Below are 144,179 nucleotides of genomic sequence, written 5' to 3' on the forward strand. Positions count from 1 at the left end.
ATAAAAGTGTAGCAGCACAACAAAAATGATATATTGTTCCTTACTGTGGTAGTGCCCGCTTTGTCAGAAGCCAGTCTTCAGCTTCCCCAACTCCAGATGCAATCATAAAAGAAACTGCAGCACTCTCCAGCCTTGGTCTTTCAAACTTTATTCACCAATTCAATGCGACGTTTCGATCAGTGTGATCTTTCTCTTGCTTGAGAAAGATCACACTGATCGAAACGTCGCATAGAATTGGTGAATAAAGTTTGAAAGACCAAGGCTGGAGAGTGCTGCAGTTTCTTTTATGATTGCATCGGGGCAAATATTTTCCTATCACCACTACAGCCAGTTTATCCCTAGCCTGAAGGGAGTGATTGAATTCAACTACATTAAAACTAAAGGTAAGATGGACTGAAACATAGCACAATGATCAGGAAGAAACTCTACCTCCAGGAGTGTGGAAGGTGCAGCTGCCAAGTGATCTCCTCCTGGAGTGCCAGAGACTTCCAGGATGCTCCTCACCTAGCAGGGGCTGGGAGGAGGAGTGCCTGCTGCAGCTGCCTGTGCAATGACTGGCTCCTTCCTCTAAGTCCCTGACTCCCAAGGACTTTAATTAGCAGCTCTCAGAGCAGGGGAACAGATCAGCTCTGACTGGAGGAGAGAGACTTCTCTCCCATCTTCACGGTCTATATATCAGTGTATGGACAGAGCTAATGCATGCTATTGCTGGAGAAGGAGAATGTGGACTCTGACCTGCCAGCTTCTTCTGGCATCTGGAGCAGAATAAAGGACATCTTTCTACAACAGAGAAGAAAGCAGTAAGTTGCACTCAGTACTTTATATTACCGTTGCTGTTTACAGGGAGCACTTGGTGCTAGGCTAGCAGATGTCAATCCTGACCATAACCAAAGGCAGGATAAGAGGTCACTGATGAATGCAGGGTTAGTGAGGGCTGCACCCTCTGTACAAGCTGCTTTTATTCTAAACTGTGTCAATAGTGTCTCTCCATCACATAGAGCTGTGGTGTAATCATAGGAATGGTAACTATAGTGGTCACTAACAAATAGTAGTGTAGGAAGCATACAGTGTATAAATCAATATACAGAATCAATTTAATGGCACATGTAAATAGTTGAATGCAAGTCATAGGAAATAAATGAGGGCACTCTCTATCTATCTATCTATCTATCTATCTATCTATATCTATAGTATATATATGTCTATCTATATCTATATCTCTATAGTATATATCTATCTATATCTATATATCTATAATATCTATCTATCTATCTATCTATATCTATAGTATATATATGTCTATCTATATCTATAGTATCTATCTGTCTGTCTCTATCTATATATCTATAGTATCTATCTATCTATCTATCTATAATATCTATCTATTTATCTATCTTTATCTATATCTATAGTATGTATCTATCTCTCTCTATGTATATATATATATATATAGTATATATCTATCTATCTTTATCTATATCTATAGTATATATCTATCTATCTATCTATCTATCTCTATATATATGTATATATATCTATATTATATATCTATCTATATATCTTTATCTATCTTTATGTATCTATCTATCTATCTATCTATTATTTATCTATCTATTCTATCTATCTATCTATCTATCTATCTATCTATCTATCTATTATGTATCTATCTATCTATCTATCTATCTATCTATCTATCTATCTATCACCAGTCTGTCTATCTATCTATCTATCTATCTATCTATCTATCACCAGTCTGTCTATCTAGCAATGCTATTCAAAATGTAGTGCTCAATACATTTGCCTTTCATTATTAATAAGACCATTAGAACTGTACAGTTTTAGCTGTGATATCAGAGAGTAAATACCATAAATCACTGTGGTAAGGGCATTCTGTACATCAATTATTTCACTTTTTATTTTGGTATATGATAATAGATAGATAGATAGATAGATAGATATCATAGATGATAGCAAGATAGATAAATAGATGGTAGACAGACATATATTATCATGATAGATAGACAGACAGATGATAGATGTTAGTTAGATTGATAGTAGACAGATACATATTATCATTCTAGATAGATAAAACATAGATGGATACATAGATAGATAGATAGATAGATAGATAGATGACATGCGTTAGAATATGGATAGATAGATAGATAGATAGATAGATAGATAGATAGTAGACAGATAGATAGATGACATGCGTTAGAATATGGATAGATAGATAGATAGATAGATAGATAGATAGATGGATAGATAGATAGATAGATGGATAGATAGATGATAGATGGATAGATAGATAGATAGATAGATAGATAGATGGATAGATAGATAGATAGATAGATAGATAGATAGATGACATGTGTTAGAATATGGATAGATAGATAGATAGCTAGATAGATAGATAGATAGATAGATAGTAGACAGATAATAGACAGATAGATAGATTCTGAGATGGAAAAGGTCTATGATACATAAATATGAAATACATATGATACAGTTATTTTCCACAGATGCTATTTCAGTATTTCGCTAAATTGTGCTATTCTGTCTATATTTGGCAAGTTCCCCCTTCTGATCCGAGTGCACAGTATGCCAGTGTTACCATCTGAAAGTTTTACCATTAGTTTTATCTTGAGGATTTACGGACATTAAAAGTTCTTTACAGAGAGCGAAAGCTGTAATATGTAAGACTGGAGTAACTACCACGCATGCACACAGAAGTCTGTACACTAGGTTTCTATTTGTTAACTCTTTCAGGCTGATACATATTTATATTATATTATTGGTAACAATAGGTGTGTTTGACATTCTATGCAACATCAAAGATAACATATTGTGAAGATTTTCATCTGGCGTCTCATGATCAGAGTTACTAAAGGCTCTAAAGGAAGCTCTTCTACATATGACAAGCCTGAATTGATACCCATATATCTACTACACATTCCAGAACCATATAACTCAATGAAAGCTGTATCCATTATATCCTAGTTATAGGTTATTCCAGATGTAACTAACAATGTATCAAGGGATACAAAAAAGAAGGGTGTGATTTTTAAAGTCCTAAGATGTAACCATTGCCAATGCATACCTGCATGTCAGACAAGAGGTTACTGCACTTCCCTATCCTTGTGTTCATCATCGGTACATTGCTGTATCCTGTTAAACACGCGAATAATGGCCACACATTAGCTAACCATGCCTTTAGTGGAAGGATGTGTTTGTTCAGGGTTCATTTACTGTAGAAAATCAATGTATTCCTGTAATAGTATAAGAATGGAAAGACCAGAGCTCCAAGGAGTAAATATATCAATACTATTATATATTATATGGGCGTTAGATATACCATATGATACAGTGTATGTGCATTTAATTATGCCTTACCTTCAGTTACTAAAACTTACATACTTAGGTTGTTTCTTTTGCAATTAAGCATATATAATCTAATGGACCTAATGTGTGTACAAAGAGATCCATTTTCACTTATTTGTCTGCTTAATTATTCTTATACCAGATGAGGTGATCATGGGGCATCTGTAGCATCTTCAGAAAACTTGTGCCCTAGTAAAGTTGGTTGGAACTAACTCAAGTAGCTTGGAGAAAAAACACATAAATATTGCCTGAAAGGGTAATGCCGTTTGGACAAAGTGAAGTCAAACTGTAGTGGTGAACTCACCTTGTGAGGTTGTACAGTGTTTCTTAAAGGGATTCTGTCACCAGGTTTCACCCCCTCCAGATAAAAATATGGTTATGTTCAGGGAGCTTTCACGATTCCTAATGTGGTCTTATAAATGTAATCTGTAGGCTCATTTTGCTAAAAAAAACGCTATTACTAACCTGTCATTCAACAAAATAAGGTGCCCAAGGGGATGTAAATGGATCCAAGCTGCCGCCCGCACCCGCCGCCGTTCGTGCCCAGCTCCGCCTTTCCTGACCTCAGCGCCGCCTCATAATCCTGTGTGACGCCTCCGGCTCTCCCTCCCTCCCTCCCTCCCCCCTCCTTCTGCTCTAACATCTCGCGCGTGCGCACAGGGCTCTGCCTGATGCGCCCGTGTGGACTTCTCCGTTCGGCTTCATAGAGCGAAGTGCGCATGCACTTCGCTCAACCTCTCGATGACCTGCACACTGGCAGAGCCCTGTGCACACGCGCGAGATGTTAGAGCAGAAGGAGGGGGGAGGGAGGGAGAGCCGGAGGCGTCACACAGGATTATGAGGCGGCGCTGAGGTCGGGAAAGGCGGAGCTGGGCACGAACGGCAGCAGGTGCGGGCGGCAGCTTGGATCCATTTACATCCCCTTGGGCACCTTATTTTGTTGAATGACAGGTTAGTAATAGCGTTTTTTTTAGCAAAATGAGCCTACAGATTACATTTATAAGACCACATTAGGAATCGTGAAAGCTCCCTGAACATAACCATATTTTTATCTGGAGGGGGTGAAACCTGGTGACAGAATCCCTTTAACACTTCTAGAAGCTTATAGCATAGGAGGTAAAACATGGAGCATCTAGCCAGAGATCCCCTAGGTATGCCAATTCAGGTTTCTGGTATAGCAAATACCATGTAAGAGAAGTTCCCCTTAGTTTTAGATCGATGAAAAGCTGGCGTTACTCGCAGACAACATAAAATACCAATAGCTGGCACAAAATAACTATTAAGGTTAAAACAGGCAATTCGTATTGTGCACTGGAAGAATATGCTGACCTAACGAAGTCCAGATTTGAAACACATCTTTTTCTGCTTCAATAAATAGTTGGTTTACCAGATCATTCTTTTTTTTATTTTGTTGTCAAGTAGCACCGGCTCTGTATTGATCCAAAATACAAAAGGAACTTCTCTTTCACACTATTTGGAGCATCATGTAAATATGTATATTGTTCCGCATGATCCTTTTAAAGTCTAAGAATCTAATTAGGTCCAAAAATCATATAAAAAAACATTTAAAGTGGTTGTCCCAGTGGTTGTAAATATTACATGTTCTGTTACATCATTTAACATAATATTTCAATTGGAAATATTTCATAAAGTGTTCCAATGAGTAGATGATTGATGTTATATACCTGTTATGAAACCTCCTGGTGTTCCCGTGATAAACTGGTGCTGGTGAGAAGTCACTTCTAGGATGCTGATTCTTTTCTTACCTTCATCACTCCACTACCCATGTACAGTATTAGAGAATTCAGACAGTAAGCTACTGAGCATGTGTGACCATCAGCACTGTGCACATTAGGTGGATGCTCTGAGAAGGAATCAAAAGAACATCAAGGGGCACCATAACAAGTATATAAATCAGCACTGGGCACATTAGGTGGACGCTCTGACAGGGAATGAAAAGAACAGAAAGGGGCACCATAACAAGTATATAAATCAGCAATTGGCACATTAGGTGTACTCTCTGAGAGGGAATCAAAAGAACAGAAAGGGGCACTTTACCAAGTATGTAAGACCAATATCTCACACAGTAGAATTTTTTTTTCATTAATCCAATTAAATTGTTATATTTTGCGTTCTCTAACAGAAAAATGTATTATTTATTTGTGGGACAATATCATCCACGTCGACGCAGATGATTTAATTGCCAGCATCGACGTGGAAGCACTTTATTCCAGCATTCCTCATGATCTGGGCCTTAAGGCTGTACAATTTTTCCTCCAAACGAGAGGTTGTCAGTACCGTGCCCACAGTCAGGTAATCCTCCAGCTACTGGAATTCACGTTGACCAGAAATGTATTTTCATTTAATGGGCGGATCTACCACCAGCTCAGGGGCACCGCGATGGGGAGCCCCTGTGCCCCATCGTATGCAAATCTGTTCCTGGGCTGGTGGGAGGCAACCCTGGTCTTCACTGATGACAGTGTGTTCCTCACCGAGCCCATAGGACTGTGGGCACGGTACATCGACGATATCTTTGTCATTTGGCATGGCACCAAGCAATCCTTTGAGTTCTTTGTGACGGAGCACAATAAAAATGAAATAGGGCTCCGTTTCACATATGAATCAGACATTCAGGCCCTCCCCTTTTTGGATGTCCTAATCACCAAGGACCAGATGGGTGAGTTGGACACTTCTATATACAGAAAGCCTAGCTCAACCAACTCGCTCCTTCGCTGGGAAAGTGAACACCCGCTTGCTTTAAAGCGCGGGATCCCTAAGGGACAATACCTACGTCTACGACGGAATTGTACAAACAAGAGAGATTTTCTGTACCAAGCGGCTGATCTTCGCCAAAGATTCTTGTCTAGAGGCTACCCTGATCGGGTACTCAAAGCAGCATTTAGATCAGCCCTGAGTGCAGACCGCTCTACTCTACTCACTCCCAAACAGAAACCAGTACAATCCAATAAACTAACCCGCCTAATAACCTCGTATGATGGCGAAGCCCAATCCATCAGGGAGATAATCAACCAACACTGGCACATCCTCTTGATGGACCCGGATCTGAGGGAGGTGCTCGGTGAAACTCTGAGCATATCCTATAGACGCGGAAGGAGCCTCAAGGATCGGCTGGTTCATAGCCAATACACCCCACAACCATCGTCGGGTTGTGCTTGGCTTAAGAACCCCAACAATGGCTGTTATCGATGCAGTGGTTGCATCGCCTGCCCGCACATCACAACTGGCAAATCTTTCAGGAGTAATGTTACTGGCAAGGAATTTACCATTCGCGACTTCATGAACTGCAAGACCCGGGGGGTTATTTACCGGATTGTCTGCCAATGTGGGAAAGAATACATTGGCAAAACAATCCGTGAATTCCGTAGGCGAGTAGGTGAACACCTTAGCGATGTGGCCAAACTCAAGGATACCCCAGTGGCTAAACACGTCCACAATTCTCACAACGGCCATGGTCGTCTTTCATTCATGGCCATTGATAAAGTGAATCCACCAACAAGAGGGGGAGACTGGGACAGAATGATCTTGCAGAGGGAAGCAAGATGGATATATGACCTTAAGACTATGGCTCCCTTAGGACTTAACGAGCAGCTAAACTTTGGTTGTTTTTTGTAATGGACCATCCCTCCACTTTTAGTCCCAGCCGTCCCAGTATTTGCATACATTATGCACCCCGATGTATTAGGGGGCATATTAAGGGGTATCATCTCACCCCAAGTATATATTGAAAGCTACCTGCTTAGTCCTTTCCCATGCCCCCTTCCCGTCCCCCTGTCCTTCCCTTCTCCCCTCCTCCCCCTGATTAATGTTAATAAATGCTCATATTTATAAAACTTATGCCTTTCTGGCTTGTAATCATAGGAGCATTCATGCCTCTCTAACTGTTAATCTGCACAAAATGCTATATTTATATCTCTAGGAGCGCAAGCTATTATGCTTGCTCTCTAGCAGCTAACCCGGACGTCTGAGCACTCCTGGCATCTGTCAGTTGCCCAGCAACAGGCGCTGCATTCAGCCCTTCTCCCGGCCGCCCCACGTGACCGGACGCTGCGCTGCGCTCCACGGCTTGGTGCGGTGCGGTGCACAGGACGGCCGCACCTACCGATGGGGCGTAGCGTTCCGATCACGTGACCATCCCACCCCCAGAGGCGGTCGCTAGACAAAGGGCGCGCGTTCTGCTGCTTAAATACAGCATCCTCATGGCAAATCGGTGTGCAGCTGATAACATCAGATCAGCTGCCCCAGAGGCGCCCCTCTTTAAAGAATCTGTGGGGTCCTCCTTCCCTTAGGACCATCAATGTCCTTTTCTTCCAATCCTATTGATCCACTGATCTAAGGTATGTCTCTGTTCCATTCCTTTTTTTCCCCCAATATATGTGAACTCTTTCTTTTTTCTAGATCCTCATGTTAAATATATTTTTCCTTGCAGATTACTTTTGCACATTTTTGGATCGCTTCCCCTGATGATTTATCACTTGAAACGTGACACGTTGGGAACCATCCTTTAGGGCATTTATAGGGATACCCGCCTTATCTAGGGTAAGGTATCCGGACAGGGCCGCCCCTTGCGGGGTAGGAACTCTGTGTAGATAGGCAGGGGAACAGTAGCATTGCCCCCTTCCCCATCAGGGCTCACTAGGGACAACGGTTCCCTGCACCAGTCTACATTTTGGAATTACCTACGACCACATCTAACCCTCGGCCCAGACGCGGTATTATTTCCACCACGCTAGGCTGATCCCTATCAGGGGGCGTCTGAATGGTAAGACTGTTCCATACATTCTAGCCATATTTCAAGCATCTGTTTGTGGCGCTATATATTTTATATAAATTAACAGTAAAAGTTATATTTTAAGCTCTCCCAAATTCTCTATTGTTCTTTAAATTGTTAGTGGGAGCGCCAATATCCTTAAATCCTAACTACCCTATATATAATTTTTCGTACAATATCTTTAATGTAGAAAAAAAAAAAAACAACATTCCTTAATCTCCTTGTTCTGTCTTCATACACGTTCACTCAGTGTGCAATCTGACATTCAGCATAAACCATTCCTGTCTTCCAAATAAGAGGACTGTTCTTTGTAGTCTAACTTGTTTATTGGTAAAACAGGAGTATTTGATTGATTGATCGATCAATTGAGTGATTGATTGGTAAAACTATAAGAATACAAATAACATGAATAAGTATATAGCATAGCAGGTACTGTAACATTTGCATAACACTGAAACACATGGTAAAATGGCTGCCTAACACAGCACTATATGTCTTACATCTAACAGTTATAACAACTTATCTGAGTAACAATGATAACTAGATGAACAGCTCTGCATAACATAATGTCCCTGAAACAAAGATAGATCTCTCACCAGATATGTTTTTATAAGGATGGTGGAGTTTAAGAAGGAGATATGCAGATGGATAGATCTGCTGATGTGCCCTGGTGACTGCAGGCTTCTCTTTCCCAGAATGTTTTTCACTCCTACAATGCTTTGCACCACACACAATGCAGCAGTCTTTGTAACAAGAAAAACAAAATGTAATACAATTTAACACCGCTAGATGGTGCTATAAACATACTAATCACTACAGAAATAGCAAAACTCTTATAGATGTGACCTGTAATGATTCTCAAACTCTGCTTGGCAGAACACTCCCGGTCTGGCGTCAACAGACATCACTACTGAATCCTTTTTCCTTAGCAACCCATTTTGGTCAATGGTGGGATCAAGCTTTTTCAAAGCGCTATCCTTGGAAACTGTTTGGTCTTGGCTGAGGTAGTCTATTTCTTTAGCATGACATTAACGTTGTTTAGTGGGAATTATTATGTTTTTGGACTTTTCCAGATTAGCAGCGGTAAAGAAGTGTTTGCAGTGATGCCAACCTTTGCAGGGCTTCTGGCTCACAGGTAATGTCGATTTGTAAGACAGAGCTATATGAATTAGACAGGCTATAGCACGAACAAGTGACATTCAGTTGGAGAACCTGTCGAAACGAGGAGATTTGAGTTAGTAGTCTGAAGTCACCGTGCGTAGAACAGATACTTCAGGTCGGATTTCTTCATCGGCATCTGGGTCTATCACTCCAAACGTGTCGGATCCGATACTGCAAGACGTTAAACGGTACAGGAATTCAGGAGCCATGTTGTGTATTTAAGGTGGCTTGGTGCGACAGATCTAGTTGCGTGGTCCGCAGGATTATGATGTGTAGGCATGTAGTGCCACTGTTTAGGACAAGTGGATCTCTTGATCCTTAGAACCCAATTGCAGACGTAGATGTAAAAGCATCTGGTTTCGTTGCAAATATATCCCACTACCTTGCTGTCCATGTAAAACTCAACTTCCTCGATTTCCAGGTTCATTCCTAATGTTATAAGTTCAGCCAACTTCACTGCAAGCACAGCAGTGCAGAGCTCGAGTCTGGGAATCGTGTGTTCACGGAGTGGCATCAGTTTTGTCCGGTTCATGACAAATCCTATATGGCATTGTTCTTTGACATCAGTAGTCTTTAGGTATGCTACGGCAGCAATTGCTTTGACTGAAGCATCGCAGAAGATGTATAGTCTTTGCATCATGACTTCAATTGATGGCATGGAAGCATATGGTTGTGCCACATGAAGGCTGGTCAAAGCTTTGAGAGACTTCTCCCAACCTGTCCACAGGTCCTTTTTCTCCACAGGAAGTGGGTCATCCCAATCAGACGTCTCTTTGGTGAAGTCTCTTAACATAATTTTGCCTTGGATAGTAACAGGCGCTACTAATCCCAGAGGATCATATAAGCTGTTTATGGTATACAGAACTCCTCTATGTGTGAAGGGCTTTTCTTCCTTGATAATTTGGAAGGTGAATGTGTCTGCCTTTAAATCCCAGAACAAACCGAGGCTCTGCTGCATGGGAAAGGAGTCGGTGCTAAGATCCAAGTCCTTTAGATCACTTGAATGGTCTTGGGGTGAGAAGGCTTCCATTAATTCACGGCTGTTGGAAGCAATTTTGTGCAACATCAAATTAGATAGAGCGAGTATTTCTTGAGCCTTTTTTAGAAGACTGATTGCGGTCTCGATCGTTGGAGTGGATTTCAAGCAGTTGTCCACGTAGAAATCTTTTTCCACAAAGGATCTGACATCTGACCCATACTATGCTTCACCCTCTCGCGCTGAATGTCTGAGACCTTAGATAGCGACTGCAGGGGAAGGACTGTTTCCGAAGATGTGCACTCTCATTCGGTACTCTACAGTCGTGGGCAAAAATTTTGAGAAGGACACAAATATTAGTTTTCACAAAGTTTGCTGCTAAACTGCTTTTAGATCTTTGTTTCAGTTGTTTCTGTGATGTAGTGAAATATAATTACACGCATTTCATACGTTTCAAAGGCTTTTATCGACAATTACATGACATTTATGCAAAGAGTCAGTATTTGCAGTGTTGGCCCTTCTTTTTCAGGACCTCTGCAATTCGACTGGGCATGCTCTCAATCAACTTCTGGGCCAATTCCTGACTGATAGCAACCCATTCTTTCATAATCACTTCTTGGAGTTTATCAGAATTAGTGGGTTTTTGTTTGTCCACCCGCCTCTTGAGGATTGACCACAAGTTCTTGATGGGATTAAAATCTGGGGAGTTTCCAGGCCACTTTTGCCTTATAGCACGGTGCTCCATCGTGCTGGAAAATGCATTGTTCTTCACCAAACTTTTGTTGGATTGTTAGAAGAAGTTGCTGTTGGAGGGTTTTTTGGTACCATTCTTTATTCATGGCTGTGTTTTTGGGCAAAATTGTGAGTGAGCCCACTCCCTTGGATGAGAAGCAACCCCACACATGAATGGTCTCAGGATGCTTTATTGTTGGCATGACACAGGACTGATGGTAGCGCTCACCTTTTCTTCTCCGGACAAGCCTTTTTCCAGATGCCCCAAACAATCGGAAAGAGGCTTCATCGGAGAATATGACTTTGCCCCAGTCCTCAGCAGTCCATTCACCAAACTTTCTGCAGAAGATCAATCTGTCCCTGATGTTTTTTTTGGAGAGAAGTGGCTTCTTTGCTGCCCTTCTTGACACCAGGCGTTCCAAAAGTCTTCGCCTCACTGTGCGTGCAGATGCGCTCACACCTGCCTGCTGCCATTCCTGAGCAAGCTTTGCACTGGTGGCACTCCGATCCCGCAGCTGAATCCTCTTTAGGAGGCGATCCTGGCGCTTGCTGGACTTTCTTGGACGCCCTGAAGCCTTCTTAACAAGAATTTAACCTCTTTCCTTGAAGTTCTTGATCCTATAAATTGTTGATTGAGGTGCAATCTTAGTAGCCACAATATCCTTGCCTGTGAAGCCATTTTTATGCAACGCAATGATGGCTGCACGCGTTTCTTTGCAGGTCACCATGGTTAACAATGGAAGAACAATGATTTCAAGCATCACCCTCCTTTTAACATGTCAAGTCTGCCATTTTAACCCAATGAGCCTGACATAATGATCTCCAGCCTTGTGCTCGTCAACATTCTCACCTGAGTTAACAAGACGATTACTGAAATGATCTCAGCAGGTCCTTTAATGACAGCAATGAAATGCAGTGGAAAGGTTTTTTTGGGATTAAGTTAATTTTCATGGCAAATAATGACTATGCAATTCATCTGATCACTCTTCATAACATTCTGGAGTATATGCAAATTGCTATTATAAAAATGTAAGCAGCAACTTTTTCCAATTTCCAATATTTATGTAATTCTCAAAACTTTTGGCCACGACTGTACAATGTCTTCATTGGGGTCGTTGTTGCGGTACCAGAAGAACCTCAACTAATTTCTATGTTCTTCCTTGACGAGGAAGCAGTGGAACATCTGTTGCATGTCGGCAGTAAATGCTACGAAATCTCTGCCGAAGCATAGAAGTACCTCCAGAAGTCTGTTGTTGAGGTCTGGACCAGACAGTAAGACATCATTTAGCGAGACGCCTTTACACCTGGCGCTCTAGTCGAATACTACTTGTATCTGCCTTGTTTTTTTAGGATGATACACGTCGAATATGGGTAAGTACCAACACTCCTCAGAGTCTTGGAGCACGGGTGCCATTTCTGCATGGTTGTTCTGGAATATTCTTTCCATGAAGGTAAAGAAATGTTCTCTCGTCTCTGGTGTCCTCTGAAGGTTGTGCTTCAGGGAAATACATCAACTGTAGACAAGTTCTTTGTTAGGTAAGCGTTGTCTCCAGGGTTAAAACGGTAAAGGTGGGACCCAGCTTTTTGACTTGTCTTTTACTATTCCTTGATCCATGATCTCCAAGAACAGCCTGTCTTCTATGGACATTGCGACCCTGTTGTCTTCTCTTGTCCTGTGGAAAACTGTGCACCCTAAGTGATCTTGCTCCCCATCGCAGGCGTGGTCTTCACAGACAAGGCACAGGAGTGCTGTGTGGCAATTTTTTTTATCAGGAAACTGCTGTGACATGGCTGGAAAAGGGAAGAATGTCCATTCTCAAGTGTGTTGGTGAGTATACTGTTGACTGAAGTCGGCTTGTGTGCTCCTCCTAGACAGATGTCTCCTATGATTACACATCCTAGGTCAATTTTTAGACAAAAATTTGTTTTTGCAAACAGTCGGTTGCTGCTGTGTATAGGGTTCCCACCCCGGGTAGTATATTAGCAAAAATCACAGCAGATAAGTAAGATATTCTTTCTGTTTCTTTTTTTATTTTTTGTTTCAAAAATAAAGTATAATAACATACGGCAGTACGTGTGTAAACGTTTTCGGCTATGCAAAGCCTTCCTCAGACACTGAAAGATTACAAAAAATGACAATCAAGCCCTATGTAGATACTATATTAGGCTAACAGCATATAGTTCTAGCATATAATATAAATATAAATAAATAATATACGAAAAATAGAATATGAAAAAAATACAAATGATAATAACAATATAATCTAAGATACAAGATACAGTGGCTGACTATACGATATAGTAAAACAAGCTTGTCCGGATCTCGAGGTCATCTCCGGTCAGAAGTCACTTTTTTTATGAAATAGACACTGCGTCGGCGTATATCATGTTGCTGGAACGTCATATCAGCTTGAATAAATGCATTTAAGGAAGAAATGTCCAGTTCCAAATCCCAAAATCCCAAAATTAAGCTCTAATATCTATTTCCTCTTAATGGAATATCGCTGTATCGACTGAGGTTATGTAACATAATAGTGATCCCTATAATCTGACTTCATTTCAACATAATATATATAACACCTATCTCTATACTAGGAATTTCAAGACACCTAACTGTATTATAAAGGAAGCATAAAAAGAGAGCATAAAAAAACAACAAAAGACAACAATAAATAAAATCCATAGAAAAACATAGAACACCAGAGCCTTCCATCCTTACCTGTGCCGCAGTGTGATGTGGATATGATGGTGAAGAGAGGGTAAAGTTTGTGCCAATGGAAACGGAGCTATGCTCCAAGTACACCAAAATTGGGTGCCATAATGCTCTAAAACTTTGCTTTTTATATTGAGGTCCAGAATCGCGCCAAAATCTGTGGGCGGAATCTATTCTAGCCATGTGGAGCGGCTTGCGTTCCACCAGCCGGAAGTGTATCGGCCGGTGGAACGCATCAGGACCGGAAGTTGCGTTCCAAAGGCCGGAAGTGCCCGGCCGTGGAATGCAGTGAAAATAGGCGATACAGGGCTCTACTGAGGACAGATCAAAACAGATAACTGTATAGATGATATGTTGTATAATCACATATGTTCAGTAATATGCTAAATATGGTAATGATTTGGAGAAAAATAGAGTGGAAAGTAGATAAGAAGGGTATGAATGGAAACAGATTGAAAGGAACGAATATAAGTGGGAAAAATAGAGGAAAGAAAATATAGTAGAAATAAGTATAAGGAGAAAGTACATGCACATATATATATAAACATATACATATACATATATGTACATATATACATACACATACACACATACACACATAGAGGTGGGGATGTTGAGACAAAAAGAATAAGAATAATGTAGAATAACCAAGAGAGATATATACGTACATATATACACCCATACACCTAGAGGGGGATATAAAGACAGACAGGGTGTGATAAAACAGTGAACTATGGGAAATATTTTAAAGGATACTCTATGCGGCACTTGGATTCAGGAGGAGGTTTATAGGGCCTACGGAGGAAAAGTAAAATTATGTTAATATATATAGGAAATGTTGCATGAAAATACAGATTTTAACATGGTGATAGAAGCCATGGGATACCACTTCAGATTATGTCTCCTATGAAAAACCTTATAAAAAACTTTGAATTTCGTACTCTTTATTCATACCCTTTGGACTGAGGGTCTGTAGTAAGTGGATCCAGTACGCTTCTCTGAGTTTCAGGATTTTGCTTCTATTTCCTCCCCTGCGCGGTGGTGGAACATGTTCAATCACTTGATATCTGAGTTGTGAAATTAAATGACCGTGGCTATGAAAATGTGCGGGGACCGGTAGTAATAGGCTTTCTCGACGTATGGTGGACTTATGTTGACAGATTCTGTCACGTATTTTTTGCGATGTTTCCCCTACATATGCCAGTCCGCATGGGCATTTAATAATGTAGACGACGTAGTCGGAGTCGCATGTAAAGAAACCCCTGATTTCAATTGCTTTACCGGATTGTGGATGTGAGATGGTGGGACCTTTTTGAATGTGCGTGCATTGAGCACAATTTAAGCATGGGAACGTTCCCTTCTTGGGAGTGGATAGAAAGATTTGTTTCTGTAATTTTGTGTCCGAGCCAATGTCAGCCCTCACTAAGTTATCCCGTATGTTTCTCGGTCTACGGTTGCAGGGAAGAATAGAATTGTGGAATTCTTCCACCTGTGGAAAAGCCTTCCGTAAGAGTGGCCAATGTCCCCGAATGACATTGAGGACTTTCTTTGTGGCAGGGTGATACGTGTGTACAAATGGAATTTTTTTGTTGTTAGCAGAACCTGGTCGTCTGATCTTCCTATTTTTTGTTTCATGTAAAACGTGTTGTGGGTATCCTCTATTCTTAAATCTTTCCTCCATCTCTTTTTCTCTTATTGTTTTTAATTTGGGATCCTGGACAATTGTTTCAATTCTTTTGAATTGGGAGATTGGAAGTGATTTTAGTGTTGCTGGTGGATGAAAACTGGAAAAATGAAGTAAATTGTTTCTATCAGTAGTTTTACGGAAAAGATCTGAAGAGAGTGTCCCTGTTGTGTTAATAGAAATACTGGTGTCCAAGAAATCTATTGAGGTATTACTGTGGTGAATAGTGAACTGTAATTCCGGCCAGATTGAATTCATGTATTGATGGAATAAAAGTAAAGATTCTTCTGGGCCCGTCCAGATACAAAAAATGTCGTCGATGTATCTTTTCCAAGTTAACGTATGTGTCATGTATAACTGATTGGTATAAATGTATGTTTCCTCAAAGTGTGCCATGAAGCTGTTAGCGTAGGTCAAGTCTCTGGGCGTATGGAGAGTTTTGGGGAACGTTAATCTGTCCTTTAGCCTTGTGAACTCGTAGTATGTCTCTTCCAAGGAGTAAGACTATTGGGGCTTCTGGGTTCAGTTCTGGTATCAGGTGAGCTATACTCTTCAGGTGGGGGTTAGTATGCTGCTACCTCTGGTGTAGGTATCTCAGAACGGTTGTCAGATATGTGATTGCACTCCAGTATGGTTGGCAGGGACAAGCAGGTTTGACAATCTATGGACTCTACCTTGTACCCAGTTGTTTTCCTCCCCGTTGTCTCAATGGTACCTGCACATGTCTTTAAGGACTAGGGAGAACCAGGCCCTACGACGTTGAAGGTCTCGAAGAAGGTGGATTTGGTCATCTAAGATTGCATATTCCTTGATCGCCTTATCTCGGTGGCCAACCGGATAAACTCTTGACAAGGCAGATTTTTGAACAGGACTTCCCTCCTGCGAGTCCTTTACAGATCTCTGTACAGTGAGAAGTGACTAAAGAGGTGACTATGTCAGTGTCTATCTGCTTCCCGTCATGGTCCTCTGCTTGGGATAATACCTGAGAGGGTGGTCCAGGGTGTAAATCCATGTTGTGTCCTGTGCTACCGCATTATGTGCATGTCACATTGACCTTACAGTTCATGGTAAAGTGCAATGTTGTAGCGCAGCACCTGAAGCAGATGTTTTCTTTGAGGAATTATTTGCGGTCCTATAAAGACTTCTCCCTGAAGGCTCTGCATTTTAGTAAAGGGTGTGGTTTCTTGTGCAGGGGGCATTCTTTGGGAAGATCTTTGTGTTTGTTTTCTTCTTGAGAAGATTTAAATGGCCTGTAAGGAGAACCTGTGGAGGCAATGTTAGTTTTGTGGACTGCCACTGGTGTTTTATGAGGTTTGACACCAGGGGTAGTGGGACATGACAATGTAAAGTCAAAACTGGGATAATTTCTAATCCTCGCCTGTTGAGTAACTATCACGGTCGGCGTGGCTATCACATACGTGACACAGAGGGAGGGAACGAGGAAGGCCCTGCCCAAGTGAGAGGGAAGATGGTGACCCCTGACTCACCTGGCGGCTGGCACCTGGCTGCCCTGACGTCCCTAGACGGGTTCCTCACCCGTACGCCGATCACGTGCCTAAAGCCCTGGCTTTCCCTGAGCTGAGCCCTAGGTAGTGAACAGGGCGATGGGAACACTAGTCCGCACCACTAACTCTAAGGGAAAACACCAAGGGGAGGACAGACAACACAGACTCAACATATATTCCCAGGTGGGCGACAACAGGAGACAACAATAAGCCAAACAGGGATCCGGAGGGTAGCACACAGGAACAACAACCAGGATTAACCACTCCAGTGGGTCAGTATAGATGTCCAGGCAGGAAGCTCTATAACTGGCAACTAGAGAAGTGTGAGGGGAGAATATAAGGAGGTAGGGAGTGGCAGACACGAAACAGCTGAGGAGGAGAAGCTACGGATCCCTGAGAGAGACAAAAAGGATAGCAAGGCAAACACAGAAAACAATAACTAAGAAACACCATGATCTTTAGATATAGAGCGCGCAGCCACCCGCTGCGACTTCCTGACCCCGGGTATAACGGAGTCAGACGTGGCTCTTGATACCCTCGAGACAGTAACAAAGGCTACCACAAAGGGGGGAAATGGTACATTAAGAACCTGTTTATAATGGGAACCATGCGTGATCCACTTCTCTTGTAGATTATAAGAGAGTTTTTGGACAATCGGATTGACACCTCTGGCGTTGTCCAGGAATGCTAGCCCTGGCAGATCTCCTTGCCTGAGCAACCTGTACCTGTCACGATCATGGTTATGGTCGTGACTCCTTATCCGCATGCAGTTGCCTGCAGTTTTGGCTTTGTTGTCCACCACATGGTGAGGGCTGCTTGTATGTTGCCTCACGTGTGGTTGCCGCTGGCAACATGTTTGTATTTGGCAGCATAGCAGCCTGAGCTGTTGCTAGGCAGCTTGCTGTCAAGTGGATGCGGTTTCACCTGGCAACCTCTTTTCGTATGTGTGCACTTTCCCTGTTTGTTGTGCACGAGGTTATGTTTGTATGCACTGTGACACCTCCCTTCACTTGCAGTTGTCCCCGGCAACGTGTGGTGTTGTGTCCATGTGGTGGCAGTGTCTTGGCATGCTGGCTGTTCCCCAGGACATGGTTGTCATGCATGCCGTTGCCGGCGGTAACAGGTGAGTGTGTTTATGTGCTTTTCCCTTTAAGTGGCTTCACTACCCTGCCTGGTGTAGGAAGGGTTAACTCCCTTCTTTGTGTGTGTGAATACTGGGTGTGTCTGTGTGTGGGTGTGGCCACTTGGGGCTATTTAGCTCCTGCTGGATGCCAGACTCTGAGGGGTACTTCAGCCATGGTTAGCTGAAGTCATCCTCCTGGTTATATACCATCTTCCAGTGAGGGCCACCCTTGTGGTCATAAAACCATTGTATGATGTCTAGTTGATGTGTTATCCTTTCCGTGTTTATTACAGCTATGGATGTCCTGGTTTCCTGTGTGTTTTGTGGTGTGCTGTCTCCTTGATGTTTGTGTGGACAGCAATACTGGTGCATGGGTTCCAGTCAGCAAGGCTGTGGCAGGTAGGTTTGGAACTAATGTTGTTCACCTGCCATATCCACATGTCTGTACGTGTTTCCCCTTCCTTGCAGCTTGGCCAGTGAGACTCCTGTTTCTCCGTGTCCGGGAGGAACAGGTCGTCTTACCCTGCTCCTAGTTCAGGGCCACCCTAAGGGCTAGGTAGGGACCCCAAGGTTTCCGGTGTATGAGCCCTCCCACCATCAGGGTTGGCTCATACGGCTAGGAGTCAGGGTCAGTATTAGGGATGCGATAGGAGGTCACCTGCTCCCTGATCCTGTGGTCCTGGCCGAGCAGCGACCTAACATCTTCTGGAATCACACGGCTGAGGGTTTCCCCCATCCTCAGCCGTGACAGTAGCTCTATCAACAAGTCACTGAGTTCCCTGAGCTTCTGGTAACCCCTACCCACTATTCTGGGAAAATTATCAATTCTCTTATATAAAGCATTTTCTATAGCTTCTATTGACCCATAACACCAGGATAGTTTATGTTAATGTCTCAGATTTTTTTTGGGGTGTTCAGCAGACTCGCTTCCAAGCCACTTTACCAAGAGATATAACTCCTCACCACAGGAAACATCTAAGTTTCTTATGGAGTTCTGGAAGGAGGCTCGCCATGCCCTGTAGTTCTTGGGGCGATCGGTGAACTTTATAAGTCCTTTGGTAACCAGCTCCCATTTAGCAAAGAACTTAGCGAAGTCCATGACGGCCTGATTAGCACCAATACTACCCGTGTGTTTTTGTTATGCTGAATGTGTGGTGTATTACTATACCTTTTAGGGGTTTCTGGCTTAGGGAAGTTTGTATAATACTGTTCTGACGTGAAGGTTGTCCCTTTAAGTCGAAGTGAAGGTTGTAGCTTCTGTTCTGTAGGGCGGTAGTTGTGTTCAGCATTGCCTTGTCGTATACCGTCCTGCTTGAGGTACTGTGGTTCAAGGTAGGATCTTTGACACTCTTTTTTTTTTTTTAAACATCTCTTTATTGAAGTGGAAATTTGCATACAGTAAGACAAAAATGTAAGTACAAGACATGAAATAGCGATAGTTTAGCAGGTATTGTTGCACATACAAGTATCCAAGGACATGTCTCGACTATACAAATCCACAAAAAATTTTTTAGACAATTTTCACCCCTCCCAACCTCCCACCCTATTTCCTCCTCTCCCGCCTCCCAAAACCACCCAATCTATGAACCCTGATTTGAGAGTATAGTGATTACAGTATGCCTTATATAACACGTCAATTATGTTTTACGTTTAGAATTCCTTTGCGATAGCTTACACTTCCAATTTCCCTAGTCTACTAGCAAGTTGTGCTTCCAGGTACCATTTAGTCAATTTAAACGGGTCCATGAGCTCCTCAATCTCATCTCGTGATAATAACTTTTCTACGAAAACCTTCCATTTTTTGATGAATTTCCCAACTAGGCGTTCCTTATCCTGTTCTACCTCTAACCTTTCTAAATATAGGACAGACTTCATCATTCCAATCACCTCCTCCCACGACGGGCCTTCCCCTTCCAACCAATGCCTTAACAGGGCTTTCTTTACCGACATTAACATAAGATGTACCCCTCCTTTAGTGACCACTGTTCCTATTTCCTCGTCCTGGTTTTTGGTTATATAATGAAAAATACACTGTTGGGGCGTTAATCCCACAGTCTCTCCCCAAATTTCCTTTATTGTGTCCACCGACTGCTGCCATAGAGGTCTCACTTTTGGGCATTCCCATATAGAATGTAATAACCCAGCTCTTGGGAGATCACATTTGGGACATTTTCGCAGATAATGAGCTGGGGCATCCCTATAAGACAAGTTAAAGGCGTATGTCGCTCTATGCATAAGTCTCAGTTGGGATTCCCTCCACTGTTCATTGTATGTTGCCCGCCTCACCAAGTCAAGTCCCTCTCTCATTTTTTTTAGCAATGTTCTGGTCTGACAGCTCCCTTTCCCAAGGTTTATATGCTCCTTTTACCAAGCCTATCGTCTGTATGTTATGGAGCTTCCGATGCAAATCTGATAGAGACATATGGGAACTATTTCTGCCTAATAAAACCGCAAACCATCCCAACCTCTCCATGTCGCCCAGAGAACTCGCCTGCGCTTTACAATAGCTTCTAATTTGCTGATAGGGAAGATAATGTGCGTCTTGTAAGTCGTATTTTCCTTTAAACTGTTCCCAGGACAGCCACTGAGTACTGTTATCCTGCAATAGGTCATTAAGTCTTGTGATGTTTTTGTCTTTCCATACCTGGAATAGCGTATTTTCTCTGCCCTGAGGAAACGCTGGAAGCGACCATAATGGCAGTCTAGGGGAGATGTAATAAGGGAGCCCATAAATCTTTCTAATAGCTTTCCACGCCATTATGGTATCCTTTAAAAGGACAGCTTGTCTTATTGATACTGGGATATCTCTTAATTTGGAATGTAATAGGGCCTCTAGGTCCTCTCTACCAGCTAATTCCTTCTTTAACGAAATCGCAGAGTAGTACTCCGTACCCCATACCCAATCTCTAACATGCCTGAATAGCGCCGCCAGATTGTAGTGACGGATATTTGGAAGTTGCAACCCTCCTTCATACTTCAGCATCGTCAGTTAGGCATAGGCAATACGAGGTCGTTTAGTTTTCCACAGAAAGCGATTAAACGCCCTCTGCATTCTCACAACATCCACATGTTTTAGTAACATCGGGATCATTTGAAGTGGGTAAAGTAGTTTCGGAAAACTCATCATTTTGATTAAGTGGGCTCTACCGCATAAAGACAGAGGCAGATCCCGCCATTTTTCCAGCTCTGTTTCTATTTTCAAGAAGAGAGGGGGATAGTTTAGTGAATATAGCGAGTTCGGGGTGCGTCCAATTTTAATGCCTAAATAAGTTATATAATCTTTCCGCACTTCAACCCCATTAATCACGTGGTTCCCCAAGTGTGTTCTTTGACCTAAAAACAGTAGTTGGCTCTTGTCCACGTTAATCCTATAACCAGTCACCTTCCCATAAGCGTTTAGCTCTTCTAGCACCTTTCCTAATTGAAGTTCGGGAGTCCCTAAATACAACAGGATGTCATCCGCAAAACAACTAATTTTTAGTTCCTTACTACCTATTTTAATGCCTTCAAAAACGTCAGATTTTATCAGCCACCTTGCCATGGGTTCCATCGCCAAGTTAAAGAGTAACGGGGATAAGGGGCACCCTTGTCGTGTTCCTTTGCCAAGTATAATAGGTTTGGACAGGAATCCTGGTATATTAACTCTTGCCTGTGGATTTTCATATAGCGCCGTCAGGTAATTTCTAAAGTGTCCCTTAACCCCTTAAGGACCGGGCTCATTTTCACCTTAAGGACCAGGCCATTTTTTGGAAATCTGACCAGTGTCACTTTAAGTGCTCATAACTTTAAAACGCTTTGACTTATCCAGGCCATTCTGAGATTGTTTTTTCGTCACATATTGTACTTCATGACACTGGTAAAATGAAGTCAAAAAAATTTCAAAGTTTCAGTTTCTCTACTTCTGTAATACATAGTAATACCCCAAAAAATTGTGATGACTTTACATTCCCCATATGTCTACTTCATGTGTGAATTGTTTTGGGAATGATATTTTATTTTTTGGGGATGTTATGAGGCTTAGAAGTTTAGAAGCAAATCTTGAAATTTTTCAGAAATTTACAAAAACTAAATTTATAGGGACCAGTTCAGGTCTGAAGTCGATTTGCGAGGCTTACATAATAGAAACCACCCAAAAATGACCCCATCTAAGAAACTACACCCCTCAAGGTATTCAAAACTGATTTTGCATACATTATTAACCCTTTAGGTGTTGCACAAGAGTTATTGGCAAATGGGGAGGAAATTTGAGAATTTAATTTTTTTGTCTAATTTTTCATTTTAACCCATTTTTTCCACTAACAAAGCAAGGGTTAACAGCCAAACAAGATTGTATCTTTATTGCCCTGACTCTGCCGTTTACAGAAACACCCAATATGTGGCCGTAAACTACTGTACGGCCACACAGCGGGGCGTAGAGGGAAAGGTGCGCCGTATGGTTTTTGGAAGGCTGATTTTTATGGACTGGTTTTTTGACACCATGTCCCATTTGAAGCCCCCTGATGCACCCCTAGAGGAGAAACTCCCTAAAAGTGACCCCATCTAAGAAACTACACCCCTCAAGGTATTCAAAACTGATTTTACATACGTCGTTAACCCTTTAGGTGTTGCACAAGAGTTATTGGCAAATGGGGATGAAATTTGAGAATTTCATTTTTTTGCCTAATTTTCAATTTTAACCCATTTTTTCCACTAACAAAGCAAGGGTTAACAGCCAAACAAGACTGTATCTTTATTGCCCTGACTCTGCTGTTTACAGAAACACCCCATATGTGGCCGTAAACTACTGTACGGGCACACAGTAGGGCGTAGAGTGAAAGGTGCGCCGTTTGGTTTTTGGAAGGCTGATTTTGCTGGACTGTTTTTTTGACACCATGTCCCATTTGAAGCCCCCCTGATGCACCCCTAGAGTAGAAACTCCATAAAAGTGACCCCATCTAAGAAACTACACCCCTCAAGGTATTCAAAACTGATTTTACAAACGTTGTTAACCCTTTAGGTGTTGCACAAGATTTAATGGAAAATAGAGACACAATTTCAAAATTTCAAATTTTTGGCAGATTTTCCATTTTAATATTTTTTTTCCAGTTACAAAGCAAGGGTTAACAGCCAAACAAAACTCATTATTTATGGCCCTGATTCTGTAGTTTACAGAAACACCCCATATGTGGTCGTAAACAGCTGTACAGGCAAACGGCAGGGCGCAGAAGGAAAGGAATGAATTAAGGTTTTTGGAAGGCAGATTTTGCTGGACTGGTTTTTTTGACACCATGTCCCATTTGAAGCCCCCCTGATGCACCCCTAGAGTGGAAACTCCAAAAAAGTGACTCCATTTTAGAAACTACGGGATAGGGTGGCAGTTTTGTTGGTACTAGTTTAGGGTACATATGATTTTTGGTTGCTCTATATTACACTTTTTGTGCAGCAAGGTAACAAGAAATAGCTTTTTTGGCACGTTTTTTTGTTATTTACAACATTCATCTGACAGGTTAGATCATGGGGTAATTTTATAGAGCAGGTTGTCACGGACGCGGCGATACCTAATATGTATACATTTTTTTTATTTATGTAAGTTTTATACAATAACTTCATTTTTAAAACCAAAAAAATGTTTTAGTGTCTCCATAGTCTAAGAGCCATAGTTTTTTCAGTTTTTGGGCGATTATCTTGAGTAAGGTCTCATTTTTTGCGAGATGAGATGACGGTTTGATTGGCACTATTTTGGGGTGCATATGACTTTTTGATCGCTTGCTATTACACTTTTTGTGACGTAAGATGGCAAAAAATGGCTTTTTTTACACTATTTTTATTTTTATTTTTTTTACGGTGGTCATCTGAGGGGTTAGGTCATGTGATATTTTTATAGAGCCGGTCGATACGGACGCGGCGATACCTAATATGTATACTTTTTTTTTATTTATGTAAGTTTTACACAATGATTTCATTTTTGAAACAAAAAAAAATCATGTTTTAGTGTTTCCATAGTCTAAGAGCCATAGTTTTTTCAGCTTTTGGGCGATTATCTTGAGTAGGGTCTCATTTTTTGCGGGATGAGATGACGGGAAGTAAGGTGGGCAAAATTTCAATTTTCTCATAGTTTTTATTTTTTTATTTTTATGGCGTTCACCGTGCGGGGAAAGTAACATGACCATTTTATAGATCAGGTCGTTACGGACGCGGCGATACCTAATATGTGTAGTTTATTTTATTTTTTTTAATTTTTATTCAGTGATAAATGTTTTTTTTTTATCTTAACTTTTTTCACTTTTTTTTTACATTTTTTTGACCCAGACCCGCTTGGTTCTTGAAGATCCAGTGGGTCTGATGTCTGTATAATACAGTACAGTACAATATATATTGTTCTGTACTGTATTTTACTTACACTGAACAGATCTATGCTTTCAGCATAGATCTGTTCAGCACCATGGACAGCAGGACGCCTGAGCAGGCATCCTGTTGCCATGGGAACCCTCCCCGTCTGCTCAGAACTTTGCAGACGGGGAAGGGTAAGCACGGGGCTAAGGGGGGCTCTCTGGGGGCTCTCTCCCTCTCCATCGGGGGGCTGCAAAGGCACAGCAGCCCCCCGATGGAGAGGGAGGGAGCTCCCTGACCGATGACAGATAACTTTTTTCATACAGCGGTCCGTACGGACCGCGGTATGGAAAGGGTTAAACGGCTGACATCTGCACAGATGTCAGCCGTTTATACCAGGGTGCCAGCAATGTGCTGGCACCCTGGTATAACCACTAGAAGCCAACGATCATTCATGGGGAGGCGGGCGGGGGATCGCGATCCCGCCTGCCGCACCGCCCGCCTCCCGCAACGCCCCCACCGCCTGCGACACCCCCCCCCCCCGCACCAAAAATATAGATTATAGGCACTCAAAAGTTTCTGATCCCCGCGGTCAGGGACCGCGGGCATCAGAAACTGCAAAAAGCGCAGCAAACCGCAGGTCTGAATTGACCTGCGGTTTGCTGCGATCGCCGACACGGGGGGGTCACATCACCCCCCCTGGCGTTGTCACAGGATGCCGGCTGAAGGATTTCAGCCGAAATCCCGTTCCGTTTAACCCCTCGGGCGCCGGAATCCCGATTTAAAAGTTAGGACGTACCGGTACGTCCTTGGTCCTTAAGGACTCGGGAAATAGGGCGTACCGGTACGTCCTATGTCCTTAAGGGGTTAATGTTAAACCCATCCAGAACCATGTCCAGCCATCGCCAGCTGACATTATCAAAAGCCTTTTCGGCGTCAATTGCAAGCAATGCTGGACATGGCTCCGTTTTTATTCCCCTGTGTGTATTTAAGCTAGCTAGGACTTTGCGAATATTTGTAACTGCCGATCTGCCCTTCATAAACCCCACTTGATGTGAACCAATGAGTTCAGGCACGCAACTTGCCAACCTATTGGCCAAGAGTTTTGACAGGATCTTAACATCCTGATTTATTAAGGAAATTGGCCTATACGCACTAGGCTGGGTCAAGTCCCTCCCCGGTTTCGGAAGAGTTTTGATATAAGCCATTCTTCCCGTGCAAGGCAGGCTTCCCCCTAGCATGATGCTATTGAACAGTCCGGTCAAAGTCGGAACCACTTCTTGGCTCATTGATTTGTAAAATTCTGCAGGGAACCCATCAGGACCTGGCGCCCTGCAGTTTGAAAGGGTTTTTATGGTTGCCCGAACTTCCTCCTCCCTTATTTCACCGTTCAGGGCCTCCAATTTTTCCGCCGGCAATCGTGGTAGTTCCACCTTATCTAAGATTACCCTTGCTTCCATAGGATCAAATGGGTCACTAGAATACAGGGTCTGATAAAATTCTCCCAAAATATCCACCACTTCCTTTGGTTGGGTGCATAACCTACCTAGCTTATCCTTTAGGGGGTGCAGCATAGACTGTTTGACAAAGGGGCGCGTTAGATTCGCCAGTAATCGGCCAGCTTTATTTCCCAGACGGAAGATTCTTGCCCTTTGGTAATCTCCAAACCATTTTTCCCGTTTTTCTTGGCAATAATCGAAATTATGCTTGGCAGTAACCCAGGCTAATTTATTGGGATCCGTGGGATTAAGTAAAAATTTGGTGTACGCCTGCCGTACCTGTAACGTGGCTTCATCATACTTATCCCTCGCCTCTCGCTTTTTCCCTATTGTGTAAGGCATTATCCGTCCTCTCAGCACCGCCTTCGCCGCATCCCAGAACAGGCCCTGCTCTGTTACATGTTCTGCATTGTCCTGCGTATACTCCCACCACCAACCTTTTAGCTTATCTATGAACTCCTTGTCACTCGACAAATGCTGTGGCATTTTCCAAATGAAGTCTTGTCCCCTAGGAACAGTGTCCATGAGCTCCATAACCACTGGGGCATGGTCCGAGACTAACAGATCAGAGATCTCCACCGTTTTTACTTTGGATAGCAATCCCGGAGATGTTAGGAGATAGTCAATCCGGGACCATGACCCCTGGGCATGAGAGAAATGGGTGTATTCGCGATCTTCCGGATGGTGGTATCGCCATGCATCATGTAATCCTGTATTTTGCAATAGCGGGACCAGCGTCCGGGTCCTATTTCTATTAGCAGCAGTCGCAAGCACTCCCCGTTTCCTGTCTTCCTGCTCGTTATGTACCCGGTTAAAGTCACCTGCTACCAACACTAGCTGTGCATCCTCTATAAGAATGTCTTTCTCTAGGGCATCATAAAAAGTATTCTGGGAAGTATTAGGGGCATAAACATTGTGCATTACCAACCGACCCACTGGAGAATTTACACACAGACGCATCCATCTCCCCAGCTTGTCTGTCGTCATAGATGAAACCTCATAACGCAGGCGTTTGTGAAAAAGGACTATGTTTCCCGCCTTTTTGCCTGTTGAAGGAGATCCCATTACTTGTCCTACCCACAGTTTTCGCATCCTAATAAAATCTGATTCTTCCAAGTGGGTCTCCTGCAGAAACGCGACATCGACCTTTAGTTTTTTAAGATGGCGCAGTACTGCCATTCGTTTAGCAGGGGACCGAAGTCCTTTAACATTCCATGTGGCCACCCTCATACTTTGTTTCTCAGATCAAGGATTTCTGCAGGAGAACCCGCACGGAACAAACAGCCCACATATCTCACATGAAAGCTACCAGGCTTCTTCACCACAATATGACTCAAATCAGTATTTGTCCCTATCTCCCCCCCTCCCCCCCACCCATAACCCCATAACCAACCCCACAACATAAACATCGATATTTTCGACCTCACTTTTTTCGCGCATCTTGCATTGTAGCTGCTGTCACTACCCCACTCTAACATTTTCATAAACTCACTTTCCAATTACCCCACATACACATACATTAGCCCATAACAATGAGTATAACAGACATCTAGAATTTCAACAAAAAGAACTATAAGTCCACTGATTTCTCACGTGTCCCATCAGGGATTCTTCATTATAGGCAAACCACACCAAAGAATGCCCGTCTTCATTCAGGTTCGATCTCCCGCCGGTCTGGGCCCTTGGCTCGTGGCGTCGATCTGCCTGGATTCTGCCCAGCTCCTCTTCCTCTGGCTGAAGTTTCGGATCTTTGGGGGGCAGACATGACTATGTCCGAGTATAATGGATCAAACTCCAGTGCTTCCCTCGCTTCTCCTGGTGAATGAAAGGTATCAATTGATCCATCCTGTCGGAAAATCCTCAGGGTAGCTGGATATAATAAAGCAAACTTGATCTTGTTCTTTGCCAGTGAAGAACAAACTGGGGTGAATTCCTTCCTTCGCTTCGCCACTTCAGCGGAATAGTCACTGAAAAGCAGGATCTTGTTTCCCCGGATCATTAGGGGCTGCTCTTTGCGCCTGAACTTCGCCAATATGGCCTCTTTGGCCGCATAATTCAGGTATTTCACAATTGTAGCTCTGGGCCTTGTGTTATTAGATCGTGATCCTGATGGCGGTGGCGGTCCCAGACGGTGCGCTCTCTCTACCACACATGCACCTCTCAGACCCAATGCTTGTGGTATTTCCGCCTCGCAGATATCTGCCAACTGATTCGGGTGGATTGACTCTGGCAGGCCAATTATTCGTAAATTGCTCCTCCTGGAACGGTTCTCCAAGTCGTCAATCTTCTCTTTCAGGAACTGATTACTACGTAGAAGGTCACTGATGTTGCTTTGGGCTTTTTCCAATTCTTCTTCAACTAGTACCACTCTTTGCTGTACCTCAGTAATCTGGGTGGTGTGCTGCGATACTTCAGATTGCAGTTGCTGTAGGGCCATTGCGACTGTGGCCTCTAGAGAAGCTTTTATGTCAGGTGCCAGAAGTTTAGCTACTTCTATAGCCATGGATTTGCACGATGTCATCAAATCACCTTTCGGGAGGAGGCCACTCTCCCCCTCTTCATCTTCCGAACCCGACGCCTCGGTGCTTCTCTGCGTCGACTGAGAAGTCGAGCGGGTGAACTTGTGACGCTTTTCAGCCACCGGCGCCATCTTGCCTCTGGCTTTCTGATCGTCGCCTGAAGGGAGTGGTGACTTAACTTCCTTTTGCGAACCGCCTCTGACCACAAATTTTTCCATGGGTGGCCCCCCGTTATTCCCGGGGTTTTTTTGGGGGAAAATCTTTGCCCCGATGAGCGGCGGGTTCGCGAATTTCGGGCTGGCCGAGCGGAGCGCTTCTCACTAGCGGCTGGTCATGCGCGTGCCGGAACCGGAAGTCCCAGGATCTTTGACACTCTGTATAGGCTGGCTGATATACTGGATCACAGTTGTCATCTGTCTTAGGATGCTGATGGACATATTCTGAGACACGCTGTGCTGGATCTTGTTGATCTAGGTCTGGCCAAGTACTTGGCTGTGTTTCTTGGATTTGGGGAACTCCAAGGCTTCCAGGTACGCTGCTATTGCGGCTGCCGCTTCTTTCTCTGCTGCAAGTTTTTCCAGTGACGCTTGCAGGAGTACTCTCCTTTTCCATTGATGCTTGTCGCTGTACTCTCTCTTCTCCAGGCGTATTCTCTCCTCTTCCAATGATGCTTGCAGTCGTACTCTCTCCTTTTCCATTGATGCTTGACGGCGTACTCTCTTTTCTTCCAATGACGTTTGCAGGCGTACTCTCTCCTTTTCCACTATCGCTTACATGCATGCTCTTTCTGTTTCTTGATCTGCTTGCCTTAGCTTTAATTGCATCTCTTGTGCAGCAAAGGAAGACCTTACTTTTGCAGCCTCAGATTCTGCACGGGCAAGAGCAGCCTTTTCTTTTATTGAGGACTTGCTAGAGCAGCTTGCTCGTGACCTGGTCCTGTATGATGATGCCTGGCTAGCGGACATTGTGGTACTTTTATATATGTATATTATACCGGCGCTGGCATACAGAGAGGGTAGGGGAGGGTGAGGATTATTACATGTATATGCACAGGACACTAATAACGAGATCTGTACCTGTTATCTGATGAATAGTCGTTCCGTGATGTGGTGTGATCCCATTGTTCCAGGAAGCGCTGTATAGATCTGATGAGACGCTTCTTGCTCTAACTCTCACCTAGCACGCTGCCCCGGCCGGTAGCTAGCGCACACGTGGAGGAGCCTGCAGGGATGAGTTCAGGAGCATCTTCGTGTGATGTCACAACTTCGCCCTGGGTGCCTCCAAGGGACAAATTTCCAACCAACGCGTTTCAGAACCTACGGGTTCCTTCGTCCCTGTAGGTTCTGAAACGCGTTGGATGGAAATTTGTCCCTTGGAGGCACCCAGAGCGAAGTTGTGACATCACAAGAAGACGCTCCTGAACTCATCCCTGCAGGCTCCTCCACGTGTGCGCTAGCTACCGGCCGGGGCAGCGCGCTAGGTGAGAGTTAGAGCAAGAAGCGTCTCATCAGATCTATACAGCGTTTCCTGGAACAACGGGATCACACCACATCACGGAACGACTATTCATCAGATAACAGGTAGAGATCTCGTTATTAGTGTCCTGTGCATATACATGTAATAATCCTCACCCTCCCCTACCCTCTCTGTATGCCAGCGCCGGTATTATATACATATATATATAGCTATCAGCCATCTATTATCGGTGAGAGCAGGTTGAACACTCACCCCAAAACTAGGCAGCGGCAAACAAGGTGATAACATCAGCCTCAGAGATATACCTAATGGCAGCGCAGGTGTCTCTGTTCATCATAAACTTAATTGTGGTACTTTTGCTGGATGCTTAATGTCTCTGTGCAGACTCAGTCTAGGTATAAACGGACTTCAGCGTGGTCTGGATCATGCTGCATTTGCTGGGGGCTGCACTCTCACTTCTTTGTGACTGTATGGCAGGCTGGCAGCCACTGAAATCTTATATGCAGGACTGCGTGTGTGATGGTGGCTCCGAGTAGTCAGATCCACTATTGCTAATGACTAGCATCTGTTTTACTGTTCTGTCTTCATACACGTTCACACAGTGTGCAGTCTGACATTCAGCATAAACCATTCCTGTCTTCCAAATAAGAGGACTGTTCTTTGTAGTCTAACTTGTTTATTTGATTGATTGATCACTTGATTGATTGATTGATTGATTGGTAAAACTATAAGAATACAAATAACATGACTAAGAATATAGCATAGCATGTACTGCAACATTTGCATAACATTGAAGCACATGGTAAAATTGCTGCCTAACACAGGACTATATGTCTTACATCTAACAGTTATGACAACTTCCCTGAGTAACAATGATAACTAGCTGAACAGCTCTGCATAGTTTAATGTCCCTGAAACAAAGATAGATCTCTCATCAGATAGGATTTTACAAGGATGGTGGAGTGTAAGAAGGAGATATGCAGAAGGACAGCTCTGTTGATGTGCCCTGACTGCAGGCTTCTCTTTCCCAGAATGTTTTTTACTCCCACAATTCAGCAGTCTTTGTAACAAGAAAAACAAAGTGTAATGCAATTTAACACAGCTAGATGGTGCTATAACCATACTAATCACTACAGAAATAGCAAAAAAATCTTACAGATGTGATCTGTAATGATTCTCAAACTCTGCTGGGCAGAACACGCCTCCTCTTCCCTTATGCTATCCTGTGTTATACCAAAATAAAAATGAAACTGTGAAAAAATGTCATAAATATCTCTATTTGTGCCCCAAGAGATAAGCCAATTCCATACCACATTGCTTCATTCTCAAATATTGTTGGTGTTAGGCTGTGGGTGTGGAAGCATTGTGTCCAAACAGATTTGGCTTGGGGTTGCTCCTAAGGTCGTTATCCTTGCAGTACTCTGGTTTTCACCCTTTAACCACTATACAGGGATCTCGACTTTGCTGCTTGGGTACCACCAGGCTTCTATCTCCTGGAGTCTGGTTGACAGTTGACTTATGGAGGTCAAGAGAAACTGATGTGGAACACAGAAGGGACAGTCTAGACCATATTCAGAGACAGGGCAGGCAGAGTATGAGTAATCCAATGAACAGCCCAAGGTTAGGAGAGGCAGCATAGGGTCAAAATTTAGATCAGGTAGAGGTCTGGTCAGGCAGCGAAAGGTCAAATCCAGGAATCAGCCAAAAGTCTGTACAGAAACAGCACATCGTTGCAATGCATTAGTGAACTACTGCTCAGGCACTTTCTCAAAGAGAAAGTGCCTAAAGTACATCTAGATGACTGGCTGAGGAAGATTATAAATGGAACATACATGTGCCAAGGTAGTTCTGGCAGAAAACAGAACTGCAGTCTGCAAGAGGAAGAAGGAGGAGAAGATTGGCAGGTCCAAGTAGCCAGACTGCAGGAGTGGGGAAGTGAGTGAATGGCACAGAGTAGTCTTGCTCACCAGGGAGAGTGAGATGGCAGCAGGCATGAGCAGCCACTGTAACAGTTGAAAAGTATATTGTTTATTGGTAGGTTTATTGTGTCCCTAAAGGGGTTGTCTATGTCCTGATAAGGCATATGAGCATCATAGAAAGGTGTTACTTGCTTGGAAACGCCTCTTCCCCATCATCCAGAACAGAAAGTTGTCACAAAGAACAATTTTCTCTCTTTCACAGTCAGAACAGCCAGGTATTGCATTGTCACCATGGACCTAAATGGTTAACATTTCTGCAATGTCCCCCATCAAAAAGGGGGTTCATCAGCAGGGAACCTGTAAAAAAGTTTTTTTCTAATAGCGAATTGTAATCGCGAATATCGCCACTTTGAGAATTTGCCAAGATTTAGAATATAGTGCTATATATTCGTATTCTCTCATATTCTAGATTTTGTTTTCATTAGTAACCTCCCTTCTTGCTTGTGGGCCAATGAGAAGGCTGCAATGTCTTTGTCTGAGCTTAGCAACATCCCTAGCAACCAATAGGAAAGTTGCCTACCCCTTACTATATAAGAACCTCCCCAGCAGCCATTTTCTGCATTTTTTTGCAGTTCTGAGAGAGAGAGCAGTGACATTGCTGTGGTTTGCAGTTTAATTACATTAGATAGTTAGTTAGCTTATATATATATATAATAAAGATAGTTAGTGGGAGATAGTCAGTGTAGGTTAGATTGTGATATAGTGTAGCTGATAGGTTCCTGTGCAGGGTGTTAGGTAGTGTGATAGGTTCTGCTGTCCATACATACATACATACATACATACAGACATAGTGCTGTGATGTCACAAGTTCACAACAATACTTAGTGCACCAATCAGTAATATATAGTCAGACCTGCTAAAATGTGAAGTTGCACGTATTGCGCCAAAATATGCGCATCATTAATTGCCGCTTTGCGCAATCTCAAATATATTGGAGCACTTGACTCTATCTGCATATAAAGCTATTGTAATGTTCTGCCGTGCCAAGCATTTTATCCTGTCTCAGGAACCTTCTAGCAGCTTGAAAAATGTAGCAAAAGTGACCCACGCCTGTAGTGCGTGCGCAATATGCGCATATTACATTGCCGATTTTTGCAATCAAGAAAATAATGGCGAATTTGCAAATTCACAAATTTATGACGAATATACCCCCAAATATTCGCAAAATATTTCGAAATTCGAATATTGACCCTGCCGCTCATCACTACCTGTGATCAGCTGAAAATTTTTGTTTTCCAAGTTACCTCATATCATTGTGAAACAGGGTTTTTGAGTTGTTAACAAAGAGATGGAGCCTCAGTCCCAATGTCTAGAATATGAAATTAATCAGTACATAAGAGCAATTAGCTTATTATGGTGTTATAAAACCAAAAGTTACCAGATTTTACTGATGAAGGTATGTAACCATGAAGATATCCTCAGTCAGCCACTGCATAGGGCTGCAGCATTAGAGCAGCAGCACCCCACGTACATAGCATCCAAATTGATCAGCAGAATAGATGATTCAGTGAAAAGTCACTTGGGATCAATTACTAAAATTACATTTATGGGGAGTACTTGAAATTACCCAGAACACCCAATCAGACATGACTTGCCTTGTCAAATTGTAGCCAGCAAGAGATTTACTGCTGGTTGATGTGGTACAAAGCACGCATAAATACAGTGTTCATATTATACCCGTCTGTGTTAAAGAGTCAGAAACATGGCATGATGCTGTTTAATGCTACTTCTCTCAACGGGAAAAGCTGAAAAGCTTACACCATTTTAGATCTCTTAGAGAAAGACTGGACAGTATTACAAATTGAAATTTCATTAGCATGCCATTTGGCTGTCAGCAGCTTGGATAAAAAAATCAGGACGCCAGTCAGTAATGCTTCCTCTCGGAACAGATATTGTAAAAAAGAAAAATGCCTCTCAGATTGTTCTGAAAAAGAACAGTTTCCTGCCAAATTAAAGGATCATTAAAAAGTTACCAAATTAGTCAGGAAATATGTTGGTTACATTTCATGGGTTATTTGTTAGCATCCCTGTTACAGCTAATAGAAAATAAAAGAGCCTTTTCTCAACAGTGGTTTTTGTCATGGTACGATGCATGTAGTAGGGTTTAGTTGGTCTTTGACTGTGCGTTGTGATAACTCTTGGAGTAAAGATAATACAGGTTACTTTTACTCAAGAAATCTCTGAAATCCTAAACCACAGATTAGGCTCAGTTCCCATAATTTCTGCGATTATGTTCAGTGAAACCATTTAAAAGGAATAGGATGTGTGGAGGATCAAGAGAGGGACAAATCATCGGTGAGGCTCCCAACGGTAGGACTTGTGGATAGGTTACTACGGTGGGACAACTCCTTTAATGCCTCTCATCTATTATTTAATCCATTATGCAGAAAATAAAAAATGTCATGATAATCCATTGTACCCAAGTCTAGATGTATGACTTCTTAAAGGGAATTTCACTCCAAGGGCTTGTCCCATGAAAAATATTATACCGTTTTCAAGCCAGCACCTGGATCTGAATACTTTTGTAATTGCTTGTAATTAAAAATTTAGCATAGCCACTGAGTTATTCAATAAAATGTATCTGTATAGCGCCAACTGCAGTTAGTTTTTTTCTTATTTCTTAGACCTGCACACTGAGAAGGCCGCACATGCTCAGTTTCATTCTTCAACTGCCTCCTGAGCTGTTATAGGGAGAGCTGAGACACCCCCCCACTTAGGTGCAGCAGAGAAGACACTTCCCTGAGCTGTTATAGGGAGAGCTGAGCCACGCCCCCTTAGCTGCAGCAGGAAAGACACCTCCCTTAGCTGTTATAGGGAGAGCTGAGACACGCCCCCTTAGCTGCAGCAGGAAAGACACTTCCCTGAGCTGTTATAGAGAGAGCTGAGACACACCCCCTTAGCTCCAGCAGAGAAGACACTTCCCTGAGCTGTTATAGGGAGAGCTGAGACACGCCCCCTTAGCTGCAGCAGGAAAGACACTTCCCTGAGATGTTATAGGGAGAGCTGAGACACGCCCCCTTAGCTGCAGCAGAGAAGACACTTCCCCTTGAGCTGCCAGCTTGATATAAATGTATCAGAGCAATGAATGGGGAGATCTCTGGATCCATGTGAGGTGCAGGGCTGGTTTTAACTTTGTTCGAAAGAGATTGTGATGTACTATACGATGTCTGATTTTCATTTTTTACATTAGTTATGGGATAACTCTTTAAAGGGAATCTGTCATCATGATGAGTTCCACTGGAGACAGCAGGCAATGATAATGTCTGTAAAGTGTAAAGTGTCTGTATAAATGAGTAAAATAAATAAAATTATATTGGGCTATTATCTGCATTGCTAAATGGTAGTATTGCAGATAAGGAGTCCAGATATCTATGTCTTATTTTCCTACTGCCTCCAGTTTCCCCACTGTCAGCTCTCAAAGCTGTGCTGGAATATACAACACGGACTGCTGTGCACAATGGAGAGGACTCCTGTTCACATACACTGCAGTCCTAACAATATATTTCTGTGCTGACACCGGGGGAAACGAGGGGCGGTAAGAAAATAACCAATTGTGATCTGGACTCCTTGTTTTATACATTTATATAGTGCCGACATATTGTCACGGATAGTTTTGCAGAAAACTGGAAGTTATAAATAAACATCCGACTGACTTGATCCCAAACATATGGGTGAGCCCTATAAAACCCCTAGAGCTCTCCCTGACTGCTATGCCCATGCAAAGGTCTTTATGGTAGACGATTGCATGCCCTTGTACCTAGACTGTGTGACACCTGAAAACCCTATAATAGTGAGAGGACACGACCACCGGCTCCCTGCACTTAATACGGACGGAGTCAGGGTCACCTAGAATCAAGCCAGCAAGGAAACACAAATAAAGGGAAATAGACTTATCTGAGGAATCAGCAGTTGCAGCCTCCAGCAGTGAACACAATCCAGGAAGTAGTATAAACCGCAAAGTGAGGCAGTATGGGAGGGAATATAAAGGGAGGCAATCAGTGTAAATAGATGACAGCTGGGAGAAGGAAAGGAGATGACAAAGTGAAACCAAAACAAAGAACATCATGCAAGAGGTACAGAAGAACGTCTGCCAGACCTTCTCAGAGAGCTGGTGGTGACACATATTTTGCAGCACTTTACAGACATTAGCATCACGCTTTCCACCATGGAGCTCACAATTTAAGTTCCCTATCGGTATGTTTTTGGAGTGTGGGAGAAAAGCCACGCAAACACAGTAGGAACATACAAACTCCATGCAGATGTTGTCCTTGGTTGGATTCAAACCTAGGACCGCTGCACTAATGCTAACCACATGCTGCATTGTTTCTCTTGTAATACAGCAGATAATTGTCCAAGATCACAGTGACAGATTCCCTGTAAAGGGGTCATGCCATGATTGATGTAAAAATTGAAAACTAGACATCAGATAGTACATGGAAATACCATTCTAACTATGCTAGAACCAGCCCTGTAACTCACATGGGTCCAGATATCTCCACATTCACTGCTCCAATTTCTCTGCTAGATTATCTTCATTTTAGCCGCTCAGAGGATGTGTCCTTTCTGCTTTTTAGCAGACTTCAGCTCACTTTTTAGCTCTCTCCCTGTAACGGCCACAGTTTCTAACAGAACATATGGTTGGTGGCACATTCCTGCTACTCAATGACATAGACAAAAAATAAGGTAAAGAACAAACAGCAGGTGGCGCTATACAGATACATTTTACTGAATAGCTTTGCTATGCTAAATTTTTAACTAAATGCAAATAGAAAAGTATTCATATTCAGGCGCTGGTTAGAAAAATGTGGAATATGTTTCAACCCCTTTAATGTTTATTTCGAACACACAGATCTTTTTTCAGTCTCTTATGCTAATACCGATATATTGTAGTAATGTTATTTTATTCTTTAACCCCTCACATGGAAAGCTCAACCTACCTATGAACACATGAGCTCTGATGATTTCTCCCTCCCATAGGTTGGTGGTTCCCTGACCTTTCATATCTAGATGCAAAATGCCACCACTGAACTTACCATTGTAGGGTAATACTATATATAAATGGCTTTTACATATTTATGTACAGTATATCCATGCTTAAAGCCTAAAGCCATGCACACACAAGTTAGCAACTGCTTATTAGAAATCAAGAATGGGTATGCGCATGGCTGTATGTACTCTGTCTCCCATTAGATTACATTGAGTAATAGCTCTCCAGGCTTCCTACGCTACATTTCAGCCTATGTGTTAATCTCAGTGTCCCAATACTCACCAAGGAAATTTCCAATAAGGAGCGATAGCTGAGGCAGCTCAGAGATGAAGGTGAATGTTCTTATCGGAAGATTGACAATATTTATTGGAAAATGGATTTCTCTGCCAACAGCTATATTGCATAGTGTTGTATGCGTCAATGAAATCCTGGAGAAAACGTGCTTCAACAACTGCTTACTGTTTAACTCATGAATTTATTGCATATTTTCACTGTTTAGGCTCATTAGTATTTGCATTAACTCTTTGCCCACTTTCACAAGGTCAGTTATTCTCATCAATAGGAGTGGACATTACAGAGATTTTTTTATATATTTTTTATTTTACCCACTTATATAGCACTGACATATTCCGCAGCCCTTTAGAGACATTATCGTCACTCAGTGTCGCCAATGGGGTTTACAATCTGAGTTCCCAATCAGTATGTCTGTAGTGTGGGAGGAAGCCGGAGTACCCGGAGGAAACCCATGCAAACACAGGAGAACACGCTTATGTCTCTTCTATATTTTGGACCCATTGTTGGTTTTGGCCTTCAAATACTAATAAAAAATACAGTTTAAATGCAGACCAGGTGAAAGTGGCCTACATGTTAATGAGCAGAATATGAGCTCTATACGCTCATCTGACGGACCAAGAGGGATTTGGCTATCTCCTTAGTGTATTGTGCCAAATATTTTGGGCAGTATCTGAAAGATAGCACTTTATAGAGTAAGGCTCTTTTTAGCAGGCCCAGTAGAGCGCCCACCAACAATTACCGAGTGTTAATCGGCGCTCATTACCTGCATTCCATTTGTCGGCAGCACATCCTCAGTTTACACAGGTTGTGTGCTACCAGCAAATGAACATTTTTAATGCAGCATAAAATATGCAATCACATGACATGTTTGCACAGTGCATGCTTATATGGGGCTGTGACTGGGTTAACAAACGTCAACCTATGTAAAAGGTCCTTAAAAGTGCCCCTCAACAATACAGTAGGTCAATCAGCCATTTACATGAAACAAACACTGTAATTAGGGGGACAACCAATTTTTAATACAATCATTCGTGCCCATACAGTTTTCCTGTTCAGCTGCACATCTCCTATTTATACAGGGCGATGTGCTGACGACAGACAATGATTTTTAGTGCTGCATAAAAGTTCTGATCACTTACAAATGAACATTTGCATATCTACAATGATCGAGAACAAGCCAGTGTAAAAGGCCTTAACTCTAGCATTATGAGCTTTGCCAAGTGGAGATAAGGGTATATTGCATATAAGAAAGGAACACTGTAAAAGCTACGTAACTAAATTAGGACTGGTTACTAACTGGGTACAAAATAGGAGCTTGACAGTAATTTGATTTAACCCCTTAAGGACCGGGCTCATTTTCACCTTAAGGACCAGGCCATTTTTTTGCAAATCTGACCAGTGTCACTTTATGTGGTGATAACTTTGAAAGTCTTTGACTTATCCAAGCCATTCTGAGACAGTTTTTTCGTCACATATTGTACTTTATGACACTGGTAAAATGGAGTAATAAAAAAAAATCATTTTTATTTATAAAAAATACCAAATTTACCAAAAATTTAAAAAATTTCCAAGTTTTAATTTCTCTACGTCTATAATACATAGTAATACCTACAAAAATAGTTATTTGGTGACGTTACAAGGCTTAGAAGTTTAGAAGCAAATCTTGAAATGTTTCAGAAATAAAAATAAAAAAAACACTTTTTAAGGACCAGTTCAGGTCTGAAGTCACTTTGTGACGCTTACATAATAGAAACCACCCAAAAATAACCCCATTCTAGAAACTACTCCCCTTAAGGTATTCAAAACTTATTTTACAAACGTCGTTAACCTTTTAGGTGTTCCACAAGAGTTATTGGCAAATGAAGATGAAATTTCAGAATTTCAATTTTTTTTTTTGTAAATTTTCCATTTTAATCCACTTTTTCCAGTAACAAAGCAAGGGTTGACAGCTAAACAAAACTCAATATTTATTTCTATTATTCTGTAGTTTGCATAAACACCCCATATGTGGCCGTAAACTACTGTATGGGCATATGTATGTTTTTAGAAGGCAGATTTTGCTGGACTGGTTTATTTAAACCATGTCCCATTTGAAGCCCCCCTGATGCACCCCTAGAGTAGAAACTCCATAAAAGTGACCCCATCCAAAAAACTACACCCCTCAAGGTATTCAAAACTGGTTTTACAAACTTTGTTAACCCTTTAGGTGTTCCACAAGAGTTATTGGCAAATGGAGATGAAATTTCAGAATTTCAATTTTTTTGCAAATTTCCATTTTTATCCATTTTTTCCAGTAACAAAGCAAGGGTTAACAGCCAAACAAAACTCAATATTTATTGCCCTGATTCTGTAGTTTGCAGAAGCACACCATATGTGGCTGTAAACTACTGTACGGGCACACGGTAGGGCGTAGAGGGAAAGGTGCGCCGTGTGGTTTTTGGAAGGCAGATTTTGCTGGACTGGTTTATTTACACCATGTGCCATTTGAAGCCCCCCTGATGCACCCCTAGAGTAGAAACTCCATAAAAGTGACCCCATTTTGGAAACTACGGGATAAGGTGGCAGTTTTGTTGGGACTATTTTTAGGGTACATATGATTTTTGGTCGCTCTATATTACATTTTTGTGAGGCAAGGTTACCAAAAATAGAAATTCAGAAATTTCATCTCCATTTGCCATAAACTGTTGAGGAACACCTAAAGGGTTAATAAAGTTTGTAAAATCACTTTTGAATACCTTAAGGGTTGTAGTTTCTTAGATGGGGTCACTTTTATAGAGTTTCTACTCTAAGGGTACATCAGGGGTTCTTCAAATGGGACATGGTGCCCAAAAAAAAGGCCATCAAAACCATACTGCGTTCCTTTCCTTCTGTGCCCTGCCGTTTGGTCATACGGCAGTGTACGACCACATATGGGATGTTTCTGTAAACTGCAGAATCAGGGTAATAAATATTAAGTTTTGTTTGGCTGTTAACCCTTGCTTTGTTACTGGAAAAAACGAATTAAAATGGAAAATTTGCCCAAAAATACCTTTTTTATTTTATTTTTTTGACCGTGTTCCCCTGAGGGGTTAGGTCATGGGGTATTTTTTATAGAGCAGATTCTTACGGACGCGGCGATACCTTTTTTTTTTTTTTTTTAGAAAAATTCTTTATTGTTTTTCTGAGCCAAAAAATGTGAATTCCATTACACGGCGATACCTAATACAGTCCTGATCACGGCGATACCTAATACAGTCCTGATCAAAAGTTTAAGACCACTTGAAAAATGTCAAAAAATCATATTTAGCATGGCTGGATCTTAACAAGGTTCCAAGTAGAGCTTCAACATGCAACAAGAAGAAATGAGAGTGAGACAAAACATTTTTTGAGCATTCAATTAATTGAAAATAACGATTAAACTAAAACAGGCTGTTTTTCAGCTGATCCAAAGTTTAGGACCACATGACTTTAAAAGGCATAATTTGTGCAAAGATGTTGATTCATTGTCATTTTCTGTCAGGTAGTCACACGTTGTGATGGCAAAGGCAAAAAAACTCTCCCTTTTTGAACGTGGTCGGGTTGTTGAACTGCATAAGCAGGGTCTCTCACAGCGCGCCATCGCTGCTGAGGTGGGACGCAGTAAGACAGTCATTTGGAATTTCTTAAATGATCCTGAGGGTTATGGAACAAAAAAGTCAATTGGAAGACCCAAAAAAATTTCAGCAGCACTGAGCCGGAGGATCCAATTGGCTGTCCGTCAAGACACTGGACGATCCTTGACCCAAATTAAGGCCCTTACTGGTGCTGACTGCAGCCCCATAACCATCAGATGGCATCTGAGACTGAAGGGCTTCAAAAACAAAAAAAGTCTTCAAAGACCTCGTCTCCTTGAACGCCACAGAACTGCTCGTTTGGACTTTGCAAGAGCGCACCAAACTTGGGACATTCAAAGGTGGAAGAAAGTTTTGTTTTCTGATGAGAAAAAATTTAACCTTGATGGTCCTGATGGTTTCCGTTACTGGCATGACAAGCAGATCCCACCACAGTGAGGGGGCGCCATAATGGTCTGGGGTGCTTTTTCCTTCAGTGGAACAATGGAGCTTCAGGAAGTGCAGGAGCGTCAAACGGCCGCTGGCTATGTCCAGATGTTGCAGAGAGCATTCCTCATGACTGAGGGCACTCGTCTGTGTGGTAATGACTGGGTTTTTCAACAGGACAACGCTACAGTACACAATGCCCGCAGGACAAGGGACTTCTTCCAGGAGAATAACATCACTCTTTTGGCCCATTCTGCGTGTTCCCCTGATCTAAATCTAATTGAGAACCTTTGGGGATGGATGGCAAGGGAAGTTTACAAAAATGGACAACAGTTCCAGACAGTAGATGGCCTTCGTGCGGCCGTCTTCACCACTTGGAGAAATGTTCCCACTCACCTCATGGAAACGCTTGCATCAAGCATGCCGAAACTAATTTTGGAAGTGATAAACAATAACGGCGGAGCTACTCATTACTGAGTTCATGTTTGGAAGTTGGATTTCTGTTTTGGGCGGGTTTAGTTTTTTTTTGGAGGTGTGGTCCTAAACTTTTAATCAGCTGAAAAACAGCCTGTTTCAGTTTATTCGTTGTTTTCATTAAATTGAATGCTCAAAAAATGTTTTGTCTCACTCCAATTTCTTCTTGTTGCATGTTGAAGCTCTACTTGGAACCTTGTTAAGATCCAGCCATGCTAAATATGATTTTTTGCCATTTTTCAAGTGGTCTTAAACTTTTGATCAGGACTGCATGTCTCCTTTTTTAAATTTATTTAGGTTTTACACTATATTATCCTTTTATAAACAAAAAATAATAATTTTAGTATCTCCATAGTCTAAGAGTCCTTTTTTTAAAAAAGTTTTTAGCCGATTATCTTAGGTAGGGGCTAATTTTTTGCGGGAGGAGAGGATGGTTTTATTGGCACTATTTTGGGGGGCATATGACTTTTTGATCGCTTGCTATTAGACTTTTTGTGATGTAAAGTGACAAAAAAATACCTTTTTTCACACCGTTTTTATTTAATTTTTTTGACTGTGTTCATCTGAGGGGTTAGGTCACGGGGTATTTTTATAGAGCAGATTCTTACCTAAGCGGCGATACCTAATATGTCTACTTTTTTTTATTTATTTTAGTTTTACAAAATAATATTTATTTTTTTTTGTTTTTGTTTTAGTGTCTCAAGTCTGAGAACCATAGTTTTTTTTGATTGTCAGTGGCTAAATGGAATTAAAATTGGGGAAGGAGTTTATAAATTTAGTACTCCATGAAAGTGTGGTACTCCCTGAAGCAACCGTCAATGCAGAGGCCCGGATGATCGGGGCACGTGTCACACTGAGTGGTGGTGTCCTTCCGTATCCCCCTCCTGTGACACACTCTGCACATTTTTGGGGACCGTCCCTTCTTTCCAGTATGGGGGACCACACCTGGAAAGTGTCGGCCAGGAACGATCCGGGTGCCTCCAGTTCCCGAGGTACTCCGGCCTGCTCTTTCCTGGTCAGAAAAGATCAGGGCCTTGAGGACTGCCTCATAGAACTGGAGGAATTTCCCTGTGTTGCCAGCGCTCTGGGACAGCACAAAAGAGTTGTACAAGGCAGCCTGTACCAAGTAGACCGCAATTTTTTGTACCATGCCCGGGATTTGCGCATGCCGTTGTATGGCTTGAGGACTTGATCAGAGAGATCAACTCCTCCCATATACCGATTGTAGTCGATGATACAATTGGGCTTGAGCACCATTGCCGCGGTACCTCGCACAGGGACAGGGGTGATGCCGTTACCGTGAATTGTGGACAGTACAAGGACATCCCTCTTGTCCTTATATCTGACCAGCAACAGGTTTCCAATGGTAAGGGCACGGGTCTCACCCCTGGGGATAGGTACCTGGAGGGGGAGGGCAGGGAGGGCGTTGATTTTTCCGCACGGTCCCACAAGCGGACGTGGATCTGGCGCCAAGGGACTGAAACAAGGGATACTAGTATAAAAGTTATCCACGTACAGGTGGTAACCTTTATCTAGCAGTGGGTGCATAACGTCCCACACAAGTTTCCCGCTAACACCCAGAGTGGGGGGACATTCTGGGGGTTCAATACGGGAATCTCGCCCCTCGTACACACAAAACTTGTAAGTGTACCCTGAGGTACTCTCACAAAGTTTGTACAGCTTCACTCCATACCTCGGCCGCTTAGAGGGAACATACTGGCGGAAAATGAGTCTCCCCTTGAAAGCAACGAGAGACTCATCAACCGCGACCTCCCTTCCAGGTACATAGGGCTCCAAAAATTTGGCCCCGAAGTGATCGATGACCGGCCTGATTTTGTACAGGCGGTCATAGGCAGGATCACCTTGGGGGGACATGCTCTATTATCTGCATAATGCAGGCATTTCCGGATGGCCTCAAACCAGGTACGTGTCAGGGCTGTACTGGGTCTGGTAGAGGACGTCCCCACTCCAGTAATGCCTGACACTGTTTTTTTTTATTAGGCCCATGTGCAGCATGAGGCCCCAAAACGTCCTCATCTCGGCTGCACTGACCGGAGTCCAGCCACCGGCCCTAGCCAAACAGGAGCCCGGGTGTTGAGCAATGAACTGTTGGGCGTACAGGTTTGTTTGCTCCACCATCAGATTCACAAAGTGGTCACTGAAAAAAATACTAAAATAGTCATATTCAGTGAAGCCCACTGTGTGAATCTGGATTCGAGCTTGGCCTACAAAATCAGGAATCACAGGCTCAAAATGCTCTGGGGTACACCAGACAAGTTCACCGGTAGGGGGCTCAGGTGGACTTATCTGGTGGGCCGGAAAACTAGTACGAGCCCCAGAGCTGCTCGTACTAGTGTGGGCCACAGGGTCCCTGGCATGACGGTCCTCTTGCTCCGCCTGGCGGCGTCTCCGCCGCCTTAGGGTCTCATCATTATCGCTAGATCATGAGGAGGACACGGATGACAAGAGGAAAGTGGGGTAATCCTCGTCCTCACTGACTGGGACTCTCGGATTCGGAGGCAAGATGGGCGTATGCCTCCTCGGCTGAGAACATTCGGCGGGCCATAGGGGAGTTTGTGTGCGTGCCTGGAAAACTTTATTCAGTGTGCGTGTGTGTGGGGGACGGGTGTTCACGTACTTTGCCCTACACCTAACAGAAAAAAAAAAAAAACTAACTAAAAAAATTGAAAAATCCCAAAAAGTGTAAAAAAAATAAATAAGATTCAAACGCGCTTATCAGCGGTACGAAGCTGATCAGCGGTGGGGTGGGCGATGCGCTAACAGTGGCCGGACGCTAAGAGTGCCGGCCACAGTCAGCGCATGCAAAAAAAAAAAAATATAATAAAATAAAAAAAATGATGCAGGACTTTCGTCTCCGCTCAAAAATCATATTCTGAGCGGACACCGAACGGACCCCATTATAGTCCGTTATGGGGTCTTTAGGCTCCGTTACACTCAGTTAGGTCTTAGTTATCTGCAGAATCCGTCCTTTCCGTTCTCCTGCTCCTCAACGGAGCCGGAGAACGGAAAGGAGAAACAGTGATGTGAACGAGGCCTAAGCTCGACTTTGTATGATTTACCTGCTCTCATAATGTTACTTTCACAAGGCAGATACCGATGAAATATTCTTGCCTACATTGATACCTGCCAATAAAAAGCCTTTGTAAAGCACTCCTATCAACTTCCAGTACTGCAGAAGACAAGTCTGTTATATGTGGATGTTGGTATAACTTCATGGATTAACATCACGATAGCATTAAAAAAAAGTTTTACAATATTCAAGTTGAGATATGGAAAACAAATCTCTCATGGCATCCAATCTTACTGTACAAATATAGCTTTATCCTTTCATTAGTTCATCTGTTTTAAGATCATGGAACGGCAAGCGGGTTCAATGACAGCCTCATGTTCTATTCATATTGCCAATAACAATTGCTTTTGATTCTAGACATCTAATCAATATCCACACTATTCAGATTTTATATATCCAGGACGCCAAGGCTATTTATTTGTTTGACCATTTCATTTTACACATCTCTTCTAAGATGGAACTTTTCACTTTGATGTGATCAAACACAGCCCTACTACCATCATGGATTTTGCTGTGCTCCCTACCTATTTTCTTCTCCAAGCCCAGTATTGTCCACAAGAACATTTTCAACATTTGTTCACCTGAACATATCAAATCCTGCCTTGGATTAATCCAGTTGTAGCCTATACTTTATTTTTAACATGTATAGGACTCACCACACCCATTTGGCCCTGGTTGCCTAAGATGATACAGACAGGAACTAACCAAAACTATTTCCATTCAGACAACACCTTATAATAGATGGATGAGCTTCACTAGGGGTGCAACTGTATATATTTTAGGGGACATTTATAAAATCCTAAACACCACTTTTTGGCATATTAAAGTATCAGATTTTGTCACATTATATTTTTGCTTTACTCTACTTTTCCAGAGTGCCAAGAAAAGGGGGTGTTATGTGGGCAGGGCCTGGACCATTTATCATTTTGCACACCAGTTTTTTGGCGTTGAAAATGGCTTAAATCCACGTCAGCAAGGTAAATGGTGTAGATTTAAGTCTGTTGCACGTCCTGCTGAAGGAAGTGTTAAACTTATGTAGAGGCCTATGCCTCCACATAACGCAGAGGAACTTAAGACCGGAGAGGAAAACGCTGGTCTTAATAAATGTCCCCTTTGTCCTTATTTTTAAAGCATGTCATTATTCCAATTATTCATCTTATATTCAGTGTCCCTATCATTGGCAGACCAGCAACTAAGGGGGCCCAGCAACTAAGAGGTTCCATTTCCACCCAGACATAAGGTGAAGTTAGTGGTAAAATGTGTAAGGCGCCATAGAAAATTTAATAAGACTCCATTCTAAGTTTTACTATGGAGCCTCATTATTACTTCTGCTCTTGACATTATCTCTTCTGAATTCCATTACTTTATGCATTTTTGAGCTGTGATATCACTATATTATTTGTGCAAGGTGACATCATATGTGCATTTTACATGCATGTGACATCACTCTTTGTATAATTCCTGTGTTGTAACATCACTGAGTAGATTATCCCTGTATTGTGACATCACTGTGTATGACTTCACTATGCACATTAATCCACTATTATTTCATCACTATCCATGTTCTGTGACACCAGTGTGTGCCTTTAGCCCCTGTGCATTAGAGAGCTATCAAAACGTTATGATATTTATTTAATAATGTAATTTATTTTATTTAAAATAATAACTAAAATAATAAATAAAAATAAGCTTTTCTGAAGATGCTGCTGAAATCATGTTGGAATAGGGCCCTATTTCAAAGTTTTGCTAATGGGCCCCATGGTTTCTTGTTATGCCCCTGAAGTGTAGATTCTGCTCTTTTGTCGGGTAATTGAGCGGCGCGCCGGCCAATAGAATCACAGTGCACCACACAGCCGCCCGGACCTCCCACTTCAGTGCGCTGCCGGCCAATACAAACACGGCACACCTCAGGCTTCCTGGACCGCCCCACAGTGGGTACGGCCTACCTTGACCACCCATATCAGCGCATCGGCGGCCAATAAAAACACGGCGCACCTCAGGCCTCCTGGACCGCCCGAAGCAACAGCGTTGTCCTTTGCCGCCGCCTGTACTGCCCATAAATGTGGCGGCCAATAAATACAGGGCGCACCACACACCGCTCGGACCGCCCACAGCAGCGCACCGTTATTATGGCGTGCTGTGTCAGTTTGAGCGCCACCATTACAGTCCTGTCAGACACAGATACAGCAGCTGCTGCAGAAGTATTAGCCACCAGTTGCTGCCAGTGGTCTCAGCACCACCAGTCAGTACCAGCCATCTCAGCCATCAGTGATTGCCACCAGTCACAGTGCCAGCAATCTCAGAACCACCAGTCAGTGTCAGCCGTCTCAGCCACCAGTCACAGTGCCCGCTGTCTCAGCAACCAGTCAGTGTCAGTCGTCTTAGCCATCAGTCACTGCCAGCCGTCTCAGTCATCAGTCAGTACCACCAGCCACAGCAACTAGTTAAAGTGCCAGCAGTCTCAGCACCACCAGTCAGTGCCTGCCGTCTCAGCAATTAGCCGCAGTCAACAGTCTCAGGCACAGCCGCAGTCTCAGCACCACCAGTCAGTACCAGCTGTCTCAGCCACTAGTCACAGTGCCCGCAATCTCAGCCACCAGTTATTGCCAGTCGCCTCAGCCACCAGTCAGTGCTAGCCATCTCAGCCACCAGTCACAATTCCCCTCAATCTCAGCCAACAGTCAGTGCCAGTCGTCTCAGCCACCTGTTACAGTGCCAGCAGTCTCAGCATCACCAGTCAGTGCCAGCCGTCTCAGCAATTAGCCGCAGTCAACAGTCTCAGCCACAGCTTCAGTCTGAGCACCATCAGTCAGTGCAAGCCGTCTCAAACACCAGTCACAGTGCCCACAGTCTCAGCCACCAGTCAGTGACAGCTATCTCAGCCCTCAGTGATTGTCAACAGTCAGTGCCAGCAGTCAGTGCCAGCCATCTCAGCCACCAGTCACAGTGCCCATAGTTTCAGCCACCAGTAAGTTCCAGTTGTATCAGCCATCAGTCACAGTGCCAGCAGTCTCAGCCACCAGTTAGTGCCAGTCGTCTCAGCCACCAGTCAGTGCCATCCGTCTCAGCCATCAGTCAGTGCCCCCAGCCACAGCCACCAATCATAGTGCCAGCAGTCTCAACACCAACAGTCAGTTCCAGCCATCTCAGTAATTAGCCGCAGTCAACAGTCTCATGCACAACCACAGTCTCAGCACCACCAGTCAGTGCCAGCTGTCTCAGCCACCAGTCATAGTGCCTGCAGTCTCAGCCCCCAGTCAGTGCCAGTCGTCTCAGCAACCAGTCAGTGCCAATTGTCTCAGCCACCTGTCAGTGCAAGCCGTCTCAGCCACCAGTCAGTGCCAGCTGTCTCAGCCATCAGTCAGTGCCACCAGCCACAGCCACCAGTCAGTGCCAGTCAACTCAGCCACCAGTCTGTGCCAGTCGTCTCAGCCACCAGTCAGTGTCAGCCGTCTCAGCCATCAGTCAGTGCCACCAGTCACAGTGCCAGCAGTCTCAGCACCACCAGTCAGTGCCAGCCATCTCAGCAATTAGCCGCAGTCAACAGTATCAGCCACAGCTGCAGTGTCAGTGCCAGCCGTCTCAGTCATCAGTCAGTGCCACCTGCCACCAGTCACAGTGCCAGCAGTCTCTGCACCACCAGTCAGTGCCAGCCATCTCAGCCACCAGTCACAGTGCCAGCAGTCTCAGCCACCAGTCAGTGCCAGCCGTCTCAGCCACCAGTCACAGTGCCAGCAGTCTCAGCCACCAGTCAGTGCCAGCCGTCTCAGCCACCAGTCACAGTGCCAGCAGTCTCAGCCACCAGTCACAGTGCCATCAGTCTCAGCCACCAGTCAGTGCCAGAAGTCTCAGCACCACCAGTCAGTGCCAGCCGTCTTAGCCACCAGTCACAGTGCCAGCAGTCTCAGCCACCAGTCAGTGCCATCCGTCTCAGCCACCAGTCGCTGCCAGCAGTCTCAGCACCACCAGTCTATGCCAGCCATCTCAGCCATCAGTCAGTGCCACAAGTCACAGTGCCAGCAGTCTCTGCCACAGTCAACAGTATCGGCCACTAGTCAGTGCCAGTTCCATTTAATATAGACTGCTCCTACTAATGTTTATGCACTACTGTTTTAGCGCCCGTTATTGTAAGAGGCTTATTGTCTAGTATATCTATAATATATCAATTTTTTATCTACATACATTGTCTAGCACGTTATAACTGTCCTAACTTTGAAGAATCCCTTTAATCATTAGGAAAAACCTTGTAAAGTGTGATATATACTGAGTGAAATTTAGATGCCAAAGATTTTCTAACTCAAAATGACCAAGACCTTACAATTATTAGCCGTATAAATACAGTATAATGTTGATGATTATAGGAATATTATTATGGAAATATTACATGAATTATGTAAGTGAAAGATAATTTGCACTGAAAAATACAGAGCTATGTACATTTAAATATTGCTATAAACGGCCCAATAAATACTCTTTCCCTTGGTGGAGTATATATCTTTTACTGAAATTATTATAACTGTGCTTTTATTTCTAGAAAAATAAATTAGATCACCCATTAAGGGCATGCAAGTCTGCAGATGTTACTTTTTCTAATATGCTCTAGGTCTTTAGACAATAGACATACAATGAATTTCCATAAAAGGTCAATAGATCTTATCAGTAGAGGTATTAGGGTTGCAAATGATGATGACAGGAAGTTAAATAAAGTATGAAACCATATTAGAAACCCTATTAGAAAGACTCTATTAGTTGAAATATTAGGATCACAAATGGTGATGAGGCGAGTGATATTAAAAAAAGATATGGAACCCCATTAGAGAAACTGGCAGGCAGTAATTCCTAGCAGAATATATTCAAAAAATATATATATAAATTCAAGACCCCTCATTAAGAATCTTGCAAGACATCATCTGAACAGTTCATCTATATCACATTTTACCCTTACCCATAGAAACATAGGATGGGCCTTAAAGGGCATCTGTCAGACGATTTCTACCTATGAAACTGGCTAACCTGTTACATATGTGCTTGGCAGCTGAAGGCATCTGTGTTGGTCCCGTGTTCATATGTGTCCGCACTGCTGAGAAAAATGTTGTTTAAATACATGCAAATGAGTCTTTAGGAGCAAAATGGCTCAGCTCTCTCAGCAACCGCCATGTCCTCTTCCCTTTGATTAACAGGACCAGGCATTGTGTAAACATCATCACTGCTTGGCCCTCTCAATAAAATGCAGAGGGTGCGGCAGTTGCAGAAGGAGCAGAGTCTTTAATTCTATATACGTTATATACGTAGACAGAAATGGTGCCATTTAAAAATGTAAGTTGTCCTGCAAAAGACAAGCCTCAAATGACGGTTCAATGAGTTTCAGCAGTTCTTAACCTTCCATTCGGCTGCCGATTCTGCGATCTTGACTGTGATCACATGACAGCTTGATTGGCTGCAAGCTCTTTCGCTAAAGTCCTAACCAGATTTGCTCCTGTTTCTTCCTTTCTGGTTGAGACTCAACCAGAAGAGTTCGCAACCATTTTGGTTGTCTTGTAATCACAGTCAAAATCTAAGTCTTGCCAATGCAATGGAAGGGTAAGCATTGCTGACACTCTCTGCCTGCCACAGTTTAGCGTAAACAGAGAATTTAGATAAAAACCGCGAGAACCCCTTTGAGGGACTAAGTAATTACTATTTCTTGATTGTTGCTAGATGATAAAAGAAAAACCGAGACAAAAAGAGAACGTGTGATACATCGCCCTCTTAGAGTCTACACTAGGAATTACACTGTATGAACAAAGGTATTGGGACACCTACAAATTACACCTACTGTACAGGAGCTTTTATGAAATCCTAATTTAAATCCCATATGCATTAATATAGGGTTGGTCCTTACAACAGCATCCACTCTTCTGGAAAGGCTTTCTTCACATTTTTGGAGTGTGTCCAAAAGAGCATTTATAAAGTCTGGCGACTAGGGATGAGCGGAGGGGCAATATTCGAATTTGCGATATTTCACAAATATTTGGTAGAATATTCGTCATATATTCGCAAATTTGAGATCATTTTTTGGATTGAGAAAAATCGGCAATAAAATATTTGTGTAATGCGTGTGAAATACAGGTGTGGGTCACTATAGCTACATTTTTCAAGCTGCTAGAAGTTTCCTGAAACTGGAGAAAATGGTTGGCATGGCAGAACATTAAAAATGGCTTTATATGCAGATAGAGTGCCCCAATATATTCGCAATTGCGAAATCGTCATTAATGATGCAAATATTTTGGCGCAATACATGCAACTTCACATTTTAACGGGTCTGACTACTTATTAGTGATTGGTGCACTAAGTATTGTTGTGAACTAGTGACATCACAGCACTATGTATGTATCATGTATGTATGTATGTATGGACAGCAGAACTATATCACTATCTAACCTACACTGACTATCTCCCACTAACTATCTGTATATATATATAAACTAACTAACTATCTAATGTAATGACACAGGAAAGCAGAGAGCACAGCAATAACACTGCAAAATACTGCATACAAGGGCTGCTGGGGAGGTTCTTATATAGTAAAGGTAGGCAACTATCCTATTGGTTGCTAGGGATGTTGCTAAGCTCAGACAAAGACGCTGCAGCCTTCTCATTGGCCCACAAGCATAAAAGGAGGTTACTGATGAAAATAAAATGTAGAATATTTAAAATTATGAATATATATCACTATATTCTAAATATTCACGAATTCTCGAAGTGCCGATATTCGAGATTAATATTTGCGATTCAAATATTCGCGCCCAACACTATTGGCGACAGGGCCATGATTGCGTTTTTTTTCATACCAAAGGTGTTCGATGGGGTTCAGGTCAGGGCTCTGTGCTGTCCAGTCAAGATCTTCCAAACTAAACTCCTCCAACCATGCCTTTATATACCTTGGTTGGGCCACTGTGGCAAAGTCATGCTGGAATAGAAAAGGGCCTCCCCACACTGTTCCCACAAATTTGGCAGCATACAGTTGCCCAAAATGTCTTGGTAGGCTGAAGTATTACAATTTCAATTCACTGGAACTAAGGAACCTAGGCCAACCCTGGAAAAACAATCTCATAGCATTATCCCTCATCCATCAAACTTACAGTTGGCACAATGCAGCCAGGTAGTCATTCAGCAAACCCAGACTCATCCATCAGACTGCAGATGGAGAAACCCAATTTGTCACTCCTCAGAACACGTTTCCATTGCTCCAGGGTCCAGTGGCAGTGTGCTTTACACTTCTCCATCCAATGTTTGGCAATTTGCTTAGTAATGTAAGTCTTGCATGTGCTGCAACATAGCGGAGGATGGAAGTGGTAGTGGTTCTGACTAACAATCCCAGTAGCAATCCCCACACAGATGTTCCCTTATGCCAGGGCAGTGAAAGGAGGGTGCACTCTTTGTTATTTTGGGGTACACCCTGATGTTGGTGCGCCTGCCTGATTGTAATTAGGGGGGGGGGGGGCCTTGATGTTGTAGGTTTGGTGCAGGTGTAAGGCAGGAGGTGTATGGTGCAGGAGTCAGTAATCAGGCGAGTTGTAGAAAGTAAACATCACTCTACAATGCAAAATGGAAGTTGTATAGAGTTCCAATTAATTCACAAATCCTCCAAAATAGCAATGTATGGATTTGAGCTAGGGTGGGAACGTAGTACTCTTTCCTCTCTATCTTCCCAAAGTCTTTTTCTGGAGAATCTATGACTTTTGCAATGATGGCTGTAATGTCCAACTGAGAGACACAGGGCCAAAATATGACTGGCCAGATCATGTCCAAGTGTCAAGGGTGTCTCAACAATGTCCCTCTCTCAGTAAAGTCTATAGCTTTGATCAGCCAATACCTCACTGTCTGACTCCATGCTCGGTCATGCAGATTCTAGACCTTCATGGCTCTTTATCTCTCTCTCTCCTTCTCTGGAGAACTGTTGAAATTGTGATGTGTGTCAATGGGACTGAATGAAATACCTTAATTCAATAAATACCGTATAGTGTATGCATAACAGGTTGTACTAATTTGCATGTAAGTATTGATCACTGGCCACTGTATAACAAGGGTTGACTCTTACTGTTCATTGCAAGTTATGCAAAGGTAGCAGAGCTAAGTTTCCCATAGATTCTCACCGAGGTTTAGGAGGATGATTTGAGGCAGATTTCCCTGCTGGTTTTACAGCCAAAGCCAGAAAATGATTCAAAAGGATTTGGAAATATAAAGGAAGGACTTATACTTCTCCTTCCTGCTGGATCCACTTCTGGCAGATATGCGCAAATCCTCCTCCAAAAAACTCAGTGTGATCCCACCCTTATCATCATAGTTTCCATCAGTTGGTTATTCTCAGTAATACAGTATTATGCATGCACTCATACATTTAGAACGTTTCATAAGGTTGTTGTGTTGTCAGTGGCATGGATGTAGCTCTAAGGAATGCAGAAATAGCAGGTGCGCCCACTCCCAGGCCATGGTGCCTTAAAGGGGTTGTCCCAAAAAAAAAAAAAAAATCAGCAGCTGTAGATGTGATAAAATAAAAGAAGCAACATGTATTATCTTTCTCCCTTGCCACTTTCAGCATCACATTCCAGTCCTGCAGCACCGATGTCATCTTCCGAGCTGCAGTGATGACATTCTGTGAACACAGGTCACCATGCAGCCAGTCACTGGCCTCAGCAGTATACGGCATATGAATGCTGAGGCCAGTGACTGGCTGTAGGGCAGACATGGTGTGCACAGGACATCACTGCTACAGCCAGGAAAACAAACACAAGCAGTGAGGACCAGAACAAGATGCTGGAAGTTCTAAAAGTGGTATTACTTCTTTTGTTAGTATCTCACATGTACAAGCTTTGATTTAACTCAGACAACCCCTTTACGAGACCCCAAAGCTCTGATCCCACATAACAAAATGCCATAATAATTAGAGATGAGTGAATTTCTTAACATTCCATTTGAAGCCAAATATACTGAATTGATCAGGAAATTCAATTTTAGTCTGAATAAATTTGACCCGAATCGCAAGTGCCATGATTGCCTGGAAATCTCTCTCTTTCTCATCACAAAAAAAATTCTATTCTTCCGAACAGAATATTTTTTTTCGATATTTGGATCAAATTGACAAATTTTAGAATTAGTTCACTCATCTCTAGCAGTAACTACAGATTGTGGAAATACTTAATCAGGATTTTCCCTCATATCATTATCACGTCTGATTAGGCAGGTAACAGAAGTGTGGCGCAGAAGGGAGGGAAGGGGAGTATCCTACCACTAGGGAGAAGGAGGAGTGGTGACCCCAAACTCACTTAGCATTGGCAATTGGCTGCTCTGACGTCCCTAGATGAAATGCTAACCCATATGCCGGTCACGTGCCTTGTCCCTGGCTTAACCTGAAATAAGCCCTAGATAGTAAGTAGGGCGGTGGGAGCACTAGTCCTCACCACTGACACCTAGGTTAATGTAGTGGCCAGGTATGGGTGGATAATATTCTATATTTGTCATGACGCCAATTGCAGCGTGCGCAGGGCACTATCCCAGGGCCCTTCCAAGGTGTTATAACGCAGGTCCCAGGTTAGGAATGCCAGAGTGGGGTAATGGCCTATAATATCTCTGTAGTTTTGTGGTAGTTTGTCACGGTGTCTCCTACCTGGGTATGGCCAGACTCCTGGATCACTTGCAATAAATTTGAGTGTAGTGATAGTAGGAGTAATAGAGGAACTTTGCAGAATAAATGATGTCCAGACCTTTAGATGAAGTTCAAACGTTGCTTTACTTGAAATAACTTGCATCCAAACAGTATACAGATTTGGTCTCTTGGTCCCAGCAGGTTTTGGCAATGATTGGCAGGAATGAGTACTTCTGCTTTAAATGTGGAGCTTTCAGGATAAACGTCTGCTTGGTAGCTCTGTAACTGTGGCAGGATTAGCTTCTGCACTTATCTGTAACTTCTGTTGTGTGGGGACAGACTAGATGAGGAGGAACAAGCTTCTCCTAGGACTCTGGACTTATCTCACACATAGATTCTCAGGGGATGCTTTCTTCCTGGAACTCTGGAGTTTGGCTGTAGTTTCTGCTCTCTTCATCCAACAGAGCTGAAGGTGCTCTAGCTGGGATATATATGGACATGTCTCAGCCGAGACTATGTCCTTGCTGTCTTCCCTGTGGAGAGGAACTCCTGATCACTATCACACAGCCTTCCCCTAGCAGGGGATGGCTGGCACTGCACTAAACTTCCTTCTCCACCCAAACTGCAGGATGTGGGTCCAGTCCACCTCTCCGCAGAGGGGGAGCCAAGCTAGAATAAACCACTCCAGCTCAGATATACTAAACACTAACCTGTCCCTGCGAATGAGTTGCTGCCACCTGCTGGTAACCAGGCTAATTACATGAACCATTACTTTTAACATAGTTTAATGCACATTTCTGGAGGACATAATCTAAATTACATCAGATGACAGTATAAAGGCTCTTAGAAGATAGTAGCGGGGTAGAGGCGTGTAGTAACACAACTCTGGGGTGTTACAGTAACAACAGGGAAAGGACAAACAACACAAACACCACAAACAGTAGGAGACAAAAAACAGAAAACAACAGGAGTGAACCGAAGATCCAAAAGCTCTAGTTCCAACACCTCCACAGCAACTCCAACTCCACCAGAGGTTAATATAGATCTGGAAGGAAGGTCTATATCTGGCAACAAGGGAAGCAGAAAGGGAGAATATATAGTAGCTGGGAGTGGCTGAGAGAGAACAGCTGAAAGGAAGAGCTACATATTCCTAAATGTGACAAAAAGGATTGCAAACCTAAGCAGGAAAACCTAGACCAGAATCCATTCGCACCATTAGGTCATGGAGCGATACCTTGAGAAACCAAGCGCGTAGCCACCCGCTGCGACCTTCTGACCCCAGTCACCACAGGGTCAGCGATAGGTCGTGACACCCTCGTAACAAACATATTTTACATTTCTTAGAGATGAACTTACACCTGTTTGGTAGAGTTTTCACAGCGTTTTTTTAAACCCTGAGATCAGATGTTATTTGAAAGTCTGTAATATAATAAGAAATGGAATATTGCTGATTAAAAAAAAAAGTGTGTCCGGCAGAATTTTCTATGAATTTCTATGATGACTGTCCCACTCATCTGAGCAGGACTTGCAGCAATTCATTGAGGAACAATACCATTCATATATATGTAATGGATTATGCAGTTGCAAAAGTTTCTGCAATAAATCTGCTAAACTCTGCTTTAGGATATGACCGCACAGAGTGGCCATGCTGCGGTTACCACGTGGCCATCCAAGACTGAGATGCATCCTATTAAAGGGGTTGTCACATGAGAAATATTCTATCGTTTTCAAACCAGCACCTGGATCTGAAAACTTTTTAAATTTCATGTAATTAAAAATGTTATTCAATGAAATCTATCTGTATAGCGCCACCTGCTGTTTGCTGTTTTTCTGATATCTCTGTGCTGCTCACTGAGAAGGAAGCACAGGCTCAGTTCTGTCCACCAAATGCAGAATAAAGGACATGCCCCCTGATAAAAGACACGCCCCCTAAGATGACAGCTTGAAATTAAACTAGCAAACCAATTGGAGCAATAAATGAGGAGAATTTTGGATGCATGTGAGGTACAGGGCTGGTTCTAGCTTTAAATGTATAATGTTCATTTTTTTTATATTATTCATGTGATAACCCCTTCAACTAATTACAACCGCATTGTTTCTTTTGTCATGGCCTGCGGTTGTGTGGGTTATTACACAGCCATTACCAATGAAGACAGAAGAAACGCGTTGGAATTAGTTAATAAGATGCAGCACAGGCTCGTGTGGTTGTACCCTAACTGAGAATGTATGTGTGCTCGTAGGTGTCTGTTTATTGTGTGCCTTTGTATGAGTGTTTGTAGACTTTCAGTCTTTAAGGGGGTTGGCCATTTTCTGGCTACTGTTGATGTATTTGTAAGATGATTATACTGTATGGCCTTGGTTAACATTCTGCATAACTTTCATATTTCATTAGGTATGGCCCCTTGTTTGCCAAGTCTTTTGTGCTGTCCACATGGAGGTCCTGTCCATAAAAAGGATGCTGATGGACGATCATGCGACCAGGCAAGTCACTCAACCTTCTCCATTCTGCACTTGACATCCGCACTTGTTCTGTTGGGAGTTTAGTGCAGGTGCAGTGTGTCTGAATGCAGGAGAGAGAGTGATGTGTCTGGTCACATGACCCTCCATCAGCGGCCATCTTATGGACAGGACCTCTAGGTGGACAGCACAGAAGATCTGCCTATCAAGGAGACATGGATTTTGAACTATAGCAAACGACACAGAATATCAACAAAGGCAATATTAGAGGGTGCCGTATAGTCATCTTACCTACACATAGTAGCCAGAAAGTGGCTAACCCCTTTAAGTCTGTAGTATGTAATGTGGCATTCATCAACTGGAAAACCTGGAGCAAAACTCATAATAAAAAGCAAATAAATGTTGTCATTTTTGATATGTCAGCAAATCTACATGTGTTCATTGTTAGTGTTACTTATTTTTTTCAAGTAATCCACAAGGATTCTGGAACATCAGCAAGATGTTACTCATCACAGCCCATAAATAACTGTAGCTCTCTCTTGAAGGAAGGGAGGAATCTTTTCTCATTATCTCTTTAACAAAAGATACTCATATTTTACAGGACATTTTTAATTTGTTTTTCAATGATTCTGTGTATTCCTTTCTCCTCCAGGATGTTCCTGTCATACATTTATCCCCATCCTGTCTGTTGTGGCAAACATGAATTACAAGCAATTTTTTTACTTTAGCATGTGATCATCTGATCACTTTCCAATAGACTGTAATGATTTACCATTGCAGCCTTTGGGAGAAGGCCTGATAGGAACTTCACTGCCACAGGCCTCGAGACGGCTCAGATACCATGGCCGAAACTGAATCACTGCTCAAGGACTTTTCCTTCAGTTATCTGAGCGGGCGCCAACTTTAAAACCTGTCATCTGCCTTACATGTACTGCGGATGTCGGGAAGGGGTTAATAGCATTAAAGAGGACCTTTCACTAGAATAAAACATCTAAACTAACTATACAGACATGTATAGCGGCGCCCAGGGATCTCCCTGCACTTACTGTTATACCTGGGCGCCGCTCCGTTCTCCCGGTATAGCCTCCGGTATCTTCATAGTTAGGCTCCACCCAGGGGAACCTGCCAGCGTCTCATTCTCCCATGCTGTAGCGCTGGCCAATCGCAGCGCTCAGCTCATAGCCTGAGAGAAAAAAAAAGCCTCTCAGGCTATGAGCTGAGCGCTGCGATTGGCCAGCGCTACAGCATGGGAGAATGAGACGCTGGCAGGTTCCCCTGGGTGGAGCCTAACTATGAAGATACCGGAGCCTATACCGGGCGAACGGAGCGGCGCCCAGGGATAATAGTAAGTGCAGGGAGATCCCTGGGCGCCGCTCTCCATGTCTGTATAGTTAGTTTAGATGTTTTATTCTAGTGAAAGGTCCTCTTTAAGTTAATTTACTCTCCTATGGAAACAGAAATTGGCTACTTATGCGGTGACGTTATCCTTTATATCACTTAAGAACATATTTTAATGGTCAAATGAATGTTCTCTAAAACTATATTGCTTCAGTTTAAGGGTCAGTACGGGTATGATCATGTGGCACATTTGTTGATGACATTTTAGCAACTATTCCATACTGTACACTGTGTCTGAATGAGATGTGTAATAATCCATGCTTATATTATAATAACAATTAACCCCTAGTGTCCCAGAGGATTTTTCATTTTCGTATTTTCATTTTTCCTCCCTGCTTCCCGGAGCCATCACTGTTTTTCATATTTCTGTTCACATAGCCGTATGAGGGCTTGTCTTCTGCGGGACAAGTTGTAGTTTCTAATGTCACCACTTAAATATTGGAGCCGATGTAGTGGGAAGCTGAAAAACAATTCCAAATGGGGTGGAATTGGAAAAAAATGTTATTCCGCAACAGTTTTACTTGTTTTGTCTCTATTGCATTCCCTATGTGGTAAAACTGACCTGTGCCCTTCATTCTCTGGATCACTATGCATTTCTCTTTTCTCTTCATTTTCATTTTCTTGTACTTTAATACTGAAAAAAGTTATGCCCTTTCTTTGTGCCCCCTTCACAGTAATGATCCCCATTGTGTTCCCTTCATAGTAATAATCCCCATTGTGTCCCCTTCATAGTAATAATCCCCATTGTGTCCCCTTCATAGTAATAATCGCCATTGTGCCCCCTTTATAGTAATAATGCCCACTGTGCCCCCTTCATAGTAATAATGCCCACTGTGCCCACTTAAAGGGAACCTGTCACCGGGATTTTGTATACAGAACTGAGGACATGGGTTGCTAGATGGCCGCTAGCACATCCACAATATCCAGTCCCCATAGCTCTGTGTGCTTTTATTGTGTAAAAAAAACAATTTGATACATATGCAAATTAACCTGAGATGAGTCAGAGCTTGAAAATATGACTCTTCTCTGGTGACACAAGTAAGATATGACTCTTTTATGTTAGTTTGCATATGTATCAAATCGGTTTTTTTACACAATAAAAGCACACAGAGCTATGGGGATTAGGGATTGCGGATGTGCTAGTGGCCATCTAGCAACCCATGTCCTCAGCTCTATACACAAAATCCCGGTGACAGGTTCCCTTTAATAGTAGTAATTCCTATTGTACTATTAATGCCCTCTGAGCCCCCTCCATAGTAGAAATCCCCATTGTGCCCCCTTCACAGTAATAATGCCCACTGTTCCCCCTTCACAATAATAATGCCCTCTGTGCCCCCTTCATTGTAGTAATGCCCTCTGGCTCTGTGCCTCCTGAATAGTAGTAATGCCCTCTGTGCTCCCTCCATAGTAATAAAGTCCTCTGTGCCCCCTCCATAGTAATAAAGTCCTCTGTACCCCCTCCTTAGTAATAAAGACCTCTGTGCCCCCTCTGTATTAAAACACACAAAAAAAAACTCAGTTACTACTCACCTTGTCTCGTTCCTGAAGTTCACATACCTGTCTTCCCTGCAGGCACAGATCTCTCTGCAGCACTGTATCGGCGGAGCTTATACAGATTTCTGGGCTGCAGGCTCCTCCCACACATGCTGGCAGCACGATCTGTGTCTGCAGGCTGAATGGTGGACCAGGGAGAAGTCTTCCTGCTTCACCATTCAGAGCGCCGGCCGGCCTGAAGAAGGGGAGGAGCGCGGGAAGCTGAGAGGTGAGTGACAGGACCGCAGCTCCCAGCGCTCCAGCAATGAGCGCTTCCATCTGTATTGATGGATGCGCTCATTGCTTCTGGCACCCCCCTGAGAGCCGACACCAAGGGCGGACCGTCCCCCATGACCCCCCCTCTTAGTATTCAAATTTTATTTTATTTTTTTTAAAACCTTTATTCATTCTTTTTTAGCCCCCATCTCCGTCCCTAGGAGGTAAGACTATGTGATCTACAGCTACATTTTTTGTTATCCTATTGTCACGGATGAGAGTGAGGGGAAACCCTCATCCGTGCGATGTTAAGGATAAGGAAGCTGCTAGGCCTGGACAACAGAATTAGGGAGCAGGTCACCTCCTAAAGCGTCCCTAACTCTGACCCTGACTCCTAACTGTATGAGCCAACCCAGATGGTAGGAGGGCTCATACTCAGGAACATCGAGTCCCTACTAGCCCTCAAGAGATCCCTGGACTAGGAGCAGGGTAAGACGACCTGTTCCTCCTAGACACGGAGGAACAGGAGTCTCACTGGCCAAGCTGCAAGGAAGGGGAACATCAACAGCATATGGATATGGCAGGGCGAGTGAAACCACTTCCACACCTACCTGCCACAGACACACTGACTGGAACCCGTGCTCAATAGCTGTTATCCACACCAAACACAAAAGGACACAGCACACAACCTAAACTCACACAGGAAACCAGATCCATAACTGCAATAAGGTGAGACTCCACACAAAACATAAGCATAACATCAATACATTAGTATTTATGACCACAAGGGTGGCCCTCACTGGATAGATGGCATCAGGATACCAGGAGGATGACTCCAGCATAACATGCCTGGAGTACCCCTCAGCTACAGGCTTCCAGCAGAGGCTAAATAGCCCAAGTAGCCACACCCACACAGACATACTAGGAAAGGAATTAACCCTTCCAACACCAGAGAAGGTAAGTGTCACTAAAAGGGGAAATGCACACATAACTTAAATCCCGTGCACACCAAACATACAGAGTGCACACCTACACAGAGAGGTCGCCAGGTGCAACCGCATGCACTTGACAGCAAGCTGCCTAGCAACCAGCTCAGGCTGCTATACTGCAAATAACATCATGTTGCCAGCGGCAACCACATGTGAAGCATAATACTAACAGGCCTCACCTGTGATTGACAACAAGACCAGACCGCGGGCCACTGCATGCGGCTCAAGGAGTCACGACCATGACCATGGTCGTGACACCTATGGAGCCCTGTCACATACAGGCCCCCATAGGCACTACAGTTCTGATACGCTGGGTCTCTTCAGAGCTGAATCTCTTCTCAAACACATCAGAGCGAAGGAATGCCTTCCCAGATTGCCACATAGGGAAGTGGTTCTTGACCTGGAACCGAGCACTTCCAGTTTTTCCGCATTTATATGCCATAGTGACATCTGACCACAGCATCTAATAGGTTAAATATATATCATCAGCATTTTCACTGGTTGACCGGTTTGAAACAGCAGAGACATGGCAGTTATGGTGCTCACGAGCTTGCGCCATATTTAAAACCCCTTCTTTTCCGCCGTGCTTGTACTATGCTGGGATGGAAGGGGATAAAGGGAATATCCAGTTTCATGTAGTACCCCAAGCACTGCTTATTTTTTCTCTATATACCTGTTTTTCACATCAGCATGTTCCTTCCCCTTTTCCCTGCATCATTTCCTCTGGTCAGGATGTTGACATGCAGAACTTCCTGTTTCCGTCTCCTTCCTGCCATACTATTCTCTGTGCAGTATTCACACCCCCTATACCACCATTCTTCATGTTAGCTAGGCAGAACAAGCCCTGTGAAACATTACAGAGCAAAACATGCTAGAATGGTTAAAAAACCCAGCAGGAAGATGATGAAAACATAACTTCTACTTGTAAACATCTTGCCAGGATACAGTGAAGCTCATTAAAAGGGAAGGAAAGTGCTGCCAAGTTTGGGCTACTCTGGGAAGATAAAAAAATGTCATTATGAAACTGGAGAACCCCTTTAGAGTTAGCAATACTGTAATGATGAGATTCTGTTCTTTTACTACACAAACTAGTCTGGAGTTTCTGCACCCCAACATCTGTTCCTGACTTACAGTTCTTCAGCACTCTCTTCTTATTTATGCATTTTCTTAAGTCTGTATAGCTCATAAATTTTATACATGAAAATAGACTTTTCCATTATTCATAGGTATTTTAAGCCTAGTTATAAAGTAACACATTTTATTTTTTACAGGCATTTATGCCCAAAAATGTTCCATCTGCAGTCTAGCATCAAGTTGTGGTTAAAAATAAGCATCATAGAAAAGTCTTCAGATTACATTTCCACAAGTCAGAAATAATTTCACTTGGCCTTAAAAGGATATTCCGGTTAGAAGAAGCTATATTCTATCCACATAACTCTGCTTTGTCTGACAGCCCAATGGAGATGAATGTGCACATTCTTGCCCTGCTGCTCCATTTATTTCTTGGGTACGAAGTCCTCATTCTTTTGACCTGTGGTCAGTGCAGTTTCTAGGTAAAATTTCTCTCAGGGCGAGTGTCAAAAAACCCCCCCCCCCCCCCCCTCAAAACTGCTCGATGAAATAAGTGTCTCCCCATTGTAAAAAATGTGGAACCACATTGCACGGACGGTCACAGTGACCCACAGTCTCAGGCTCTCACTCACAGCAGGCTTCTTTCTCAGCACTGCTCCGGGCGGGCGGTAACAGGCAGGCAGTGCGGGCGGCGGTGCTCACCGCACTTACTGTATGTCACGCGGCGCGTGACGTACAGTGAGTGAGCGCCGCCGCCCGCACTGCCTGCCTGTGGGGGGACATTATTTTTAATAAGGATCACTATGGACATTATTTAGAATGGAGGCTGCTGTGGGTGTCATTATAACTGTATAATGTCTGATAGGCCTAGTCCTGAGTTATATTACCCTGCCCTGTATAATAATGTACCCTGATACCCCTTAGTTATATTACCCCAGCCGGGTAATATAACTAAGGGGTATCAGGGATGGGTACATTATTATACAGGGCATGGGCAGGGTGATATAACTCAGCTCAGGACTAGGCCTGACATTATACAGTTATAATGAGTAATGACACCAACAGCAGCCTCCATTCTAAATAATGTCCATACTGATCCTTATTAAACTTAATGTCCCCCACAGTGACAGTGGCCCCCATTTTCATGTCTCCCACAGTGACAGTGGCCCCCATTTTCATGTCTCCCACAGTGCTCCCCCCCCATTGTAATTAATGTCCCCCCCATTGTAATTAATGCCCCCCCATTGCAATTAATGCCCCCCCCCCATTGTAATTAATGCCACCCCAGACCATCACTCGCCTCACAGCAGGCATCAGCACTGCTCAGGGGCTCAGGGCGGGCGGTAACAGGCAGGCAGTGCGGCGCTCACTCACTCACTGTATGTCACACGCCTGCGCCGCCTAGTGGGAGGAGCAGGCGCGTGACGTCAGTAAGTGCCGCCCGCACTGTCTGAAGAGTGAGAGGACTCGGCACTCGGGCACAGGTCAGGCGAGATGTCAGAGGGAGGCAGGGCCGGTGCGAGGATTTTTGCCGCCCTAGGCAAGATAAAAATTGCCGCCCCCCCCCCCCCCTTATCAGATGATCTGCCCATATCATGACATCACATATGTTCCACCCCTTTCTCAGCTTTTAAATTAAAATAACTGCTATGCTTCCCTTACGGTTAATCCAGCTTCTTGTAGCTGTCTTTTTGCGGAATGGAATTGCGGACCCATACATTTCTATGTGGCCGCAATTCCGATCCTGAAAAAAATAGAACATGTCCTATTCTTGTCCACAATAGCGGACAAGAATAGGCATATTCTCTTAGTGCCGGCAATGTGCGGTCCGCAAAATGCGGAACGCACATTGCCGCTGTCCGTGTTTTGTGGATCCGCAAAACACATACGGACGTGTGAATGGACCCTAAATGTGAGGTAAATTTAATTTAATAACTAAACAATTACATAATAAACATATTGCATTGTCTACTTACCACCAGGACAATAAGATGATCTGGTCTCTGGCTGCAGTCTGGCTCTGGGGACTCCCTTGTCACTCTCATCTACCCCCCCCCCCCCTTGTCACTCATTAACATTTTCCCCCCCTTGTCACTCATTTCCATCCCCCCCCCCTTGTCACTCTCTTCTACCCCCACCCCCTTGTCACTCATTAACATTTTCCCCCCCTTGTCACTCATTTCCATTCCCCCCCCTTGTCACTCATTTCCATCCCCCCCCTTGTCACTCTTTTCCATTCCCCCCCCCTTGTCATTCATTTCCATTCCCCCCCCCTTGTCATTCATTTCCATTCCCCCCCCCCTTGTCACTCATTTCCATCCCCCCCCTTGTCATTCATTTCCATCCCCCCCTTGTCATTCATTTCCATTCCCCCCCCTTGTCACTCATTTCCATCCCCCCCCCTTGTCATTCATTTCCATTCCCCCCCCCTTGTCATTCATTTCCATCCCCCCCCTTGTCACTCATTTCCATCCCCCCCCTTGTCACTCATTTCCACCCCCCCCCTTGTCATTCATTTCCATTCCTCCCCCCCGCCCTTGTCACTCATTTCCATTCCCCCCCCCCCCGTCACTAATTTCCATTCTCCCCCCCCCCTGTCACTAATTTCCATTCTCCCCCCCCCCTGTCACTAATTTCCATTCTCCCCCCCCCGTCACTAATTTCCATTCTCCCCCCCCGTCACTAATTTCCATTCTCCCCCCCCCCCGTCACTAATTTCCATTCTCCCCCCCCCTGTCACTAATTTCCATTCTCCCCCCCCCTGTCACTAATTTCCATTCTCCCCCCCCCCGTCACTAATTTCCATTCTCCCCCCCCCCCCTGTCACTAATTTCCATTCTCCCCCCCCCCCCCTGTCACTAATTTCCATTCTATTGTCACCTCTAGTGTAGCGTGGCCGAGCTCTGGTCGGTCCGCGGTACAGGAGCATTTGTTTCCTGTACCCGGCCGGACTGAAAGGAAGTGCACACTAAGTGAGCACTTCCTGTCAGTCCGGCCGGGTACAGGAAACAGAAGCTCCAGTACCGCGGACCGACCAGAGCTCGGCCACGCTACATTAACATGAGCACAGAGCAGAGACAGCAGGCAGGAGATTCTTTAGAGGAGCGGCAAGCGCTTAGCCGCTCAGGAGGCGCAGCATGACGGGCGCCGCCGGCCGGCAATTATATATAACCAATTTTTATTTTTTTACACCACACAGGGCGCCCCTGCCGGCGCCCCCCTTCTGACAGCGCCCCGGGCGGCCGCCCGTCCCGCCCGCCCCTAGAAACGGCCCTGCCTGTGGTCAGACCCCATTATCTACTAGTTATCCGTATTCTGTGGATAGGAATACCTTCATCTAAACATAATACCCCTTCAAAAGTATTTTACTTAACCTTTACAGCGCCACAGCATTGCTTGGGAGCGTAGATAGAACAACATGGTTGGATTTTTTTTGATGGTCACAAGGCAGCCTGAAACTTTTTCCCGCAAGACCATTTAACCATGTAGCTAAAGCCTAAAGGTGGCCTTACACATTAGATAAATGCCAACCTTAAGGACCAGACAACCATCTAATGTGTATGGTGGTTTTCCAACATGTGTATGGTGGTTTTCCAACATGTGTATGGTGGTTTACACATCTAATGTGTATGGTGGTTTTCCAACATGTGTATGGGGGTTTTCCAACCCTGCTCGACAGGAGATGAAGAAGAAAGGTCTGGCATGTTTAATTTCCTTCTTTCTCAAGGGAGATAAGCCTCTGATAGACACCAAGCCCAGTGTGAATGTATATGGTGGGAGTTGGGTCAGCAGGAATAGCTGCCACCCAAATGAGAATACAGTTGGCAGCAATCTAATACTTTATGTGTGAGTAGCTTAAACAGGAGCTGTCACCTCTCCTGACAAGTCTGTTTTAGTAATTATTTGCATTCTTCGGTAATAACAATTCCAGAGCATCTATTTTTATGACCCTATGTTGTGACATTCCTATATTATTCCTGCTGGAAATTGCAATAAAGGTTAATCTGGGTGTTACCAGTTGGGGGAGTGTACCTGCACAGTCTGACACCATTTAATCAGTGATGCCATTGTTAGACTATGCAGGGACAAACTCCCAACTGGAAACACGTAGCTGAATCTTCATTGCAAACTGCAAGTAATTAATTTATCATTTCTAGAAAGAACAATAAATTAAATACCCAACATAAACTCATAAAAATGGATGCTCTGGAATTGTTATTGCAGTGAGCCCAGGAGGAAGGAAAGGAGGATGGGATTAGCTCTGGCAATGATTACTGAACACGCAGATCACAGTGGCAGTCCTCACGCCGGTTCTCCCTAGGGCTGTGCAGCAACAGAAGGATGCGCCTTTTTTTCCTCGGGTACAACCTGAGGTTGGGGTTCCTGCCTGTTGGTAGTTGGGGTGCCCTTGGTGTTAAGTGTTGGTCCGGGTGCAAGGCAGAAGCTGTAGGTGCAGTGGCCGGTGTATGACGGAGTCTTTCTTCATTAACTTGCAGAATAGGAGTAGCACTACATCCAACAGTAACAAGCAGGGGTTCACCACCAATGAGGCCAGGTGAGGTGATTGCCTCAGGCTGAACTAGTTAGAGGCAAGAGGGGGCAGCGGAAGGGCCATGGGCAATGAGCGCTTTTATTGTGGTAAAGGGGTTAGGTTAGAAATTGGCATGGGGGGGCGCCGTTTCAGGTTTCGCCTCAGGCAGCAGAAGGGCTAGGTGCACCCCTGGTAACAAGGTACAATTCGAAAAGTAGTTCACAGTGCAATTCCTCCCAATAGCAATGCTGGACAGCAGCAATGTCGGAGACTCTGGTACTTCTTCCCTCTGTCTCTCTCTAAAGTCTTTCTCTGCAGAACGTTAGGCATGCAATTAAGGTTCTTGTAATGGTATCTTAGCTCTGAGGAGGAAGCATTTGTAGGACCTTTCCCTTCCTCAGCTAGAATTAGACTTTACCCTAACTCGATTTGCTCATCTGGATGAACTTATGTAAGGGGCTATCCCTCTACAGGAGATTCCCTATCCTGGAAGTACACTGACATTGACACACACCTAGCGAGGCCCAGAGACCCGGGACCTGTAGAGGCAATTGTGGAGTGATGCAGCCGGACTCGGGTAAGTATGAACCCGTCTGAAAATGTCTGTTAAAAAGGTTTGGTCTTGGGTAACAGCTTTAAGAATGAGGTTGTCGTCTTCTCAACCAGAAGCCTCTTTTCAGAATGCAGTCACCCAGTGGTCAGCTGATATTGCTGTGAGACAATATGGGTGACCACACATGAAGGGGTGACCAGGTAATATATGGCCATGCTGAGTTCTTCAGAGTGGAGGGAACTGATAGGACAATCTCTTTCACTTGCATTTATTGAATACCATAATCCATTCAATTAGTAATGCTATCTTAGACTATTAAGTGAAGAAAAGGATGACCATTTATCAGAACTCTGTATTGAAATGTTTATTTGTTATTCCTCCTGGAAGTGTAAATAAAATGACAACTAGGTGTATTATTGACAGGAACCATTGCCTATGTTAGTAGGGTGTGTCCAATTGCAGGCTGCCACTGTTAGAGATGATTAGTTAGATTGTGTAAGGGGAATAATAGAGGAATGGCACAATGCAGAGTTAGAAAACAGACATGTCAGCAGAGCTGACAGGTCCCCTTTAAATATGGCAAATGCTTATATACCTTTATTGATATGATGTGCCTTTTTCTATATTTCAGAAGCAATGCCACCTATGTAGGCAGATCTACTGTGCTGTCCACACAGAGGTCCTGTCCATAAGATGGCTGCTGATGGAAAGTCATGTGACAGGGTACATCAGTGTGATGTGTCTTTTATTCAACCACGGCACCTGTACAGATGGCATGTGCAGGGTATTTGAACAGAAGAGACATCACATGGAAGTATTTTACCTGGTCACATGACCCTCCATCTGCGGCCATCTTATGGACAGGACCTCTGTGTGGACAGCACAAAACACTTGGCAAACAAGGAGGCATATCTTATAAAATATAGAAAACGGTGCAGAATATATTAGTAGATGCCATATACTGTAGTTATCTTACAAGCACATTGGTCAACAGTAACTAGAAAGTGGCCAACGCCTTTAAATAATGGGCAATGGTGACAGTATCAGAATTCATATGTTGCCATGGAATGAAACTGAATATATCCTAAATGTGAAGAAAAGACTTGTATTATGCATATTCTATCATGCAGTCTGTGAGAAACACTCAGATTTACACCCTTGGATGGCAATTGTACAGCTACATGTGCTGACTTGATTGCAATTAAGTACATTATCCCGTTCCCCATGTCACTCTAGCATGGATCAAGGAAGCTGTGAGATTTCTTTGTCAGGGTTGTAATATTAAACGCTAGTGATCAGCTACTTAGAATGCTCCTACAGGGTTAACAATCCAATTTTCATTTTTTTCCAATTGCACAGTTTTTTGTTAGTTGGGTAAAGAAAATCGCTGGTGACACACTGGCACACAGCAAGCACTCGTATGACTAAGGAGATAATCCCACCTAATATGAGGATACCATCAGTCAACATGTAAACTATGTACTGAACATAATAGGTTCACCTAAAAAGCGTTTTCTCATGAAAAGTAATTATTCTACATTTTGCAAACCCAAATTTAGTAAAGTCACTGAACTATTCAATGAAATGTATCTTTATAGCGCCACCTGCTGTTTGTTCTTTTCCTTCTTTACATGTCCAACTCAGTAACATCTGAAAGTACATGCTAAATTCCATCCTTCAACTGCCACCAGCTGGATCTACTGTTAGACGCTGTAGCAGCTATGAAGAGAGACCTGCAGCAGAAAGGACACACACCCTGGGGTGGACAGCTAGAAATATTATATTATTGTTTTATAGATCTAGATAAAAGAATCCTTAGTTATCATGTAAGGCTATGTTTGAATCTGTGTTGATTTTCCATTATTCTCTTTTATCAGAGGAATAGAAAAAAAGGGGGGAAAACTGACCTGTCAAACAGAAGCCCTTCCATTTCTGTTCATCATTTATTGACTTTGTGTTTAAAACAAATGGAAAGCTTCCACACACAGGAAATTTTTTCTGTTAAAAATAACAGAAACATGACAGAACGGAGTCAAACTGTGCATAACATATGCTAATATTACACTATTAAAATCAATGGTGATAATAATGCAAACTATTTTTTTCCATTTTTTTTGTTCTTTAAAGGAACAGAACAACGGAAGCAATTTTTTGGATTGAAGACACCCTTATTACAATCAATCGTCAAACATACATACTTAGTACTGCGACGCAGTGTTGGCCACAAGGCAGCACTTAATAAATACTTACTTTGTGAGCATGGTATTGTAATGTAAAGCACAAGCTAACCTACACTATACATCACAATGCATGCTACACTAGCATACCTATTCAATCACAAAAACTTCCAACAAAGCGTTTAGACAGTGATGAGGGGTGGGGGGTGGGAAGGAGGGGGTAGGGAGGGGAAATCAGATGCCCGAAGCTTTATTCAGAAGACAGAAACAGGTGCCGTCCAAGATGTTGTAATTCCGCAACAGACTGTGGATAAGTCTGCAGCAGTCCAGGACAGACATGTTCTCCCTCCTGAGGGTAAGCCGTTTCCTGGCAAGCCATATAGCGTCCTTAAAACAGTTCATAAGGCGCCAGGCCTCCTGGATGGCCTCAACAGTATGAATCCCAGAAAATAGTCCGTACAACACTGAGGTGTGTTGCAGGCTGTTCCTGGGCACTGAGTCTTTGAGTTCATGTTCTAGGCCGGGCATCCAACAGGCCCTGCACAAAGGGGCACTCCCAAAACAGGTGATAAGATGTTTCCTCCTTGAAAGGGCACCTGTGGCAGTACAGAGTTTTGCTCAGGTTGCGGGCATGCATGAATGACCTGATGGGCAAGCCACCCTGGATGGCCATCCATGACAAGTCCTTGTGCCCGTTGGTTAAACTGTCTGATGACACATTAGTCCATACTGTCTCTGCGGAGTTGTCAGGGATCCCTGGAATTGACTCCACTGCGTACTTTGCTCTGATTAGCTTGTGGATAGTCTTTGGTTTACACAAGTTGGGCTTGAGGCCCTCCAGTTGATGTTCCCTCACAAACTTGATGACATCTTTGTAGTACCAGGGAGCGTGCCAGTTGTAAGGGATGGAGCTTTCCCACTTGTCCCACTTGTCCCAGAAGGGCAGGAGGAAGAAGTGAGACATAGCCTTGCCCGCAGAGCCGTTTGCTTTTCTCAGAGTCCGGCGAACACTGTCACAAACAAAGGCGTTCCGCTATAAAATAGGCGGGTCCGTAATGCCATTTCCGCCCTTGCGGGGCTCTTTGTACATGATGGCTCGCTTCACTCTGTCCATTTTGGGTCCCCAAACAAAGTGAAACACTGTCCTGGTGATGGCCCAAGAAACAGTGGCAAGAGGGGGCCATGCCTGTGCGGTGTACTGTAGCACAGGCAGAACTTCATTACACAGGACAAGTGCTTTGCCCTCAATGGTGAGTTGTTTAAGGCTCCACAGTTCAATTCTTTGGTTTACTTTGGCCAAGCGTTCTTCCCAAGACTTGAGGGCTGCGTGTTCCTTCCTGAACCCGACTCCCAGGATCTTGATGAAGTCTGATTTGATGGAAAATGGGAAGAGGGCAGAAGAATCCAGTTGCCAGTCCATGAAGAGCATGGCTTCCTACTTCCCGCAGTTGACTTTGGCCCCTGAAGCTTGTCCGAACTCCTCGCAGGTCTGGACGAGTGCAGTCACCGAACGCCGGTCAGGGCAGGAGACAGTCACGTCATCCATATACAGCAAGTATTTGATCTCGTAGTGTCCTGGTGCAGTGATCCCTCTGATCTCTCCATTCTGCCAGATAGACTCCACAAAGAGTTCTATAACACAGACAAAAAGGAAAGGTGAAAGAGAGTAGCCTTGTCTATCCCCAGAGAGCACTGGAAAGGGGTCAGTCTTCCAGACGTTCACCAGCACTGTGTTGAAAATATCAAGGTACATCAGGTTAACAAATGAACAGAACCTCCTGCTTAGACCCATCTTGCGCAAAGCCTTGCCCATGAATTCATGAGACACTCGGTCAAAGGACTTCTCCTGATCAAGGCTGAACAGCGCCGCGTGTACACAGCAGTCTTTGATGTATTGTACCATGTCTATCATGAGAGACAGACTGTCTGCAATCCTACGGCCAGGAATGCCGCATGTCTGATCCGGGTGGAAGATTCTGCCGATGACAATCTTCAGCCGCTTGGCTAGCACCTTGGTGAGGATATTGTAGTTCACGTTCAGTTTTTCAAGTCATATCTCTCCCCTTCTGCTTATACAAGATCGTGATCATTCCTTCCCTCAACGATAAGGGCATTCTACCCTCCACCATCATCTCCTCATAGAGTTCCAGCAGGTCCGGACAGATCAGATTCCCCAGCGCTACATAGAGCTCCGCTGGGGGACCACCACTACCAGGGGTCCTGTCGGACCTAAAGGACCTAGAAGCAGTGAGCACCTCCCCCACCGTCAGAGGGTCATTCATTGCCGCTACACCTGCAGTGTCAAGATGGTTAGTGATACCTGACAGGAATTTATCGGCAGTCTTCGGGTCGTGTTCTTCAGAGAGTAGAGGTCGCTGTAGTAGTCTGTGACGACTCCTATCACTTCCTCCTTCCCTGATTGTATGTTGCCATCCTTGTCTCAAAGTTCATTTAGGGGGATGTGGCCGGCATGGAGTTTCCTGAAAAAGAACAAGTTACATTTCTCACCCTGCAGCTCTCTGAAGGCCCTCTTCTTCTCACACACCTGTTGTTGTTTGGCCTGAAAGAAACAACGAAACTCGAATTTAACACACTCCCACCAGTTACTAGTCCGTTCAAACAAGCATTTGTCATTCCGCCAAGCTATGTAGACCTCTCTAAGCTCCACAAGCACGTCCTCCTGATTCAACAGAACGCTGTTCAGTTTCCAGGACCCAGGGCCGGGGGAGAACCCGCTACCAAGGATGCGCTGGACCTGAATAGCTCTGTGATCGGAGAAGAAGCAAGGGATCATAGAGTGCCTACATCGCCTGACTGCCCGAGAGGTAAACACAAAGTCTTTCCATATGGAGCCCACAACGTCCTGCAAGGATGCTTCGGTCACCATCTCAATAAGCAGTTTGGAAGTGACGTCTAGGTTGCTTAAAGCCCTGGAGCTGTGTCCTTCCTCCTCGATCGGGCAGTTGAAGTCCCCGGCCATCACTACGGCCCTAGTGGTAGCGAGCTGCAGTCGTAGGGCCTGGAAAAGCTCCAGTCTCTCACCCTTGTCAGGGGAAACATACACATTGATGAGCCTAACCGGCTCTCCCGCCCAGGAACCGTCTACGACAAGTAGCCTGCCGCAGGCGAGCTCCTGGACAGAATCAAGTGTAAAAGCACTTCCCCTGAGGAGGATGGCAACCCCAGCCGACTTACAGTCACCACCACCGGACTAGTAGGACAGGCCATGGGACCACTGCCTGGGCAGATGGTTGTAAGACCTAGATGGGGCGAAGCACACTCCTGCAACATGTACATGTCGGCAACCTGGTAAGCAAGAAAAGTGAGCACCATCTGACGTCTAGACCCATCCCTAATGCTCCTAACATTAATGGAAAAAAGGTTAAAATTTGGCATCATGTAAGGAAAAGAAATAGGGTAGCGGAAACGATACAGCTTAGTTACCACCCTGGTCATCTGGTGGCTTCTCTTTCTCTTGCCCGCTATCTGTGAGTGGCCTCTGCAACAGCCAGACCTGGGCCTCGAGTTTGGCTATGGCTGTCTGGAGGTCTAGTCGGCGGTTTTCCTGTAGGGCACAATTTCCTCCACGTCGTTCTCGTCAAGGGTTTCGGAGGTCTGGGGTATTTGCTGCTCGGGGTTCCCATTGGCGGCTACCTGTTCCTCCACCTGCTACTCCATTTCTTCTTTGTTGGGTAGGGAATCGGAATCTTCCACCACCTCGATTATCTTTTTCTTGGAGTGGTCAGCGATGGGGCTATCCCTCTCCTTTCTTTTTCCCTTTCTTTGTTTGACACCTGGGGATGAGAGAGCGGGATATTCCTCCTCGTAGGAGGCTGCAGCAGCTGGATGAGCGGTTAGTGCTACTGCAGCGGTGGCTATGGGGTGGGTTGGGCTGAGGGCGGTGAAAGGTGCCACTGAGGTAATGGGCAGTAGGATTTGGATATCCTCAGTGGTGGTGATGTGGGGGTGGGGAAGGGAGGGCATGGGAGTGTTGTCGGGGGCAGGTGTCCGCTTAACCTCTTTTTTTGGATGGCTTCTCCTTGGGTTTTGTCGATGCCGGAGTTGAAGCTGAGGTGGGGTTCTCGCTGACCGGGGACTCTGGCTACGACTGCTGCCCAGGTGTGTTCTCTCTTTGGGCAGTCCTTGTAGATGTGTGAGGACAACCCGCACAGGTTGCATGCCGTCTTCTTGGGACAGTCCCTGGTTTCGTGCCCTTCCACACGACAGAACCAGCAGACAGCCTCTTTGTCAGTCTTTCATCCCATGACCCTTCTTGCCGTATTTTCTGCAGGTCGGTGGCATATCCGGATAGTAGATGAGTGCCGAAGAGTTGCCCAGAAAAATGTCTAAGGCAGGTGTTGTACACCATCTGGGGCTGTAGAATCCTTGTTCAGACGGACGATGACTGACCACTTGCCTGTCCAGAAGCCATTTCCGTCCAAAATGTGGGTGGGCTCCCTCACTACGGTGCAGAAGAGCTTCAGGTAGGTGACGATGTCCTTACCTGGGATGGGTGGGTTCCTCATTATGATGGTTACTCTCCTCTCTTCCTTCTGGACTGGGCAGAATGTAGTATGTAGTCTGTAACCTTGGAGACATACTGTAGGTATGGATAGATATAGGCACAAAGCAGTGCAAGATTTGCTAAATTCGACTCTTTTAGTTACATTTGAGCAATTAGATTAGTCCTTTAGATTAACCCTTTGAACTACATATACATAACTAGACTTTCTCTTTATGTATTTTGTAATAGAGAGCAGAACTAAGGCAGCAAAGTATTCCCACACAATTATGCACCGTCCTGCTGTATTCACTTTATATAATTTTCACAAGAGCTCAAATTAGGTTGTCGTCTACTGGGAAAATTCACTAATGTTCTCTCCATATTTGAATTGGTGTATGAATAAGTCACCATAAAACTGTTAGGCTAAGGTTACGTTCACATCTGCAGTGTGAACAAGGGCAGGCTGTTTCTCTGCCACAAATTAGGTAAGTTCACATCAACTAATTGCTTCCGTTGTTAGCAACTCTCCCACATCCTAATAGTTACAGGAAAGGCTGGCTAGGCAAAATGAAATTTTTGGCCTAGTTGAGTTCTTACCAGAAAAGAAACTAGGGCTTATCATGAAAAAGCAACTTGAACCATAGCAACAAAGTAACATATGGTGCACTAAAATCGAATCATGGGAAACAGCTGGCTTTGTGCTACACATGCTGTAGACTTTTTTGTATAGTGTTTCCATTTTAAAAGCATCAGTAGTACTTGTACAGAACTAATTCATCATTGTTCCACCCCTGGTTTGCCTTTGTGCCAAGCCAACCTTGAAAGGGTTGTCCAGTTTCAACAAAATGTGAGAAAAAATGGTAATAGATAGTAAAAATATTTATTGAATACTAGCAGAAGGACCCGGCTTCGCACGGGTATATTTCATCTATTTCATTTAATGTTTGTGTGTGTCGTTAAAAGATATCGACAGTATTCCCCATAACAGTGACCTCTACAGCACCCTGCCCCTATAATGGGAACCTGTCATCAACTTTATGATGACCTCACTGAGGGCAGCATAAAATAGTGACAGAAATGCAAATTTCAGCGGTGTGTCACTCATGAGCTAAAAGTAAGTGGTTGCTGGGAGCCAGCATCATAATCATTGCAGCACAGGCCTTGAAAAGAGTCAAATCTACCTGAGAAGAGTCATGGTTATTCATGATCTCCTGCACGCTCACCTATCTGCTGATTATTGGCAGTTCTTTCCTAGAGAGAAAGGGAGAAATCTAGGTAGAAGACTGTCAGTCATCAGCAGGAGAGCAGGAATTCATGAATAACCAGGACTCTTCTCAGGTGGCCGTGACTCTTTTCCAGGCCCAGTCTGCAATGATTGTGATGTTGGTTCTCGGCAACCCCTTACTTTTAACTTTTTAATGACAGACCGCTGAAATCAACTCACCTTTCTCTACTTTATTCTGCCATTAGTATGGGCAGCATAAAGTTGATGACAGTTTCCCTTTAACAGTTGCAATGAGCAGGACACTGGGTCAATGGGGTTGCTATGCAGTGGGTCAGATTTAGTTGTGAATAAGTTTGTGACGCCAGTTGCAGCTTACGCAGGTACTATAGCAGGGCCCTTTAAGATGGTATGAGCACACGTACTAGGTGAGGAATGCCAGAGGGGGAGATTGTCTCTGTATTATGTCAACGGTGTCTCCTACCTGTAGTATGGCTGGACTCCTGTATCCTGGCTCACATACAACAAAATTGAGTGCTGTAAATAGGAGTAATGGAGGAATGATGGAATTCCACACAGAAAAGAGGGTCCAACTTGTCTTTACTTGATGTTATTAGATATGCAGCTCTTGATCCATACAATGTTATAGCTTTAGTCTAGGATCCCAGCAGGTGTTGGCAATATGTGGCAGGAATTATATATATATATTCTGCATCTAGTACATACGCCTTTAAGAATCTGGCAGGTATCTGTCTTCTGCTCTGTCTAAGGTCTGCTTGATATGGGCCTGACTAACTGTGGAGGTACTTATCTTCTCCTTGTATTGGGAATCTGTACTTACAGGACTGCTCGCAGGGAATTATGGTGGCGTCCTGGAGATCTGATAGTTCTGAAGGTGGCTGCTTCCTTGGTCATCCAGCTTAGGTAAGGGACTCAGGCTGGGAAGGTTGATCTTGGGCCTCAGCAGAGGCTTGGATCCCTGGTTGGGGTCCCTGTTTCTGGGAGCTCCTATTCACACAGCCTACCCCAACAGGGGGTGGCTGGTACACTGCTAGAACTTTCTTTCCTCCCCCTGAAGTAGGATGTGGGAACATTCCACTCCTCCTCAGATAAGGGGAAGCTAGCCTGGAATGGTATATTCCAGTCTAGGTCTGTTAACTAACGATGTTCTGACTACATATTGCTGCCACCTGCTGGTGTACATGGAAATTACAGCAAATATATACAATACAGACATAGAAATGGCAATGCACAGTTAGATTACATCAGATGGAAATACATTAACACTTGACATTATTGTAGCAGGGAATCAGAGTTTAGTGACATACTTCAGGATGTTACAGTGAACTGCACACTCCCCCACTCCTTAACACTGACCCCCCCACAGTTCCCCACTACTTTAAAATGGGACCTCCACAGTAGCCCATCCCCTTAACTTTGACCTTCACAGGGCCTGCCCTTTAACAGTGACCTACACAGCACCCCACTGCCTTAACAGTGACCTCACAGTACCCTGCTGCCTTAACAGTGACCTCCACAGCAGTTGCTCCTTTAATAGTGGCTCCTGCCCCCTTAACAGTGACCTCCACAGTGCCCGCCCCTTTAACAGTGACCTCCACAGCGGTCTGCCCCCTTAACATTAACATCCACAGTGAACGGCTTTTTAACAGTGACCTCCACAGTGCCCATCACTTTAACAGTGAACTTCACAGCACTCAGCCCCTTTAATGCTAGGGCTACATGACGACATGTTGTCTCAACAATTTTTATAATGTCACATGTTGCAGTGCAACACCATAGACTATCATTAAAAAAATTCAGTGATGAGCGGCAGGGCAATATTCGAATTTGCGATATTTCACGAATATTTGGGCGAATATTCATCATATATTCACAAATTCTAGAATTTGTGATCTCCAGTCATTATTTTCTTGATTGCGAAAATTGGCAATCGGAAAATTTGCGATCAACACTACTCTTAAAGTCAAAGATATTGCAGCCTTCTCATTGCTCCACAAACAAGAAGCAGTGAAGGATCATGGGTACTGATGAAAAAAAATCTAGAATATTCGCGATTACGAAGATATAGATACTGTATTGTAGATATTCGTGAATTCTCAAAGTGCCAATATTCGCGATAAAAATTCTAATCGCGATCAACACTATGAAAATTGTCGTGCGACATATGTAGCAGTGTAGTTGTGCCCTATGTGTCGTGCGACTTATTGTCGCTCGACACATGTCGTCGTGTAGCCCTAGCCTAAAGCTGACCTACAGCTGTGAAGAAAAATGGTTGGTTTGTTATGGAAACCTGGAGTAAAACTGTGTGTATTGTGGGGATTCACTCTGGTAGGCAGATTAGCGGACACAGTACAGAGGCAAAAACAAAGTATTTGACTTAAACAGTACAGTGTTTATTCACACATAAACAGAAATGACAGTTCGTCGTCTTGGTGTTCATTCACACCATGGCAAGTCCACAGAACAAAAAGCGTTCACCTTGTCAGCAGTTTTGGCAGTAGCAGTCCCCAACAGGCTTTAGGGCCTGCTTCCCAGCAATGCGGCTCTCAGCCCTTTAGTACGGCACACATCATGCAGATCTCAAACCACAGAGACTCCACAGATTCACCCTGAAATGGAGGATAATTCACACCCAGCAGAGACTGCTGGCTGGGTTTTTATCCCTAACCAAAACCTGGCCTGGAACGTGGGCAACAGCCACCCACCCTGCACTTTGGCTTCTCCCATTAAGAGCCGGCCCGGATCGGCTTTACAGACACACTAAATAACCAATAGTGTCAGTCAGCACTAGCTGCTGCTGACACTTAAAATTACCGGCTCTTACCTCACCAAGGCCGGGAACCTCGGTGACACATATCTTCCGTCAATGATGGCCCCCTGTGCTTTCCTACATACCTCCCCTCTTTGTTCAACCCTGAGGGGGTGAACACCCGCCAGACAGTGTACCCGGGACAGGGCATCTGCATTTCCCTGTAACCTGTCTGCCCTATGTTCCACTGAAAACTTAAAGTTCTGTAGAGACAAAAAACACCTGGTGACCCGAGCATTCCTCTCTTTGGTTTGGCTCAGCCACTTGAGAGCGGAGTGGTCGGTCACCAGATGGAACTTTCTCCCCAACAGATAATAGCGGAGAGACTCGAGTACCCACTTGATGGCCAGGCACTCTCTCTCCACTATACTGTACCTAGTCTCGCCTGGGGTAAGTTTGCAGCTCAGGAAAACAATGGAATGTTCCTCCCCATTGATGTCCTGAGAGAGTACAGCTCCGAGGCCTACTTCAGAGGCATCGGTCTGTACCACAAATTCCCTCTTGAAGTCGGGCGTAACCAACACCAGGGACCCACACAGGGCCGACTTCAAAGCGGAGAAAGCCTTTTCCTCCTGCTCATTCCACTGGACCGTCACTGACTTGCATCCCTTCAAAAGGCCTGTCAATGGTGCAGCGACTGTAGCAAAGTGGGGGACAAACCTCATATAGTATCCCACTATTCCCAGGAACGACTTTACTTGCCGAGTAGTAACCGGTCATGGCCAATTCCGAATTGCCTCAATTTTGTTTACCTGATGTTCAATAATTCCGCGCCCAATTACATACCCCAGGTACTTGGTCTCTTCTAACCCCATCGAGCACTTTTTTGGGTTAGCGGTTAAGCCAGCCTTCCTAAAGGAGTCCACTACAGCTTGTACCCCTCATAAACAAAAATGACAGTTCATCGTCTTGGTGTTCATTCACACCATGGCAAGTCCACTGTCACGACCGCTATCCCAGCAGCAGTCGTGTCACACCAGACGGAGGGGAAGGGGGACCCTTATCTACGGATGGGAAATAGAATGGCCACCCCTGACTAACCCTAAGCTGGCACCTGTCTGCCCTGATACCCTAGACGGGGTGTGAACCCGTGCGGCGAGCAGGATGCCTAAACCCTCAGTCGCCCTAACAAGACTGGACTGGGGAAAGACCAATTGGAGCGCTAGTCACCATCACTCACGTCTAGGAAAACAACAGGGGAAGACAGCAACAAACAACAGCAGAGATAGATTTATCCAGTCACGAGCAGAGAAGGCGATCCCAAACACGACAGTCCACGCCGGACAAGAGCTTCACAGCAACACCATCAAACGATCTCCTTCAAAGGTCAGAGTAGCACTGGAAGTAAGGACTATATCTGGCAATGACTGCAAGTGAAACTGAAACTAATATAGTATCTGGGAGTCGCAGACAGGACTCACCTGAGAAGGATGCCTACAAACTCCCAGTCAGGACAAAAAGGTTCACAAGGCAAAACCTGGATGACATACCCTGAACCACGGAGCAAACTCACAAGCTATCGCGAGTAGCAAGTCGCTGCGACCTTCTCCTCCCAGACCTGTCTGGATCAGTCACAGTCGTGACATCCACAGAACAAAAAGCATTCACCCTGTCAGCGGTTTTGGCAGTAGCAGTCCTCAACAGGCTTTAGGGCCTGCTTCCCAGCAATGCGGCTCTTAGCCCTTTAGTACAGCACACATCATGCAGATCCCAAACCACAGAGGCTCCACAGATTCACTGTGAAATGGAGGATAATCCACACCAAGCTGAGACTGCTGGCTGGGTTTTATATCTCTAACCAAAACCTGGCCTGGAACGTGGGGAACAGCACCCACCCTGTACTTTGGCTGCTCCCAGTAAGAGCCATCCCGGATCGGCTTTACAGCCACACTAAATAACCAATTGTGTCAGTCACCACTAGCTGCCACTGACATTTAAATTTACCGGCTCTTAACTCACCGAGGACAGGAACCTCGGTGACAAATATCTTCCGTCAATGACGGCCCCTTGTGCTTTCCTACAGTATGTTCAGACTAAGGGCCTGAAAGCTTCTATTGGCTGATAAGGGACATGTGAGCGTGTGTATGGCAGTTGGGTATATGAAGAAAAAGACTTGCAGGCTTGTATTGAATAATGCAGTTCATTTTTTCGGAATATCTCAGGAACGGTACGTCCTAGAGAGCTGAGACCCCCACAAGATTTCTCTCCAGGTAGCAAGGGATGTGTATACCAATTTTCGTTGAAATCGATGGTTGCATTTTTGAGTGATCGCGGAATATACATACATACATACATACACACATAGATACACACATATATACATACTTTTTATATATAGATAAAGATAATAAAACCTACCCAAAACTCTGGTAAAAAAGGGAATAGGTACTGAGATTATTCAAAAAAACATTTCTTATAGAACTAGCCTATGTTTGTTTGGTCAATTTTTATATCAGATCAATCCAATAGTCTAATAAAATACAATGGTATAATGATGAAAATATCAATATTAACTGAAGTAAACAAAGCATAACACAATGAAATCTAAAAATATATTATTATTATCATTATTATTATCAAAATACAAAACTATAATCTCCTATTCATGTGGCACATGTAAATTAGTATAGATCGCGGGGCCCACGAGATGTATAGTATTCAATTCTTTACCAAATGCAGACTTATTCCTATGTAGATCCTGCAAGTAATTGTTAAAGGGGTTGTCCCCTCTTGTTATATTGATGACCTTTCCTCAGGATATAAATTACAAAGAATGTGACGGCAGCATCTCCAGTCCAAAGAGGCTTTATTCACACATGGTGCTTGAAACAGTACACACGGTCCAGATACAGCAACGTTTCGGCTACATAGTAGCCATGTAGCCGAAACATTGCTGTATCTGGACCATGTGTACTGTACTGTTTCATGCACCGTGTGTGAATAAATCATTATTGGACTGGAGATGCTGCTATCACATTCTTTGTACTATTCATCGCTGTAACCCCCAAGGGTCAGGGGAGTTAGACTGGCTGATGCATTTCTGAATTTCCAAGCTGAAAAGTACCGTTGTGCTGCTCTGTATACATTATATCTTTCCTCAAGATAGGTCATCAGTACCCGATTGGTGGGGGCACAACTGCAGTCACTCCGCCAATCTGCTGTTTAAAGAGAACGGAACGCTGGTACGAGCGCTGTGTTCTCTTCTCTGTTTACCTGCTTGCTGTCGACATTGCAGCAGTGAGAAGGTGAAATTACAACTTCACTGTCCCCATTCACTTCAATGAGACGGCTCCATCCTATTCACTTAAATCGAGCGAGTACTTGTAATTGCACTATGTCGCCACTGCAAGAGTGATGACGCGCTGCATAATAAAGAGGAAGTGGCACTTGCATGCAGTGCCTCCTCCTCTACTAACAACAGATCAGCAGGGGTATTGGGTGTTCGACCCTCGCAGAACAAATATTGATGACCTATCCTGAGGATACGTCATCAATATATTTTGCCTGCATAACCCCTTTAGGTTTCCACCATGGGAGGTGGGTATTTTGGTTTATAACTTTCGGAAGCATACCAGATGGGACAGAGCTTAGTGCTATGGTGAAAACCGAAGGACAGTTAGCTTTGCCCACATTCAGCAGTCTAGACCAGGGATGTGGGGTTTTTGTTAAAAAAAAAAGGACCCCCTGAAGAGCCAGTTAGTTTGTATAAACAGTTGCACAGACGACTGATTGGACACAATGTAGGGCCTGATTTGCACAGGACTGTGACTGCTTATAGCCGCCAAGAGTCCTCTTTCCACTGCAAGAAATGGCATCTGTCTGAATGTGACACTTCTGTACCATGAATAAGGTTTGCATGTATATTCTGTATGTGTAATATATTGAGAAATCACTAGACACGACACTGCCTACAAAAGATGGTAATGATAATGACAGATGGTAATGATATACACTCACCTAAAGAATTATTAGGAACACCATACTAATACGGTGTTGGACCCCCCTTTGCCTTCAGAACTGCCTTAATTCTACGTGGCATTGATTCAATAAGGTGCTGATAGCATTCTTTAGAAATGTTGGCCCATGTTGATAGGATAGCATCTTGCAGTTGATGGAGATTTGAGGGATGCACATCCAGGGCACGAAGCTCCCGTTCCACCACATCCCAAAGATGCTCTATTGGGTTGAGATCTGGTGACTGTGGGGGCCATTTTAGTACAGTGAACTCATTGTCATGTTCAAGAAACCAATTTGAAATGATTCGAGCTTTGTGACATGGTGCATTATCCTGCTGGAAGTAGCCATCAGAGGATGGATACATGTTCTCATTCTGTTTATGCCAAATTCGGACTCTACCATTTGAATGTCTCAGCAGAAATCCAGACTCATCAGACCAGGCAACATTTTTCCAGTCTTCAACAGTCCCATTTTGGTGAGCTCGTGCAAATTGTAGCCTCTTTTTCCTATTTGTAGTGGAGATGAGTGGTACCCGGTGGGGTTTTCTGCTGTTGTAGCCCATCCGCCTCAAGGTTGTGCGTGTTGTGGCTTCACAAATGCTTTGCTGCATACCTTGGTTGTAACGAGTGGTTATTTCAGTCAACGTTGCTCTTCTATCAGCTCGAATCAGTCGGCCCATTCTCCTCTGACCTCTAGCATCCACAAGGCATTTTTGCCCACAGGACTGCCGCATACTGGATGTTTTTCCCTTTTCACACCATTCTTTGTAAACCCTAGAAATGGTTGTGCGTGAAAATTCCAGTAACTGAGCAGATTGTGAAATACTCAGACCGGTCCGTCTGGCACCAACAACCATGCCACGCTCAAAATCCTTTTTTTCCCATTCTGACATTCAGTTTGGAGTTCAGGAGATTGTCTTGACCAGGACCACACCCCTAAATGCATTGAAGCAACTGCCATGTGATTGGTTGACTACATAATTGCATTAATGAGAAATAGAACAGGTGTTCCTAATAATTCTTTAGGTGAGTGTATATATATATATATATATATATATATATAATTTTGTTTTCACGCTTTCTTTTGGTCTCCTAGTTGCTATTGACCTCCTAGTCCATGTTTTGATTGCTCTGGTGTTGCTGTGGTAGCATTGACAAGTTTCTTTAGTACATTATTTAACCCCTTCCTGATAGAGCGATTAGCGATTTACTCTCTCCCTTCCCGGAGCCATAACTTTTTTATTTTTCCATTCATATAGCCATATGAGGACTATTTTTTGTGAAACAAATTGCACTTTCTATCGGCACTATCTAATATTGCATAGAATGTAGTGGGAAACTAGATAAAAATTCTAATGGGGTGGAATTGGGAAAAAAATGCAATTCCAAAAGTTTTATGGGTTTTGTTTTACTGTTCACTATGCTGTAAAACTGATTTGTGCTGTTCATTAGAGATGGCCTTGTGGCTTGCTCGGCGGTCGTTTCGAGGCAAACTTTGCTCGTTCACGATTCGCTCATATGGCAATGTTCGCAATTGAGACGTTTCAGCACATGGACACAACCCCACCCTATAACAGAACCCGATCTGGCAGCCATTTTACATTCTGTGTTTTGCCAGTGTAGGGAACGGTTGCTTTGTGGAGCAGGGACAGACTTTTAGGGACACCAAACGCTAGCTAATAGGGCCACAAAAGTCCTTTTAAGGACTGGTATAGGTGTGCTATCGATAGGTGTGATATACTGAGGGGTGTAAAATACTTATAATATTCTTTCTAACATAGAAAGTATATTATATTGCATTTGTATTGTGCAGCAGTTGTGTGCGGTTCTGCTGCGATACTGCAGCTATATAGATGGACAAACGTTACTGGAATAACTAATTGCAACTGGTGTGATATACCTGTTGCCACCAAAAAAAATGATTGAGGGGTCTGATATACCCATTTCTAACATAGAAAGTATATTATACTGCATTTGTATTATGCAGCAGTTGTGTGCGGTTCTGCTGCGATACCGCAGGTATATAGAGGGACAAGCGTTATTGGAACAACTATTTGCAATGGGAGTGATATACCTGTTGCCCAATAAAATCTGATTGAGGGGTGCGATATACCTGGTTCCATAAAAAACTGATTAAGGGGTTTGATATACCTGCTTCCACAAAATACTGATTGAGCGGTGCGATATACCTGCTTCCACCAAATATTGATTATGGGGTTCTATATACCTGTTTCCACAAAATACTGATTAAGGGGTGGGATATACCTGCTTCTACAAAATACTAATTAAGGGGTTCTATATACCTGCTTCCACAAGATACTGATTGACGAGTGCAATATACCTGCTTCCACCAAATATTGATTTAGGCCTGCGATACACCGGCTTCCACAAAATACTGATTGAGGGGTGCGATATACCTGCTTCCACCAAATATTGATTGAGGCCTGTAATACACCGGCTTCTACAAGATACTGATTGAGTGGTGCGATATACCTGCTTCCACAAAATACTGATTAAGGGGTTTGATATATCTGCTTCCACAAAATAGAGATTGAGGGGTGCGGTATACCTGCTTCCACCAAATATTGATTCACGTGTTCTATATACCTGTTTCCACAAAATACTGATTGAGGGGTGCGATATATCTGCCTCTACAAAATACTGATTAAGGGGTTCTTTATGCCTGCTTCCACAAAATACTGATTGAGTAGTGCAATATACCTGCTTTCACAAAATACTGATTAAGGGGTTTGATAAATCCTGTTTCCACAAAATGCAGATTGAGGAGTGGGATATACCTGCTTCTACAAAATACTGATTATGGGGTTCTATATACCTGCTTTCACAAAATATTGATTGAGGGGTGCAATATACCTGCTTCCACCAAATATTGATTAAGGGGTTCTATATACCTGTCTCCACAAAATACTGATTGAGTGGTGCGATATACCTGCTTCTCCAAAATACTGATTAAGGGGTTCTATATACCTGCTTCCACAAAATACTGATTGAGGGGTGGGATATACCTGCTTCTACAAAAAAACTGATTAAGGGGTTCTTTATACCTGCTTCCACAAAATACCAATTAAGGGGTTTGATATGCCTGCTTCCACAAAATATTGATTAAGGGGTTCTATATACCTGTCTCCACAAAATACTGATTGAGTGGTGCGATATACCTGCTTCTCCAAAATACTGATTCAGGGGTTCTTTATACCTGTTTCCACAAAATACTGATTAAGGGGTTGGATATACCTGCTTCTACAAAATAATGATTAAGGGGTTCTAGATACCTGCTTCCACAAAATAATGATTGAGGGGTGCAATATACCTGCTTCCACCAAATATTGATTTAGGTCTGCGATACACCATCTTCCACAAAATACTGATTGAGGGGTGCGATATACCTGCTTCCACCAAATATTGATTGAGGCCTGCAATACACCGGCTTCCGCAAAATACTGATTGAGTGGTGCGATATACCTGCTTCCACAAAATACTGATTAAGGGGTTTGATATATCTGCTTCCACAAAATAGAGATTGAGGGGTGCGGTATACCTGCTTCCACCAAATATTGATTCACGTGTTCTATATACCTGTTTCCACAAAATACTGATTGAGGGGTGCGATATATCTGCCTCTACAAAATACTGATTAAGGGGTTCTTTATGCCTGCTTCCACAAAATACTGATTGAGTAGTGCAATATACCTGCTTTCACAAAATACTGATTAAGGGGTTTGATAAATCCTGTTTCCACAAAATGCAGATTGAGGAGTGGGATATACCTGCTTCTACAAAATACTGATTATGGGGTTCTATATACCTGCTTTCACAAAATATTGATTGAGGGGTGCAATATACCTGCTTCCACCAAATATTGATTTAGGCCTGCGATACACCGGCTTCCACAAAATACTGATTGAGGGGTGCGATATACCTGCTTCCACCAAATATTGATTGAGGCCTGTAATACACCGGCTTCTACAAGATACTGATTGAGTGGTGCGATATACCTGCTTCCACAAAATACTGATTAAGGGGTTTGATATATCTGCTTCCACAAAATAGAGATTGAGGGGTGCGGTATACCTGCTTCCACCAAATATTGATTCACGTGTTCTATATACCTGTTTCCACAAAATACTGATTGAGGGGTGCGATATATCTGCCTCTACAAAATACTGATTAAGGGGTTCTTTATGCCTGCTTCCACAAAATACTGATTGAGTAGTGCAATATACCTGCTTTCACAAAATACTGATTAAGGGGTTTGATAAATCCTGTTTCCACAAAATGCAGATTGAGGAGTGGGATATACCTGCTTCTACAAAATACTGATTATGGGGTTCTATATACCTGCTTTCACAAAATATTGATTGAGGGGTGCAATATACCTGCTTCCACCAAATATTGATTAAGGGGTTCTATATACCTGTCTCCACAAAATACTGATTGAGTGGTGCGATATACCTGCTTCTCCAAAATACTGATTAAGGGGTTCTATATACCTGCTTCCACAAAATACTGATTGAGGGGTGGGATATACCTGCTTCTACAAAAAAACTGATTAAGGGGTTCTTTATACCTGCTTCCACAAAATACCAATTAAGGGGTTTGATATGCCTGCTTCCACAAAATATTGATTAAGGGGTTCTATATACCTGTCTCCACAAAATACTGATTGAGTGGTGCGATATACCTGCTTCTCCAAAATACTGATTCAGGGGTTCTTTATACCTGTTTCCACAAAATACTGATTAAGGGGTTGGATATACCTGCTTCTACAAAATAATGATTAAGGGGTTCTAGATACCTGCTTCCACAAAATAATGATTGAGGGGTGCAATATACCTGCTTCCACCAAATATTGATTTAGGTCTGCGATACACCATCTTCCACAAAATACTGATTGAGGGGTGCGATATACCTGCTTCCACCAAATATTGATTGAGGCCTGCAATACACCGGCTTCCGCAAAATACTGATTGAGTGGTGCGATATACCTGCTTCCACAAAATACTGATTTAGGGGGTTTGATATATCTGCTTCCACAAAATAGAGATTGAGGGGTGCGGTATACCTGCTTCCACCAAATATTGATTCACGTGTTCTATATACCTGTTTCCACAAAATACTGATTGAGGGGTGCGATATATCTGCCTCTACAAAATACTGATTAAGGGGTTCTTTATGCCTGCTTCCACAAAATACTGATTGAGTAGTGCAATATACCTGCTTTCACAAAATACTGATTAAGGGGTTTGATAAATCCTGTTTCCACAAAATGCAGATTGAGGAGTGGGATATACCTGCTTCTACAAAATACTGATTATGGGGTTCTATATACCTGCTTTCACAAAATATTGATTGAGGGGTGCAATATACCTGCTTCCACCAAATATTGATTTAGGCCTGCGATACACCGGCTTCCACAAAATACTGATTGAGGGGTGCGATATACCTGCTTCCACCAAATATTGATTGAGGCCTGTAATACACCGGCTTCTACAAGATACTGATTGAGTGGTGCGATATACCTGCTTCCACAAAATACTGATTAAGGGGTTTGATATATCTGCTTCCACAAAATAGAGATTGAGGGGTGCGGTATACCTGCTTCCACCAAATATTGATTCACGTGTTCTATATACCTGTTTCCACAAAATACTGATTGAGGGGTGCGATATATCTGCCTCTACAAAATACTGATTAAGGGGTTCTTTATGCCTGCTTCCACAAAATACTGATTGAGTAGTGCAATATACCTGCTTTCACAAAATACTGATTAAGGGGTTTGATAAATCCTGTTTCCACAAAATGCAGATTGAGGAGTGGGATATACCTGCTTCTACAAAATACTGATTATGGGGTTCTATATACCTGCTTTCACAAAATATTGATTGAGGGGTGCAATATACCTGCTTCCACCAAATATTGATTAAGGGGTTCTATATACCTGTCTCCACAAAATACTGATTGAGTGGTGCGATATACCTGCTTCTCCAAAATACTGATTAAGGGGTTCTATATACCTGCTTCCACAAAATACTGATTGAGGGGTGGGATATACCTGCTTCTACAAAAAAACTGATTAAGGGGTTCTTTATACCTGCTTCCACAAAATACCAATTAAGGGGTTTGATATGCCTGCTTCCACAAAATATTGATTAAGGGGTTCTATATACCTGTCTCCACAAAATACTGATTGAGTGGTGCGATATACCTGCTTCTCCAAAATACTGATTCAGGGGTTCTTTATACCTGTTTCCACAAAATACTGATTAAGGGGTTGGATATACCTGCTTCTACAAAATAATGATTAAGGGGTTCTAGATACCTGCTTCCACAAAATAATGATTGAGGGGTGCAATATACCTGCTTCCACCAAATATTGATTTAGGTCTGCGATACACCATCTTCCACAAAATACTGATTGAGGGGTGCGATATACCTGCTTCCACCAAATATTGATTGAGGCCTGCAATACACCGGCTTCCGCAAAATACTGATTGAGTGGTGCGATATACCTGCTTCCACAAAATACTGATTATGGGGTTTGCTATAACTGCATCCACAAAATAGAGATTGAGGGTTGTGGCATACCTGCTTCCACCAAATATTGATTCATGTTTTCTATATACCTTTTTCCACAAAATACTGATTGAAGGGTGCGATATATCTGCTTCTACAAAATACTGATTAAGGGGTTCTTTATACCTGCTTCCACAAAATATTGATTAAAGGGTTCTATATACCTGATTACACAAAATACTGATTATGGGGTTCTATATACCTGCTTTCACAAAATATTGATTGAGGGGTGCAATATACCTGCTTCCACCAAATATTGATTAAGGGTTCTATATACCTGTCTCCACAAAATACTGATTGAGTGGTGCGATATACCTGCTTCTCCAAAATACTGATTAAGGGGTTCTATATACCTGCTTCCACAAAATACTGATTGAGGGGTGGGATATACCTGCTTCTACAAAAAAACTGATTAAGGGGTTCTTTATACCTGCTTCCACAAAATACCAATTAAGGGGTTTGATATGCCTGCTTCCACAAAATATTGATTAAGGGGTTCTATATACCTGTCTCCACAAAATACTGATTGAGTGGTGCGATATACCTGCTTCTCCAAAATACTGATTCAGGGGTTCTTTATACCTGTTTCCACAAAATACTGATTAAGGGGTTGGATATACCTGCTTCTACAAAATAATGATTAAGGGGTTCTAGATACCTGCTTCCACAAAATAATGATTGAGGGGTGCAATATACCTGCTTCCACCAAATATTGATTTAGGCCTGCGATACACCATCTTCCACAAAATACTGATTGAGGGGTGCGATATACCTGCTTCCACCAAATATTGATTGAGGCCTGCAATACACCGGCTTCCACAAAATACTGATTGAGTGATGCGATATATCTGCTTCCACAAAATACTGATTATGGGGTTTGCTATACCTGCTTCCACAAAATAGAGATTGAGGGTTGCGGTATACCTGCTTCCACCAAATATTGATTCATGTTTTCTATATACCTTTTTCCACAAAATACTGATTGAAGGGTGCGATATATCTGCTTCTACAAAATACTGATTAAGGGGTTCTTTATACCTGCTTCCACAAAATATTGATTAAAGGGTTCTATATACCTGATTACACAAAATACTGATTGAGGGGTGCGATATACCCGCTTCCACAAAATACTGATTAAGGGGTGCGATGTACCTGCTTCCACCAAATATTGATTCAGGTGTTCTATTTACCTGTTTCCACAAAATACTGATTGAGGGGTGCGATATATCTACTTCTACAAAATACTGATTAATGAGTGCAATATACCTGCTTTCACAAAATACTGATTAAGAGGTTTAATATATCCTGCTTCCACAAAATACAGATTGAGAGGTCCGATATACCTGCGTTCATAAAATACTGATTAAAGGGTTCTATATACCTGCTTACACAAAATACTGATTGAGGGGTGCGATATACCTGCTTCCACAAAATACTGATTAAGGGGTGCGATATACCTGCTTCCACCAAATATTGATTCAGGTGTTCTATTTACCTGTTTCCACAAAATACTGATTGAGGGGTGCGATATATCTACTTCTACAAAATACTGATTAAGGGGTGTGGTTTACCTGCTTCCACAAAATACAGATTAAGGGGTCCGATATACCTTCTTCCACAAAATACTGATTAAGGGGTTTGATATACCTGCTTCCACAAAATACTGATTAAGGGGTACGATATACCAGCTTCCACTAAATACTGATTGAGGCCTGCGATATACCTGCTTTCACAAATACTGCTCTTCTCTAGGGACTTTGGCACAGGGTCATTTTGAGAAGGACAGGCAGAGGAAGAGGTTTGCCGGTCCACAGGGGTGGTAGGGGTCGGGCAGGTGCACCAGGCCGGAGCCTAAGTGGGAAGTTGGAGAAGGTGTGTGCGATTAATCCAAAGGACGCACCAGAGTTGGTTGAGTGGCTCACTCAGTCTTCTGCACCCTCCTCATCCTCTGTATATGCACTCTCCTCACTCTCTGCTGTGTGCACCCCCAAAGACACCACCACCACCACCACCATAGCCCCTCCACTCGAGTCAGAGGAATTATTTTCCCATCCATTCCCAGACCTTACCAATGGGCAGCCATTCTTGGCATCGGATGAGGAAGATGAGGTAGCAACGGCCGCCACCCAGCGGTCTGATAACAGTACTCAGATCAGCCCAAGGAGGATGGTCCCTGCTGTTGCTGCCTACTCTAAGATCTCTAATGTCAGTGGTGGTGAAGGTGACGATGATGACGTGTCGATGGACGTCACGTGGGTGCCCACAAGAGAGGAAGAGGAGGGGAGTTCAGAGGGAGAGACGGAACAGCAGATAGGGAGGAGAAGAAGGAGAAGCAGGCAGAACTCGCAGTACACAGGAGGCAAATAGCAGACTGCAAATGTATCTGGTGCGAGCCATCCACCATGCACGGTCACATCTTGCGTTCCCAGGATGCCGGCACATGGCTCCGCAGTGTGGGCTTTTTTTAACGTGTCAGCTGCTGACAATATGGTTGCCATCTGCAGCCTGTGCTGTCAATGCATAAGTCGCTGTAATCCCAACACTCACCTAGGGATGACCGCCTTAAGAAGGCACCTGGCCTCGCATCACCGAGCCCACTGGGAGCAACACCGTCAGAACCCACAAAGCCACACTCCCGGCACTCCACATCCTGCCTCTTCTCCTTCTCCTCCCATTTGCTCTCCACCTTCCACTGTGCCGTCGTCGCGTTCATCTGCCAGAAGGCAGGCTTCCGTGTCCCAAATGTTCGAGTGTAAAAAGTTGATGACGCCAGATAACCCTCTTGCCCAACGGCTAACCGCTGGCTTGTCGGAACTGCTAGCCCGCCAACTACTTCTATATAAACTGGTGGACTCTGAGGCCTTTAGAAAATTTGTGGCCATTGGCATACCGCAATGGAAGTTCCCCGGAAGGAAATATTTCTCCCACAAGGGCATCCCAGAGCTATATGGCCACGTTCAGTGGCAATTGAATATACAGTGAGAAACAGAACTATTTGAACACCCTGTGATCTTGCAATTTCTTCCACTTAGAAATCATGGAGGTCATGGAGGGGTCTGAAATTCACTTTGTAGGTGCATTCCCACTCTGAGAGACAGATTAAAAAAAAAAAATCAGGAAATCACATTGTATGATTTTTAAAGAATTTATTTGTCTTGCACTGCTGAACATAAGTATTTGAACACCTGAGAAAATCAGTGTTAATATCTAGTACAGAAGCCTTTGCTTGCAATTACAGAGGTCAAACGTTTCCTGTAGTTCTTGACCAGGTTTGCACACAGGGCAACAAGAAATTCTGGCCCACTCCTCCACACAGATCTCCTCTGGCACACAGTGTCGGTGCCAAAATACATCTGACCACAGACACGTGGTTTAGTAAACATGGGCAGGGAAGGTACATACGTTTTATTGCCCACTGGGTGACCCTTCTGACAGCCATCAAGCATGTAACCCATGGCAACCGTGTGGAATTGGTGTTATCGCCACAGATTGCTTGCAGGCCTGCCTCTTCTTCTTCTCCTCCTCTTACTCCATCCTCCGTCTCCTCCTCAGCTGACTCCTCCTTTTCCACTGCTACCACCTCTTCCGCTGCACCCCCCAAGCTCCCCAGAACCAATTTGACGTGCCAGGTGAGACGTTGCAATGCTGTGCTGCAGCTGTTGTGCCTTGAAGCCAAGAGCCACACCGGTCCTACACTACTTTCAGCTCTGCGGTCACAGGCCGATCAGTGGCTAACCCCGCTCAATTTGACAGTTGGTAAAACAATGGTGCCAATCTGCTGAGCGCGCTGAAACAAGGCAAAATGACACACGTGCCGTGCATGGCACACATCCTGAACTTAGTCGTTGCATATACCCCAGGGTCCAGGACATCTTGCGGCAGGCCATTTTAGAAGATCTTACACTGCCGTGGCTCGCCCTTGCTGACGCTCAGAGGCGACACCACCTGCCCGTCAGACGTCTAATTTGTGACAGCCCGACATGCTGAGACTCCACCTTGTATATGCTTGATAGGCTGCTCCAGCAACAACGTGCCATTAACAACTACCTGTACGAACTCTGCAGCAGGACAGGTTCTGTGGAGCTTGGTTTCTTTTCACTGTGCCAGTGGCTGCTCATGCGCAACGCATGCAGACTTCTGAGGTCATTTGATGAGATCACCAAACTGCTCAGTCACAGCCTGGGCACAATCAGTGAAATCGTACCTTACGACTTCTTTCTGGAGCGTGCATTGCGTCGTGTCATTGATCAAGCCGTCGAGGAGCAGGAGCTGGAAGATGACAAAGTCGCAATGCTGAAAGAATTCCCAGGGGGGGGGGGTTCTCCATCTGAGACAAGTCAACAGGAGTTTGAAGAGGAGTCAGAGGAGGATGGTGGCTGGGGGGAGGAGAAGGAGCAAAAAGAGCAGGCTTTGAGGGGGACCTTAAACTTTTCGGGGATCCCTGGTGTTGTCCGTGGCTGGGGGAGGAGACCGAGGATGACATTCTCCTGGGCGATAAGCAGGAGCCAGGGCGCTCCACTGCTTCCAATTTAGTGCAAATGGGGGCCTTCATGCTCCAGTGTTTGAAGAGGGACCCCCGTATAAAAAGCATAAAGGGCAAGGACCAATACTGGGTGGCAATGTACTTAGACCCCCGGTACAAACACAAAATGGCGGACATGTTACCAGCATCACAGAGGGCTGTCAGAATGCAGCATTTCCAGGTCTTGCTGCGAAAGATGCTGCATTCTGCTGTTGCAGGCGCTGGCAGAGGAATTTCCACCCACAGCAAAACAGGTGCGGGTACCCATCCTACCGCGCCTGCAAGAAGAGTGCGGTTTGAAGATGTGTTGGTCACTTCGGATATTAGATCATTCTTGCAGCCAACCCATTAAGAACCGCCCTCCGGATCCCGCCTCAGAGAACGCCTAGACCGACGGGTGTCTGACTACATCAGGTTAACGACCGATGTGGGCGCTCTGAGAAGCGAGGAACCCCTGGACTACTGGGTGTGCAGGCTTGACCTTTGGCCAGAGCTGGCACAATTTGCCATGGAACTCTTGGCTTGCTCCTCGTCAAGTGTCCTGTCCGAAAGGACGTTCAGCACAGCAGGGGGGATCATGACCGATACGCGGCATAAAAGGCCTTTTCTGTCAGATAAAAGCCTAATTTTTGTGGCCTCTACTCCAGTGGCCTACAGTAATATTTTTATCCAGTGACCGCCTAATGTACCTCCAGATACATAATCACAATTTTTTTTCTGTCAGGTGAATGCCTAATTTTTGGGGCCTGTACTGGCCTACAGAAAAATTGTTATCCACTGACCGCCTAATATACCTCCAGCCACATAATCACTTGTACTTTTCTGTACGGTGAATGCCTAATGTTTGGGGCCTGTACTCCACTGGCCTGCAGTAAAATTGTTATCCACTGACCGACTAATATACCTCCCGCCAGATAATCACTTGCTCTTTTCTGTCAGTTGAATGCCTAATTTTTGGGGCCCATACTCCCGTGGCCTAAAATAAAAATGTTCTACGCTCCAGCAGGACACATTTTTTTGAGTTTCCCTTTAAGACGCATAAAAAAAAAATTGTGGGAATTTTTGGCAATGATCCCCCTCTGGTATGTCACTGTCCATGTTGTAGGACTATTTGTGCACTTCTAGTAAGTATTTGGTGGCTGCAAATATGACCTGAAGGTTTTTCAGGTTCGCCTGAATGGGGCGGTTCGCGAACATTTGATAGTCCTGGCCGATGTTCGTCAATCACTACTCTTCATTCTCCAAGTCAGTCTATACCACATATATTCATAGTTGTTCTATCATTTTATTACTAAAAGAAACTTTTGAAAATATCTATTTTTTCATGTCATCGCAATATTCTGACCCCCTATAACTTTACAGATATGTGTGGGCTAATTTTTTGCAGCTTAATTTGTAGTTTTTGCTAGTACCATTTTGGGGTGTGTATGACTTTTTGATCACTTAAAAAAAAATTGTGGAGCTACAGTGACGAAAAAGCGGCAAATAGGCCATTTTTTTCTATTATTCCATTCACCTTATGGGATTTTTAAAAATCTATATTTTAATAGTACAGCATTTAATAGTAGGTGCTTTTGCATGCAGTGATGGCCATGATGTTGATTTTTTTATTGCTTAAAGGGGTTGTCTCAAAATGGACAATGAGGGCATATCGCTAGTATATGCCCCCATTGTCTTGTAGGTGTGGGTTTCCACCGCTGGGACCCGCACCTATATCGAGAACGAAGCCCGGCAAGTGAATGAGGGTGCACCGCGCGTGCACAGCCGCCCTCCATTCATTTTCTATGGGGCTGGCAAAAATAGCCGAGTGCTGGCTCGGCTATTTCCATCGGACCCATAGAAATAAATTGGAGTGGGGGCCGCGCATGCGCGGTACGCTCCCCTTCACTTCTGGCTTGGTGGTGGCTGGACCGGAGTCCTCCAGCCGCCACCTTGCGGGGCTCTGTTCTCTATATAGGTAAGGGTCCCAGCGGTGGGACCCACACCTATAAGACAATGGGGGCATATCCTAGGATATGCCCCCATTGTCTATGATGATTCAACTCCTTTAAGTATTTTGAGGAAAGGGGGTGATTTTTATTTTTATATATTTTATTTTTTAAAACTTAAAAAAAAAAATTGTGGTCCCCAGGTAGACCACAACATGCAATCATCAGATTGCAATTTCTATAGGGTAATGGAATTTTCTCCATTATCCTATACAGAAATAGCTATATTACAATTCAGTGCTGCCACCTGCTTCTCCTGCCGCCAGGGGAAGGTGTTCCTGCTCCTAAAACGCATGCTTCCAGGTTTCTTGTCTCTCAGATCAGCAGGCACCTGCTAGCTATGGCGCTAGCACTGCTTCAGAGTGGGCACTATCTTTAAAGACCCGACATCTGCCGTACATGTATGGCAGATGTCATAAAGGGGTTAAAGAAATCTCCACCTTAAGGCTACATTCACACGTCCGTGGTGTGTTGCGGACCCGCAAATTGCGGGTCCGCAACACACCAGCCCGTCACCCCCATAGAAATGCCTATTCTTGTCCGCAAGCTGCGGACAAGAATAGGACATGCTCTATCTTTTTGCGGAGCTGCGGACCCAAAATCGGGGCCGCGCTCCGCAATTGCGGCTGCAGACAGCACACTGTGTGCTGTCCGCATCCATTTCGTCCCCATAGAGAATGAATGGGTCCGCACCCATTCCGCAAAATTGCGGAAAGGATGCGGACCCATTTTGCGGACGCGTGAATGGAGCCTAAGTCTAATCCCTAGGACATTGGGGTAGATTTATCAAACTGGTGTAAAGGAAAACTGGCTCCTTTGGGAAATGAAAGTTGGAATCTGATTCGTTGCTTTGGGCAACTAAGTCAGTTTTCCTTTACACCAGTTTGATAAATGTACCCCATTGTGTTTAGACCCAATGATACTTCTTTTGACCTTTCTCCATAATTGCAGCAAATTACTGATTTCTTGCTTGTATACAGTATATAACCATAATGTATGTCACTGCATTTTTTTAAATAATTGAAAACAATGGATCTCAGGTGAAACTAATGTGAAACTTTTTTAAGACCAGCACTGTACTTAGTATGGATTCTATTAGCTTCTAATGTTAAGCTAAACATACATGTTTAAATAACAGTGTATTAAAGGTGTTGTCTGGGACTCAAATATCGATAACCTGTCCTCAGAATACAGCAGATCATCAATATCAGTGGGGATCCAACTTCTGGCACTAATATGACCAGCTGATTGAAGTGGCCGTAGCGCTCGAATGAGCTTTGAGGATTCTTCATTCTGGACTATAACGTAGTTGGACGATTCAGTGTTTGGCAGAAGCTCCAGATCTAATTCACAACATCTTATGGTGAAAAACCATGACCACTTCATGGATAAACCATCTTTATTGGTATCTCTTTAGAGCAACGTGTATAGGAGTATGGCACTCCTCAAGTCTAAAAAGATTATTATGATAGCATAATCACGTAAGGAGCTCTGTAGGTAAAACACTTCATTAGTCCTCAGGAGGAGGAATAGTATGGATTCATAAAACAAATGGAAACAGCTAAGGTGTATAAACATTGAGGTCTAATACATGATTCACTTGGACTAAAATAATAAAATATTACTATAAAAAAATCATTAACAAAATAATTTAAAAAAGCGGAGCTTTAAATATTTTGCAGAATATTAGCTGCAATAAATAAAATGAAGAAAATCAAAACTGCAGTTAAATTACATAAAGCATATTGTCACTTATAATAAATTATCCAATTTTAAAAATTGTTAAAAGTTGATTCTTTGAGGTTAAAAAGTACCAAAAACGTATCTGGCTGTGATTCAAAGATAAAATCATGATTGAGGAGTGGACCCGGGGATATATTCCATACTAATGAAAACTTAATTATTTAACTGAGGCATAATTGTTAGAGCAGGCAGCTGGGGAACAATAGTACATATTAATGTATAAAAAAAACCAAAAAAAAAAACGTCACTGGTAACAGAACAGGCAGAACAACCAGAACAGACAGCTCACCTTCAGGTATCTGTGAAGAATATGAAATTGTTGGTGATTGGCAGCACAAACCACTAGAACGATTGAGAATGAAGTGTAGCACCTTCAATAGAAGCACACTTTGTCCAACTTTGTGTCGTGCAGAAGGGTGGGAGAAGGCTATCCCATCTGAGTGCGGATTGCGCTTATTATGTTCCTTTATACAGCGCTTCATATGGGGGCAGTGCAGACCCTGATGCTATGGCCAGTAGTGAAGGCAGCGGTGAAATGTATGTATGATCCGTGCAGGACTAGAGTGGTTACACAGCACAGGCTTCTGGTACAGCTACATGCCATGCAAACTGCTACAGAATGTGTTGTTTTTGTTTAGTTTTGTTGTTATTATTTTTGTCCTAGTGAATCATGTAAGACATCATTTTTCAATGTTTATACACTTTTGTTGTTTACATCTATTTTATGTGTCCATACTATTCCTCCTGGGGACTCATGTAATGCATTACCCCAGAGCGCCTCACGTTATTATGTAGTCATCATATAACTCTTTCTACACTTGAAAAAAGAGTGCCATACTCCGAAACGTGTTGTTTTAAAGAGATATTAAAAAAGATGGTTTATCCCAACCCTGAAGTGGTTGTGGTTTTGCACCCCAAGAGGAATCAGGTCAATCAGATCAATCAGATATGGAGCTTCGGCCCAACACTTAATCCTTCACCCACATTATGTTCTCCTCCTCCTGTAGGTCGGCACCCAACCAATGAGGACAAGTACACATCAGTGGCAGTACCTACCAGCCCTGATTTCTACAGGCTATATGCTAGCTTTGTGCCTATCTGCACAACAAGAGAAGGTGAGCAATACTCTTTCCAGCGAAGGAACAATTTGCACATTTTTACCCTACGGAGTGCTTTCTTGTGTCATTCCCATCGCTCATTCTATACATACCATGGCTCCATCCATTTTGTAGTGACTGTGCTTGGTATTGCAGACCAATCCTGTTCACTTGAATGGAACTGACTGAAGAGGTTATATCACTTGTCTATGTTCCTGGAGCTGATTGGGGCAGGTGGAGCTGGAGTCTTACCCCCATGATTAGATATTGATTACTTATCATGAGGATAGGTCATCAATATTTGAGTCTCAAACTCCTTTAACTGTAATGGTGGTAATATTAATCTGTGGCAATAACAAACTTGACTACTGACTTTTAAGGGAATGTCTTCCTTGGAATATTAGGAAACTATTTGCAGTCTTAAACCACAGACTGCACTGATGTCATTCTCTATTAAATTACATATATTAATATAATTTTGAATGAATTTCCATAGTTGTTCTGGTTGTAGTTATGTTATCCTGTTACAGGACTTAGAATCCTCTACTTCTCTTTACTCCATAGAGTTGAATTATAGTCATCTGGCTTCCTTCAGCCTCCACAAGGGGGCACTTAGGAGCTTACTGCATACATACTTGCTATTGACTTTGACAAATGTATAAATTTGTATGCAGTATAAGTAAGCCCTAGTGATGACTGTAAACAAACATTTTTTTTCTTTAACACTATGTCAATCAAATAGCACTTTTTGTTTAAAATCTAGTGATAGAAATCTACGAGCAGTGCTAAAGAGGTTTGAGCTCTATATATTAATACTAGTAGATAGCCTGTCCAAGGACAGTGACCATAATAGAGATTGCATCCATTTAAGGGCAGAGTTCTTCTTCCAGGACAACGACTACAATCTGTATTTATAGAAATATCCATGCTCACGGAAATTACTTTGTGGAATTAGGAATAATAGTTGTACTGCAAAGGCATCAGCTATTTTAAATACACAAAATACCCAGGAGCAACCAACAAGGAGGTCCCTTTTCCCCACAGGTCTACTTTCGAGAAAATGCTTGGCAAAGGAACCGCTAAGCATGGAGCCCCATGTGCTAGTGCCCACATCACGCTGTACATTCATGTATAGTACTTAAGTGTGGACGCTGAATGCAGCAGGATCTGCTGTGCATAAAAGCCGGTGATCACCGCCTCCCTCCACCTGCCCACATCACGCCCTGCATCCCTGTACAGCGATTCAGTGTGGGCGCTTAATTCAGCAGGAGAGGACGGCCACAAGTTGGTGAAGCAGGAGCAGCTGAGCCAAACAGGCAGATTAGTATAGCGGGAGCGTTTCACCACTACACTGCTGAGTGCAGGGCACAGTGGAGTGAGTTTGGATGAGGACCCCTCCCCCCCACTTCGTGTCACACACATCACATTGTACATTCCTTTGATGTGGTCATTGACCATGAGTGTAGCAGGATTCTCCCGCAACCCCCACCCATACTGCAAAAAAGCTGACATATATATACGCATTACCACCATACAGTGGCGTGCCTAGGGTGTTTGGCACCCGGGGAGGGTCCTTTCTCTGGCAACCCCGACCAATACTTTAAAACAATTGCACCTCCTTACAATAATATTGCCCTCATTGTACAACCTTCACAGTAGTTTTGTCCAGATATGTGCCGTCTCATGGTAGTTATGCCCATATTGTGTCCCTTGAAGGTAGTTATGCCTTCACTGTACAACTTTCACAGTAGTTATGCCCACATTGTGCCCCTTAAAGTACTTATCCCTTTTTTGTGCCCCCTTCACAGTTGCAATGCCCTCTTTGTGCCTCCCTCACAGTAGCAATGCCCTCTCTGTGCCTATTTCAAATTAGTAATGCCCTATCTGTGCCCCCTTTACAGTTGTAATGCCCTCTCTGTGCCCCTTCAGAGTATTTATGCCCTCAATGTGTCCCCATACCAGTAATAATGCCCTATGTGCCCCTTCATAGTAATAATGCCCACTCAGTACCCCATAACAGTTATGCCCACCCACTTTACAAGAGTAATGCTGTCTGTGCCCCCTTCACAGTAGTAATGAAATCTGTGCTCCCTTCATAGTAGAAATGCCCATTAAGCACCTTCATAGTAGTAATGCCCATTGTGCCTCCTTAATAGTAGTAATGCCCATTGTGCCCCCTTCATAGTAATAATGCTCACTGTGCCTCCTTCACAGTAGCAATGCCCATTGTGCCCACTTCATAGTTATAATGCCCATTGTATCCCATTTATAGTAGTAATGCCCATTGTTCCCCCTCCATAGTAGTAATGCCCATTGTGCCCCCCTAATACTAGTAATGCCTTTTGTAGTAGTATTGCCCTCTGTGCCCCCTTTGTAGTAGTATTGCCCTCTGTGCCCCCTTTGTAGTAGCAATGCCCTCTGTGCCCACTTTGTAGTAGTAATAATGCCCTCTGTGCCCCCTTTGTAGTAGTATTGCCCTCTGTGCACCCATTGTAGTAATTTTGTCCCCCTCCATGGTAGAAATACCCTCTGTGCACCCTCCATGGTAGAAATACCCTCTGTGCACCCTCCATGGTAGAAATGCCCTCTGTTAAATAAAATAAAAAAACATAGTACCTACTCACCTTGTCCAGTTCCTGAAGCTCACAATCCTCTCTTCCCTACAGACACAGATTGCTCTGCAGCATTGTGTGGGCAGAGCTTATGCAGATTTCCAGACTGCAGGTTCCGCCCACACAGGCCGGCAACGTGATCTGTGCCAGCAGGCTGAATGGTGGAGCGGGGAAAAGTCTTCCTGCTTCACTAGTCAGAGCTGGAGACACAGAGCGCAGGGAGCTGAGTGACAGGACCACAGCTCCCTGTGCTCCAGCAATATATTGATGGAAGCTCTCATTGCTTCTAGGCTCTGGCACCCCCTGAGAGACGGCACCCGGGTCGACCACCGCAACGCCCCCCCCCCCCCCCCCCCCCCACCATGCCCCACTGGGCACGCCACTGCCACCATAATACCCCTTAACAAATATAGCAAACACAGTAGACACAAATATACACAGCACTGCTATACACACAAACACTACACTACTACATCTTTCTCTCTCTCGCACACACACACTATTATCTTTATTTTTTTAAAAAAGATTTTGCTACCCTTAGTATTCTCACCAGGTATTCTCTTCCTGGTTCTGGCCAGACATCATTAACGGTCCTTTAACCTCAAGTGATTAGAGTTTTCATCTTCTTTCACTGTACTTTAGGACCTTTAACCAGGAAGCTGGCTGTGTTCCTCTTCAAAATCGTGCACCCTCCTGCCTGCACTGATTGTACACGTGGTGCACCTCTCTCATTGATTCGGTAGAGAGCTTTATGAGCACTCTGCCTGATTGTTAAGGAAGCAGTAAGGGAGGTCTGGAACTGCTGGTCATCTAACTGACACAGGACATGCTAAGGTATATACACTTACCTAAAGAATTATTAGGAACACCATACTAATACGGTGTTGGACCCCCTTTTGCCTTCAGAACTGCCTTGATTCTACGTGGCATTGATTCAACAAGGTGCTGATAGCATTCTTTAGAAATGTTGGCCCATATTGATAGGATAGCATCTTGCAGTTGATGGAGATTTGAGGGATGCACATCCAGGGCACGAAGCTCCCGTTCCACCACATCCCAAAGATGCTCTATTGGGTTGAGATCTGGTGACTGTGGGGGCCATTTTAGTACAGTGAACTCATGGTCATGTTCAAGAAACCAATTTGAAATGATTCGAGCTTTGTGACATGGTGCATTATCCTGCTGGAAGTAGCCATCAGAGGATGGGTACATGGTGGTCATGAAGGGATGGACATGGTCAGAAACAATGCTCAGGTAGCCCGTGGCATTTAAACAATGCCCAATTGGCACTAAGGGGCCTAAAGTGTGCCCAGAAAACATCCCCCACACCATTACACCACCACCATCACCAGCCTGCACAGTGGTAACAAGGCATGATGGATACATGTTCTCATTCTGTTTACACCAAATTCGGACTCTACCAATTTGAATGTCTCGACAGAAATCGAGACTCATCAGACCAGGCAACATTTTTCCAGTCTTCAACAGTCCAATTTTGGTGAGCTCGTGCAAATTGTAGCCTCTTTTTCCTATTTGTAGTGGAGATGAGTGGTACCCGGTGGGGTCTTCTGCTGTTGTAGCCCATCCGCCTCAAGGTTGTGCGTGTTGTGGCTTCACAAATGCTTTGCTGCATACCTCGGTTGTAACGAGTGGTTATTTCAGTCAACGTTGCTCTTCTATCAGCTTGAATCAGTCTGCCCATTCTCCTCTGACCTCTAGCATCCACAAGGCATTTTCGCCGACAGGACTGCCGCATACTGGATGTTTTTCCCTTTTCACACCATTCTTTGTAAACCCTAGAAATGGTTGTGCGTGAAAATCCCAGTAACTGAGCAGATTGTGAAATACTCAGACCGGCCCGTCTGGCACCAACAACCATGCCACGCTCAAAATTGCCTAAATCAGCTTTCTTTCCCATTCTGACATTCAGTTTGGAGTTCAGGAGATTGTCTTGACCAGGAGCACACCCCCAAATGCATTGAAGCAACTGCCATGTGATTGGTTGACTAGATAATTGCATTAATGAGAAATAGAACAGGTGTTCCTAATAATTCTTTAGGTGAGTGTATATATAAAAGATGGCAAATATATAAGGTTGAATATTATGACAAATATTTTTTCACATTGTTCTCTGCATGCAAAGCTTCTTGTACCTAAAATCACTGTGCCTATAATTCGTGACTTTGACAACTAGATTATGCTCCCATCAGACCGCGTCCATTTGTGTTTTCCCAGCAAACTCCATTAAATGATAAGCAGAGGAGCTCTGGTATGAAAGAACTCAGGAAAATATCACTGGGCACATGATGTCTGAAGCCACTAGGGATTCCGTGTAAGTTGTTTTAAGATGTTTCCTTATTGTCCTAAAAATGCATTTGTGTGAACTTTCCAAATTCAGTCAGAAATTAAATGCGTATGTATATTTTACATTTTTGCTTACAGACTTTATATGTCCAGGCAGTCTGCACTTATGCAGCACAGTCAGCACATCACAATGTGCACATCGCCATGGCTGAAAGCGCAAAAGCAAAAACAAACTCTGCAAACACAAATAATAAAGTAAATACAATGGTGCCATACTCACTATATAACGTACTAATGCTAATACTATGCTCATTGTATAAACGTGAGCTTCTTGGCAAATACATTTTGTACAGCATTATTCGTGTCTGTCTGCCCCAGCAAGGCGATCTCTTTAAAGCCTCACACACACATCAGTGTTTCACGTATGTGTGCTATTCGTGTTCTCCACGGAGAACACACGTACCCATTCATTTTAAGGTGTGTATTCACACATCAGTTTTTTTTACCACAGTCCGTGTCTTTAGCTCTATTTTGTCCATGGATCCTTCATGCCCTTTCTAGTCTATGGGTCCATGAAAACGACAGATGCAACACGGATTCCATCCATGTTTTACGGATCATTAGGAAGAGATGTTTTGAAAAAATAAATTCCACTGTGCAGTGTCAGTGAAACACAGATGACACACGGAGAGCAAAAAACAGACACACAGACCCAACATGGATCCTTCCCGGGCATCTTCACGGAGGCATCACTGACCACTTTTTCACAGATTTGAGCACGGACACAGACGTGTGAATGAGGCTTAAGACAGGAACCTACCTAAATACTACCTCTTTAGGTGCCCTACTGGCCTCCATTAAATTCAGGGAATGCAGGTTCCACATGGATGCTGAGCCCACTCTGTATTTTACCTTTTCTGGTGCCAAATGGCCTCCAATGGATACAGGGAGAGCAGGTTACAGCATTATGCTTGAACTCATTGAAAGTCTGCATGCACAGTATCTCACAAAAGTACACTCCTCACATTTTTGTAAATAATTTATTATATCTTTTCATGGGACAACCCTGAAGATATGACACTTTGATACAATATAAAGTAGTCAGTGTACAGCTTGTATAACAGTGTAAATTTGGTGTTATTGCTCTCAAACCCTCTCATACTGGTCACTGGAAATTCAAACCAGCACCGCATGGCAAATAACTCTCTGAGGATCTGAAAAAAATAATTCTTGCTCTACATAAAGATGGCCTAGGCTATAAAAAGATTGCCAATACCCTGAAACTGAGCAGCAGCGCAGTGGCCAAAACCATACAGTGGTTTAACAAGACAGGTTCCACTCAGAACAGGTCTCGCCATGGTTGACCAAAGAAGTTGAGTGCATGTGCTCAAGATCATATTCAAAGGTTGTCTTTTCAAAATAGGCGTATGAGTGCTGCCCGTATTGCTGCAGAGGTTAAAGGGGTGGGGGGTCAGCCTATCAGTGCTCAGACCATACACCACCCACTGCATCAAATTGGTCTGCATGGCTGTCGTCCCAGAAAGAAGCATCTTCTAAAGATGATGCACAAGAAAGCCTGCAAACAGTTTGCTGAAGCATGTCCTGTGGTCTGATGAGACCAAGATAAACTTATTTGGTTCAGATGGTGTCAAGCATGTGTGGCGGCAACCGGGTGAGGAGTGCAAAGACAAGTGGGTCTTGCCTACAGTCTAGCATGGTGGTGAGAGTGTCATGGTTGGGGCTGCATGAGTGCTGCCAGCTGTGGGCAGCTACAGTTCAGTGAGGGAACCATGAATGCCAACATGTACTGTGACATACTGAAGCAGAGCATGATCCCCTCCCTTCGGAAACTCGGACGCAAGGTGGTATTTAATAACAACCCCAAACACACCTCCAAGACGACCACTGCCTTACCAAAGAAACTGAGGGTAAAGGTGCTGGACTGACCAAGCATGTCTCCAGATCTAAACCCTATTGAGCATCTGTGGGGCATCCTCAAACAGAATGTGGAGAAGCGCATGGTCTCTAACATCCACTTCCGCCCGGCAGTGTGTTCGGTGATGTCACCGGCTCTGATGGGTGGGCTTTAGTGCTGCCCTAGCCGTTTTACTGGCTAGGGCAGCGCTAAAGCCCACCCATCAGTGCTGGTGACGTCACCGGGCTTCCTGGCAGCCCCATGGAGAGCCTGCGTACGTCACCGGAACTCCTAAAAATGCCTTTGCCCTGCGTGATTTAGCGCAGGGCAAAGGATAGCATCGGAGCATGAACTGCTCCGATGCTCAAGTCAGGGTGGAAAGGCTGCCTGTGCAAAAATGGAGGTATGTCCAGGTTCAGCTCTGAACCCGGACAACCCCTTTAAGGCAGTGCTGCAAAATAATGGTGGCCACACAAAATATTGACACTTTGGTCACAATTTGCCCATTTTTACTTAGGGATGTACTTGCTTTTGTTGTCAGCAGTTTAGACATTGATGGCTGTGTATTTTGAGGTCACACCAAATTTACACTGTTATACAAGATGCGAATGTCCGTCTAGAGATGGCAGCTGCATGCTAATCTTGCAGGTGCAGGAACTGCGTGCCCCTTGTAAGAGACAGCCAGTCTCCCCATAGAGATGTTATGGCTTTGAAGCTGCATGCAATAAAAAACCTGAAAATGTGTCTGGTTAGGAAGGAGGATAAACAGCTTGGTCTTTAACTGGTTAACCAAAGTACAAATCCCACCCTCCCTGATCTAGTACACTTAATATCAGAACATTTACATATTAGTACCAGTGAGATAGGACTTTAAGATAGTAAATCTATAGTTTTAGTCAGACAAATCTACCCTCTTCCTTTCAAAGTTATCACATTTCATATTAAATTTGTGGGACCTTTTTTTCCAAATAATATCCCTAAATATAATAATTTTACTTTATATATATGGAAATTTTTAAAGGGAACTTGTTACTATGAAAATGCAATGCAAGTTCATGGCAGCCTGTTATATAGCAGGGGAAGCTGAGCAGATAGATGTATAGTTTTATGGGAAATGGTTCAGTATATCTTGTGTTTTATTCCTTTAAATTCCTATTCATTCTGTGAAGTCCAGGAAGTGGTCCTCCTTTACAGCCTTCCCTTTAGTGGTTGACAGCCTTCCCTCTATGACTGTGTATACACAGATAGCTGTTAATCACTGATAGGACCATATCCTTGACTCAAAAGCACAGAATGAGCAGGAATTTCAATGAATGAAATACAAGTAATGTCTTATTCACACGTATTTGGTCAGTTACTTCCATCAGTGATTGTGAGCCAAAACCAGGACTGGAGCCTCCACAGACACAAGGCATAAGGGAAAGATCTGCACCTGTTCTGTGTTTAGAGCTACACCTGGTTTTGCTTTAAAATCACTGATAGAAATCACTGACCAAACACTGACGTGTGAATGAAGCCTTGTACTGAATATTTTCCCATAAAACTATATATCAATCTGCTCAGCTTCTCCTGCTCTACAACATGCTGCCTGTCGCTCAAACACCATGTTCCACCTGACAGGTTGCCTTTAAGTGGGAGATTGATGGGTACATTATGTATTATGTAAAATATCTGGGGCATTAGATTCATTTTGGCTAGATTTATCCATCCATCCGTGTGTTCTAAGATATTTTCTCATAAAGGAGGGGGGAGTAATATTTAAAGAGACAAAAGACTAATAGCTAAAATCTGTATAACTAAATACATCAGTTCACTCATCAGTAAATATCCATCACAGAATACAGTTGACAATGTAACGATTCCTGGTTATAGTCATCTAGGGTAAAAAAAAAAAAAAAGTTTTTAAAAATAAAAAAATATAAAAGTTCAAATAACCCCCCTTTCCCAAAAATTTTAATAAAATAAATATATAAAAAAATACATCATAGGCATTGCCACCCAAAAAAATGCCTGTACTATTAAAATATAAAAATATTGAATGGCATAGTGGAAAAACAATTCAAAATGTCCAATTAGTCATTTCACCTCCCCCAAAATTTTTTATAAAAAGTCACACACACTCCAAAATGGTATCACTTAAAAGTACAGATTGCCCCACAAAAAATGAGGCCAAACATCATACAACAGCACCATAGACGTGAATGCAAAAAAGTTTTGTGTTAGAATATGGTAATAAAAAGAAAAAATTTATTTTGTACAAACAGTTTTTTTGTCAGTATTATAACACAAGAAAAAGTATGCAAATTTGGTATCATTGTATCATTGTAATTGTACTGACCTGAAGAATGAAGGTGACAGGTCTGTTTTACTTCATACGAAATACCATAAAAACAAAACCCTTAAAACTGTGGAGGAATTACGTTTTATTTTCTAATTCCATCTCATTTGTAATTTTTTACAGCTCTCTACTACATCATATGCAATATTAAGTGGTGCCATTGGAAAGTAGAACTTGTCCTATAAACAACAAGCCGTCATACCGTAATGTGAACAGAAAAACAAAAAAAGTTATGGTTCTGGAAATGCAGGGAGTGAAAAATGGAAATGCAAAAATGAAAAATTGCCAGGTCCTCTAGGGGTTAAACTGTCCTAAAAAATAAGCAAAGAAATAACTAAATAGATAGCCCTTTCTTTCGTCATAAATTATTTTATAACTTTTTTATTTTTCCATGGACATAGCCATATTGGGGATTGTTTTTTGCAGGAGAAGTTGTACTTTAGGCATCATTTAATACTTCATATAATGTATTCAAAAACAGCTAAAATATTTGTGGGGTGGAAATTGGAAAATGCAATTTATCCTGTGCAACAGTACAATTATGGAGATACAAAATCTATAATATTTTTGTTTTATTTTACTTCTTTTAAAAGCTTGAAAACCTTTAAAAATTTGCCTTTTGTCACCATATGTTGGCACTCATATCTGGGGCATTAGATACATTTTTCATGTATGGTGCTTGTAACGGATCACCTGGCACCCCTAGACTGAGTTCCTCCGTTGACGGATGCTCCTAGCGTTTTCCTGAGTTTTCCAAGCACTCTGGCAGACACCACAATCACCGAACCGAAGAAGCATATAAATCCTCTCAAGCATATGAATGCTGTAGACAGTTGAATAGGAAACCATACGAATAGGTTTATACTCCTAGCAGTCAAACTGGAACAGCATAATACCATAACCAGTATATGCAATAACCCCATAACCAGTATATCCTCGGAACCGGGGGATCTGGGTGAACCACATATCCAAAATTCACCCACATCCGTTGAGTAGTTTGGAAGATACAGTTTTATGCCAGTTACACCGAAAATATACAAGTTATACAGAAAACAGTCACTAATAAATGTATCCCCTGTTTGGTAGTTTCAAACTACTGAATGATGTCTCTGTGCACCAAATACAGGCAAGATAGCACCGTGTTGAAAAGTCAGAACAGTGTCTGTGAGTTAAAATGGCCGCTATCTATTGTTCTCACCATGTGCTTCATCCATTGTTCTCACCATGGGAATAGTAAAATCCAAGCAAGTAAGGCAAATGATGCAATCCAGCGACAGAGGGCTCAGTCCCAAGTGCCTTAAGACCCAATAACTTAAGGGACCATAATCCCAGGGCAAGAGGCGGGCACGCAGCCCCCTCCAAAAGCTCATGGCAAACTCTGGCAAAAAGGTGAGTTTGCTACAGTGCTGGTTGAGGGCTAACGTCTGTCGATATATTTTTGAGCCTCTGACTTTTTGATAATTTAATATTTCATTTTTTTGGGAGCTGAATTGACCAAAAATCTGTAGTTCCTTATGAAGTTCATCTTGCTGGATAAGGGTACTTTCACACTTGCGACAGAGGATTCCTGTAGGCAGTTCCGTTGCCGGAACTACCTGCTGGATCCGGCAATCCAGGCGCAAACTGATGGCATTTGTCAAACGGATCCGGATGCGTATCCGTCTGACAAATGCATTGAAATACCGGATCCGTCTCTTTGGTGTCATCTGGAAAAATGGATCCAATATTATTATTTTTTGCATTTTTAAAGGTCTGCGCATGCGCAGACCGTAAAGACAGATCCGTTTTGCCGAAACACTTAATGCCGGATCCGGCACTAATACACTTCACTGTAAATTGATGCCGGATCTGGCATTCTGGCAAGTGATCAGTATTTTTGGCCGGAGAGAAAACTGCAGCATGCTGCGGTATTTTCTCCGTCCAAAAAACGTAAGAGGGACTGAACTGATGCATCCAGATGCATACTGAACGGAATGCTCTCCATTCCGAATGCATTAGGATAAAACTGATCAGTTTTTTTCCGGTATTGAGCTCCTGTGACAGAACTCAATACCGGAAAACAAAAAAAACGCTAGTGTGAAAGTACCCTAGGTAACATGATATGTTAATAGTTTGGTCATTTACAGTTGTGGCTTTACCAATTATGTTTATTTATTTTGATAAGAGGGATTTTTTTTTATATATACCGTATATATTTATGTACAGTCATAAGAAAAAAAAATACTGCACACTTTCTTTGAATTCTATGGTTTTAAATGTCAGCACCTAATTAAACCAAACATTATGTCCTTAGAAGGTCTTAAATTTAGGTAAGTACAACCTCAGATGAACACCACACAACAGATTCCACCGTTTCATTATTTATGCAAAAAAATGAAGCCACAGTGGAAAAGCTATGTGTGAAAAACTACACCCCATCAATCAGTAGCTTGAAGAACCACCTTTAGGCAGCAGTAACTTCAAGTTATCGTTTCCTGTATGATGTTATCAGTTTCTCACATCGTTCTGGAGGAATTTTGGCCTACTCATTCTTGCGGTATTGCTTCAGCTTATTGAGGTTTATGGGCATTCATTTATGCACAGCTCTCTTCAGGTTCTGCTGCAGCATTTCAATTGGTTTGGGGCCTGGAGTTTGACTGAACCATTGCAACATCTTGATTATTTTCCTTTTCGTCCATTCTGTTGTAGAATTGCTGATGTGCTTAGAAATATTGTCCTGTTGCATGATCCAGTTTCACAAAACTTTAGCTGTTGGATAGATGGCCTTACGTTTGGCGCTAGAATACTTTGGTTTTGGTATACAGAAGAATTCCTGGTTGACTCAGTGGATGCAAGGTGCCCTGGTTCTGTGGACTAAACTTGGCACTAGGCATTATGCCTAAAAATCCATACTTTGGTCTCCTAACTCCAAATATCACTTGTTCAGCCTTTTTCTAATTGTACTATCATGAACTTTAACATTTATCATGCTAACTGAGGCCTGTAGAGTCTGAGATGTAGCTTTTCTTTGTGTTGCAACTTATCAGAGCATTGCAGAGTCTGGCCTTGGGGTGAATTTGATGGGATGTCCACTTCTGGGAAGATTGTCAACTGCCTTGAACTTTTTCTACTTGAAAATATTATTTCTCGCTGTAGAATTATGGACTGTATGGAAAAGGCTTTTAAACTCTTCCATGATTAAGATCATTACTGTTGTCGTTCCTCTTTTGCATTGCATTAAATGCTGAAATGCAGCTTTGGTACAAAGAGAGCAAACGTGATGTCCTTGTTGCACCAGTCGGCTGAATTACATATTACAAAAACTCTGGTTTATATATAATTTGATTTATTATATTAATAACACCTTTTTTCAATAAAATGTGTATGAATCACGTGATCTTTGCAATATACTGTTTGAATAATTCATATATATTAAAATAGACAGTAAATATGATGGATACTTATATAGAAATAGCTACAGGGTGTGCATAGGTAGTAGCTGCACCTGGGCCCTGGTGCTTAGAATGGTCCAAATGCCATGTATCACATAGGAAGACACCAGTATAATAAATGGCACATGAAAGGTGGGGAGTCAAGATTTTGCTTTGTGGCCCAGAGGCTTCAAGTTACGCCTCTAGAGCAGTGATGGTGAACCTTTTAGAGACCGAGTGGCCAAACTGCAACCCAGAACCCACGTATTTATCGCAAAGTGCCAACACGGCAATACTACAGTCCAGTATAGTATATCTTCCATGTACTTTATCACTTAGCTATAATAGCCTGCCCGAACTCAATGCACTGCCTGTGCTGTTCATAGTACGCCCTGCGCTGATGAATGGCAGGAAAAGTCTAAGGCATATTGGTACACTATAGACTTTTTCCAGGGTGCGGGTGCCCACAGAGAGGGCTGAGAGTGCCGCCTCTGGCACCCGTGCCATAGGTTCACCACCATTGCTCTAGAGCATTACATACTATATCTTTTTAATGTTTAACTTCTCCATGGTTTTTCAGATGTGAATAAAAGGGGTCATTTATCAAACTGATGTAAATTAGAACTTGATTAGTTTCCCACAGCAACCAATCAGATTCCTCCTTTCATTTTCCAAAGGAGCAGTCCAAAATGAACTGTGAAATCTGATTGGTTGCTATGGGCACCTAAGCCAGTTCTACTTTACACCAGTTTGATAAATGACCCCCAAAGTCCTTTATACATATATTTGGTACAGGTTGTACTGTTTTCCTTAATGGTCTTAAGTGCTCTGTGGTCAGTCTCGGCTTGTGCAAATATTTATAGAACATATGGGAAATTATATGACTTTATAATCAATGAGAGGCTTGTTTCCTGTGGATCAAGGTTTCTTTCATTACACTGAGATATTATAGTTGGAGGTTAAGGTTAATTATGCCCTATATTCCATCTTGATGGAACTTTCATACAATGTGTTCTGAGGAATTTAATTACCTACTTGTCAATAGTTTGATCTGGCTTTCAGACCTGACCTCTAAACTGTAGACAGAAGAAATACATTCAAAGCATGCCTTTTATGACTAACTATGGCTAAGCATGACTAACCATGGCCTATGCTTTTTTTCTTTTTTAAAGGATTTTTCATTTATGCAGAAAAGAAAACTGCACAATGAAGATTGGAATGATTGCTTCTGGGAAGGAAGAGAATAGCACCATGGATATGAAAATGGACCTGGATACATTACGTTACTGGCCGGGGCTGACCACACCTTCCAGTGAGATACTCCCTAAACCTGAGCTTATTGATATTACAAAGCTCATAGGTGTCCAAGTGATTCTTATCTTGGCATACAGTTCCATTATTCTTCTGGGAGTAATTGGAAACACCCTTGTAATTTATGTTGTCATCAAATTTAAGACTATGCGCACTGTCACCAATTATTTTATTGTCAATCTGGCAGTGTCTGACTTATTGGTGAACACTTTATGTCTCCCATTCACATTGGTTTACACTCTTCTGGATCAGTGGAAGTTTGGAACAGTGTTGTGCCATTTAGTGACCTATGCTCAAGGCTTGGCAGTGCAAGTATCAACAGTTACTCTTATGGTAATTGCCCTTGACCGGCATCGATGCATTGTATACCATCTAGAGAGCAAAATCTCGACAAAAATTTGCTTTATGATTATAGGCATTACTTGGACTTGTAGTGCCATACTTGCCAGCCCATTGGCAATTTTCAAAGAGTATTCTCTTATTGTTATTTCACCAGATTTTCAAATTCAAGTTTGTGCCGAAAAGTGGCCTTTAGGACACTTGAACTACAGCACAATATACAGCATATCAATGTTGTTGATTCAGTACATTTTACCTCTGGCCTTAATTTCATATGCTTATAAAAGAATATGGACCAAACTAAAGAACCATGTCAGCCCAGGAGGGGGTAATGACCACTATCACCAAAGACGACGTAAGACAACCAAGATGTTAGTAGCTGTGGTAGTGGTATTTGCAGTGTGCTGGCTACCTTTCCATGCCTTTCAACTTGCAAGTGACATTGATAGCAAAGTTTTGGACCTGAACGAATATAAATTCATTTATACAGTATTTCATGTGATTGCAATGTGCTCTACGTTTGCCAACCCAATCCTTTATGGGTGGATGAACAACAATTACAGAACAGCGTTCCTCACCGCTTTTAAATGTGAGCAGAGGATGGATTCTATACACTCTGAAGTCTCTGTAGCCTTTCAAGCCAAGAAGAAACAGCTACAAGTCAAGGAGATTAATGGGCCAGTCAACAACTGTCAAAGCACTTGCACTCAACCTACCAATGTGTAATGCTAGAGTGGACTAATGTCACATAAAAACCTTTACTTTGGAGAGACAATGTTAAAAGTCTGTGACATCAATGCAGTTTTAAAGAGAGAACCCATGCAAAACTAATAGTAAGGCCATGATGTGTCTTTCAGATGGAAAAGGCCATTTGGCTCATTTAGTGGCAACATACATTTAAGTACTCGTGATCTTGGAGTTTCTGATCCAAATTTGCCCATAATGTGCCTGAAAAAAACAGATCCAACCCAGATTTTCTCATGCTACAGTATGTGTCTTCTTGTAAAATGGATTTGTCAGGTTTTCTGCTTATCATTCACTGAATGAAATACGATATATGCTTGCACTTAATGCCAACTTACTGGAAAGATCTCACAATGAAATGGACTTGTCTTAAAAATAAAAATAAAAAAATCGGTCAGACTTTAGCTGTGTTCAATCCAGGTTCTTTCTTACTTACACTTGGTAATGATGATAAAAGAGACACTGAATTAAAGGGGTATTATGGTTGTTAGAAGTTATCTCCTATTCACAGGATAGGAGATAACTATTAGATCGGAGGTGGTCCTAGTGCTGGAACCCCCACCGATCATGAGAACGGGGGCACAATACCCCCTGCAGCCCCCCTAAACTGAACTGAGTCAGGTATGAGTGTGGTCACTCCATTCATTTCTATGAGAGTTCTGAAATAGCTGAGTACATCGCTCCACTATCTACGGTATTCCCATAGAAATAAATGGAGCAGCCACACACATACCTGACTGGCCACTCCGTTCATTTAACCGGGACTGCTGGCGAAACGGGGCCCCCGTTCTTGTAATTGGTGGGGGTCCCTGTGGATAGGGGATAACTTCTAACAACCGGTATACCCCTTTAAATGCTCAACTAAATGAGCATCATAAGGATGTATTTTCATGGCGCAGAACATGTGCAGTTTGCCATGGTCTTACCGTTATTTGGATATCTAATTAGGAAAACTGCAATCGTGGTAAAACCATGACAAGCACCACATGTGTTTGCTTCCATATGGCAGTATAATTTTCTCACACCGTTTTATACAGTGTGACGCAATTTATTTCAGTTTTTAATCACCTAATTTTTACTATTTCTATTTACCAATGATCTTTTACTATGTATACATGTACATGTTGTATATTACAACAGTTAGTATGCTTCTACTGTACGTACCATATTGAATCGTTCACATGATCTGTCTATGAATGTCCTTTTTCATACCAGTGCATGTAGTGCAATAGTGATCTATAAAGCAATCCATTTATCTTGTATTTTTATATTATGACATTAGTTATTTTATGGTATTGCTGTAGTAATCAGTACAGAATTTCTCTACCAAATGATGTATGCTGGTAAACCTGCTTGCATGAGTTGCCAAAGTTAGTAAACTGCAGTGCCAAACCCCCTTCAGTATAGCTAAAGCTTAATGTATGCTGTTTTATGCGATTACCATAGTAAATATACAGAACTGCAGACATTGGTGTTTCGTACATGAGCGGTCTGAGTATCATGTCTGAATTATTCATTTGTACTAGATATTTATTCCCAGTTGAGGTAAAATACATGTTGGAAGCACAAAAAATGCATTTCAGTAGACTTTCTAAAGGGTAAAATTAAACAGGTTAGCGGGTAGCTAAAAGTAAAGCATGAAGAATGTGGAAGTAGAAACACACACATCGGTTTTTAATAGCTTTTTGATTTTTAACACTAATGCCTGTTGTACTGGGCATGGACAACTTTTTCTCTATGAAATGTTACTTTATGATATGCTTAAAGGGGTTGTCTCACTTCAGCAAATGGCATTTATCATGTAGAGAAAGTTAATACAAGGCACTTACTAATGTATTGTGACTGTCCATATTGCTTCCTTTGCTCGCTTCATTCATTTTTCCATCACATTATACACTGCTTGTTTCCATGGTTACGACCACCCTGTAATCCATCAGTGGTGGACGTGCTTGTACACTATGGGAAAAAGCGCCGGCCTATTTGGTGGCCGAGACCGTGGGAGCTCACATAGGCTGGTGCTTTTTCCTATAGTGTGCAAGCACGACCACCACTGAAGGATTGCAGCGTGGTAGTAACCATGGAAACGAGCAGTGTATAATGTGATGGAAAAATTTATTAAGCGAGCAAAGGAAGCAATACAGACAATCACAATACATTAGTAAGTGTCTTGTGTTAACTTCCTCTACATAATAAATGCTATTTGCTGAAGTGAGACAACGCCTTTAAGCTTTTTGTCTTAAAATTAACCACTTTTTGTGTGGTTCAGGAAAAACCACTTTGCAGAACTTGTCATTGTATCATTTTGTCTTTGTGTTATGACCTTCAGATAGCCTAATGACATCCATATTCTAAGACCAGGCTATGCAATGGCTGCATTATAGTCAAAAATGGGGGAGATTTATCAAAGCTTGTGTAAAGGAAAACTGGCTTATGGCAACCAATCAGATTCCACCTTACATTTCTCAGAGCTCCTTTGGAAAATGAAAGGTGGAATCTGATTGGTTGCTATGAGCCAGTTTTCCTTTACCTCATGGTTGTGGTAAACCTCTCTTAAGAAAAGTTCATATGAGGCTTTTTGTGTGCATTTTTTCAAGACAATGAACAGCACAATATGATTTCCACTCCTATACAGTTTTGTGCATTTTAAACATTATTAAGGGGGTTTTTGATTTACCAATTTTACAGGTAAAATAATACAATGACATACACATCTTATTTAGTTAATTATACACTGGCAGAACTAAATATGTGAGAAATATGGGGTTTCCACTGTGGTTTCCTTTCTGTGAAAGTACTTTAGTTTAAATGGGTTTTCCATGCCCCCGATATTGGTGACGTATACTCAGGATAGGTCATCAATATCTACTTGGTGTGGGTCTCACACCCTGTTCCCCCATGATCAGCTGTTCGTTGCATCCACAAGTGTCAAAACTAGCACTGGGAATGGAGCCAGAAGCACAGCTACATCCAAACTGTAGTGGTCATAGCAGGTTACTAGTGATGAGCGGCAGGGGCAATATTCGAATTCATGATATTTTGCGAATATTTTGTAGAATATTCGGCATATATTCGAGAATTCGACAATGTATTATTCGCGTAATGCACGCGAAATACCGGCGTGGGTCACTTATGCTACATTTTTCAAGCTGGTATAAGTTTCCTGAGACTGAAGAAAATGGTTGGCACGGCAAAAAATTTGAATAGCTTTATATGCAGATAGAGTGCTCCAATATATTTGAGCTTGCGAATTTTCGTCAATTAATGATGAGCATATTTTTCGCAATACGTGCAACTTGTGACATCACAGCACTATGTCTGTAGCATGTATGTATGGGCAGCAGAACCTATTACACTGCCTAACACCCTGCACTGGAACCTATCAGCTACACTATAGAGCAATCTAACCTACACTGACTATCTCCCCCTAACTATCTGAATTATATATATATATATATATATATATAAGTTAACTGTCTAATTAAATACAGACACTGCAATGACACTGCTGTCTCTTTCATAACTGCAATAAACTTTAGAAAATAGCTGCTGGGGAGGTTCTTATATACTAAGTGGTAGGCAACTTTTCTATTGGTTGCTATGGATGTTGCTAAGCTGTGACAAAGCCTTCTCATTGGCCCACAAGCTAGAAGAAGGGAGGGATGATTATCTGATGTGTACTCTGTTAAAAAAAGAAAACAAATATTTGTCATTACGAATATATAGCACTATATTCTAAATATTCGCAAATTCTCGAAGTGCCGATATTCACAATAAAAATTAGCTTTTTCGAATATTCGCGCTCAACACTACAGGTTACTACAGCTCAGCTCTCATTGAAATGAATGGGAGATACTGCAGTAATTCGGCATGGCCACTACACTTTGAACAGAGCTGTGCTTCCAGCTCAATTCAAAGTGCTAGTTCTGGCGGTGGAGCCAGCAGGGAACATTTGATTGGGGTGCAGGGTGTTGGGACAATTTGATATCAATGACCTATCAATGACCTATCATCAATATTAGCAGCATGAAAAACCCCTTTAAACCTTATGTCTGTTGTTCCAGCTCCATTTATACAGTGTGAGGGCTAATTATTTTTCTTTTTTCATTTACTTCACCGGTAAGACTGTTTACATGGCTAGTGAACAAAAATTAAAATGAATAAATTACAAGCTTTGCTGAATTATTTCCCATAACACTATAATAAAGCACTAAGAGGCATAGTTACATTTTCAAACCTGCTGCTTGGAGGCTGGGCTTATCATCTACGTGCTCCCGCCTCTTAGGAGCAGCTTTTATTCAATATAGTTTTTCCTAAAATCAATAATATAATTGTGTGGTTGCACATATACATTTATTATAATCCATAAACAGCTTATATTTGTGAAGGAAAAACTGATTGCAGTCACTGGCCATGTATTCCTTGTAGCTAAATATGCTGACTTTTTCTGAGATTTTTGAACTGATCGATGGGGGACCTACACCAAAGGATAGGTCATCAGTTCAAAAAATTCAGAAAACCCTTTTAAGATTTCTGTACAACTGGGCTAGAAAATACTTGTGCACTTCATATCACAGAGTAAAATACTAAGACTATATATGGAATTGGAGAAATTTGTATTTTTTGCTTAGGGCACTTTACATTCCAGTAGACACAAATGAATTGCTAGAAATTGATGGAATACATTGGAGTTTAACAAAGAAATGACCAAATATTGTTGATATTGATCCAAAATTGTTGTTACAAATACCTAAACCTAGTAGCTAATAAAATGTAATGTATTTTGTGCATTATGTTTAATGCAATAAGGTGTTTGTGTTTTCATTTGCATTGTGTTTGTATGGGAGTTAAATATAAGGAAAAACTGGAAATAAAAGAAGTGTTTGTGTCAAACGCATAGGTCAGGTAAGTCAAAGTCACATTAGCTTTCTAGGAAACTATCAACTTACACTCATTTGTTCATTTTAGTCAGTATTTTTACTGGTGAATTAACAGGGTAAGAACAGATAACTTGAATCTGAATCTGACTCTGAGAATTCTCCGATTTTGATTATGTTGCATTCTCATGCTAGAAAAGTTCAATCTACTTTGACATAGAGATCAAGAAGATGGATAACACAAAAAGACTACATTTTCTATTTATTTGCTTTATATTATTTCCATATTCCTGATGCAGCCATTTTCCATTTTTGCTGTTTCGTTTTTAACCCCCTGACTTCCTGGAGCCATAACTTTTATATTTTTCCATTCACATAGTCGTATGAGGGCTTGGTTTTTGCAGAGCAAGTTGTACTTTCTAATGCCATTATTTAATGTGGCACACAATTAAGGAAACTTGAAAAAAATTCCAAATGGGGTGGAATTGGAATTTTTTTTTAATTCAGCCACACTTTTATGGATTTGTTTTTACAGCGTTCACGATAAAGTAAAACTTCTTCATTCTCCAGGTCAGTATGATTACGGCGATACTACACTTGTATAAGAACTTTGGAAAAAAATAATTTTTTCATGTCATTGCCGTATTCTGACCCCCATAACTTTTTATAACTTTGTCTACGAACATGTGTGAGGTGAAGTTCCCCCTTTCACTTTTTGCCCACTGGTTACCTAAACCTAAGCGGTCTGCAGCTTTGGCTTTTATTGGCTTTGCTTGACTTTTCCAGCTTGGGGAATATGTATCCTATATACTTTCTATGGATTTGTGCTCCTTCACGCTGGAAAAGCCAGCAAGAGCCGAAGAAATATTAAGGTGCACAGTGCTCTGAGACGTGCTGCTGCATCTTTGTTTAGTAAAGGTTTAGTTACACCATAGTTTGTATAGCCTGGAGGAAATAAAGAAAGGAAAAGTAGTCAGCAACCTTGTAGTTACTAAACAACTGATATGATGGAATGGGGTCCCGATCTCTAACTCTGCTGAGCAGGATGTCAGTCAAGGCAGAATGGGCATGCTACCATCCAAGGTAATGTGTGTCTGCCAATATGTATGAGACTATAAAGACAGAAAGCACATTTTGCCTAGAGGTGTTAAAATTAGTTGCATTTTTTAAAGCAGTTTTGCCTAGAGGTGTTCAAATTAGTTGCATTTTTTATCTAGCTGTTTTTTGTTGATTTTTTTTTTAAATACAGCATGTTGAAGCTTTTGCCATTTTTCGGGCGTTTTTTCTATCTCCTTCTCTACAGGGGAAAACACCAGTTATCTGCGACTCAAGCCAGGTCTAAAACTGTGCCTATTTCATGTGTAGAAAATAGAGTTGAAAGTATTTATCAAAAATTCAAGTTGGTCGGTTCGCCGAATTTTCCGAAAAGATTTGATTCGATCCAAATTTATTCATGGTGAATCGCATAAAAAAACAGCTATTTCCTGGCTGCAGAGAGCCTATATAGTTGTGTAGAACACTGTGCCTAGCAGTGACATGCATATGGAGTCTGCTGTGGTAGTGAAACAATACTTGAGTCAGTATGACACGCAGAGGAAAGGTGTTGCTCTTAGAATCACTGCACACTTCACTTATTTAAGTAGTTATGGGGCCAAAACTGACCAAATAACTCAAGTGTGAAGTCAGCCTTACAGGTCAATGTTAGCACCAGGTATAAAGAACCGCGCAGAGGCCCAAGATCCTACTGTAGCGTGAAAGAGAGCACTCCTTTTACACCGTCGTCAGATGAGTCTACATAGATGTTTACAGAACCTGTTCTATTAAATGCTTATACAAGTAGAGTGCAGAGGCTGTCAGCAGTAAGTTTGTGTTGACGTCACTGATTATTTTGCCCTTTCTCTGATCCCTCAGATCAATAACCCTTAAAAATCAGATCCTGTCTGTTGAGCATCACTCAATCAGCATTTAGTCAGTAATCCCTCAGTATTGCTAAAGCCCAAAAAACAGAAGTGGATCCAAAATAGATGACACGTAAATGGAATATTTGCATGTCTTCTGTGTTTTGTAGCCACTCCTGCTTTTGGCTACCAAATCATAAGCCAATTCTGATGGGACCATACAGTCCTTACAGCTGCTACACAGACATGATCCATTGTGCATCTCATTTGTCCTTCCTTCTAACAGATAAGAAGAAGGGTCAAATAAATGATGATGTCAACCAGGCCAAAAAGGGAAAATGGTGGCCCAGTCATGGAGTGGGGAGGGTGGGAGAACAGCATGAGAAGTCCACAGAGTGGCCCAATGACATAGTGTTGAGGTAGCAGCATCATGAGGAGACCACAGAGTGGCCCAGTGACATAGTGGGGAGGTGGCAGCAGCACAAGGAGACCACAGAGTGGCCCATTTACATAGTATTGAGGTGGCAGCAGCATGAGGAGACCACATAGTGGCAAGGTGACATAGTGTGGAGGTGGCAGCATCATGAGGAGACCACAGAGTGGCCCATTTACATAGTGTTCAGGTGGAAGCAGCATGAGGAGACCACAGAGTAGTGGTGTGGCAGCAGCATGAGGATACCACATAGTGGCAAGGTGACATAGTGTGGAGGTGGCAGCATCATGAGGAGACCACAGAGTGGCCCATTTACATAGTGTTCAGGTGGAAGCAGCATGAGAAGACCACAGAGTAGTGATGTGGCAGCAGAATGAGGAGACCACAGACTGTTAAGGTGACATAGTGTGGAGGTGGCAGCAGCAGCATGAGGAGGCCACAGAGTGGCCTATTGACCTAGTGTTCAGGTAGCAGCAGCATGAGGAGACCACAGGGTGGCACAATGACATAGTGTGGAGGTGGCAGCAGCAGCATGAGGAGACCTGAGTGGTGAGGTGGCAGCAGCATCAGGAGACCACAGAGTGACCCGGTCACAGAGTGGGGAGGTGGGTGCCAATAACAGTACCCGCTGACGATAGTGGGTGTAAGAAGGCGCACTTGGCATGAGATGTGTGGCATCAGGTGGGTGGCAGCATCAGAATAGTAGCTGAGGCAGGTAGCCAGAAGAAACCTGTCTCTTTTGTCAAGGTTTGGGTGAGGCAGCATGGATAATATAATCTGATGCATCAGGCATTGGTGGTTGGAAATCCTGGCTGATCCATGTCTGATTCATCTTGACAAAGGTCAGTCTCTCCACATTTTGGGTGGACAGGCGAGTTCTCCTCAGGGTAACTATGGCCCCCGCCGCGCTAAACACTCGCTCTGATGCCACACAACTGGCCGGGCAGGACAGCTTTTCCAGGGCAAACTCTGCCAGTTGCGGCCACAAATCCAGTTTGGCCTCCCAGTAGTCCAGCGGATCTTTAATGTCAGCTGGCAAGGTGCTGTCCAAGTATGACACCACCTGCTGGTTCAGGTTCTGCTCCATATCTAGCTGCTGCTGCTGCTGGTGAGTAGTTTCCTCACTAGGCGGGTGAAGAAAGCTGCTCACCAGCGACTCTAGACTCAAGTTGCTGCTGATGGAACTGGTTCTGCTCCTGACCCCCCCCCCCCCAGCAGCCATGGCAGTGAAATGTGAGCGCAGAGGGCCCTGCGAGAAGATGAACGATGGCGCACATAGGCAGCGGCCAACTGACTACATAGGATGTCTCGATAGTAGTTCAGTTTGTCCTCCCTCTCAGCGGGTATAAAAAGGCCCCCATATTGGACCAGTAGCGAGGGTCTAACATGGTGGAGACCCAGAAGTCATCCATCTGCCAAATAGTGACAATTTAGCTATCACTACGCAAGCGAGCATGCATTGGGCCAAGTGACTTGGAGGAGCACCCTGCCTCAATCTCCACTGCATACTGCCACAGTGTGCCTGGTTCATCTTCTTCGTCTTCCTCATTTCCCTCTTGCTGATCCTGCCCCTCTTTTCCTGTCACCTGTGTAGAAAAACCACCCATTTTGCTACACATTGCTTGTGCTCCAATGTCCTCCTTCTCCAGTTTAGCCCCCACAGGGCTCATGTGGCCATGAGATGTAGGCGGCACATCTCCAGTCCCCTGACCTGCCAGATTAACCAGCATCTCTTCCAGGATATGAACATAGAAACATAGAATGTGTCGGCAGATAAGAACCATTTGGCCCATCCAGTCTGCCCAATATACTAAATACTATGGCTAGCCCCTGAAGCAGTGGAATGATGTTGTTCATCCCGTAGTCCTGGCGACTAACAAATAAAGCCTCCTCAAAGAACCTTAGCAAATGGCAGGTGTCACACATGAGCTGCCACTGGCTAACATCAAAGTTACATAGGGTAGTACCTCTGTCCGCCTGTATCATCAAGAAATCGTTTATGGCCTTTCTCTGTTCCTATAGTTGGTACAACATATGCAGGGTGGAATTCCAATGGGGGGGAAACGTCACATATCAGCCTATGTTGGGGATGCCGTTCTGCCGCTGCAGCTCAAGGAGGGTGTGCTTTGCGGTGTACGAGTGGCTAAAGTGCATTTAAAGTTTCCTGGCCATTTTCAGGATGTCTTGCAGATGGGGTGAAGACTTCAGGAACCGCTTGACAACTAGCTTGAACACATGCATCATGCAGGGCGCATGGCTCAGCCCTCCTTGACGCAGCACCAACACCATGTTCTTCCCGTTGTCGGTCACCATGGTTCCGATTTTGAGTTGTTGCGAAGAAAGCCGGGATTCGATTTCTTAATGAAGGAAGCGGAGCAGTTCCTCCCCTGTGTGACTCAGTTCGCCCAGACAAACTAGGTGCAGAACAGCGTGACACTGCAATGCTCTGCACATGTGGTATGCTGGAGGGGCACTGTAAATTGTCTCTGCAGTGGAGGCTGCGGAAACAGTGGAGGATGAGGAGGCAGTAGTGGACATTGTCGCAGGGCCAACGGTGTGAGAACGTGGAGGTGGAAGCAGCGTCATCTGGCCAAGTTGCTGGTGTGGCTGTACAGGGACCACATTCACCCAGTGGGCCGTAAAAGACATGTATTGTCCCTGCCCGTAGTTACAGCTTCACACGTCGGTGGTGCCGTGCACTTTGGCAGACACCGACAGGCTCAAGGACTGGCGCACCTTCTGTTCTACATATGTATGCAGGGTTGGTACTGCATTTTTGGCAAACAAATGACGGCTTGGGACTCTCCACATCAGTTTGGCACAAGCCATCAGTTCTCTGAAAGGTGCAGAGTCCACTACTTGGAAAGGGAGAGACTGCAGTACCAACAACGTGGCCAGGAGCACGTTCTGTGCCGTAGGATGACCACACGTATTGCTGTCTCTTGGCAATTGCTTTGGTGATCGACTGCTGACGAAATGAGTGATGAGAAGTAGGAGGACGAGGAGCAGGAGCATAAGGACTTGTAGATGATGGGAAGGACAGACAGCTCCCTTCGGCTGAGGTGGTGGAGCCTTGACTGCCTGATATAGGGTGCATGCCACTTGGTGATGCAGTGGTTGCTGCAGCAGGCTGGACCACCACATCGGAGCCATGGTTCTCCTAGGCCACTTCATGGTGACGCTGCATGTGTGCACCCTGGCCAGGCTTCACCTTCTTCCCACAGATTCGGCAAATGGCCATGTTTACCTCCTCCGGCGGTTTAGCAAAAAACTGCTACACTGCCGAGTAGGTGATTTTACCCCAACACCCCGCACTAAATGACTGCTACCGCCGCTGCATCCGTGGACCCCTGCACCACTACTTTCTGGGCAGGTAGGCTCCTTCAAAGTGGGTGGTGTACTCTGGGCATGTTTGGCTACTGACCTCTCACTGCTGCCACCCTGCTAACTCCAGGCCACGCTACCGACTTGCTGGCTCCACCGCTACCTCACTCACAAGCTGCCACCCTCTTCTCCCGATGATGATGATGAAGCCCCTTCGTCACCCATCTCCCAATTGAGATCAGCTACATCACCATCGCGTACTGTCTGCACATCACTGATGTCCTTAGTGGTCTCTGAGCCAGGAGCCTGACCGCTCGCAACACCAGCTCCCACACCACTCACCTCATCACTGCATGCCCACCTACCGAAGGAAGCGGCAGATGTCTCCTCCAGATCTTGGCTGGCCAGTAACTGCTGACTGTCCTCTAGTAGCTTGTCTTCGCTGTATAGTGGAACCGAGCCCACAACATATAATACTTGTCTTGCTGAGGGAACAGAAAAGGACAGAGGCAGGTTGAGGACAGGTGAGTGCACAGGGCCTGCTCCCAGGCCATACCAACTAAGGATTGTGTCTGACGAACCCACCGACTCTTGGCTGGGGGTATCTGATGACACTTGGGATGAAGTGGATGACTGAGTCAACCATTCAAGAACCCCTGGGTTGCTGGTCAAGACACGACCACTAGATGACACCGGGAGCTCAGGCCTCTCGAAGTGACCCCTGCTGGCACGCCCCCTTACTCTGCTGTGACCTGTGTCTGCGCCAGAAACATTTAGGCCTCTGCCCCTCCCCTGTGCAGGGCCTGTCACTTCTCTGTCTGACATACTGTTAGATCAAATAAATAAATAAATAAAAAGGAACTTAATACACCCCAAAAAAGGCTGTCATTTTTGGGCTGTCAAAGCCTTTTTTTCTTCAACTAATACACCACAAAAAAGGCTTTAGAACATATAAGTGCACCACTGAACGGCAAATAATACTTTTTTTCCCACTAATACACCCCAAAAAAGGCTGTAATTTTGTCACTTCACAACTGAACGGCAAATAAGCCCTGTTTTTCCACTAATACACCCCAAAAAAGGCTGTAATTTTGTCACTTCACAACTGAAAGGCAAAAAAGCTATTTTTTCCCACTAATATACTATAAAAAAGGCTGTAATTCTGTCACTTCACAACACAAAGGCTAATAAGCCTTTGTTTTTTACCACTAATACACCACAAAAAAGGCTTTAGAACATATAACTGCAATGCATGAACGGCAAGTAATACTTTTTTTTACCACTAATACACCCCAAAAAAGGCTATAATTTTGTTACTTCTCCACACAACGGCTAATAAGCCTTTTTTTTCAAGTAATACACGCCAAAAAAGGATTTAGAACATATAAATGCACATCTGAACGGCAAGCAATACTTTATTTTTTCCACTAATACACCCCAAAAAGTATTTCCTAGCACTTTCCCTAGTGCCTGCTGACGTACACTGGAAAATGGCTGAATCCAAGATGTCTGAGGCTATTTATAGGGCTGTGACATCACAGGTCTGGCTGGCTGCTGATTGGCTGCATGCATGGCATTGTGGGTGATCCCTTGTTCCCAGAGTTCTTTGATCCATGTCCTAACACGTGCAGCAGCCATTTTAGGAAAAAATGTGATTCGTTACCTCCACTTCATCAACTTTTGAACGATTCGTTCATCTCTAATGATATAAATGTAAGGGCTGATGCACACAAACGTATTTTCATTCCGTGTCCTTTCCATTTTTTTTTGCGAACTGTATATGGAACCATTCATTTCAATGGGTCTGCAAAAAAACGGAAGTTACTCCGTGTACATTACATTTCCGTATCTCCGTACTGTTCTATTAGTGTCCAGCTGTTCCATTCCACAAAATATGGAATGCACACAAATGTCATCCATATTTTTTGCGGACCGCAAAATACATACGGTCGTGTGCAAGAGCCCTAAGACAGCTCGGAAGCTGTCTTACATTTAGAACTGGTGCTGGATGCGCCAAAATGTATCTAAAACACCGGTCTTAATAAATTTGCCCCATATTTTGTAAGGCTGAAAAAAGTTGGTCCAGAGAAAGGCAAAAACCCTGTGAGGTAAAAGCCAATTTTCCTCATTTTAAGGGGAAAAAAATCCTTCCCGACTCCAATCCGGCAGTTAGAATAACTCTGATATATACAGTATAGCATTTGAGATTTATGAAACATTTAGGCAATTAGATATAATATTTGCTCCCACAGTTCTCGGTTTCAAATCATTGCTTAAAATGGCTCTGACCTGGAATTTAAAGTGAGGTTTCCTTTTTTAGTAAAAAAAACTTGTGCTTAAAATATCTTATGGCCTTATTTTACTATTCAGCTGGAATAAGAGTCTAAAAAATATTGTAATATTAAGCCTGAATCGGAAGAGTTGTTTATACAAAACTCACGTGTAATCTCGCCTCTAATGAAATGTAACTTCGTTTGACATCTGTAACAAGCAAGTGAAGGATTAGACTTTTTCTAAGCTTCACTAAATCCATCTTAAAAACCATAAAATACAGCTGAGTTCTTTTGCAGATGTCAGACAGTCAGGTTCCTGAGAGCATGAGAAGATACAAGATCTCAGTCGCTAATTCCCCTAAGGAATTCAACTGCTTAGAATCTTCATATCAGCCAATAGACAGTGTTATCAGACATGATGAAGCTTCCAAGTATGAAGTACATCTCATCCTACTCCTTATATCCAGAAGAGAAGAGCCTGTGGTTGTACAAAACAAGTGCATGTTGTATCTGCAAACTGCAAATCTGGACTTATCTATAATGACTGGCTCCACATTCAAGAAAAGGAATTTTATTGAGATACATGATGAATGATGATAGCTATAAAATGTTAGCTATTAAAAAGAGATCACTATAATTCTCATACTAAAGCAAAAAAAAAACTCACTGAAGGTAGACTTATGCTGCCATTTTTTGTTTTATAAATACTGTGACAATTTGTTCACCAAACTAGGATTCATTACCAATAAACCATCCAAGATTAAAGGGGGTTATCCATAATTTACATATTGATGTCCTATCCTCAGGATAGGACATCAATATAAATTTATGGTGGTCTGATTCTCCGGACCAATTAGCTGTTTGAGAAAGCTGATGAGCTCCATGTCCTCCTGACAGCTCACCAAGCACAGCGCTGTATATTGTATAGCGGTTGTGCTTGGTATTGCCAAGGCCATGTGACCAATGTACAGTGATGTTATGGGCCTAAGAGTGACACAACCTCTTCAAACAGGTGGTAGGCGGGGATCCCAAGTGTCGGAAGGATAGGTTCTCAATATCAATTCCCGGATAACCCCTTTAATATAAAGTAGTTAATCACCAATATACAAGCCTATAAAATAAACTCACTGGACTACTAGCAGATTTATCTGGTGTGTGCTGGAATTAAGTCCGTGGTTGAGCCCTGTTTGGTGGTGTATATACGTGGACCTTCGGCGTGAAAAATCTAACCAGCCGCGGAGGATATCTTAGATACGCCTGTTGTTGGTGGAGTGCCGTGTAAGTACAATCTGTGCACTGCAGGGCAGCATAACCGTACAGATTTACACTATTATAATCTTTATAAGTTGCAGGATATCTACAAATAAGACATCTGCAGACCTCGGTACCTTTCCAAAAAGGAGAAGGAGAAAAAAAGAAAACAACTGTTTTGTATACCATCTATTTATAACACGCGCGGTCCGAACCCTATATGTATACTCTATAAAATAAACTCAGACTATGGGCAATTTCAGTCAAGGGTATTCAGTGAGAAGAATAAGCTCTATGTGTCAGAGATATTTTCCATCCTCAATGCTGCTCCTATGAGATGGACCCACAGTATTATAATGATTTATAATGCTGTGTGTTCCTGCCTGACTTCCACTCTAATGATTTGATTTTGTACTGATGGCATTATGTGAGTACAATTCATTAGAGTTGAAATTAGGCAGGAACACCAGCATTATAAAACATTATAAGGCTGTGGGTCCACATCATGGGAGCAGGATTCAGGACGGGAAATACTTCTGACACACTGAGCTTATTTCTTGCACAGAATATGCTAGTAGGAAATTAGCCCTTGGAAAGCACATTATCCTATTGCAGCGTCCCACTACATGTGTGTGGGCACTGCTTAAAAGCATTTCTTATCTTGACAATTGCATTATGCTGTATTGTGGTACTTTGTATTAATGTATCTGCAAAATCCCTGTTACCAGGCAGATTAGGTGTAATTTATACATCCCACCACTAGATGGGGATAAAACTTAGGTTCTAATTATACCTAGGTCAGGCCTAGTAAGGGATAGGAGACAGGACAGTGTTGAGTTCAGTTGAGATCAGTGTGGAGATCAGTGAGTAGTAGACTGATGCTGAGAGTGAAAGAGTGCAGATCTACCACTTCTGCTCTGATGAAAGTTTAGTCCAGAAAGGGACAAGGAAAAAGGACTTATCTATCCAAAGGATAAAAGCCACAAGTCAGGCATCAAGGACCTTTGGGATATTCAGGTGAAGGATACCATAGCCTCCGGCCACCTCACCAAATTACACTGATATAGAAAATATCCGGCTAAGCTCCAAGTCAAGCCTAAAAAGCCTAGAAACAGTGGATTTGCAGAATCGACTCTGTTAACATCAAGAGACTGTATTTTGTACTGCTGCAACCAAAGTCATCAACAGTAAAAGTTGTGAGTTGCATCTTACCACTGTCTACCTCATTATTACCACTAATGGTTGTACCACCATTAACGATACTGGTGTCACTACAAAAACCATCAAAGGACTCAGCCGCAACAAGCACCCTAACCACCCCTAACATCAAGGGCACCTGAACCACCATCTTGGCTGATGCTTCCTACCACAGAGCGTGCCCGGGAGGATTTCGTGCTGTCCACCTCAACACTGTGCTGCCAGCCCAGGGAGGCTTTCTGCTAACCGTGAGTAAACTGATGAACTGTGTGTTTATAATTTGGCCCCTCATCGGTCCACCGTGCACCTCACGTGTTGCCCCTGCGCTACTGGTGGCTGCACTATCTCTAGGTGTATCTAGAGCTTATGATTGTGTGGAATAGAATTAACTGCTTAAGGTACTGGATACATTTGGTTTTGGATCAAATCTGTCTGTAATATGCTAACCCCACTGCAAGAGTTTCATTCTTGTTATCTCCCTATTTTTCATTTCGCACCCATTCTGCTTACCTTCATTATTGGATATTTTTGTCCATCAGAATGATGACTTTCTCTTTTTCCTAAGAGGTACAGCTAGATCATTCAACACCTATATATTCTTTCTATGTATATGTCCAATCAGTATATAAATAATAACCACAATCATTAGTATTAAATATAGTACTTTATTATTTAGATACACAAAAATCCATTAAAAACAAACATCAAAGGGGACCACAGGCTGTACCAATGTAAATTATAGTAAAATGTAAAATAATTAAATATTATATAACAGGTAAGTGGTATATGTAGACCTGAATATACTAAGGCATATGCTACAATATATTACACATGTCCTGTAAGAATTATATGACAAATAATAGAAAAATATATACAATAATAATGTATTGTACTAACTATTATTATCCATGCAACCTATCCAGCATCCAAATACTACATATATAAATATAAATTTAGCTCATCAATATAAATAAGACCCCTGTGATTGTATCTAAATCATCAATAGTTACCACTCCCTGTAATCCTTACATACAGCATGCGGCACTCCTCAGACTTCAACACGTTTCGCAGAAACAGCTTCTTCTGGGGGTACTGAGATAAGTTGTAAAGGATGGTCCTTATATAGGCTAGGAGATTAAGTGTTAAGTCAACTAAGTGTACTGATATAGGAGGTCACACCAATGTGAGATTGGCGCTCCAGATTACCAAAAGTAAAGGCATTAATCAGAAAGTGGGTAATCTAAAATATAACATTTATTAATAATGCAGATAAAATATTTTCCTAAATTAAGTGTGCAAAAGACAAACCTTGGGATAGAAATGGTAAATGGACCCTAGGGGTAACCTAGGTGTCTATCCCAAATGAAAATGACAAAAAAATACACTGAAATAGTGCACGGCGGCACCAGTAACCATTTGTCCTACCGGTACATGCAGAAATATGATGTAAAAAGAACTGCACATGGGGCGTCCCATGTGCAGTTCTTTTTACATCATATTTCTGCATGTACCATAGTCTCCTTATCTATAGAGACCGCCCCAGGAGGTGTCCACTATCTGGCTATACCCCCATTACTGGCTGACGTATCTAGTCAGGCTGGTCTCTAGGGATGAAGGGTTTATCTTATACCTATCCCTAGTACTTTTTCCCTCATCTCCCCTGATGAATTGCCTTTTAATTTGGTTTTCTAGGCAGTGAAACATGCGTGTAGGGAGTTCTTTTTAGATCCTTTAGGGACATATAGTTTATTCTTTTTAGGAACACCACGAGTGCCCTGTGGTGAGGCTGCTACCTATATCCAGTATTAGGGACACTCATCTCAGCCAGCCATAGGGCCTTAACAGGGACCCTGCACACATGTGCATCACTGCCTGACATTAATTTTTTCAATTTTTACATTGATTTAAAGAAACCTCAATCGTAGGCCTGACGGTGGTGAACGATCCGTATCCTGTTCCGCTGTACCGGTAGGACAAATGGTTACTGGTGCCGCCGTGCACTATTTCAGTGTATTTTTTTGTCATTTTCATTTGGGATAGACACCTAGGTTACCCCTAGGGTCCATTTACCATTTCTATCCCAAGGTTTGTCTTTTGCACACTTAATTTAGGAAAATATTTTATCTGCATTATTAATAAATGTTATATTTTAGATTACCCACTTTCTGATTAATGAGATTAAGTGTTATCCAAAGCATGTGTCACTCACAATTTGGCTCTCATAATAATTGATCTCTGTCATGTCCGGACACCAGACACAGGAGAGGAGGAAATGCTTATCATGCCATCTCCTCCCTGCCCTGCAATCAACAATTCAACGTTTGACGTCATGATATATGACGTAATGACTTTTCGTGTCTTCTAAGAGTATTCCTGCCACTAACTACCATTATAATATTGGGCAATAACTATAATTACGTATGTATGGATTTTCATAGATAATAACCTAAATGATAAAAAGTGAAAGCGTGTGTTGTGCATTTAGAAAACCCAATTTTTCATTCCACCCCCTAGGGGACATTGTATCCAAGAGTGTCATCCATTTTTTCTCTACCTGTGCCAGTCTTTTCATTCTGTCTCTTCCTCGAGACCCCATTTTAATCAATTGCAAAAAGCTTCAGACCCATGGGTTCTTCTTTATGATGTTCTCTTAAGTGTCTTGGTATGGATACAATTTTTTGCAATCTTGGGTCATCAGGTTCCCTTGTCAGTATTGAGCGTATACTCTGATATGCTTCAAGGTTCTGACTCTTAATTCCCTGGAGGTCATCCCTTTATATGTACATCATTCCACAGGGACATATTGCTCAATTGATTACTGATTTGATTTTACAATTAAAAGAATGAAAAATTTTATATGATCTTTCTCCTCTTGAGTCCCAAAAGGTATTTGTCTTTTTCATATATTTGCATGTGGAGCAGTCCCCGCATTGATTGAAACCCCACTTACTACTACATTCATTATATAATTTTTTGTCCATCAGAATGATGACTTTCTCCTTTCTCTAAGAGGCACAACTAGATCATTGCCTAAGGTATTTGAACATTTCCAGAACTTTGGCGCTTTCTCTATAACTCTACACATTTAATATCAATACAGATTTTGAAGATAACGGTTTAAGAAATGATAGGTTAACTTTAAAAGGAACCGGTTAACAAAGTTGTGGTTATTAGAGATGGCCTTGCGGTTCGCCCGGCGGTCGTTTTGTGGCAAACTTTGCGTGTTCGCGATTCAGCGATCATGCGAACATGGAGATATTCGTGCCCGCCATATTCTTTTACATTGTAAAGAACTTTGACCCATGACACATCCATCAGGTGGTACAGGACAGCCAATTGAGATGTTTCAGCACATGGACATACCCCCTACCTTATAAATAAACCTGATCTGGCCGCCATTTTACATTCAGTTTTTTGCCAGTGTAGGGAGAGGTTGCTGTGTGGAGCAGGGACAGGCTGTTAGGGACACCAAACGGTAGCTAATAGGGCCACAAAAGTCTTTTTAAGGACTGGTATAGGTGTGCTATCAATAGGTGTGATACACAGAGGGATGCGATATACTTATACTATACTTTTATAATGAATCAAAAACACATAGATGTATATAGTGATCACCTGGAAGTCAGGGGCCTAGGGGCTAGGGGCTAGGGGCTTACTAGGGCCATTTTTTATATAGGGTAAGGTTCTGGACGGGGTCGCTCTTATCAGGGCGGGTGGTCTGTGGTTAGGCTATCAGGGCCAGAATAGCACCCCCCTTTTGTGCAATATCAGGGACAGTTCTTTGCCCACCCTGTCCTTCTATACCACATCATCATCTAGCCCAGGGATAGATGTTTTTTGCTTTCCCTCCGGGATTCATGGATGCGCACTGGAAGCCCCCGGATTGTGGTACTACATATGGTTTCTGATTTAGTGCCGCCGAGCACTTGTTATTGCCTACCACATCTATGCTTTTTGCTTAACTTTAATAATTTAATTTATTTTCATTTTGAGGGATATCTTTTCCATTCACACATCCGCAAAATGGCTCTGCATCCGTTCCGCAATTTTGCGGAATGGGTGCAGACCCATTCATTTTCAATGGAGCTGGAATGTGCTGTCCGCATTTGCGGATCCGCACTTCCGCATCCATGCCTCAGTTTCCGCAAAAAAAAAAAACATGTCCTATTCTTGTCTGCAATTGCAGACAAGATTAGGCATTTTCTATTATAGTGCCAGCTATGTGCGGTCTGCAAATTGCGGAATGCACATTGCCGGTGTCTGTGTTTTGCAGATCCATAAAACACTTACGAACGTGTGAATGGACCCTCATAGTAACATTATTAAAGGCTACGTTTTATCTTTATGTATAGTCTAATGGATTGCCTTCCTTGTACAATGTTATAATATACTTTCTATGTTAGAAAGTATATTATAGTGCATTTATATTGTGCGGCAGTTGTGTGCGGTTCATATACCAGTTGTCCCCCCAAAAAACTGATTGAAGGGGGTGTTATATACCAATATACTTTCTTTATAGTGCATTTGGGTACTGTATAGTGCATTTGCGTATGCGCGTACACAAACATTATATTGCCGATATTTTGCATTGAAAAAAATAATGAATGGAGATCGCAAATTCGAATAATACATCTGGTATGTCACTGTCCATGTTGTGAGACTATTTGTGCACGTCTAGTAATTATTTCTTGGCTGCAAATATAAGCTGAAGGTTTTTCAGGTTCGCCTGCCATTAAAATGAATGGGACTTGCGGTTCGCGAACATTTGATCGCGTTCGCGAGCCGTCTCGGCAGATGTTCGTCCATCACTAGTGGTTATTAAATGTCATGGCGGACAGGATCTCAGATACACAGATGAACCAACCAACAAGTTTCTAGGCGAGAAGCTGGGGATCAGGTCACCTCCTAGCAAATCCCTAACTGCTCTCCCTATTCTGCTTTGCCCACATTCAGACCTTGAAGGTAGGAATAATGTGTCCTCGTGCCTGGGCTGAGAATACCCTAGAATCCCTGAGATGGTGAAAGGGGAAAAGGGGCAGCCTGCGCCCTCAGAACCAGGAGGGGACAGACGTAACACAAACAGCCTATACAGTAAACCACGAAAAACAGAAACCAAACTTATCTTATCTGAGCCGGAACAGACAATCCTTCCTTCCTTGCTTCCAAGGCCAGACTGATCGCTATAACCCGCACGGAACACTGGGAGTGAGTGTAATTTAAACCAATGACCCCACCCAGTGCACCTGAAGGGAGGCGGATCCAGCACGACTCCAAAACAAAACAAAAAACTAAACAATCTGGCCGACCTCCGCACATAGAGCAAGGCATGACAGTACCCCCCCTTCTACGGGTGACCTCCGGACACCCCGGACCAACCTTATCCAGGTGGGATCTGTGGAAAGCCCTCACCAGTTGGCTGGCACTGACATCCAGCGCCGGAACCCACATCCTCTCCTCAGGGCCGTATCCCCTCCAGTGTACCAGGTACTGAAGGGAACCCCGAAGAACTCTAGAGTCGAGAACCCTGTAGATCTCAAACTCTAAATTTCCATCGACCAGAACAGGAGGAGGGGGCAATGCTGATGGTTCCACCGGTTTCACGTATTTTTTCAGTAAAGACCTGTGAAACACATCATGGATCCTCCAAGTCTGCGGAAGATCCAGCCGAAACGCTACTGGATTGATCTCCGCAGATATTTTATACGGACCAATAAATCTTGGACCCAGTTTCCAAGATGGTACTCTCAGTTTAATATTTTTAGTGGACAACCACACCAGATCACCCACACACAGGTCTGGACCAGTCACACGTCTCTTGTCAGCCATTCGCTTATACCTCTCACAAATCTTCTCCAAATTCACTTGGATCCTCCGTCAGATAGAAGACAAAGCAGAAGAAAATCTCTCCTCCTCTGGCATCCCAGGGGAACCAGTCCCAGAAAAGGTACCAAACTGAGAATGAAAACCGTATGCGCCAAAAAATCACGACTTACCCGTGGACTCCTGCCTACGGTTATTCAAAGCAAATTCTGCTAGGGACAAGAATGAGGACCAGTCCTCCTGATTCTCAGCCACAAAGCACCTCAAGTAGGTCTCCAGGTTTTCATTAGTACGCTCTGTCTGTCCATTCGACTGCGGATGAAAAGCCGAAGAGAAGGAAAGTTGAATGCCAAGCCGAGAGCAGAACGCCCTCCAAAACCTGGAGACAAACTGTGTGCCCCCATCAGAGACCACATCCGAAGGAATTCCATGCAATCTCACAATATTATCAACAAAAATCTGCGCAAGAGTCTTGGCATTAGGCAGACTAGTTAATGATATAAAGTGAGCCATTTTAATAAAATGGTCAACTACCACCAAAATTACTGTTCTCCCGGAGGAACTCGGCAGATCCGTAATAAAGTCCAATAGACAAGTGCGTCCAAGGACGAGACGGAATAGACAAAGGGAGAAGAGAACCAGCCGGTCGAGTATGAGCAACCTTTGACCGAGCACAGGTTTCACAAGCTGCCACGTAATCCTCAATGCTCTTACGTAACCCTGGCCACCAGAACCTCCGGGACACCAGATCACAAGTGGACTTACCACCAGGATGTCCAGCAAGGACAGTATCGTGATGTGCCTTGAATACCTTGTATCGCAGACCTTCAGGAACAAACAACCTCCCTGGGGGACAAGAACCATGAGCCCCCTCCTGGGCTCCCAACACCTCCATCTCCAATTCGGGGTACAAAGAGACCACCACCCCATCAGCCAAAATCGGAGCAGGATCCTCTGAATCACCTCCCCCAGGAAAGCTGCGAGACAAGGCATCTGCCTTGACGTTCTTAACCCCCGGGCGAAAGGTAACCACAAAATTGAACCTGGTAAAAAACAGTGACCATCTGGCCTGTCTAGGATTCAGACGCTTGGCAGATTGCAGGTAAGCCAAATTCTTATGAAATGTATATACTGTAACGGGGTGAGACGCCCCATCCAACCAGTGACGCCATTCCTCAAAGGCCAACTTGATGGCCAGCAACTCTCTATCTCCTACATCATAATTCTTCTCGGCGACCGAGAGCTGCTTGGAGAAAAAAGCACACGGGACCCATTTGCCAGGAGATGAACCCTGCCACAGCACCGCTCCAACCCCCACTTCTGATGCATCAACCTCCACCACGAATGGCAGAGACACATCGGGCTGCACCAGAATGGGAGCAGACGCAAAACACTCCTTAATAGCCGAAAAGGCCTGCAATGCATCATCCGACCAGACAGAGACGTCGGCGCCCTTCTTAGTCATGTCAGTGAGAGGTCTTACAATGGTAGAATAGTTCGAAATAAATTTTCTATAATAATTTGTAAACCCCAAAAACCGCATCAAAGCTTTCTGATTCTCTGGTCGGTCCCATTCCAGAACCGCCCGGACCTTTTCGGGGTCCATACGAAAACCAGAGTCAGAAAGCAGATATCCCAAAAACGGAAGCTCCTGCACCGAAAACACACATTTCTCCAATTTGGCATATAATTTATTCTCCCGAAGGATCGTCAAAACCTGTCTCACATGATCCTAATGGGTCTTCAGATCAGGAGAATAAATTAAAATGTCATCTAAGTAAACCACCACGAACCTCCCCACCAAATGATGGAAAATGTAATTGACGAATCGCTGAAATACCGCTGGCATGTTCGTCAACCCAAAAGGCATAACCAGATTCTCAAAATGACCCTCGTGCGTATTGAAGGCCGTTTTCCACTCATCCCCTTCCTTGATTCTAATCAGATTGTAGGCCCCTCTCAAATCCAACTTGGAGAACACCTTGGCTCCAACAATCTGATCAAAAAGGTCGGAGATCAAAGGTAGGGGATACGGATCCCGGACCGTAATACGGTTCAATTCCCGGAAATACAAACAAGGTCTCAGCGATCCATCCTTCTTTTTTACAAAGAACAAACCTACTGCCACCGGAGTCTTAGATGGCCTAATATGACCTTTTGCCAAACTCTCGGCGATATACTTCCGCATGACCTCTCTCTCGGGTTGAGAAAGATTGTAAAGCCGAGACTTTGGCAACTTAGCCCCTGGGATGAGATTAACTGGACAATCATAGTCACGATGAGGGGACAATTCCTGAGCCCCACCCTCCGAAAAGACATCCGCAAAATCTGAGAGATACTGAGGTAAAGCCGTAGTGTACACACCAGAGATAGATGTGCCAAGACAATTATCCGAACAAAATTCACTCCAACCAATGATTTGTCTTGCTTGCCAATCTATAATTGTGTTATGTTTAGTCAACCATGGTAACCCCAAAACTATAGGAGCCGGCAAATTCTTCATGACAAAACAAGACATAATCTCAACATGTGAATTACCCACCCTTAAGTGAATACCATGAGCAATATGAGTGAGACTCCTTTGAGAAAGAGGGGAAGAATCAATTGCAAAAACCGGAATCTCTCTTTCTAAAGTGCAAGTACTTAGGCCCAGATTTTGAAGAAACAGAAAGTCAATAAGGTTTACCCCAGCACCACGGTCAAGGAATACTTCAACAAAAAATTCTCTTGAGTCTAGCGCCACCAGAAAACGGGTATTACAGGGAGCTTGCATACCTGCCTGCTCCACCACACCATTCACGCTACCAAGAGTCAGGAAAGTTTTTTTTTTCTTTTTCTCTTCAACATGTGGTTTAACAAAAGGACAAGCAAAAATAAAATGACCACTTTTCCCACAGTAGTAACATAGTTTATGCAATTTCCTAAAGTCTCTACTACCAGAACGGAAAGAAACCTGACCCAGCTGCATGGGTTCCTCCCCTACCCCAGAGTTACCTGTAACATCACCCTAGAAAGCAGTAGAGACGAAACCACTCACAGAAGGGATCTCTTGCGCGGAGGGAGCCCTACACCTCTCTCTAATACGTTTATCTAACCGTACTGCCAAAGACATAGCATTCTCCAAAGAATCTGGGTACTCATGAAAAGCAAGAGTATCTTTCAATCTCTCAGATAACCCCTGACAAAACTGACTATGTAACGCGGGGTCATTCCACTCTGACTTGGTAGCCCATCTCCTAAACTCAACACAGTAAGCCTCTGCAGTATGTTCACCCTGTAATAAATTACGTAATTTTGATTCCGCCATCGAGACCCGATCTGGGTCATCGTAGACCAATCCCAGGGCCTCAAAAAATTCTTCCACCAACCGGAGGGCCCGAGAACCGGGCGGCAGAGAAAAGGCCCAGGATTGCGCGTCCCCTTTAAGCAGAGAAATGATTATACCTGTCCTCTGACTCTCATCACCTGACGACGATGGACGCAGCCGAAAATACAATTTGCATGACTCTCTAAAACGGATAAAGTCATCCGTACCCCCTGCAAATCTATCAGGAAGAGCGACTTTAGGCTCCCCACAAATTTGACCTACACCTGATGCCAGAGCATTCTGACACCGTGTGACTGAATTACGCAGATCCGCAACCTCCAGGGATAATCCCTGCATGCGTTCAACTAGCACATCAATTGACGCCATCACAAAACCGCTGAGCAATGACAGTCAAAGTATTGGCGGGTTATAATGTCACGGCGGACAGGATCTCAGATACACAGATAAACCAACCAACAAGTTTCTAGGCGAGAAGCTGGGGATCAGGTCACCTCCTAGCAAATCCCTAACTGCTCTCCCTATTCTGCTTTGCCCACATTCAGACCTTAAAGGTAGGAATAATGTGTCCTCGTGCCTGGACTGAGAATACCCTAGAATCCCTGAGATGGTGAAAGGGGAAAAGGGGCAGCCTGTTCCCTCAGAACCAGCAGGGGACAGACGTAACACAAACAGCCTATACAGTAAACCACGAAAAACAGAAACCAAACTTATCTTATCTGAGCCGGAACAGACATTCCTTCCTTCCTTGCTTCCAAGGCCAGACTGATCTCTATAACCCACACGGAACACTGGGAGTGAGTGTAATTTAAACCAATGACCCCATCCAGTGCACCTGAAGGGAGGCGGATCCAGCACAACTCCAAAACAAAACAAAAAACTAAACACGTGCTGCCAATCTGGCCGACCTCCGCACATAGTCAGAGCGGGGCATGACATTAAACTACTGTTTGTTAGACATGGTCCTTTAGAAAACTGTTTGTTTTACTAGAAGGAAAAAGGGGACATTATATGTGCCATGCCCCTCTCACCAATAGTCATCTGCACGGTGCTGTGGAAGTGACTATTGATGATGTCCTCTCTGTTAGCACACACACTCTGCCTTAACTGGTGTCACTATTGACCGAGCTAGAGCTGGCTTCAAACGTTAGGTTTGCTTAGCAGCATGCCAATCAAAGCAGAGTAGGTGTTCTGACTTTGAGGACACTGACTAGTCACGGCTGCAGCACTTCTCAGAGGATTGTTAGTTTATAACGTCACTTAAATAGCTTTTTTTACAGGATATTGCACTATGGCAGTGGTTTAATAGCAACTTTGCTGACAGGTTCTCTTTAAATATCTGGCGGTGACTGTTCCAGAGAACTTGGCTACATTGCCAACAATAAATGTTATTCATCTTATCGAAATAAAAGTGCAAGATAGAATCAAAGATTAGAAGAGACTCCCCATTTCTCTTAGCTCTGGAATTTTATTAGTTAAAATGGTCCTTTTACCACACATTTTATATATTTTAAATGACTCTCAGGTTTTGATAAATGAAATATTTCCAATTAACAAAAAAAAATTGTCATGGCTGTATCTAATGTCTATAATATTGCAGAAAATGATGTGAAGCTTCTCTCAAGAATTCTGGCTACAAGGATATCCAAGATTATTACATCAATTATACACCCTGATCAAAATGGGTTCATTATTAATAAGGGTACTCGCTATAATTTACATTGGTTGTTTGCCAATATACAGTCCTCCGGGGGGGTTTCTCACTCTATTCTGTCTTTAGATACTCTTAAGGCGTTTGACAGGGTGGAGTGGGATTCCCTTTGGAAGGTTTTCGGAAAGATGGGATTTGCTAATAGATTTATAAATTTGATTAAGGTATTGTATAAATCCCCTATTGCAAGATTGAAAATTAATGGGAGCTTGACAGAGTGCTTCTCCTTGAGTAGAGGTACCCGTCAGGGTTGCCAACTCTCTCCATTATTATTCAATATTCATATTGAGCCCCTTGCTGCTAGAATTAGGCAGGATTTACAGATTGAGGGGTTTGGGATATTAGTAATAGAGGACCGCATTTCTCTATATGGGAATGATTTGCTGTGTTTTATAAATCATACTAATACCTCACTTCCCGAACTTATTCAAATAGTTAACGCCTTTGGTGCAGTCTCTGGTTTTGATATCAACTGGTCAAAGACAACGCTTATTCTGACTCAGATTGTTGTAATAACGATTTATCCCTAGTGAGACCTCTATGCCTGGGCTGTATGAGCTGATATAATCACTGCAGACAATCCTTATCAGATAGCTTGAACTCACCAACACCAAGTTTATCCGTGTAAGTTGCTTTATTCTGTAAGCCAGATAACAGAGTACAGCAGAACAGATAGATTCTGGTATTGTGCGGTCAAAAGATGATGCTTTTGTAAGCTTACATGAGAATACATGTGTACCTGTTCAATGCCTGGAGCAGTATGGAGAAACAGGAAGTGAGGTACACAGAAGAAAGGGTGGAGCAATGAAATGAATGACATATCATGAACAGAAAAACAAGTGCAATACCAAAAACGGCCACTAGATGGGAGCATATAACCAAATATAGAATATATGAATGGTTCAATGAAATAAACTATATAGATTTAACTGCGTAGCAGCACAATGCTTATGCCTGTGGACAGACCTGAATATTCTATTGAGGGGCCCTTGAGTCTTCTTAGGATTTCTGATTCATTTGAATATTTGGGCATGACTATAATACCTAGAGTTGAAGATTTTCTGCACCTAAATCTGATTCCATTGATAAGCAAGCTGAGGTCTAAATTGACGCTATGGCTTCGACTTCCTTTGTCTACAGCTGACAGAATATTCCTGGTAGTGTTGAGCGCGAATATCGGCACGTCGATAATTTCCGAATATTTTGAATATATTGATATATATTCGTTAAAACGAATATTCGTTATTTTTTTTAAACCCATTAGTGATAGTAAATGTAATGGGTTCAGATAAAAAAAAAAAAAAAGAATATTCGTATTAGGAATATAGTGCTATATTCTACATATTCGACAATTCTACCAAGCCAACCCAATAGGAAAGTTGCTTAACGCCCTTATGCGATTCAATTAATGCGCATATTTACTTGCCGATTTTGGCATAAGATAAACTATATTAAATAATGAAGAATATTCAAATTCAGTACTGACTAAGATATTTTTGCCTTCTCACATTGGCCCACAAGTAATGGTCCATTACCAGCCTGCTTTTTGCTTGTGGGCCAATGTGAGAAGGCTAAAATATCTTAGTCAGTACTGAATTAAAGTATTCTTTAATATAGTTTATCTTATGCGAAAAATCAGCAATTAAATATGCACATTAATCGAATCGCGTAAGGGCGTTAAGCAACTTTGCTATTGGGTTTGCTTGGTAGAATTGTCCAATATGGAGAATATCGCGCTATATTTGTAATTTACGAATATACTGTAGCGCTATATTCAACATATTCAACAATTCTACCAAGCAAACCCAATAGCAAAGTTGCTTAACGCCCTTACGCGATTCGATTAATGTGCATATTTAATTGCAGATTTTTTGCATAAGATAAACTATATTAAAAAATGAAGAAAATTCTAATTCGACACTAAGATATTTTAGTCTTCTCACATTGGCCCACAAGCAAAAAGCAGGCCGGTAATGGACCATTACTTGTGGACCAATGTGAGAAGGCTAAAATATTTTAGTCAGTACTGAATTAGAATATTCTTCATTATTTAATATAGTTTATCTTATGCGAAAAATGCGCATGCGCACTCGAATATTTCAATGACGATTTTTCGCAATAGAATACCATTGTACGAATATATAACGAAGTCTTGAATTAGCGAATATATCATGAATATTTAGCGAAATATTTGTGAAATATCGCAAATTTGAATATGGCACCTGCCATTCATCACTAATCCCTGGTTAAGATGGTATTACCCCAACTCCTCTATATTCTTAGAAATTCCCCATTGTGGATTGAGGATACATTTTTTAAGTTGAGAGAATTATTAACCCCTTCACGACTGCAATCCGTTTATACACGTGCTATTTGCACATGCCCCGTGCAGCTAGCATGTGTATAAACGTCAAGCCAGCTCTTTAATACAAGCGCTGCAAAACGCTTGGATTAAAGCTTCTGCCCCTGTCCTGCTGCTGTCACGGACAGCATACAGTGCAGTAATGCCGGCAAGGGACCAATCAGAGTGATCCCTTGCCGGCAATCGATCCGATTGGTTAGTCTGTGCAGACTAATCAATCGGATCGCGGCAGTGTTAAAATGTCGGTTTCAAGCTCTGATCTGCACTCTGCGCCTCCAAACCCCCACCACCACCGTGAGCCCTGCTTCTGCCTGCCCCTGATGCGGTCCCCGCCCCCCCATCCATGTATTGTGCCCCTGATGCGGTCTGTCCCCTCCCTGCCCAATACATTCATCCTGCCCCCATCTGTTCCCCCTCCATGCTGGCCGTACTCCCCGTTTCCAGCCCTGCCCAATTTGTGCCCCCTGCCCCCGATGCGGTACCCCTGCTGTGTTTGATGGCGGCGGCTCCATTCCTGAGCCACCGCCATCAGCAGCGAGTGTCAGCTCTATACTGACACTCTGCTGTAACCCCTTAGATGCCGCGGCAGCGGCATCCATGGGGTTAATAGAGGGAGGGGGCTCCCTCTGTCCACCATCGGGGCTGCTGCACTGTGATTGCAGTGCCCGATGGTTGCCATGGCAAAGTATAGTACAGCCATCAGCCCCACTGGATCTTCAAGATCCAAGAGGGACTTGATAAAAAAAAAGTGAAAATAATAAAAGTATAAATAAATAAAAATGTAAATTGAAAAAATAAATTGCCTTTTCCTGTTAAAAAAAAAAAAAAAAACACGCATATTAGGTATCACCGCGTTCATAATGACCGTCTCTATAAATATATGACATGATCGACCCCGTCTAATAAACACCATAAAAAAATAAAATAAAAATGGTGTAAAAAAAAAGCTATTTTGGTCACCTTACATCACAAAAAGTGCAACACCAAGCGATCAAAAAGGCGTATACACCCCAAAATAGTACCAATCAAACCGGCACCTCATCCCGCAAAAAATGATACCCTATTTAAGACAATCGCCCACAAAATATAAAATCTATGGCTCTCAGACTATGGAGACACTAAAACATAATTTTATTGGTTTCAGAAATGCTATTATTTCGTAAAACTTAAATAAATAAGAAAAAGTATGTATATTGGGTATTGCCACGTCCGTAACGATTTGCTCTATAAAAATGTCACATGACGTAACTCCTCAGATGAACGCTGTAAAATAAATAAATAAAAACTGTTCCAAAACAGCCAATTTTTTGGTCACCTTGCCCCATAAAGTGTAATAATGAATGATCAAAAAATCATATAAACACAAAAATGGTACCAATAAAAACCTCAACTCTTTTTGCAAAAAACAAGCCCCTGCACAAGACGATCGGCATAAAAATAAAAAACATATGGCGTTCAGAAAATGGACACACAAAAACATAATTTATTTGTCAAAAATGCTTTATTATGTAAAACTGAAACAAACAAAGTAGACATATTTGATATAGTTGCATCTGTAACAACCTGCTCTATAAAAATAGCACATAATCTACCCTGTCAGATGAATGTTGTAAAAAATAAAAAAATAACAAAACGGTTGCCTCACAAAAAACATAATATAGAGCAATTAAAAATCATATGTACCCCAAAATAGTACCAATAAAACTGACACCTTATCCCCTAGTTTCCAAAATGGGGTCACTTTTTGGGAGTTTCTACTGTAAGGGTGCATCAGGGGGGCTTTAAATGGTACATGGCATCTAAAAACCAGTCCAGCAAAATCTGTCTTCCAAAAACCATGCTGCAGTCCTTTCCTTCTGCTCCCTGCCGTGTGCCCTTACATCAGTTTACGACCACATGTGGGGTGTTTCTGTAAACCGCAGAATCAGGGTAATAAATGTTTAGTTTTTTTGGCTGTTAATCCTCAATGTGTTAAAGAAAAAAATTTAATAAAATAGAAAATCTGCCAAAAAAGTGAAATTTAGAAATTTCATCTCCATTTTCCTTTAATTCTTGTGGAACACCTAAAGGGTTGACAAAGTTTGTAAAATCAGTTTTGAGTAACTTGAGGGGTGTAGTTTCTACACTGGGGTCATTTATGGGGAGTATCCACTATGTAAGCCCCAGAAAGTGACTTCAAAACTCAACTGGTCCTTAAAAAGTGGGTTTTGGAAATTTTCTTAAAAATTTTAAGAATTGCTTCTAAACTTCTAAGCCTTCTAAAAAAATGACATTTCCTAAATGATGCAAACATAAAGTATACATATGAGGAATTTTAAATAATATCACTTTCTGTTTTAGAAGCAGAGAAATTGAAATCTAGAAAATTGCAAATTTTTTCAAATTTTTGGTAAATTTGGGATTTTTTTCATAAATAAAGGTGAAATATATTGACTCAAGTTTATGACTGTCATGAAGTACAACATGTCACAAGAAAACAATCTCAGAATGGCTTGGATAAATAAAAGTGTTCCAAAGCTATTACAACATAAAGTGACGCATGTCAGATTTGTAAATTTTGACCTGGACACTGGGGCATCAATGACCTTTGGTCATGAAAGGGTTAATGATCTGGTGTAGGGAATAAAGTAGGTGAGGCTTAACTTGGAATATCTTTATAAGCCAATGGAACAGGCAGGGCTGAACCTTCCCTATTTTAAGGGCTACTTTATAGCTTCACAGCCATGGCTGTATAACCACTGGGAGGAAAATCCACTATGTAGGAACTTCTTGAGTATAATCTACATATGATAATATGTTTATATTATTAGAGTCTGGGTTATTATCCAGAGTTCAACACGACTATAGGGAATCTAGAAAGTTATTTACTAAGACCTGGAGCACTATTAGAGGGTGGTTGGGAGTAAGGGGAGCTCTCCACTTCACTCCCCTTTGGCATAATTATTATTTACAGGAGTTGGATGCTTTAGCTGAAGATAAATATTGGCAAAAAAACAATATTCTGTATGTTGAACAAGTGGTGAG

At 43.1% G+C, this 144,179-nt stretch overlaps 1 protein-coding gene across 3 annotated transcripts; it reads left to right on the forward strand.

Annotated features, from left to right (window-relative positions):
* Nucleotides 1-509: 509 nt before the first annotated feature.
* On the forward strand, nucleotides 510-114,511 carry NPY2R (neuropeptide Y receptor Y2). 3 transcript variants are annotated; one of them, XM_040418577.1, is made up of 4 exons: nucleotides 725-800; nucleotides 97,625-97,732; nucleotides 102,562-102,658; nucleotides 111,466-114,511. In XM_040418577.1, the coding sequence occupies exons 3-4, from the start codon at nucleotides 102,630-102,632 to the stop codon at nucleotides 112,667-112,669; spliced, it is 1,233 nt and encodes a 410-aa protein (XP_040274511.1). In that variant the 5' UTR covers nucleotides 725-800; nucleotides 97,625-97,732; nucleotides 102,562-102,629; the 3' UTR covers nucleotides 112,670-114,511. The 3 variants fall into 3 exon arrangements, with proteins under 3 accessions (XP_040274507.1, XP_040274510.1, XP_040274511.1); XM_040418576.1 differs by lacking the exon at nucleotides 97,625-97,732 and having other exon boundaries at nucleotides 682-800; XM_040418573.1 differs by lacking the exons at nucleotides 97,625-97,732; nucleotides 102,562-102,658 and having other exon boundaries at nucleotides 510-800.
* Nucleotides 114,512-144,179: the final 29,668 nt, after the last annotated feature.

This window comes from Bufo bufo, chromosome 2, assembly GCF_905171765.1.
Source record: "Bufo bufo chromosome 2, aBufBuf1.1, whole genome shotgun sequence".
In the NCBI taxonomy this organism is placed as follows: Eukaryota; Metazoa; Chordata; class Amphibia; order Anura; family Bufonidae; genus Bufo; species Bufo bufo.

Coding starts and splice junctions, on each gene's coding strand:
- NPY2R (XM_040418573.1), top strand. CDS start 700: ATGCTATTGCTGGAGAAGGAGAATGTGGACTCTGACCTGCCAGCTTCT. Junction 801..111,465: donor CTACAACAGAGAAGAAAGCA/GTAAGTTGCACT, acceptor TCTTTTTTAAAG/GATTTTTCATTTATGCAGAA.